Source organism: Mastigoproctus giganteus, chromosome 10, assembly GCF_048544385.1.
Source record: "Mastigoproctus giganteus isolate SK-2022 chromosome 10, ASM4854438v1, whole genome shotgun sequence".
Lineage (NCBI taxonomy): Eukaryota > Metazoa > Arthropoda > Arachnida > Uropygi > Thelyphonidae > Mastigoproctus > Mastigoproctus giganteus.
The window spans coordinates 226,316,878-226,461,056 of NC_143584.1; the positions used below are offsets into that span (position 1 = coordinate 226,316,878).

Sequence of the window (144,179 nt, forward strand, 5' to 3'; positions counted from 1 at the left end):
GCGACAGCTATTCTAGTAACGAATATGGTTTTTGTTCTAGAGTTGGTGCTGAAGATATTGTAAGGACCCGTCCTTACATTAATTAATAAAAATTGTTAAATATTATGAGAATTTAACTGTAATACGAATAGTGGTTTTCTGGTAAAAACAACATGGGTTAAGAAACACTGGAATTCAAAAATACCTTCCAGTCACTCCCTGTTTAGTTGTAGCTGGTTTGTATGGAAGTTCTTTGACGAGTCAGTGAAAGTAATATACCATGACAAATCCCCATTAAGACAGAAGCAGATGCACCATAGTAAGGGCCAAGAGTGCTTAAGCTGGCCCTCTTAAAGATTTCACGGTGAAACGCTATTAGAGGTGGGCGACGTCACCAGGTGTGCGCGCGTGAGGTCACGGGAGGAGCTGTGACGCTTCTCAGCTGACCGGAACTTCCGCATCTCTTTCTGGATTGTTCTTGTATGTTCGAGGCTCACGGAAGTTGGGACACAAAGAGTAAAGAAGACCCGCCCACGGAAGAGGAGAGGAGACAAATGAGAACACAGGAAAAAGGATGTGCAGATCTCCAATTGGCCAGGAAGAAAATAGAGGGAATTTTGAGAGGGAGATTCTAAAAAGGTTTTCGTGGCATTCTGAAAAAGTTTTCGTGAGATTCGGAAGAAGTTTTCGGAGGAGTCAGAAGAAGTTCTCGGAGCGGTCTGGAGAATGATTTGAAGGAGTTGGAGAAAGATACAAAGCAGAGCAGTAGTCTAATTCGGATGATAGCTACAGACCTGAGGTAGATGGAAGCAGTGATAGAAATTCTGCATATCCCGACAGCCAGTAGGAATGTTCACCTGTAAACATGGAAGCCATAGTGAGGAAGAAGGAAGAATCACACCCTGAGAATTATATAGGCAAAGCCAGTCGAATGAGTGGTCGAACAATTGACCTACTCGACAACCCCTCTGCCCACGGAAGAAGAAATGCCGACCGGTAAAGAGTATACGACCCTGATTGATTCCAGCCGTGCAGTACCCAGTAGGGAAACACCATGATCACCGAGATCCCCAAATGAGCGTCCCCGCATTCCAGTACCTGAATGACCGATATGAAAGGAAGCCGAGCAGGAAGGAAAGTTCCAGGCCAAACACGTAAGTGCTAGAGGGTTTACCGAAATAGGTGTACTTAATTTATTAAGGAGAGGACTTTAGGAGGAATATGTATATATAGTTAAGGAGGGAGATTTAAGTAATGAATATATGTATAAAAGTGTAATGTATTTAAGACGGGCGTAGCCTATAATTTGAAGTGAAGCTCCTCATATAAATGCTTGCTGGAAGGAGAGGGTATAATAGATAACTGAGAATTGTTTAAAGTTGGGAAAGGTTTTTATAGTATGTATGAAATTAAAGGTTGAAATTTCGATATATTATGAGTTGATGAGTGGATAGTATTTCTGATTTGAGTAGGGGCTAATCAATAAGTGATATATAAAGGTATAGAGGATTAACTGTTCTGAAGGGTAATGTTAAATTGAATTGATTAATATTTCCTGTTGACCTGATTGCAGAAAGGGTGTCTGATTGAATAAATGCAATTTTCTTACAAATTGAGACACGAACTCTGAAGGTTTTTGTGAGCCAGTTCATTGGCGGGTAGTTGTTGGTTTATTATACAGACTGTTCAGAAGAAGAGTGGGAAGAATCTATGTAAAGTGTATGACACGACCTATTGAAGTCCCTGTAAAGAACATGAAGAGACACCATGACATAATGAATAATAATGTGTATTAGAATAGAATATCTGATGATGAAACAATTGAGTTTGAACAAGATATTTACACATATAAAGGTTAATGAATTAACAAGTCACCAGCCAAATATAGTTTGACTAAATGCTATTGCTAGTTTCTGTATGATATGTTAATAAACATTGTTTTATTTTACATTCATGTGTTGGAGTCTGTCATTCCGAAACTCAGCCAATCCGGTGGAAAAATACCTAAAATAATTGGGGTCCCCTTTGGGTCTGGTAATCTTCTGAGAACAAACAAGTCAGATGTTAAGTGGGAGGATTGGACTACGGGGATATACATATGAAAAAGGGGATAGATTACAATAATTAAAATATAAAGAAAATTAGGGCAACCAAGAAAAACAAATACCCACCCCCCACAATTGGCGAGCGTAAGCCAGGATAATTCTTCACAACGGAAGGCTGAGTTCAGAACTACAGAAAAAAAAAAATATATATATATATATGTATATGTAATCCAGTTGCTGAAACTGAAAGAAAAAAATTTAGCTGGCGAGCCAGAAAGTGAAAAGGGGAAAAGTAAGTAGTTAAAGTGGGTACTGAATTAGAATTTCTTGTGTTTTAGAATTAGATGAAATAAGTTATAGAATAAGAAAGGTATTGATAGCAAATAGCTAGTTAATTAGAATAAACCCCCACCTCGAAAGATAAGTCATGGCTACAAGGAGAGCGAACAGCAGTAGGGATAGAGAAAGGGAGGAAAATATTAATGGATAGGAGACATCAGGAGAAACAATTGTTAGTATAGGGAATGATAATAGGGGCCCAATTAAGTTAAGCAAATTTTTAAAAGTATTTAAAGGGGAATCATCAGAAAATGTGGAACATTTTCTGAGAAAACTGAAAATGATTAAGGAAAAGGAAGAATTAACGGAACTAGAAATAGTCATGATGGCGGAATTCAAACTGAAAGGCAGGGCCCAGACTAGGTATTTAGAGGAAACCCAAGGGATGGAAATAGAAACATTAGATAATTTTGAAAAGATATTAAGGAAGTTATTTTCCCCAAAGATCACGTTTCTGGAAGGGATCGGGATGTTAAATAATTATAGTCAAAATAATCGTGAAAGTGTAGAAGACTATTACAAAAGATTTTTAACAGTAAAATTAAATACAGAAGTATCGGAAAAGGAAAATAGCGCCTTTGACAAAATCCTGATGGGACAGTTTTTGATGGGGGGGTTAAAGACAAATATAAGCGAGAAATCCTTAGGAGAAAACCCAATTCATTAGCAGAGGGCAAGGAACTGACCATCGAGGAGCAAAAACTAGATCTCCAAGGTCGGGGGGGCAACAAGAGGGGACATAAATATAGTATCAACAGGAGAAGGGACAAAACCAAAAGGTAATAAAGAAAGGGAAGGCAAAATTAAGCTAGAAGGGCTAGAGAAACAGATAGTGGGAATGGAAATAAAATTAAATAAATTACTAGAGCAATTAAACACAAAAAAGAATGCACTAGATGAAAATAATAGACAGGGGGGCGAAGGACCGCAAACGGGGCAGAGCTCAAGAGGCAAGTATAACGACATAGAGTGGTGGAAAGGGGAAGTCGGAGAAAATAGACGAAATGGACCGAGGGGGTGCTACATATGTGGGGACAGGGAACATCTCGCAAGATATTGCCCACACAGGAATAGCCAAAAGGGATACAGGGGAAGTGGTAAATATCGCCACGAACAAAACCCTGGGAGACATGATCAGGCCTGGAGGGGAACTCGCTGTTACGGACTGGTGGAAGGTGATAGAGTAGTAAATAGAGAAAGGGAAGGAAGATGGAGACTTAACGACAGGGAAAGGGCGATGCCACACATACATAGAAGTAAGTTTAAGAATAAAGAACCAATAGTTTTGGCCACTCTAGGACATAAATGGAATCATCAGGGTCAGGTGAGGTGTTATAGGTGTAGCAGATATGGGCATATAGCCAGATTCTGCCGGACTCAGATGGAGGATCAGGGAGTCAAGTATGGGAATACTGATCCCAGAAAGTCATGGAAGATCAAGACAGGTCGATTTTATCCTTGGCGCTCAAGAAACCTCATATTTGGTCCAATAGAGTGCAAGGATAGGCCAGAAATGAGAGAGATGAATTATGGAAGTCCGGTAAGTGAGAGAAACGACAAGAGATCAAGCTCGGCAATTAAAAGGAAAGAAAAGAAGTGGAAAGAGACTGCAAAAATTGAGGTGAAAGGGCGAAAGAATGGACCCAGACGGTGGATTAGAACCAAAACACTACACGTGGGAACATTAGAAGTAAAGGAGAAAGATAAGGAGAATTCCGAGCAGAAAACACTTAAAGTGGGGGAAAATGGCGGTGATGGGAATGATCACAAATTAAATGAATCAACAGAGCCGAAAAGAATCGAATGGCCAGGGAACCACAGAACTGAAACTTCCTATGGGGAAAGGGCCCTCAAGTTGAAAGAGACAAATAGGCTACAACAAATGTATTTAGGAGCAGCATTTAATGAAAACATGGGATGGGAATAGTTTTAGTGACGAAAAAAAAAAATATATATATATACATTTAATTAATGTACATGTATAGAATTGTATATAGGAATAGGAGAATTTAAGGTTGTCGATAATAAGTAGGCCCTGGAAGAAGGCACATCCGCCTGAGGACCTGTATAAAATTTATATATATGGGATATAAATTTTTAGGGGGAGAGGGATGCAATGTAAGGACCCAGCCTTACAAAAAATTATAAAGTTTGTTAAATATTGGAAGAATTAATTGTGGCGAATATAGTTAGTTTCAGTCAAGTATCATTTGTTAAGAAACACTGAAATTCGAAGGTTAGTCCAAGCACTCCCAGTTAGTTAAATCTCGGTTGTAAAGAATTCCTTAAGCGAGTCAGTAAAAGTAATTATAATGGACCGAAACAAATCCCGCTTAAGACAGGAGCATATACTCTATAGAAAGGGCACTGAGTGCGGAAGTGGCCCTATTAATAAATTTCACAGTTCAACCTCTAGCAGGTGTGGGCGACGTAGTAATGGGGGTGAGGTCACAAAGAAAGCCTGAAACTCTCTTAGCTGACCGGAACTTACGTTTAATTCCTAGAATGTACCAGTAATTTCCAGACTAACGGAAGTTCGGTCACACTAGGAAAAAGAAAACACGCCCACGGAAATGAAGGGAGACGAATAGGATCACGTAGGAAAGGATGGGGAAGTCAACGATTGGCCAGGAAGAAAGCGGTGGGAATTTTGAGAGAAAGGAGGGAAGGGGAAAAAAAATTGATACTGGGATCATTGGGAGAGGAGTTCTTGTGGTGAAGAGAGTGAGAAGAGGAGTCGTGATCTAAGTTGGGTGGTGGAAGCAGTCCTGGGGAGATGGAAGCTGTAGTGGGAGAATTTATTATAAGAAATTATTTTGTGAAAGTCTAGAGTCGGAAGTATCGTTCCCTTGAAGAAGTTAATGCAATCTATGGAGGAAGAATGGTGAAACGCCCTAAAGGCAAATTTCTCGATTGAGCAGTTGAGTGACTAGTCGACCCGGAAGGTATCCCAGTCCTCGGACGCAACGCAGATGGAGGAAGAAAGGAGATAAGATCCGGTATTATCTTCAGCCGTGCAGTACCCGGTAGAGAAACCCAGGATAGATTACTGTGTTCCCCGGATGAGCAACCTTTCGCTTTCCAGTCCTCACCCCGAGCAGATAGGAAGAGAGACCGAGCAGGGAGGAATACCAGACCATTGCGTAAGTGCTAGAATCAGTACTGAGAATATAAAAAAAAAAGGGGGAACTAATTTAATAATGAAAAGGACTCTAGGAGGACGCTATAAATTTTAAGAGAGAATGTCAAAGTACTAACTATATATATATATATTTGAACGAGTGTAATACTTAAGGAGTGATAATTCAATTTAGTATAGAGATCAGAGTAATGCAATTTAAGAGTAAGTTAATCTGTAGTAGGAAGTAAAAATTTTGTCCGTGAATTATTGTGAATGTTAAATTGCTGTGAGTATGACTTATTTGGGGTAGAAAATGATTAAACAGGTAAACAATTAAATGAGCATCTAGCCCTAATTATGAAATAGTGGATTAATTGAACGGAAAGGTAACTAAGTAAATTGGTTGGATATTGTTGACTGTTGACATGTTTGCAAGGAAGGATTCTTGAATGAATATATATGTATTTCCTAATAAGTTGGGAAACGAGCACTTATGAAATTATAATTTTGTCTGTTCATTGGCTGATGGTGGTTTATTGACTTACATGGACTGTTAAGGAGCAAAGAGACAGATTGTGCGTTGTGAGGGGTAATAAATGCCCGGACCTACTGAAATCTTTGTGGAGCAACATGAAGAGACACAATGATATATATATATATATATATGTAGATATATATAAGTACAGCAGGCCCCCGTTATAACGCGGTTCGCTATACGCTGATTCGCTATAACGCTGTTATTATATTATAACCCGTGTCTGACTATAACGCTGTCACAGATCACTATAACGCTCTTTTACAGATTACATTTTTGACATATTTAACGAAATCGTTTCATTTGATGGAGTCGATAGCTTTAAAATGAATAGCAAAACAGCATTAAAACGTTTCCCACGCCGACTTGAGAAATTTTCCCACGCTCAGTGAAATTTTCTTGCACGCTAATTTAATTTCAGTACAGTGACTTGTTACGTAGTTCCTAGATCAACATTTTAAAAAATGACGAAGTATATTGCTTGTAATATTTGCGTTATATGCATTTATCCGAAGTCTAGTCATCACTCAGTACCGTATTAGACAACGTGCGAAACGGACAGTTTACTTGAACATTGTATCATAATTTGTATCATTGTATCATTCTAGGTGGTAGACGACTCTCATCAACCGGTGCAGTACCACCACTTTGCTTATTGGAGGCTTGAAGTGGTGGAACCCATGTTTAGTCTCTAGAGCTAAGTTCCGGTCAACCTTTCCCTATCTCTTCCATCATGCAGTATGATTGATGACTTTTGAGGTTATGATGAATGTCGTGGCGAGATCCAATATTCCTTACATTTCGAGGGTACAGCTCTAAAACGGTGTTCGCAGGCCGGCCGCTAGTTAGTACACCGGACTGAACCTATTGGTAACTCTCTAGGAAGCTTCCCGATCAGCTAGTGTATAATCTTGCTGCCTCTACTCTGCCAGATAGTGACTGGAGGGAGTCCGAGTAGTGTGTATGCGGGGAGCATTGTCGAGGCCACGTTATGTCAAGGATCTGGGTATATTCTTACCACATGTACGCCATATCCAAAAATTTCATTACTGCATACAGCATGTCCCACCCACTTTTTTCTTACTATTGAATACACCATGAATTGTCAAACTAATAGAGCAAGCTTATCTGCGAAAAGATCTAAACCTCCCAAGGACTTCCTAATTCATTTCACAAATATACGTGGTCTCAATTCTAATCTCAACGATGTCCATTTCCACTTGCAGTCTGCCAAACCCCATGTACTTTTTCTGACAGAATCTCAGATATCGGTTGATTCATCTACTGCTCATCTCAGATGCCCAAATTATTCGCTGTATGATTCCTTTCGCCTCAAAGGTGGTACTTGTGCCTATGTCCGTTCTGATATTCCCTGTCAGAGACTTGGCAATTTGGAATCTCCTCTATTTGATCTTCTCTGGCTTAAAATCTCTCTACCTCATTGTGTCAAATTCATCTGTTGTCTCTACCGTTCTCCCAACTCCACTAATCACTTGGAGCTCTTTGACTTCCTCTCTTTGCAACTTGACTTTCTCCAATCCAACTTTCCTAACAGTGAAATAATTTTCCTTGGTGATTTTAATGTTCACAACTCCAGCTGGCTTCCGTTTTCTAGTCACACCGACCCAGCAGGTCGAGATGCTGAGGCTTTTGCAATTACTAATGACCTAGCACAGATTGTCCATTTACCTACAAGAATACCGGACAATCCTAATCATACAGCCAATACGCTTGATCTTTTTCTCACAAACAACCCTTCTAAGTACACGGTCGAAGTGAGAGGTCCTTTAGGCACTTCAGATCACAACTTGGTGATTGTCTCTTCTCCAATGGAACCTTTATCTCATGGCTATTCCCAACCACGTGTTGTTTGGCATTACAAGAATGCAAAATGGGATGACCTGCGAGACTTCTTTTCTTCTTTTCCTTGGTCGGATTACTGTTTCAAAACTTCTGATGTCAACGTTTGCTCAGATCGTGTCAGTGAAATTATTCTTGCAGAAATGGAATCCTTTATCCCACACTCCACTTTAAAATCTCGTCCTTTATCTAAACCTTGGTTTTCCAATAAATGTGCTAAGGCTGTCCAAGAGAAGAATGTTGCATATCGTAATTGGCTTGTTTCTAATTCTTTAGTTTCATTTTCTGCCTACACCAAAGCTCGCAACAGTTGCAAAGCAGTTATTAACCAGTCCAAACTAGAGTTTGAACAGGCTAAGAGTAGAAGACTTGCTTCTTGCCCTAATGGTAGCCGAGCATTCTGGTCTCTTGCCAAAGCTATTGGCCGCAACTTTTGCCCATCTTTGCTCCCACCTCTATCCAAACCAGATGGTTCTGTTGCCACTTCAGCCAAGGATAAAGCTGACCTGCTAGCATCCCATTTTTCTTCCAGCTCATGTATTAATGATCTTGGTAAAACACCTCCCACCATTCCCAACACGCTCCATTCAATGCCTCCTGTGGTCTTCCGTCAAAAGGATATCAGAAGGATTTTGATGAATCTTGATGCTAAGAAAGCTCCAGGTCCTGATGGTATTTCTCCACTTGTTCTCAAAACCTGTGCTCCTGAACTTACTCCTATTCTTTGCCGCCTTTTTTCACTTTCTTATTCCAAAGGTGTTTTTCCTTCTGCTTGGAAATTTGCTCATATCCAGCCAGTTCCTAAAAAGGGTGACAAATCCCTCCCATCCAATTATCGTCCCATTGCTATTACTTCCACTCTTTCTAAAGTAATGGAGAAATCAATTAACCGCCAAATCTTAAACTACCTAGAAACCTTCCGTCTGATCAACGATCACCAGTATGGATTCCGTCAGTGTCGATCCACTGGAGATATTCTGGCTTATGTTACCCATTTATGGACTAATTCAATGGAAAGGTTCGGTGAAACACAAGTAGTTGCTCTTGACATCTCAAAGGCTTTTGATCGTGTTTGGCATAAAGGTCTTCTAAACAAGCTTCCATCTTATGGTTTGCCAACTGTTTTTAGTAATTGGTTATCCAGTTTTCTCTCTGATCGCTCACTGAGGGTGATGGTAGATGGCTCTCTGTCTTCTAACTTCTCCACTAATGCCAGTGTCCCCCAAGGTTCAGTTCTTTCCCCCACTCTTTTCCTCTTGTATATCAATGACCTTCTTCCATTAACTGGAAATCCTATCCATAGTTTTGCCGATGATAGCACATTGCATTCAACTTTCCATTTTGAGAAACCTTGTCCTGCTCAATCAGCTTCAACTTCTCGAAAATCTGCTACCAATTCCTTAAATGTCGATCTTCAGGTAATCAACTTAGTTGGGGCAAAGACAACTTAGTTGATTTCAACCCTTCTCAAACTCAGTCTTGTCTTATATCTCGCAAAAAGGATTCTTCTACTCCTATGCTTATCTTTAGTGACACTCCGATTTCTAGGCAAAATGATATATCTCTTTTGGGGATTACCCTGACTTCTAATCTCTCTTGGCACAAGCACATTACAAATATTGCTTCCTCTGCATCTAAAAAACTTGGTTTTCTCTTTCGCTCTCGGCGTTACTTTTCTTCCAAACAGCTGTTCACTCTGTATAAATCGCAAATTCGCCCTGCCATGGAATATTGTTCCCATATCTGGGGTGGTGCCCCCAAAACCTCTCTCCGGCTTCTTGATTCCATTCAGAAGAGGGCAGTTAGGTTAATTAATGATTCATCTCTAACAGAGTCTCTCCACTCGCTTTCTCATAGACGCACTGTTTCTGCTGCATGCCTCTTCTACAGATACTTCCATGGGCACTGTTCTTCTGAATTGGCTTCTATAATTCCTGCTCTCTCTTTCAAAACAGTCCGAACACGTGCCGCCACCAGCCAACATCCATTTACTGTCCAACTTCAAACCCACAGAACCAACTTTTCATCTTCCTCATTTATTCATTCAACTGCCGTTTTCTGGAACAACCTTCCTTCATACGTATTTCCTGAAAATTACAATCTACAGAAGTTCAAGCCCAATGTCAACAAATATCTTCTTTCATCTTCTTAACCTCAAACCCAAGCACGGTACTAAGTACTATAGGTTCTAATACCTCTCGTGTTTGGGGTTCTCATAAAAAAAAAAAAAAAAAAAAAAAAATAATTAATGCAACCAACGCAGTTACATTTTCGAAGAATGAAAAAAGAATGAAAAATCAACAACGTCTGAGCACAGTACGAAGACTATAAATGTAAGAAAAAGACTGAATTTGAAAATTAGACGTTTTGAAGCGAATCGATTCCTGTCAACGACAAGCGGATGTGTGCCATAATTTAGGACTTGCAACTTTAACTGTAAGAACAATTATAAAAAAATAAAGAATTAATTTTTGCAGCGGGAAAGGTAGCTGTTCCACTGCAAGCAACTAGGACTAGGCCGGCTATTAGGATTGAAATGGAAAGACTTTAATTTTATTGAAGATAATGTCCAATGCAGAATTCAGTTAAGTTAAATATTAACAAAAAAAAAAAAAAAAAAAAAAGAGAGAGAGAGAGAGAGAGAGAGAGAGAGAGATTAGCCAATATGATGATCTGAAGAAAACTCGCCTAAAAAAAAAAAAATGTGGAACCATTTAAAACTGGTAAGGGCTGGTAGAATAGATTTAGAATCCAGGGAGTGCAGATCAAGGAGCCGAAACTTTCAAAAAAGAACTTGTTAAAATTATTGAAGAGGGGTATTATGTGTTATACTTCTCAACAAGTTTTTAACATAGATGAAGCAGGACTTTTGTGGAAACGAATGCCTAAAAGAAGTTTCATATTGAAAGAAGAAAAAACATGCCAAGTTTCAAAGCGGCGAAGGATCAGTTGACGTTATTGTTGGGTGGTAACGCTGTGGGCCGTTTAAAATTAATACCCCTTTTAGTTTATTTGGAAGAGGGCCAAAGTTCAACTCAAAATCCACACATTTTTCATGATTAAATTAAATCAATTAAATTCATTATTTTAATTGGATTTTAAGTTTACTTTTGATACGCAAGTAGTTACCACATAATTATACGTATGTAATGCAGAATATTTTATATGTGCAAATATTTGAATATTAAATATTTTGACCGACATTTGTGCATCTTTTCATTACCGTTTATTATTGATTAGGAAATATCCTATGGCACCGACCGCAGCTCACAAATACATATGTTACCTTATGGGAAAGCGGCGCTCGCTTAGCGTCGATTCACTTAGCGCTCTGTTTTTCCGGAACGAATGATCAGCGTTAAGTGGGGGTCACCTGTATTAGGATTTAGTAGTTCTTTTGATAACAAGGTTGACTGTAAATTACAAGATATATACACATTTAAAAATTAGAAAAATAACAAGTGTCAAACTAAATACTGTATTCTGTTAAAGGTTATTGTAATTTTCTTATATATGATATGACAATAAAAAAAAAAAAAATTTTATATTCTACATTCTTGTGTGTGTGTGTCTGTCATTTCTAAACTCAGCCAGTCCAGTGGAAGAATACCTTAATATATTTGGGGTCCCCGTGAGTCTGGGAATTTTCTGAAATCAATCAAGTCAGGTGTTAAAGTGGGAGGGGTTAAAATAAGGGGATATAAAAAAAATATAACATAATATAATATAATTGTAGGCCCCTTTCAGAATAGGATTTAAAAAAAAATAAAAATAACTAAATCCCCCCCCCCCACAATATCTTGTTATTCTCAATTTCTTTAATGAATCGTCTTCTAAATACGTCCTGGTAGTTTTTGACGATTTCGAGGGCACCCTTGAGACGCACTAAATTTATTACAGTTCAGTCCAAGTTTGGTTAAATCCAGCGCAGCTTCCTTCTAGTAATAAATCGGGCATATAGAACTGTCTTTATGTCTGCCGTAAAGTTCTGTCTGGTTCACTACCTTTAGATTTATATTTAATTTACAGTGGACTTTCTTACTTCATTGGTAAAGTCTTTCTGCACAATTTCGAATTCAATGGAATTCAAATTGACGTGCCCTAAACAAGAAGCACAACGAATTTTAAAAAATTTTCATGACTGTTAGCAACTTCGCTGGTCTGTTCCCAAAAAAGGTTTAATTACAAAATTATCCATACAAGAATTTACGTTTGTAAATACAGTCGAATCTAATTAACCCAAACTTCGAGAGACTTAATTTCACGTTTTGTAATAACGAGGTCCCCAGAAAGTATCGACATTTTATCTTTTTTTTGGTACATACTATATACTAAGATTAATAATTGTGTAAAATCCACGAATTGCATCAGGAAAAATTAGTCGGCCGGAACTAGCAGCTGCACACTGGTAAACAGATCGAAACCATGACAGAGTGAGAGACCTACAAATACCTGGGAATGATGCAGATTCAGTAGTAACAGCACAAGGAAATATAGGCCTGCCCGGCCGAAAAATACTATCAGAGACTCGGAAGCCTGCTAAATGGAAGGGACACAGTTAAAGCCATAAACACCTATGCAGACCTATGCAGAAAGAAAACCGGGATTTTTTTACAAACTAATTAAAATGGATTTTTCGTGTTCCATAGATTACAGGCCATTACTCAAGAAACTGCCTCCCTCAGTTGTTCGTAAAGATCCTCGCCTTCAGAGATATTTAAAGTGAAGCAACTGAAGAATTTTCAAATTCACTCAGAGCGAGTTTGCAATATGTTATGGACGTGGAATGAATCCCTCAGATTACAAAAGATAATAATAATAATTTAACGAAGAGGTGACATCCTTATACATTTCGTTGTGATTATGTTTTGATTGATTTTTGTGTGTGTTTTAGTTTATGGCATTAATGAATCGTATTCTATATACGTGCTGGTAATTTTTATCGGCTTCGAAGGCCTGTTTGGCTTGAAGCGCCCTCGAACGTCTTAGAATTCTGACCTACCCTACTAACCTATACAATCTTATTACGAATTATTTTTCAGATAGATTTGTTAAGGTTAGATCAAATTTCTATACAGAATGGAATCTTCTTTTCATAAATTTCAAAAGCAAATGTATTTAGCTCTTCTTTTTCATGAAAATTCTTGCTATTCATTAGAAGAAATCGCGAATTCTGTACGTCAATAACTTTCTGATTATTAAGGTTTGTGAAGCGTTTCCAATGGTTTACAAACTTACTGACAGTACAACTTGCATGACGTCTTCAAAGACACTCTTTCGCCAACTCCTCCTCGTTTCATAAAAATCAACGGTAAACCTTGGGTAACTACCACATAATTCCTCGAATTACTGCTTGGTAATTGCCTTACCTTTCTTCCCCATTTGAAAGACAATTTATCTTTCAAATTATTCGCATTTCACGTTCAGTCCAAGTTTGCTTCGATCCAGCACAAGTTCCTCCTACTACCAATTTTCAGATGTAAACTGTCTTTATATCTGCCCTACAAGTTCTGTCTGGTTCACCACCTTTAGACTTAAATTTAATTTACAGTGAACTTTCTTACTTCATTCGTAAAGTCCTCCCTGCAAAAGTCAATGGAATTCAAATTGACTGTCCTCCAGTCCTAAACAAGAAAAACAACGAATTTTAAAATTTCCTCATGACCGTTTGCAACTTCGCTTGGTCCGTTTGTTTTTCCCAAAAGATTTAATTGCAAAATTATCTAACCCAGAAGTTGCATTTTTAAATATGGTCGAAGCTCTTTAAAAGAAAGCTGAAAGGCTCAAATTTTAATGTTTTGTAATAAGGAGGTCCCCGAAAAGTATCAATATTTAACCATTCTTTTTTGATACATAGTGTATAATAATAATATCAAATTAAACAAAAATATTAATTTCAATTAATAAAAACAAAACTTGCCTTACAATGCAGTAAGACTAACAGATTTTTTAATTTAACAGAATAACACATTTTTTAAAGATTTTATTCTTTAAAAAATGTGTTTTCTTAAGACAAACTAGGAGAAAGCAATTAACGGAAATGAAAGTATTTATTTTAATATACATACAATATTTTAGTGTCACACTAAAAATAATTACAATCTTATCATAAAAGGATACATACGAACCATTAACTTCTTAATAAATTAATCTAGTTTAAAGACAGATTCTAATGTTGTTTGCACAGATTTTGTCCTTTAGGAATTTTTAACTGCATTATTAATATTGTTTCTTTATCAACTTTACTACAAGCCAACACATTCTCTTTCATGCCCAATGCATTTTGGGCATCTTTTTAACAGGTAATGTGTGTATCGCTGGTTCTAGTTATATTCCTAACAAAAGCATCATCGTTTTGCTTGGTGCTCAACGGCTCTTCTGGCGATGGTGTTGATGTTTTAGCGACATTATCCAACTTCACAAACTCTTCATATTCGCCAACAAAATTTATATGCACCTTCAGATCCCTCAATGATTAATGCTATTAATGTATTCGATTATATTCACCCCAAAGCAACTGTTTCTGGAGAAGTTGATATTTTGCTTGAGGTAATACTGTTCGATGCAATAACAAGTTTACGGATAGCATCCAAGACATTCCAATTTGGCTGCACATTGTTCCCTCCTTCTATGTTTCGCATCGGTGGGCTCTATATTCTCTCTTGAGTTTATAAGCAATGCTTTGATCCAATTGCTGCATAAATCTGGTGGCAATGGAAGTTAAAAACAACAGCCATATATTTGTCAACTTAACTGTCTCGGAAGAATTTGGTGTACAACGATCTACAATCATCAAAATGTTACTTTTTTCTGAAGCCATCTTCTGTCCACTTTTGTTAAATAAGACTGAAATTTTTGACCATAAGCCAAGCACTTTTAATGCCCTGATAAACTCAGTGAAGTTGGTTAACTTCCTTAGAACGGCTTGGGAAACTTAGCAAACACAAGTGGGCATCGTTTTATACTAACATCTGAATCGCAGCATAACAGAAGAGTGAGTCTGTCCACCGTCCTAAGACTCCTTGAAGGGCAAATTGTAAAATAAACCTGCCTCGTCAAGATTAAAAATATCCTTTGCCTCATATTTTTCAAGAATGAACCGAACAGAACAGAACCAGTCTGTAGCCTTTTCTTTGTCGACTAGTTGCTACCATTCAAAAAGTTTTGTTTCAAGCCGTTTCGCAAACTGAATTCGAGCAAAATGAATTTTGCTCCAATGTCATGCACTTCAATTTGTTTTTTTTCATTATTGTAGGTAGGTAAAAGGATGATGTATTCCTTTGGAATGTCCCTTTTATTTCGTTTCATTCTATTCACCTTATTTATAATTTTCAGTTTAATTTCGAGTTAATTCCTTCCGTTTAAGTTTTGATCAGTTTGAATTTAAACACACTTTAAATTAATTTTAAGATGCAAGTTCAAGAAAAGACCTCAGCTTAGATAAAATGGCACAAAACATAGATTTATAGTGTTCTGTAGCAAAAGACTCTTTGAACTGGCTTACGACAAGCAATTGACCTTAATCCCAGTGAGACCAAGGGAATGGATGTAAACAACTTAGAAAAACTGTTATTCTTTTGTTAATTTGAAAAACTGTTTTTGTTTTATTAAATGACTGTTCCTCAGATTGGGTTGATGTAAGAAGTGGGGTTCCCCAAGGATCAGTATTAGGACCACTGTTGTTTTTAATTTTCATAAACGGCATTGATGAAGGGATAGAGGGCGTGATGTCTAAATTTGCAGATGATGTTAAAATTGGTAGAGTAGTTAATGATCACTGTCAACCTGAGCTTCTTCAGAGAGACCTAGGTAGACTTTTAGCATTAGCATTAGCATTAGTAGAGGCATTTGATGCAAGAAAGCAAGCTTATGCAGCATCAGCCAAAAAAAAAAAAAAAAGAAAAAAAAAAAAAAAAAAAAAGTAACATAAATAAATAAAAATAACCACTTCCACTTCACCCCTCTGCTCGTTCGAAATACCTGTCCAGCTGAGCCTTAAACTTATTTAGGCTATCAACTTCCACGACAAGGGATGGAAGTCTTCAGGAATGGTCAGAAAAATGACAGCTATGCTTTAATCCAACAAATTGTAAGGTATTACACCTGGGAAACAGTAATCCCAAAATAACTTATTCACTTGGTGCAGTTTAACTAAACCCAGTACTGGAGGTAATGGACTTGGGTGTTACAATATGGTCAGGCATGAAATTCTCTGAGCATTGTAAACAGGTTATAAGGAAGGCCCATGGTGTCCTATCGATGATCTATCAAACTTTTGCAAGTAGAGATAGGGACGTGATAATCCTATCATATAAGGCTTTTGTTAGACCACACTTGGAATACTGTGTATGGAGACCGAAACTAAAGAAAGATATCGCGCTTCTTGAAAGGGTGCAAAGATGGGTAACTCGTCTGGTGAGATCAGCAAAAGGGCATCCTTATGAAGAAGAACTTCGAATATGTGGAGATTTGATTGAGGTGTTTAAGGCTCTGAGAGGCATCAGTAAAATGAATGAGGACGAAATTTTCAAGATTATAAATGATGCTAGAACTAGGAGACATAAATTCAAGTTACGGGGGGGAGATGTTTAGATTGGACTGCAGGAAGTTTTATTTTAGCCAGCAAGTTATAAATTACTGGAATAAGTTGCCTACTAGAGGCTGACAGTTTGGACAAATTCAAAGGTCATCTGGATAATACCTTCGGATGAGGGAAACGCATAGGATGATAGGTTTAATTTCCTTTTCTTTTATTAATTATTAGTGTTTTTTTTTTATAATTGTTTTATTTTTATTTTTTGGTTGGTGCAGCATAAGCCATAAGCTTTCTTGCATCATGCAGTCATTACTAATACTAATTAAACAGCTCATCCTTCGCAATGGTGGTTTTCAGAGTAAACTTACAGTATGTGTAGTTACCTTAAACTTGTTTTGTTTAAGCAAAAGCAATGAATTTCGCTCAGAATTAGTGCCTGTTACTTCTGGTCAGGAATCTCTCTTACTTACAGATTTTTTCAAGCTCTGTATTTCATAAAAGACGACAGTTACTGTCTGAATTATAAACTTATTTTGTATATGTCAATCAATACTTAACTTTCTTAAATTCCATAATTCCGAAATTCTTTTAGAACATCAACAAACTTCTCCCCTAAATTTGTCCAATTCTAAATTTTAAGGAGTGTATTCAAAAACTTACTTGTTGCTACGAGACTGGTAGCACAAATTGTATAAACTGTGACATTCAACTCAACTGTTTGCTCCATATATATATTTTTTTACCATGAAATTTGATATTTCTTAAATATATTCATATTTTGTAAATAGCAATTAAATTTACATTAGAATAACACTTTTGTTTTACTTTTGATTTTGTGGAAAAGTATGCTCTTTACCACATTCAGTGTTTATTTGATTTTAATCTCAACTTAATAATAACATAATTTATGTCATTATCTTTAAAAATGTTTTGTGTTGAGTTCAACCTGTGCATATATTGAACTGGTTGGATATTAATTGCTGGACTGGACATTTAACTTTAATTCCCCATTTTCCTACTTTGAATATGCATAATTTCTATTGTATAAATATTTGTATATTTTTCATCTGTATAATTTCTTTTGTTGCAAACAGTTCAGTCCTATTTGAGATTATATATTTCATTCTCCTATATTTAATGAAAATCTACCTCTAAACAGAATTTCCTTCAAATTAAATTGCTAATTTAACCTTAAATGGTTTCTTTCGTGTTTATAATGCTTTTTTTTTTTTTTTTTTTTACCTACAGGCATGTCTTCTATCACTGGAGCAAAACATGGCGGAGTTGAACTGAAGTTCCAGGTGCCACCATTCATCAGACACATATTCTACTCTAATACGTATACTATGGGCGGCTCCGTAGCCAGGTGGGCAGGAACAGCAATGTGTAGCACATGCTTCTTGATTAGACCGGGGTTCGAGCCCGTGCCCACCAAATACGGAGGATGCAGAAAGGTCAAGGAATGACCACCGCATATCCCTGGAGCAATATGGCCTTAGTTGCTAATGCTCCTAAAAAAAACCAAAATAACATATACTATGATGAGTACAATTACAACGAATAACTGAGCAAAGAAATTGTGGGCTAGTAAGTCATTGTTATAATCGATTTTAACTTTCCTGTTATAATCTCATGGCAATAGTCATGATCTCATTATCAGCAGAAACTCTGCATGAATTATGAATCTACAGATAAAAGGACCACTAGGGGGCAGTGACTACAGTGCATTCATGTTTGATTTACTAAAATCAAGAGTAAAGAAGAAGAGCTTTGCTCTTAGAAAGGTCATGAGAGTGGCTGAAGCCAGTTTTTAAATGCATTGGATTGAACTGATGATGTTACCAATGGAAAGCTCTAAATGGGAAGCAGTCAGGAAATGAATCACACAAGCTACTACACTTTTTATATCAATTAGTGGAAATTTCAAAGCTTACACCTAAAAGAACATATTAATTTAATTCATCCATGCATAAACAATTACTAATGTAATTGTTTATGTATGGGTGATAAAGATTACTTCAGACAAATTATCTGGAATTAAGTCATACTAGTACAAACAGGTGGATCACAATTGGTATACGTGATATCAGTGTTATAACTGTTTATGTTACTGTTGTGGTTGCTGACAAATTGAATATGGTATTTTTCTTCTGCATTCAAGCATGAGGAGTTCTTTTATGATGCCACAAGTTTATCAAATTCCACGAAGGATCGGAATAGTTTTGTGATAACTGAGAGGAAATTAGAAGAGAAGTTGCTGAAGCTGATCATAAAAATGGAAATGGGGTGGATGGGACCAATTATATTAAGGGAGGAAACAAAAGAGGTACAGAAACAGGCAGTCATTTATGAGAGCAACATTATATTCAGGGGAAAATTCAAACGACTGCAGATGTGCAAACGTATCCCCATTTCACAAAGGCAGCTTAAATTGTGACATGAAGACTAGAGACCTGTCAGCTTAACTTGTTACAAGGAAAACAGTGATGCTACAGATTAAAGAACTAATATATGTTCATCTAGAGTGGAATGCAGTAATAAGAGTACATTCTTAGAAATTAAAAATATATTTTATCTGAAATAAATTCATGGAGGGTAGAGAAAATTGGGAATTATTATTAAGGTTAGAAAATACTGGATTAGAAATCGGGAGATTATAGATGTGTGAATTAAATAAGTAGTACAAAGAGGTTGTGCTGAGAGAAAACAAAACTGTGGCCTACACAAGGGAAGGATTGGTCATTGGGAGCAAGCAAGGAAGGGTTTACAAAGAGCGGGAAAAATTATGACTGTGAAAGAGAGCTATGAAGATCGTTTTAAGAAAGCTGCACAGCTGGAAGAAAACATGAAAATAGTTACTTTTGGCAATGCCCTGGGCTACCTGAACAAGCTGTACTGCTGTAGTACGAACTAAACAAGAAAAAAAGAAATTAGGAGAAGGCGTTTAGTTTCTTTCTTTTATTTTTTTTGAAAACCCCAAACACGAGAGGTATTAGAACTTGTAGTACTTAGTAAAGTGCATGGATTGGAGGTTGGGAAATCAAAAGATAACTATTGACATTAGACTTGAAAGTCTTTAGACTAATTTTCAGGAAAAACCTATGAAGGAAGGTTGTTCCAGAAAATGGCAGTTGAATGAATAAACAAGGAAGATGAAAAGTTGCTTCTGTGAGTTTGAAGTTGGACAGTAAATGGATGTTGGCTGGTGACAGCATGTGTTCGGACTGTTTTTAAAGAGAGAGCAGGAATTATAGAAGCCAATTCAGAACAGTGCCCATAGAAGTATGTGTAGAAAAGGCATGCAGCAGAAACAGAACGTCTGTGAGACAAAGAGTGGAAAGACTCTGTTAGAGATGAGTCATTAATTAACCTAATTTCCGTCTTCCGAATGGAATCTAGAAGCGTGAGAGAGGCTATGGAGGCACCGCCCCCAGACTTTTCTTCCAGAGTGAAAAGCTGTTTGGAAGAAAAGTAACACCGAGAGCGAAAGAGAAAACCAAAGTTTTTATAGATACAGAAGAAACAATATTTGTTGTGCCTGTGCCAAGAGAGATTAGAAGTCAGAGAAGAGCAGTAGTTGAATCAACCGATAACTGAGATTTTGTCAGAAAAAGTACATGGGGTTTAGCAGACTGTAAGTGGAAATGGACATCATTGAGATTAGAAATGAGACCACATATATTTCTGAAATGTACTAAGTGTTTGGGAGGTTTATATCTTTTTGCAGATAAGTTTGCTCTATTAGAGTGTCAATTCACGGTGTATTCAATAGTAAGAAAAAGTGTGGGGGGGTGCTGTATGAAGTAATGAAATTTTTGGATACAGCTTACACATGGTAAGAATATACCCTGATCCTTGATATAACGTGGCTTCGACAATGTCCCCGCGCACACACACACACACACACTGCTTGGACTCCTCCCAGTCACTATCTGGCAAAGTAGAGGTAGCAAGATTGTATACACTAGCCTATCTGGAAGCCTCCTAGAGAGTTACCAATAGGTTCTGTCTGGTGTACTAACTAGCGGCCAGCCTGCAAACACCATTTTAGATCTGTACCCTCGAAATGTAAGGAAGTTTGCATTTCGCCATAGTGTTGATCATAACCTCAAAGACATCAATCATACTGCATGATGGAAGAGACGGGGAAGGGTTGACCAGAACTTTGCTCTGGAGACTAAACATGGGTTCCACTACTTCAAGCCTCCAATAAGCAAAGTGGTGATATTGCACCGGTTGAGTCATCTACCACCTAGTATTGCCTGGTAACACAGAGGGTAAGCATTCCTCCATGCGGTGTGGGCACTACACCTCGACCCCTGCTTATGTTGGTTCACACCTGGGTAGTCATCCACAGTGTGCTTGCGCATGGGTGTTATACCCAGGATTACTAACAGTTCCATCATTGTGAATGTGCAAGCAGAGGATTTAGCTGTCCAGACTTCACCAAACTTCGGTCCACTTGACTTGAATGTCACTGGAATATCAATTCCATCAGCATTTTAGACTCCCAGGTAGCAAGCATAGTTTGTCTGTCCTATCTGAGGGTATGTCTGCAATAGCCTCAAGGACCATGAAACAGTTGTGCTAAGTTCTAGCAAAGGGGAAGGAGTGAGAAATTAAGTATAAGTAGTGGGATTAGTTGGGAACCTGTGCGAGCAGTTCCAAACTTCTGAGAAAAGTTTGGAAAGAGTGTAGAGGAGTTCGAATTTCGGAAATCATAGGAAGTGAGGCAGGACACAGGAAAAGACAGAAAAATGAGTGGGGGAGAAAAGAGTAGAGCGGACTTTAGTAGTTTTCTTTGGTTTCGGGAATGTGCAATAGAGTAGGCAGATAAGTTGATTTAAAGTAAAGATGGAGTTGGCCATCATTTGGTTGATCGGCAAGTCTAGTAATTTAAATGCTTGATGAACTTGCAGAGGATGTTGCACATGTCCAGTCCTACCTAGAATGAGCCAGGTCCAAGAGCACCACAAGAGATAGACTGCCATAAAAAAATTAGAAACAGATGAAAAAAAGCCTATCTGCCATAGAGGAGCCAGCACTGATGTAGGAGTCAACAGAAAGAGTGAAAATCAATTGGATTTATTGGTCTGGTTCAGAACCTAAATGTGTTCCAGTTTATTGAACCCCAAACTTATTATAGACTTGGCTGTTTTGTGAGATATTCATTGATTTTTTTTTTTTCAAAGTAATTTGTTTTAAATGTACTGTTAATTTATTAAATTAAAGACCTCAAAATGATTTAGGGGTATTTACAAGGGTAAAGGAGAGAAAAAAAAAAAAGAGAATTAATAATCACATTAATCATAGGCATAGTAGAAAGAGAACTTGGTAACATATGCAATTATTCTAGATGCGTTAACAATGAAAGGAAAAATTATTTGTAATGTGCAGACACAACGTGAATTTTTTAAACTGCAATCTTGACTAACTTAACCTGATTGGATATTTCAATGGAGTAGTGAGGCAAAAGGATTCGAAAATAATTTTGACATTTTATACTTAGATTTTGGAAAAGTTTGAGTGTTGTTCATAAAAGGTGACTGTACAAATTGGAGTAGTGTTTTGTAAGTTACTTCCAATGGATGGTTGAGTGAGAGAAGTGTGGATAATCTATTGGCACTGCTCCTTTGAAATTTCTATTATCAGTTTTTTTTCCTATATTTATTGATAAAGGATTATCAGGGTTAACGTCAAATTTTTCAATTACAAAAAGGTTGGCAAGGTGGTTGATGACAGTAATAAGATTATGGTACTTGAAAAAAATCAAAAAAATTGTGTCGATGCCTAAAGAAATGGCAATTTAAGTTTAAAATTGATATGGCTAATAATGATGTCAAAATAACCTACAAGTTGTGTGATATCATATTTGAGGGTAGTGGGAAATGAAAAGCAACTCGGCATAATTATGTAATGAGACTTCGGCAACAGTTTAACAGGGATTTTTAAAGCTATAAATAGCATAGTTGTTAGTGTTCTTCCCATTCTGATGCCCATAAATGATAAAATAAAACAGAATAAAAGGGATTTCCAAAAAAAATTTTAAATGTAAATAACATAATTTCCAAGGATCCTCCTATTCTGACACCCATAAACGATAAAAGAAACCAGCAGCTGGTTTTCTTTTATCATTTATGTGTCTTCTACAACAAGACCATCGATTTAATCAATATTTGAAGTGAGGCAATTCGTGAATTTTCAACTCCACTCAGGAATATAGTATATCTGCTGGATGTCACCAGTAATTCCTCCAATTACAAAAATATAAAATTTGAATTTAACAAAGACGTGACGTCCTCATACCTGTGAATATTTAGTTGTTCATTGCTGTGTTTTATTTTATGCATAGCTTATGATAGTATTTCTCTTGATATTGTTAATTAGTAACTGACTAAATGATGCAAGGAAGTGGACACATCTGCTAAACAAAAATGCCATCATTCATATTTCCCAACTCTATCTACTGGCTATCTCAATTACAGTTTCAACCTATCGAACTATCTGCCTCAACCAGAGTGGTAGGCAATTTATTGTCGTGATATACAATTCATTGCAAACTGGTGAAATTCTTGAGATCCAGTCCCAGATTTTCAAAGTTTGTATAAAATATAGTTAGCCAGGAGTGCACGCTGTTTATCTGATTACTTGATCTGTTCGAATAAAATAATTGCTGTTCATAATAGCTTTTTCTTATTAGACAACATAGAATTTTAACATATTTTGTTTTATCTAAAATTTTCCAAATAGTTTTACCAATTTCTTCAATAAATTAGTACGTTCCCCTTAAAATCCTTGTCACCAATGTTATGGATATCAAAATCTGTTTGCAACTTCTTAACAGGCATTAACACACATTAAAACCAATACATACAAATATTAAGTTATTCCCTTACATAAGTACAATTCAGTGGGAGAAATGCATTACTCGTGGAAACCAGCTTTTGACTTAGAAATTGGTACATTGCTAATCTAATGTGACTTTCCTGCTGGAGAATGGTGACGCAGCTTTGGCTGTGTTTGCTTTAATTTCACTGCAGTATACTCATTGTTATCTCTTTACTTTATTAAGATATGAAAGTGAACTTAATAAAAGATAATCAGTTAAGTGCTTAAAGTTACAAATGGCATTACAAAAGCCATCGTGTATGAAAAAATCTGGTTTAGATTCTTTCTTCAAGTAAGAAATCTTTTTGTATATTTTACTACAGCTTTAACTTCTTTTACAAACACTTCATATTCTTTGTAAGTATTCTTATAATAAGTCTCGTCTTTGTGTAATAAATATCACTTAATGCTACATGAAAAATACTTTTCTTAGTGAGTATAGATTTTAATGTTCATTGTATCATTGGTATGAATAAGATTAGTGTTGTTTTTCTGTCATATCATATATCTTGTTGGGAAACAATCATCTAATCAAATTCCTATAAGATACTATTTATTGGTACATAGTCCCTAGGGAGATATAAATACACAAGAGGGTGACATAAATTTAAATTGAGGAAGAATAGTTGCAGGTGGGATGTGTGGATATTAGCCTTCAGCCAGAGAGTGGTTGATTATTATTGTAACAAACTCTCATGAAGTGTGGGGAAGGGAGGGCATTTTAAATAAATTCAAGGAAAAACTAGATAAAATGTTAGAAGGAATGGACAGATGAAATGGGAAATTGAGGAAGAATAGTTGCAGGTGGGATGTGTGGATATTAGCCTTCAGCCAGAGAGTGGTTGATTATTATTGTAACAAACTCTCATGAAGTGTGGGGAAGGGAGGGCATTTTAAATAAATTCAAGGAAAAACTAGATAAAATGTTAGAAGGAATGGACAGATGAAATGGGAAATTGAGGAAGAATAGTTGCAGGTGGGATGTGTGGATATTAGCCTTCAGCCAGAGAGTGGTTGATTATTATTGTAACAAACTCTCATGAAGTGTGGGGAAGGGAGGGCATTTTAAATAAATTCAAGGAAGAACTAGATAAAATGTTAGAAGGAATGGACAGATGAAATGGGAAATTGAGGAAGAATAGTTGCAGGTGGGATGTGTGGATATTAGCCTTCAGCCAGAGAGTGGTTGATTATTATTGTAACAAACTCTCATGAAGTGTGGGGAAGGGAGGGCATTTTAAATAAATTCAAGGAAAAACTAGATAAAATGTTAGAAGGAATGGACAGATGAAATGGGAAATTGAGGAAGAATAGTTGCAGGTGGGATGTGTGGATATTAGCCTTCAGCCAGAGAGTGGTTGATTATTATTGTAACAAACTCTCATGAAGTGTGGGGAAGGGAGGGCATTTTAAATAAATTCAAGGAAGAACTAGATAAAATGTTAGAAGGAATGGACAGATGAAATGGGAAGTGCTGGCTCCCCCCCCCCCCAAGCTGCTGCTGTATACAAGCTTGCATTCTTGCCACTAGTTGTAATAATATCATCAAAACAATACCTACAACCTATGCATAGTACTAAGTCCTACAGGTTCTAATACCTTTTGTGTTTGGATTTCGATTAAAAAAATTACTTTCAAGAGTGTAATGATTGCAACATTATAATGAACAATAATTCGAAAGTCAGAAGAGAAAAAAGCAAAAGCCCAAATTCTATAACATAATTTTAGTTTTTTAGTGTCCTGAGAGAAGACTTTTTTTGCTCATTCTCTCAAGACGTCCTTTTGAATTTAATTCATTGATAATGTGTATCATTAAAGAATGACAACAAAAATTATAATTTAATAATATTTATTTTTTTTAACAAAATTTATATACATCTGTGACTCTTAAGGCAGTTTTTATTACATTTATCCCTGACAGATAGCAGAAACAACACAGAAACATTTATGATATATAATTTATATACAATGCACAAGAATTTTGGAAAAACATAATAAAATACTTCATTTTAGCCATTTTAATGCTTGTCACTAGTTGTCAATATACAGCAATTTCATATGTTCATACTGCATACATCATGTAGATCTGAGGACAGAGCCCTATCAAAAAGAAAACATGAGCTTAGTTGATTTACCTATATATGAAAGAATCAGTAGCTATGCACCTCTAGTGAAAATGCCCACAAGTGAAGAGAAAAATTCTTGAAATTAAATTAAGACAAATACTTGATGCACAGTAAACTTTTCATTAAATTTTAATTTTGAAAAACCTTTTAAATAATTACCACTGAAACTGCTTTTTTTCATATTTATGTTGTACACTGGTGTGCAAAACTTAAGGACCAACAATATTTCTAAAGGTTACAACCACAAAATCAAATGAAACAGCCTGTGGCGATTTGCATAACTGTGGCCAATCAGTAGAAAGTTGGTTGGTACACATGCAAAAATTTGAATCATGATGAGAGGGCTCACATAAACAGATAAAAGAAGCAGTTCAGCAGTTATGTGCAAATTACTGAATGGTAAGCATGATTTTTACAGACATTCGATTGGTTTCATACAGTGCTACAGGCAACAAAATGGCCAGTAGACAATATCTGGATGATTTTCGCAGGGTTGAATAATTATTGGGAAGGTCGAAGTGAGAGGAGTGTGGCTGCAGAGTTCGGTATCACCCATAGCATCATTTGACATGCGTGGTCGGCCTTCGGAACAACAAGTACAGCTGTTCGAAGGACCAGTGGTGGTCATCCATAAAACACAACGCCCAACGATCACTGCTATATACTCCTACAGACCAAGAAGGACAGACAGCAGGAACCATTGCAAACCAGCTGCACAGGATGCAGGATATCACGGTGTATTGTGGCAAGGAGACTCCACAAAGATGGACTGTTTGCCCAATGGCCAGTACACTGTGTCCCTTTAACACCTGCCCATCGGAGACACTGTTTACAGTGGTGCATCAAACACAAGGACTGCACAGCAGTGCAATGGGGTAAGGTACTCTTTACTGATGAGAGTAGATTCAGTCTCGGCAGCGATTCTGGACGTCAGCTAATCTGGCGAGAGGTTGGCATGTGGTATCACCCCGCAAACATCACTGAAAGGGATCGATATGGCGGTCGAGGTGTTATCTTGGATGGATGTACACAACTCCAGATACTGGAAGGTGGTACTGTAACTGGTGCATCGCTACTGAACAGAGGTGCCAGTGGCCCCGAGTTCATGTTTATGGATGATAACACCACACTCCATCGCACTGCAGCAGTTGATATGCTTTTGGAAAGTGAAGACATTGTTCATATGGACTGGCCTGCCCGTTCTGCCAATGTAAATCCCATCAAACACATATGGGATGATCTGGGGAGACGCCTAGCGGCACGTCCACACCCACCAGAAAATGTTCACCAGCTGAAGATGGCGCTGATAGAGGAATGGACGATGTTACCACAAGAACTTATCAACAACATTGTTCTAAGTATGGATAGGCAGTGCAAAGCCTGCATCAACATTAGGGGTGGCTATATCTCCTACTGAGGACCACCTCTTCCCTTTGTTCCATCTTTGGCAGTGATGCATCTGTACATGGCAGCCAATGCTATGTTGCCATTTTTGAATAAAGTCCCTCTGTACTGTTTTGTTTTCCGCTGTTGTGCAGTGTTGTTTCCTTCATCATATTTGTACTCTTGCACATACCTTAAGGGTTCTTATCTGTTACCCCAACTGGACGTATTATCTAGATGTTCTGGGGGCAAAGACGTTTCACGTGAGCGGGTAGCTAATATCAGGGAAGAGAGCCTAAAAAACTTCAAGGGTTGTGTTAGGGTTGTTAAATATACAAGAACAGTAAATCTTAATTGTTTATACAGTAACGTTAGAAGTGTCGTCAATAAAATGAGCGAATTCGAACTGCTGGTTAAAACAAGTAACGCGGACATAATAGGGCTTACAGAGACGTGGTGCCACCCGGAAATTGGGGATGATGAGTTTCAGTACGGCTTGTATAATGTATTTAGGAAGGATAGAGTAGATAGAAGGGGTGGTGGGGTAATGCTTCTTATCAGAAAGAGCCTGAGTGCGACGATAGCTTTCCCGGATTCAGATATTTCACATGCTAGTATAGAGTCTGTATGGTGTGAGATAGTTGGAAACAAAGGTACAATGCGAGTAGGAGTAATCTATAGACCAGGTGATTGTGAAGACTATGACAAAAGCCTCTACATGCAAATGGAATGGGCAAGTAAGCGTCAATGTCTTATTATGGGTGATTTCAATTTGCCTCTAATTGATTGGAGTAAATGGGAAGGAAACTCGACATGGGGAACAAAATTTTTAAATCAACTAGATGACTGTTATTTGTATCAACATGTCAGGGAAAGTACTAGAGAAAAGAATATCCTAGACCTCATCATCACACATGAATCAGATGACATAACAGGGCTGACAGTAGAGGAACCAGTAGCAGGAAGTGATCATGGAGTTCTACGGTGGATGATGACGAGAGAGGTAGCAGAAGTAAAAGGCAAAGGAATGGGTTTTAATTTCAGAAAAGGAAATTACGATGCCTTAAGGTACTACATGGCCTCTATTAACTGGGTAGATATCGCGCTGAGAATGAATACAATTGAACTGTGGTACGCTTTTAAAACATTAATCACAGATGCCTTGAATGCGTATATACCATTAAAAAAATACTCCACGAGAAGGGTTCCAAGTTGGATGAATAGTGAAGTTGCCACATTACTTGAGCAGAAAAAGGTGGCATGGAAAAGTTACAGAGCAATAAAAAGTACTGAAGCCTATAACAGCTACAAGGTGATGTGTAATAGAGCCACAGAAAAGGTTCGACAGGCGAAGGCAGTTTATGAGAAATCACTAGCAAACAGAGCAAAGAGGGGGGATAAAGAATTCTTCACATATATAAATGCCAAGAAGAGCAGGACAAACCAGATCGGACCTTTACGTAAGGGAAAGGGGATAGTAATAAATACACCAGCTGCCGTTGCAGATGAACTCAACAGTTATTTTGCATCGATATTTACAAATGAAAAGCCTTTTGTGGCAATGGGAAATTGTGGGAGCGAAGTTAAAAAATATGTAATTAATGATATTGAAATTTCGCAAGATTATTTAATGAAAAAACTTTCGAGCCTACAGACCAGTAAGGCTCCTGGAGTTGATGGAATATACCCTATAATCTTGAGAGAGGCGGCAAGAGAGTGCATTGAACCACTGAGGCTGGTTATGCGAGCATCACTAGACTCTGGGGAGATTCCCTTGGATTGGAAAAGTGCAAATGTATCTCCCATACATAAGGGTGGCTCTAAAAGTGAAGTGGGAAATTATCGACCTGTCAGTCTGACTTCAGTAGTAGGGAAAATCATGGAGGCAATGATCAAGGGTGGAATTCAGGATCATTTGGATCGAATTGAAATTCTCAAGGATACTCAGCATGGTTTTGTAAAGGGAAAATCATGTTTAACAAATCTGGTTCGCTATTTCGAAAGGGTCACTCACGAGCTGGATTTAGGGAATAATTTCGACATTGTTTATTTAGATTTCAGCAAAGCTTTTGACTCAGTCCCACATGAGCGGTTGCTTTATAAGCTAGAACAGGTTGGAATCACTGGGAAAATCCTTAGATGGATAGAAGGATGGCTTCAGGGCAGGAGACAGAGGGTTGTGATAAATGGCTATTCCTCAGATTGGGTTGATGTAAGAAGTGGGGTTCCCCAAGGATCAGTATTAGGACCACTGTTGTTTTTAATTTTCATAAACGACATTGATGAAGGGATAGAGGGCGTGATGTCTAAATTTGCAGATGATGTTAAAATTGGTAGAGTAGTTAATGATCACTGTCAAGCTGAGCTTCTTCAGAGAGACCTAGATAGACTTCAGGAATGGTCAGAAAAATGGCAGCTGTGCTTTAATCCAACAAAGTGTAAGGTATTACACCTGGGAAACAGTAATCCCAAAATAACTTATTCACTTGGTGGAGTTCAACTAAACCCAGTACTGGAGGAAAGGGACTTGGGTGTTACGATACGGTCAGACATGAAATTCTCTGAGCATTGTAAACAGGTTGCAAGGAAGGCCCATGGTGTCCTATCGATGATCTATCGAACTTTTGCAAGTAGAGATAGGGACGTGATAATCCCATTATATAAGGCTTATGTTAGACCACACTTGGAATACTGTGTTCAAGTATGGAGACCGCACCTAAAGAAAGACATCGAGCTTCTTGAAAGGGTGCAAAGAAGGGTAACTCGCCTGGTGAGATCGGCAAAAGGGCGTCCTTATGAAGAAAGACTTCGAATATGTGGGTTGCAGAGTTTGGAAACTAGACACCTTAGAGGAGATTTGATTGAGGTGTTTAAGGCTCTGAGAGGCATCAGTAAAATGAATGAGGAGGAAATTTTCAAGATTATAAATGATGCTAGAACTAGGGGACATAAATTCAAGTTACGGGGGGAAATGTTTAGATTGGACTGCAGGAAGTTTTATTTTAGCCAGCGAGTTATAAATTACTGGAATAAGTTGCCTTCATGGGTGGTAGAGGCCGACAGTTTAGGGAAATTCAAAGGTCATCTGGATAGTACTTTCGGGTAAGGGAAGCGCATAGGATGATAGGATTAATTTCCTTTTTATTTATTTTTTATTTCATTTTATTATTTTTATTTATTTATTAATTATTATTATTTATTTATTTATTTAATTTTTGTTTATATCATTGTTTTGTTCGGATTTTTTTTTTTTTTTTTTTTTTTTTGGCTGGTGCAGCATAAGCCATAGGCTTTCTTGCACCATACGGCCGTTACTAATACTAATACTAATACTAATACCTCACGAGGTTCCTTTGGTATGCTTTTCCCACTTCTATGAGAAGCTACAGGTGAAAACCTGACTGCTCCTTAAGTTTTGCACACCAGCATAATTATTATGGGGTCAGCCTACTATGATGATCAACAAAATTCCCCACTCTGCAGATTGGTGAGAATTGCATGAAAGATGTCTTTTGACCACCATAAATTTTTTTTTTTAAACTGGAATTATGATATATTAGTAAAGTATTGCAAAATGGCCAACACTGATTCATATGGAATAAAGGATGGCAAGTAAGAATCAGAGCACATAAGTAAGAACAATGACATTACAATTTATATACGATACACCATTAAAAATTACAATATGTGCTTTTTACAAGTAGAGGCATAAAGGACCTTTAAAATATTGGGAAAAATTTTGACAAATCAGTCATTCCATTCAAAAGTGCCATTAATACCATCCCCATACCAAAGTACATACGTGGTTAATTCTCAATTTAAATAGCAACTGAGCTGGTTATTTTGCTTTAATGAAACATAAATAAAATAAAATACCTTTAACTTGATTCAACTTAATTTTTTTTAAAGATAGAGCCACTTAACAAAGATCACTTCCAGGAGATGTGATCTTTGTTTTATTACCCATCCATCCCAGTGAGCTGTGTTTCTGTCCCTACCACTGAGAGATGGGCTCTGCTATCTAGATAAGAACACATGTCTTCTATTGAAAATTTCAGAAACATAATTATTAAAATATGTAAATAACCTTTTATCAGTTAAGAAAACTCAAATCCTCTTGCTCCAGAAGGGCATCAGATCTTTCCAATACAGATACACAATACAAATGTAACTTGTATTGTGTATCTGTTTGTATTGATGTCTCTATTTCTCCACATGAACACAATTCACTTCGAATCAATCTTAAGTGACACAACCTTAAGGCAAGGCGATGCCCTATTATTAGAAATGCAGCATACATACTCAATTTCAACCATGGTCTACTCTTCAAGTTTATTAACTTAACGTCTTGAATAAATAAATGTATATGTCATTTTACATTTTTAAGATATAGACAACCAAGTTCCACAAATCTCCTGAAGTGTCCTGCATCTCTCTATCTTTATATTTTTAGGACCATATTGCCTACCTCTGGCAAGATATTATATACCTATTAACATACAATGAATATTCCTTTTAGTATATTAAAAAAGTCCATGCAACTGTGGGAGAGGTGTTTTCTTTTCTTTATTAAGTAAGTATTCAATAGTAAAAATGAAATCTTACTATTTTCTATTTACTTCTTTATTCACTTAAATTTATATTATTTACTTTATTATATTTTACCCCTTTTGTACTATTTTACTTTTTTAATTACAACAATTGTCATCTAAGACAATTTTTGCAATTAATTTTTGCCAACAGCTTCCCTCAAGCACTGAGCTGAGGCCCACAAGCAACCTGACTATGTAGGATTACCAGGAGCCGAGGGATTCTTTTTCCATGCAATATTTTGTTTGTTATTTTTTTTAGGAGCATTAGCAACTAAGGCCATATTGCTCCGTGAATATGCAGTGGTCATTACTCACCTTTCCGCATCCTCCGTATTTGGTGGTGACTGGCTCGAACCCCGGTCTAATCAAGAAGCGTGTGCTACTCACTGCTGCTTCTTCCCACCTGGCTACGGAGGCGCCTCCATGCAATATATATATTATATTATATTATATTATATTATTAATGTAATCTGTGAGGTTCATATGAGCAAACGACAGAGAGCAGTGTAAAACAAAGACATTTATTGTACAAACTATTTACAGGTATACACATTAATGGTATTTATTCACAATGATGCAAATCAAGTGCAAAATAACATTATATATACAGATAAAATGATCAGTCATCATAGTTAAATATGAATTTAATCAATTTATATTTTTAGTAATTAAACTCTTGATAGACCACAGTGCTACTGATTGATATCCATCATATTCTATTATCAGAGTTTCTTCTGCTCAACATTTATTACAGACAAATAAATTCCCATTGACTTTATGCCTTAAAATCTCTAAAAAAAAAAAAAAACCCTCATATTTTTCTACCATATACCATTATTTCTTTTAATTCCTAATAGATACTCTGCTTCGCCTTATTATTTATAATTTTTAAAGCAAATTTATGCTCAATATTATTTCATTATTATGCATTTCATACCTATAGTAATAATTACACAATCAATTCACAAATCAATTAATTAATTCACACTCCATTAACATTACACATAGGTATGGTCAGTTCTTTTCCTAAATTTAATAAAGTTCTAAATATCTCTGATCTGAAGACTGAGTTATATATCTTTTGCAGCCTTTCCTGGAACTCATCAGCTATTCTGTGATCCACCTTCCTGCTGAACACTTTCCTTTTTCTCTTCTTGACAGAATTCCACACCTTTCCAGTTACGCTTTTCTCTCTTCAAGCCACAATATGAGATATACTTCTTTACCACCTGGCACTCTCATATCACTTTGTATTACTCCTGTAACATACCTAATTCCTCAATCTTATCCCACCACTTTTTTTCTCTCTCTCTCTCTCACATCACCCATTTTTTTTTTTTTTTTTTTTTATCTCCAACCTCTAGCACAACTACATTTCTTCTTTCACCCCCCCCCCTTCTTTGCATGCAAAAACCTTATATACTTCTCTTTAATTTACATGTCCCCCGCCTAACTAATTTATACAGGTCCAATCACTACAGAGTTTCTTAATTTATTTTTTTTCATACCTTGTTTACTTGAACTTTCATCTCCCAGTACACTGAATCCTTTTATCTGCCCCCCTACTTTTAAAACTAGGGCAAACCAATGCCTCTCCCAAAATAACTGAGTGCATCCTCAATCAGCGGTATGACATAGGGATTAAGTGAACATGGAGCCCCTTCTTGCAATTAATTTTTGCCAACCCGTTCAATCAAACACTGAGCTGAGGCCCACAAGCAACCTGACTACATAGAATTACCAGAATCTTCCAGGACCAGAGGGATTCTTCCACTTTGTCACTTTTCTCTGCTAATTGTTTTGTATGGCCTACTCTGACCAAATACAGTGGAACTTCTCTATTACGAACTTCTATTTAACGAATTTCTCTATATTACGAATTTTTTCGCGAAACATTGCACCTTGAAACGAAATTACATGTAAAATTAACCCCATATAACGAAGTGTTAGTCTCTCTATAACGAATTTTTAAAAAAATTAGTAAAAGCATTTTTGAAGATTTTCAAGCATTTACTGCTAAACAGCCGCTCAAATATACTGCCTCCTTCCTTCCGAAATTTCGCATTAGCATCTGGAATTAAATAATCATCCTTTTAGTGACCACTTGCGGCCATTGACGCCCGTAGGAGGGTCTTTGTTTCATTTTTGTTACAGTTATTAAACCAAATGGGTTTTCTTAAAAGTGGTCGTAAACTTTACAATAAATAGCGTAGATTTGTAAATGGCTCAGGGGAAAGCGAAATTCACTGAGGTAAACCTTTAGCATGCTGCGGCGGCAATACATAGAATGCTACCATAGTCGGTTTTTAGTAACGCCTACTGAGTGACATTCGCTTCTCACCTCAACTGTACCACGTGACCTTCGTGGCAATCATTATATGATATGTCCGTTCTCGTCTAACCGAACCCCCAGTAGATGGTTTTCATGATTTTTTTTTTTTTTTTCCTGAAAAGTAACATACAGCATACGTTAATCATAAATTTTCTTTCGTGTATATATGAACGAAGGCGGAATAAAAGAAATTCGCAAAGTCGTATATTTCTTCAAAGGGAGTGATACTGTTGAATTGGCAAGCAAACTTCATTGAGTAGGCGGTACCTATACTAACAATTCACTGTATGGCCAGCGCAGCGAAGTTTGCGGTGTATGTATCGGCAAAAGCTGCAGTCCAGTAATTTTTACAATTGCGAAAACAATGTCGAAGAGAAAGTGTTTAAGTATTAATGATAAAGCAAAGATTATGATATTGACCAGGGTTTTAAGAAAAAAGATGTTGCGGAGAAATATGGCATATCTGCAAGCAGTTTATCTACGAATTTAAAAAAAATCGAGAATCAATTTTAAATGCAATTGAAGGAGGAGCAGACAAGAAGCGAATTAAGTTGTGTATATACGAATATGTTGATATTGATAAAGCTGTTCTAAAATGGGTGCAAATGATACGTGAAAAGAATATCCCAATATCGAGCCTAATAATTAAGCAACAAGCTCTGAAATTTGCACAGGCCCTTGAACATAAAGAATTTAATACGAGCACTGGGTGGCTAGATAAATTTAAGAAGCGCCACAGAATTGTGGAAAAGGTTATTTGTGGAGAAAGTGTTAATGTAAGCGAAGAAGACTGCAACAGTTGGAGGAACAATACCAGAAGATTTTGGAAGAATATGAGCGTAAGGATGTTTCTAATGCTGACGAAATGGGTTTATTCTTTAAATGTTTACCGAATAGAACACTTGCTTTTAAGGATGATAAATGTTTTGGCGGAAAACAAAGCAAAGAAAGAATCACTGTGTAGTTGGAGCAAATATGACAGGAAGTGAAAAATTAAGACTTTTGGTCGTCGGAATATCAAAAAACCCAAGATGTTTTAGAGGCACAAAATCTTTGGAAGTTGACTACACCTTTAATAAAAAAGCATGGATGACAAGTGATATTTTTGAAGAATGGATATTAAAACTAGACAAGCGTATAACAAGAAAAAAGGAAAATCGTGTTGGTAACTGACAACTGTCCGGCACATCCTGCCAATCTTAAAAGTGCGAAGTTGTTTTTACCACCAAACGTAACGTCAAAACTCCAGCCAATGGACCAAGGCATTATTAAAAATTTTAAATTTCATTATCGAAAGAGAATAATAATGAAGATTGCCAATGCGTTCTCAGAAAATAGAAACTTGGAGGTTACCTTAGAGATTGCATCTCTGAACTGACAAAAGTTTGGACAAAGGATGTCACTGAATACACTATTCAAAATTGTTTTTCGAAAGCGGGATTTGCATTGAATACAGAAGTCGAACAACGACTGGACGAACAAGATGAACTGCCCCTTTCACACGCTTCTTGATTAGACCGGGGTTCGAGCCCGTCACCACCAAATACGGAGGATGCGGAAAGGTCAGGGAATGACCACCACATATATCCCGGAGCAATATGGCCTTAGTTGCTAATGCTCCTAAAAAAAACAAAAAAAAAAAAAAAAAAAAACCAGCCCCTTTCACAACTGAAAAACTTTTGGATATTATTAGAATCGTCTGGAAACATCGAAAATGAAATAACAATGGATAGTTATGTTTATGTAGATCACAGCAGAACATCCAAATGAAGATGAAATACTGCTGAACAGTGTTAGACGCGACCATGATCACGAAGAAATTAACGATGACGCTGAAGAGACGCATCAGAACAACCCGTAAAAAAGCCAACACGCGAAGAAATGATTAACGCTTTTAAAACGGTTCGTATGGGTCTACAGTTTTGTGAAAATGTTCCTGATAATTGCTCTGAACAAATGTGAGGTTTTCTTTGAGAATCAGACAATTTTTTTAATTGTACTGTGCAAACGAAAATTACAGATTGTTTTAATTTGCGATATTTACCGGCGAAAATTGTGTAAACGTAATTTAAAAAATATGTTTTTTAAATAAAATACATTAAAAATAAATGTAGATTCGTTTTCATTTTCTAATTAGATAACAATTTCTAATAAAAAAGATATTCTCTGTATAACGAAATTTCTCTATAACGAATTTTTTTCCGCCGGATTTATCGAATTCGTTATAGGGAAGTTCGACTGTATTTGTGAATAGTTGTTTTCTTGTTAGTACACTTGTTTTCTTTTCAGTAAATAGTCTTAATTCCACCTGCTATTTTACACTTAAAACTTGGATTTGTAAGACTATGTCTTACACAACAAAATCAGTAAATCAGCAGGAAATCTCCATCATTACCTGCAGTGTATCAGAAGAAACTGTTCAGCAAGCTCAGGTTGTGCCCAGAAAAGAAAAATGTTGCACTTGTAGAAGAATTTTTGTAATACAGAATTTTGAATTCTATGTACCCAAGCGCCAGAAGCATGTTAGAATGGGGGCAAACAAGCCATCATAAAGCAAATTTATTGATCGTTCCTTAATGCCCCACTCAACTCATAACTCTTCTGAGCTTAGCATACAGCAAAAATATTTTATTTTTCAAAAATTTAATATGTCCAGTAAAAAAAAAAAAAACATGCTAATCTAAGCAAAACCCTAAATATCTAACTATCTTGTATACTTTAGAGACTTCCCCAAATCTTATTATTGGACATTAATAATCTCCTTTCAATAACATCTGTATAGTCTTTCACATAGAAATTTCTAATTTATACATTTGATTCCAAGTCTTTAAAATTTCCAGGGCATTCTCTGCTCTCTGTTCAATCTGTGATCATGAATTCCCAAAAATTAAAATGGCCAAATCATCAGCATATGCTGACGCCTTGGTAACATCTACATTATTTCTTTCTGTAAGAATTCATCGAAAAGCATATTCCAAGCAAAGGGGCCAATCACCGAAACCTGAGGATAACCTCTAGTAACATTACGAAAAATTTCGGTATATTTCATTCTTACAACAACTTTTCAAACAGAAAAATAATTCTTAAAAACTGAATTAGAAACTTAAAAACAACAAGCTGATTCAATCGAACATTCAGTCTTCCTAACTCTTGTCAAGCCATGCTCCCACCATAGCCTATCAAAGGCACCTTTAATGTCTATAAAAATTTCAAGAACATATCACCCCCCAAACTCTTATACACTCTTTATTACATTATATATATGGCATCCTCAATTGACACAACCATTCGTATATTTTAGCCATTACTGGTAAAAGAGCTATGGGACAATGTGAACCTGTTAAGGTGAAAGTGTGTATACATTTTTTTGAGATGCCCTGTATATTAAACATACATTTAATTTTTTATTCCAGGGTGCACGCCAAGTCCTTTCAAGTAAAATAAGGGTGTGCGACCAAAAAAGTTTGGAAGCCACTGGGTTAAACATTAAGATTAGATTACATGTATGCACAAAAACACTATACAGCTGGTGAACAGACTAGTTACCAAATCAATTCAGTAGCAGCAGGGAACTGACAGGATCACGTGAACTTCCAAAGTATGTCTATTGGCAAGTATTCAACAAGAGCTATAAGCAGAAACTATTAAAAAACCAATATTATTCAAATCTTTAATGAATGGAAGAACACTAAGAAAATGACCGTGAATGGAGCAACTGCTGATGCCAAAATGGTAATGGAACGGAATGCTTGATGTCTGGAGTAGATTATCACGTGTAACTGTCACCTAAATGATAACACAATTAACCTCCATTAAATACAAAAACACTGAAAGGCATCGCTGAAGCATGTTGACACCACGTATGCAAAGAATGGATATAGGTTTTTTTTTTTTTTTTTTTTTTTTTTAGGAGCATTAGCAACTAAGGCCATATTGCTCCGTGATGTGCGGTGGTCATTCCCTGACCTTTCCGCATCCTCCGTATTTAGTGGTGACAGGCTCGAACCTCGGTCTAATCAAGAAGCCTGTGCTACGCACTGCTGCTCCTTCCCACCTGGCTACAGAGGCGCCATGGATATAGGACTGGGATAAGTCTTGTAACCCAAAAAGTCCAAATTTATGCTTTTCAGCACCTATGCTGAAAATCATAATTGGAAGAATGCAATATATATAGAAAACAATGTGAGGCAGTGGAAATGTTTCATTCTGTATTGACAGTATAGGTTACTGAAAAGAGGTATAATGGTGGGGCACAAGTTTGAAGCATCTCCTTGGTTTCCTGATTCCAATGGAGGGCACCATAAATGCCCACATGTATCTGAATATCATTTGGAATCAGGTACAGTGAGTAATGTTGCATGTTGGGTACCTTCCAGATGACAACGCAACTATACAGTGTCAAATATGTAAAAGATTCTGTAGAGGAACAAACTTCAAGTATCTGCCCAGCCTATTCTTAACATTCCAATCCTACTGTGCACCTGTAGGATAAACTGGAAAGGAGAATTTGTCAGCACAATCTTCTGCCCACATGTGATTCACTTTTCAACACCTTGCTAACCCCATGTTAGTTGTGTTTGGGGCAACAGCTGTCTAATCCACTATTATCTCAGTCCTAATAAAGTGGCCAATGCTTGATTTTTACTGTGAGATCCCATTAATGTTCTCAACAAAATTTTAAAATCTTCAAAGGAATGCATTTTAGAAGCCAGTTAGCAATAATTCTAGAAAACTGTGTAGCGCAGTTAGCATTATAAAGTTATTGTTTAATTTAATTTTATTTTTTTTTGTGCTGAAGCAAAATATATGAATTATGTATTCTATGGTTAGTTTCTGTTCTGCTGGAAGAAAAACTCCTGGCTTCTGAGGGGAAAAAAATGTGTCCCTCACTCGAGACCAACTCGATCAACAAAAATGTCCATAAAAATTCCTCCCATCTTAATCAGGATTTGAACCCACACCATTTTCATTCTTTTATGCAAGGAATCTGCAGTGTATACCAGTTAAGACAAGAGTGAACTTACTAGGCAGTAGTGGATACAGCATTTTTGGGACTCTACACAGAGATACTTTTGTTAGTTCAGAGACCCACAAAGTGTTAAAATAAATTACATTTACTAATAACCTGCTTCCATGTTTAGTATTTTTTACGAGTTAAATTTTATACACAACATAACAGTAATGTTTAATTGATTAAGACTAAAAAAAAACTTTGTGAATAGCTCTGTACTCTAAAATAATTTTTTTTGGGGGGAAGAAACATTTCAGTGTGACAGAAAGCCAAATAAATTTGGGCTCTAATCGATCACTTACCTGGCTATGAACTGAATCAACCTAATCTGCGCTTTCTAGTACATTTAAGCATGCTTAAAATGATTAAGGCAAAAAGCTGGTACAAAACAGTGGTTTACATGGAACTATTCATGAACGTTACAATCACAGTTATTGGCAATCTCTATACTACACTTACTCAAAAATCGTTGCTCCAGTCTTCCATGATTTCTGGAAAATTTTTATTGTCTGTTTTCTCTTGGCCACTGCTTTCACATTCACATTTGTGTTCCTATTAAATGTACAGAAATGTAAATCAAAAACATTTCTATGATTAATCTAAACCTTTTATATTGTGCTATAATCAGAAAATACTTAATTCATTTGCCGATACTAATGCTAACTCTCTACAACTGTATAGACATAGATACATGCACTGTGGTACTGTAAATCATACCCTACCACTTTATATTTCATGTTCTAACAATTTTAGCCTACTGATCTTAATAGTTCATCCTGATTGCTTGCCAGCTGATAAGACATAAGACAGTTGTCTCTGATAAACTGGATAAAGAGTGAAAGCTGTCAAAGTTTGCTGATGATTTTGAAGCAATTCAGGTAGTCAGGGGTCCTATATTTTAGTGGCCTTAAAATTAAATTCATGGGGTAAGGCTCTAGTACCAACAGAAGCTGCAATGAACAACTAGGATATGTTGCTTCTAAAGAATCTGTACCTTTTATAAATGCAGTTTGAAAAACAACAAAATGAAATTTAAAAGTAAGGTTGTGCAATGAGGTCACCAGACCTTGCCACCGTCTGGAGGCTGCCCCTTAATAAAAATAACAAAAAATCTAGTGGAGGGGAAACCTGACTGCAGTGTGTAAGGCCCTGAAGTGGACAAGTAAATTAAGTGAGCCATATTTTTACTTGCAGATATAAGCACCAGGGCCTTCACAAGAGGAGGTGCATGAACTGGGTTAAATAGCCCAGGTCATGCACTCTCCCACACCTTGAAGTGTACACGTAACAGATATATGGTAATGTCAATATGTGAAGAAGCACTGAGCCCACAATAGCCATTCCACTCTAAGGATTGCTCTAGGAACAAATATAAAATCTTATGGACCATCAAGAAGATTGGACCTTGTGGAATTTACCTTCAGACAACATGTAGATCACCAGAATAAATTATTCCCATAGGTGACTGAGACAGCAAGTTTAATACAGTTCAAAGTAGAATGGAATGGTCACTTTTTTTTTGGTGATAAGAAACGTATGTGTGTGGTATTTCAGATGCAAAAAAAGTTAATCTTGCACCATTTACCATTTTTGGTACTTCCTGAGTATTGCTCTGTTTACAAAAAAAGTTGGGAAGAACTCATGAGTGGGGATAGAAATTAAGGTTAAAGGTACATTTAGACAGTAGTTAGAAAAGGGGGAGATAAGCTAGCACTGGTATTGGGAGCTTGTGCTGTTTAGGAGTGCCACTTACCTTAGTTTGGTCCCTTAAGATAAAATCTGGCCTTACTCTATCAAAGAGAGTGTACATTCTCTAACTTACAAATTTGCTTCTAGTATTCTAACTCCCCCTCCCCACCTGTGGAACATACTCTGACCATGAAATAGCATAGTTTTTTTTTTTTCTATTTTTACAGGACCTTCATTTCAGTATGAATGAGATTCTTGTTTCATTTGATGTGGTCTCCCTTTCCATTCCCTTCCCTGTAGCCAATCTGGCCACGAAGGAACTGTAGTCCCATACTAACATCCTTGCTCAGATTTTAGTTTTGAAGAGATTGTACATAACATGCCCTTATTTGTCCCTGTCATTAATGCAGTTGTTCCTCCAATATATTAGTCTTTCTCTGAATATGCAATTGAACTGGAACAAATTAACTTCCAATGTGGCCACAGAGATTTCTGCCATATTTGAGAGGGGGAGGGAGGAGGAAGGAACTTCTGGCAATATGAATAATATATATGAGTATGGAATTTTTATTTTTCAGGCAAATACAGACCATTAATCCCAATCTGAAAACCTCAAACCTCAACTGCAGAGGATTTTTTTTCTGTAGGGAGGGAATCAATGCTACTTTCCTTCACACATCCTAAAATCAATGTCTTTTGGATGTATATATGTATACGTGGGCTGATATTGTGGGGGCAGAATATCAGCCCACGTGTAGGGAGGGAATCAATGCTACTTTCCTTCACACATCCTAAAATCAATGTCTTTTGGATGTATATATGTGATATTGTGGGGGCAGAAAAACCCTGATCCCTGCACCTGAGATCAGTTAAATGCAGTCCCAATTGAAGAGATCTAAATAAATTCCTCCAGTCAGAATGGGAATCAAATCTACCACCTCTGTAAATGTGTGCAACAGGTAGAGATGTATCATGCTGACTAAGCTGCACAATGGAAACTGTGCTAATTAAAGTTTTATTTAGTACATTTTATTTATTTTACTGAATTCTATTAAATATGGTGTTTTCTGAATATCAAGGGCTTTTAAGGGAAAAAATTTCTCAATCTATAATCACAGATTTATCTTAGGATTTCATATGCTTATGAATTTAAAATGTTAGGTCTGAAAATCCTAAATTCTTAAAATCTCATGAATTTTTATATTCAATTAAACAAAGTTAAGACATATTATGACATTTTCACAGTTATTGATTTGAAGCTGTGAAACATATTTAATGACATTGTATAATATTCAAATAATCTTATGTGTGCACAAACATTTGTTTTGTACTTATTTTAGTTTAAACTTACATAGATTTCATTCCTTTTATAAAAGCCAGAACATTTGGAACATTCTACATCACTCTTGGGGCACAGGTATTGTTGATGCTTCTTCATGTCTAAGCGAATTATCTGAGCTTTGCAATCCCTACATTTTATCTTAAAATAATCACAGAAGCGATTGTGCATCTATAGGGAAAAAAGATAAAAATTAAAACAAAATTAATGAGTAAGAAGAAACTTAACACTATGTAAGGTGGGAACCAGAACTGTAAGTTTATTAAACATAACTGCCACACTGAGTTTTTAAAAGCCAGAGATCTTTTAGCTGAAAGAGGGGAATTACACAGTAGTAACTATTGTCAGTGACACTGAAAATAGGAACTACTGTCACAGAAACATTAAATTGTGAAAAAATAATAGGTGGAATAGAACCAGGTTATGTCAGGAAGGGGCAAAATTTAATGATGTTGTAGAATAGTTATCTTTTAATGGTACAAAAGGTGATATTTTTCTATTGGTCCTAATGATATTAAGAATAGGTTATCTTAGGATACACTTAACAGCTACAGGTCAACGATGTGAAAAGCTGCAAGTTAGGACTAAATTTGAAAGTGCATACAAGTCTGACCAAACATGACAGGAGGAAGTACATGATAAGACCCCTTTTCAAAAAATTCAGGCCTACTGAGATTGTGCAAGGCTCATGGGGAGAACTGCTTTTAAAGAGATGGGATACATTTAAATAGAAGGGGTGCAATAATATTTGCTGATATTACTGGAGCAGTGTTAGGTGGGTTGGAAAACTGCTAATTTGGGGGGAGTTTACACAGACTAATATTATAACATCAGCCACAAGCAGAAATGTGGAAAAAAGGTGTGGGAGATTACAGAGCCTACTGGAGTGGAGGTTCTCTTGGGGCAAACAAATATAAGGGTTAGTAAAAGAAATAGGCACACAAACATATATATATGCTTGTCCACTCATGTGAGTAGTATAATATATAAATTTGAAGTATTGGTTAAATCATCTCATGCAGACATTGTAGGGCTTTTGAAAACATGGTACCAATCAGGCATAGAGGAGGCAGAATTTGAATACTGCAAGTACATTTCTTTATTTCTATTGATTGATATGACCCAAAAGACAAACCTGCCATGTTGTTGTTCTGGAGATACCATTCTTAGTAAAAGGCAGTACACCTAGTTGCCATGGGTGTCAAGTGGAGTCAGTTTGGCATAAATCAACGTCAGCTGAAATGATAAGACTAGTGGCAGAGAAGAAAAATGCTCAGAGTAATTATAAATTATCAGGTACACGAAAAACTACTGATAGTGCAAACTAGTCTGTAATCAAGTGACTAGGGGGAGGGGAGGTTCAACTTGCTAAGGCAGATTATAAAAAGCCTTTTTAATATTTTATAAGAATGCAAAGAGAAATAGCAAAGAATTCCTTGCTTATCATAAGGAAATGGATGAACTTTGTTGGTCAATTAGATACGAGTGCCATAATTATTGTTAATGCTGTTCAAGTTTCTGAAATACTGCAAAGTATTCCCATCAATAAACTGAAAAGCAGTTTAGGGATGGGAATTACCAGAAATACATCAAGTTTTAACCAGAAGCTAAATAATTTTGTGATAACTGAAAAGAAAGTGGAAGATGGGAGAATTATAGCTAAAAGCAAATAATCTAGTTGGGGCTGATAGGATCTATCCAATTTTAATAAAAGCAGCAGCAAAAGAAGTAAGCAAACCATTGGCCATGATTATGAGAGCATCCTTGGATTTGGATAGTATTGCTAATGAAGTTAATCTTGCCTGCGACATTCATGATTCCAAATATGTTTTAATTAGCTTTAATTTGCTAAAACTCCTTTCCCCTCCTGCTACAGTTAGTGGAATTGTCAGTATAACTTTCAATGCTACCCATAAATCTGGCAACATATCTTTCAATTTATTGTTATTTATAAATTTCAAAATATTGAAGTCTTTAATCAGGTGTCAATGTTGATTCTTAGTGGTGAAATAATATGACATTTTCACTGCAGACTCCTAAACACAAACCAAGAGAGAGCACTTCCTTCTTGCTGACAACCAATGCACATAGAAGTTTCTTGAACGAATGCACAGAAAGAAGTGATCACTATTTCAGCAAAAATGTAAACGGAAATGCAGGAAGGGACCAAATGGGAGCAATGAACTCTAATCTGCAGTAAGGATACTTAAAAATAAAATCCTCATGGCTACAAATAGTTTAGATACAAATGGAAGGGTGGACTTGTGTTTTTCTCAAGACTTATACAGGGTGTTTCAAAAATGATGATCAATAATTTAAAGGTGAAAAGTACAAACTAAAATAAGTAAAAAAAGTCCCAGTGAACATAGGGCCGCAAATGAACCGTTTTCGATTCATTTGCTTCTGTTAAGATCCGCCACTGACTATGGGAGCACTAATTTAGCAAAAAGCTGTGAATCCTTTGCTAAGGGTGGTTTTATTAAACATAAGATAATACATTTTTAATTTTTTTTTCAACACTACAGGATTTTACAGATGTTACATGTTACAGGATGTTCTTTCTAACACCCTTTCTTCAACATCAGATGTTATGCTTCTGGGCCTACTTGTTCATAGTCCATGTGCGAAGCGCCCATGTTCTCTAAGGCACTGATGTACTCTGATGAATGTGCACCTGTTGGGCTGCCTTCGGCAGGGAAATGCTTCTTGGTACAAATGTGCAGTCTCGATGTTTGTTGTTTGTTATTTGATTTTTAGGAGCATTAGCAACTAAGGCCATATTGCTCCGGGATATGCGGTGGTCATTCCCTGACCTTTCCGCATCCTCCGTATTTGGTGGTGACGGGCTCGAACCCCGGTCTAATCAAGAAGCGTGTACTACGCACTGCTGCTCCTTCCCACCTGGCTACGGAGGCGCCATGTGCAGTCTCGAGTGCACTGCCGTTGGCTTTACCATACATGAAGTGCATGTCCGCATACTCTTTGCTGCTGTAACCTCTTTAGCATTAGCAGAGGCATTTGATGCAAGAAAGCAAGCTTATGCAGCATCAGCCAAAAAAAAAAAAAAAAAACCACTTCCACTTCACCCCTCTGTTCATTTGAAATACCTGTCCAGCTGAGCCTTAAACTTATTTAGGCTATCAACTTCCACAACAAGGGATGGAAGTCTGTTCCACCAACCAACCATCTGCTGGCTAAAGGCAAATTTTTCTGCACGTCTATCCTACATCTGTCTTTCCTCAATTTGAATTTATGCCCTCTCAAGTGATTATTTTGAGCAAGAGGAAGAATCCCATCAGCATTGAGCATGCTCAAACCATTCAAGGCTTTATACACCTCTATCAGATCACCTCGCTGGTTTTTGCAAAACTTAAGCCTTTCTTCGTAAGGCACACCTTTGTTCCATTCACTAATCTTGTTGCCCTTCTCTGTACTCGTTCCAGCAGCTCTACATCCTTCTTGAAATGAGGATTCCAGACCTGTATACAGTACTCTAGGTGTGGCCTGACCATTTCCTTATACAAGGGAATAATCACCTCCTTATCCCTGCTAGAAAAATTCCTATATATCATTGACAATACACCATGAGCTACTCTTTCCATGTTGACCATCCTTTGACAAGTACTAGTATGCCTGCTATGTCTCAGAGCATTGAGAGAGGGGAAACGGAGAGAATGAGCATAACCTAACCTAAACAAACAAGTCAGTGGTGGATCCCAACTATAAATGTGCAATATCTCGAAAATGATTCACTTAAGGACCCATGTTTACTAGGCTTTTTTTGCATATTGTTCCCCCCTTCCACAAAGCATATGCACCCTCACAAACCTTCAACATCCTCAATGTCAGAGCCCCCAAAGCATCAGCACCCCAGGCAACTGGCTGGATTGCCTATAGCTCAGGCGAGCCCTGTTTAGAACCAAGTGTATATCCCCACACATCTTTCTCAAAATGTCTAAGAGCCGAAATCCAAATGGCAAAGTTCAATTCATACTTTTATAGGTATTACTTTTAATTAAAAGTTTAATTAATTAGAGTTTATCTTTCTGCTTGTTAAATGCAGTACAGTAATATGAACTAAGAGAAATGTATTCACTACATACTTGAAACTGGTAACTAACACTAAGATAGATTTTTAAATAATTACATTATAAATCCAAAGAAATTTATCAAATGTATACTTTTGTCAACTTACCTTGATCATGCTTTTCCGAAAATTCCTCTTACAGTTTAAACACTGAACCTTCCTTTCAGGACACCAATTATTTACATGTTCATTAAGGATAGTTGAATACATTTCTGTATCACATTCTGGACATCTGACTTTCTCTGCACCACAACTGTTTATGTGATTCTAAGAAAGAACCAAAATTTGTAAGAAACAAATGTGTCTTTTATGATGGGCCTAAATATTTTGTTTCTATGCCAGTCTTTGAATTACATAGAAATAAATACTGTTAATGAAACAGTAAACAATAATATTAAATAAGACTTAAAAAAAAAAAAATTAACTTAAAACATTACTATATTTTATGGATTTTGCCCTAGATCACTAACCATTTACCCAATATACTCAATTCCTCTGTACATTGTCTCTCTCTTAAAAAAAATTCAAATTCTTGATTTCTTTCTTATTAAAAAAAAAAAAAGTATCTGACAAAATTCCATTGAGTGGCACTCTTTCTGTTCCTCTTTTAATTTCACCGCTTCTGCTTTAAAATGCTCCTCACTTCATGCTGATATTAAAATCAGAGTTATCTCCACAACACCTGAGTAGGTGACAGCAAAATAATTCACATATTAATGATACTGCAGTGGTTATTACTAATTATTTTAGCCTTTTTGGCCTCCATACTAATTTGATAAAGGTGTCCAATATTTCTTTCTTCAAGAAAACCTCTCCCTTTTAATCTGATCCCCTCTCAATAGAGCACTTGCTAATTTCTTTCTTCTGTGTTATATGCAGCTGAAATCTGGTTAATATTTGGCGCCCTCTCTCATTAAGAAGAGCTCTCTCCATGAAATATTGGCTTTTAAATGGGCAAATTTAAAAACTGGCCACAATCATACCATCTCTCACACAATGACAGAAAATTTAAATTTGGACACTGCTCATGATTCAGTGATCAAATTCTTCTTGAATGATTGGCAGATCACCCCTATTTTGGGACAAGGATTGCGCTACATTTTCCACCAGGAGTACGAGGTAGAAGCCTTCATTAATTCCTCTCTGTAATCAAATCTTTTATCTCAATAGGTTCTTTCCTTTATCCCCTGCTCAAATTTATTCGGCATATAGATATATGTATAGGTCTATGAATGTAGATATATTCTTAATCTCAGAAGACTACCAAAACTGCAAGGAAGCTGTTGATGCCATCCTATTTTCTAACCTGCAGTGTTTATATGTATACCTGATGATGTAAATACAACTCATTTTTATCATTATTTATGTATTTTTTTTTATCTGCTATAAAGCCTTCTGACTACAACTATAATAAGTACACTGTCACCAGTTAATGGTTATATAATTCTCTGGCACAATAAATAAATGCACAGTAGAACATCGGTTATCCAGAATAATTTGAAAGGCTGATCTTTCTTCTTTTTTATTAACGGTAGTACAGTAAGCTCCAGTTATAGTGTCACATTTTAAAAATTGAATTTTGATTATAATAAGCAAAAGATAGTTTATTACCTGTTTATAACAGATTGTACAAACAAAAAAAGCCCAATGAACAGAAAACTGCAAATTGCTTTATGGTTGTGACCTCTAGAATTCTATTTGACCTGCAGAAATGTGCTTTAGAAAAATATCACAGAGTACTGGGTTTTCTTGGAAACCACGAGTGAATTTCAGATTAGTTTAGCTCCAGATTCGGTATGAATAATATTGGCCCAGAACTGTACAATTTATTATTTTTCTCAGTTTTTTACAGTAAAATGTGAACGAAAGGAAAACGCATAGTTTTAACATCACAACAAAAAACAGAAATTATTAATAGAGTTAGAAAAGGTGAAAATCTCTCCAAAGAGTTTAATGTGGGGACTTCAACAATTTACAACATCAAGAAAGATTACAATGTTATAACAGAATTTGTGTCGATTATGAATAGTGAAGGAGGATCTAGCAGGAAAAACACAGTGTTGAAACTTGAAAATGCTGCTGTAGAGAGTGCACTTTATTTGTGGTTTATTCAGAAGTGAAGTTTAGGTGAACCAATGTTTGGTCCAATATTGTGTAAAAAAGCATTGGATTTTAATTAAAAATTAAAATGTAATGAATATTTTAAGGCAAGCACAGGTTGGCTAAAAATTTTAAACTGAGACATGGTATCCGGGAATCAGATATTCAAGGCGAGAAAATTTCTGCAGACGAATCGGCAGCAGTGTACTTTGAAAAGTAAGTTTGCTTCACTTATAGCATGAAAAATTAAGAGAAAGAAAACGTTTATAATGTTGATCAGACAGGTTTATTATGAAAAGCATTACCGAGAAAAACCCTAGCCACTACAAGAGAAATGCCTGCACCAAGTTTTAAGATGAGAAAAGAGTGAGTTATAATTGCTATGTGTGCAAATGCTGCTCGGATGCACAGATTGTCCGCAGTCATTATCGGTAAGTCGAAAAAACCGAGAGATCATTTAAAAATCTTTCTAATTTTCCTGATTTGTATAAAATAAATTCATAAAAATGTGTGGATGGATGTTTTTGTTTTCCGAGATTGGTTTATAATTTTTTTTTTTTAATTAAACTTATTTAATTTAATTTTAAGGTAAGATTAAATTTATTTAATCTTACCTTACAATTATTTATTTAATCTTACTGGAAAAAGTTTTCTATTACACTAACAAGTTATGTAAATTTGTTGCCCTAGCATTAGCTTTCTATTCATTTAAAACCATTACCCTTGGCACACCTTCTGAATATCAGGTGTTCCTGGGCTTTAGCCCTCACAGAAAAAAGGTTTTTGGAACACGTGCAGAAGTCTGAATTATCAGACTTCTACTGCACTTATAATTTGTGTTTCCAATATCTTGTTGCAAGATATCTGACTGAAATGAAATAAAAATGCCCAATCAGGTTGGTTTATTTTGTTATTTTGTGACAAGCATAAGGTTATGAGGCATCAATATACTGTGTCTGTAAATAGCATGTTTAATATTGATTTGTTACTTGTATCTTGAGCAATGCTTCATTGTATCCAAGGGGCTAAAAAAGCCAAGCTCTTGCTATAAGCAAGAAGGAAAAGATATGAAAAATCCCTTCTATCTTAAAATAATTCTTCTGCATGCATCAATTAAAATAATAATAACATTTAAGATGTTTCAACCCTTATTTAGAGTTGAAATTGCAATAAAGCTTATAAACAAAACTTAAAAACTGGTTTTTAACATACCTTAATACTACCTCCCTTAAAGATTTCATTGCACTGGGGACATTGAACCTCCCTCTCTGGACACCTTTCACTAAGATGATCATCTAATTTGCGTCGATTGACTTCAGCCTCGCACTGTGGGCATTTAACTGGCCTTCTACAGCACTTACGCTGGTGATCCTGTGAAGGAAAATATAATCTCTAAGCAGATAATAATAAAGAGAAATTTCTGAATTGCTGTAATGATTTCCTCCAATAGTGCAATGGGAAGAGCAGATAATGAAAAGTTGCCAGAATGTTATGCAAAACTTACACGGGTTTCCTTTCGCTGAAATTTCTCTTCACACACATCACACTGGATGTAACCCTCCAGACACCTTTTGACCAGGTGCTCATCAAGTAACCTTCGAAACATTCTACGTCCACACTGAGGACAGCTGACTTTTACAGAATCGCAGGTTTCTTGGTGATCCTAAAAATAAAAAAAAATAATAATTGAAAATGACAGAATTTATGGTCCTGAAGGAACAGCTTAAAGTATCATCTTATTTAAGTGTTTTTTCATTATTATCGTTTCCATAACTTGAAGGCTCAGTGTGAATATACATTCAGATATTTAAGGGTACTAACCTCCCCTACCATCATTCTACTTACATCAATGTTCTTCCTTGCACAAGGATGTTTGCAATGGGGACACTGCACTTGATTTTCTGGACACACATCACTCATGTGTCTATTGAGATTCAATCGAGGCATTTCATCATTACAATGTGGACAATTAACTATGGCCAAATCACAGTTCTCCAGGTGTTTCTGCAGAAAAATAAATTGAAATTTTCACAGACATTCATTAATTATATAGTACAAGTTTCAAAAATAACAAACTGGTGCTACATCCAAGTATACAGAGAAGTGTTTTAAGCTTCTTTAACTGATATCCTACTTAAACATTTATTACTAATGATTCTTATGCATTCTCTTAACAAAATGTAATAAAATGACATTAAACAAATTAATTGGATGAACCAATGATTTGGAATAAAGTTATACTTTAGTGCTGCATATGTTTTATTGAGTTTGAAGGTAACAACATGAAAAAAGAATTACTGAGATGCATTCAATTGCCTTCTTGAACAACCAATTTTGAAATAATTAAAGAAATAAATGGGTACACTGGGAGCAAGTCTATGGAATGGAAAAGTTGTTAATCAATGTATTAACAAGGTAGAAAGCATGACTGGCAATCATGTGTGGTAACAAAAATAGGAGAATGTTCCAGACATGTAGTGATAAATATGCATTCCAAAGAGGTACAGAAATTATAATTATGTATCAAATTAGATTAATTTTTTTTATGTGAAAATACTGCTGATACTACAGCAAGTATACTTGTTTGTTCTCTCTCATAACTTTCACCCATATAAACTGTGATAAAGACTACCACTGTTGCCTGTACATAAACAAAAATCTAACCAAAAAATAAAGCTATTAGTGAACAAATGAAATTATCAAAATAAAGGAATATAATAGAAGGATAAGAGACTATGCACCTGCAAGGTGATCTGACTGAGGTGTTTCAGGCTTTGAATGGATTGAGTAAGCTTGGTGCTAATGGCATTCTTCTTATTTGTCAAACTACACGAAGGGGCAAAAATTTAAATTGAGGAAGGATGGTAGCAGGACAGATGTGCAGAAGTTTGCTTTCAGCCAATTTTCATCTGTTGTGAAAGTGGGAAGTTTGAATAAATTCAGGGAAGTACTAGACAAACTATTGGAGAAAATGGATAAGTGATGATGTAGGGTTTTTTTTGTTTTTTTTTTTGGCTGATGCTTTATAAGCTTGCCTTCTTGCATTTGCCACTACTAATACTGATATTGTTAATTCTTATTTTTAATTACTTTTTTTTTTCACTTTTGTTGATTTAACAATAAAATATTATTATAATAATATAATTTGATGACAAAATATTTTTGAAAATTTGAATTTATTGAAAGATATTTGAGAATGTGTCTTGGTGAAATGCTAGAAGTTAGTACTATAGTTATAAGTTCAGCATTCTTTTTTTTAAAAATCCGCATGCAAGGAGTACTTTAAATCATACCCAGTGGATTGCTGATTTGGCTTAAGTAAATTTTTAATATTACATTTCATACACAACTTTATCTTTTAACCATTTCAGCTTACTGTTTTTAAATATTTATTTATATACTCCTTTCCCATTTTATGCAGAATGCATTATTCATGATCTGAATGTCTGTTGTTGTTTGTTATTTGGTTTTTAGGAGCATTAGCAACTAAGGCCATATTGCTCCGGGAATATACGGTGGTCATTCCCTGACCTTTCTGCATCCTCCATATTTGGTGGTGACGGGCTCGAACCCCGGTCTAATCAAGAAGCGTGTGCTACGCACTGCTGCTCCTTCCCACCTGGCTACGGAGGCGCCAGATCTCAATGTCATATTCTGAGCCATTAAAAATTATAACCTGTTAATTAGAGACTGCTTTACTAACACATCTTAAATTCTGTCAGTTCTTTGTTGAAGGGTGGGGGCAAAAACCTGGGTAATTTTGTTTTCTGTATTTATATTGTTTTATAGTTATTTATACTGTTTTTATATTGTTTTCTGTATTTATAAATAATATTGATAATGGTATATCAAGCTTAATGCCAACCTTTGTATCGTTTGCAGACGATACAAAGGTTGGCAGGGTTGTTAAGGACACTACTGACGCTATGCTGCTTCAACAGCATCTGGAAAGGTTGAGCAGATGGGCTGAGAGGTGGAAAATGAAGTTTAACATTGACAAATGTAAAGTACTACATATGGGAAACAGCAACCCCAGAGCAACATATCAACTCTGTGGTACTTCACTGACAGTGGTAGAAAATGAAAAGGACCTGGGAGTAATTGTGTAGGCAGATATGAAGTTTTCTGAGCAGTGCAGATGGTCTGAAGATTAGCTCATGGTGTCTTGTCAATGATATACAGAAATTTTTCTAGCAGGGATAAGGAGGTGATTATCCCCTTGTATAAGGCAATGGTCAGGCCTCATTTTAAGAAGGATGTAGAGCTGTTGGAACGAGTATAGAGAAGGGCAACAAGATTAGTGAACAGAACAAAGGGTTGCTCTTACGAATAAATGCTTAAGTTTTGCAAATTACAGTGTCTGGAGACTAGGCACCTGAGAGGTGATCTGATTGAGGTGTATAAAGCTTTGAATGGTTTGAGCATGCTCAATGCTAATGGGATTCTTCCTCTTGCTCAGAATAATCACCTGAGAGGGCATAAATTCAAATTGAGGAAAGACTGTTGTAGGATAGATGTGTGGAAGTTTGCCTTTAGCCAGCGGGTGGTTGATTGCTGGAACAAACTTCCATCTGTTGTTGCAGAAGTTGATAACAAATAGATTCAAAGCAGAACTTGACAAAAATTTGGAGCAAAGTGATGGATGAAATAAGGAGGTTTTTTTTTTTTTTTTTTATTAAGTATCTTCTATTTGTGAACAGATAATACTGCAAAATGTCACTGAGCCTGCTGCATTTCATGTAACCTATTCGAATGGTTGTTGTAAGCTACATGGTAGGGATAAATGTACAAGTGAGATAAGCTGATTTGTGTATGAGGGTAGGTACAACAGAGAAAGTAATTAGTTCAGTTTCTGCACCAGGGAGAAGTGTATCGTGTACTGCCCATTATCAAGTAGTTATCAAAATCTACGATATAATTTTTAAAACAAATTTTTAAATTTATTAGCCATGAAAAGACAGTCCAATTTATTAATTTTTTTTTTGGAAAAGACAAAAAAAAAAAAATCTGCTTCTACACATTCTGCCAGCATAATGGAGAAAATTAATGTTCATAGTGAAGTAATTTCATCAAATAATTCTACATATATAAACATTGATAACGAGGATATTATAAATGATCAATGTTTTAGTTATGAAGCGGAAAAGCAACTTCCCAATTGTTGCAATGAGAAACAAGCAATTTTTAAAAATAAAAAAAAAAAAAAAAAACTCTGTACAAATGGTTATACATCCAAAATGGAAAATTATGTTGTTCTGTTTGTGCTAAATATAAAAACATGGGTATTAAACAAGAAAAACATTGTGCTGGGTTCAAAAGAATGGATGAAATTTAATGTAGAGCAGAATGGAAGGAATAAAAAAAATTGACAGACATCTTTAAACAAAAAACTGTTCATGAGTCAGTGGTGCATAAAAAATTCTTAAAAACAAATGAAGAATCACAAAGGCACATGCTTCCAAATGTCATTGACAAAATGAATGATAAAGAAATCTGAGCAACTACCAGAATTTTTAATTCAGTGTATAGTTCCGTAAAAAGAAAATCGGCCAATGTCTAACTTACCAGCTAAATTGGAATTACAGAGTGAAAATGGTGTTGATATAAGAGTTTCGTTGCATTCTAATGCAAGGAATACTCGGCATTAGAATCACTGAACATATTTCAAAAAAAAAATAAAAAAGGAAATCTTTGCTAAAATAATAGAAAAGAATTCAGGATTATTTAAAAAAAAAAAAAACTCTTAAATCTGGAATTTAATGATTTAACAGTAATGGTTGACATCCTGCAGGAGCTCTCTTACCTTTGAGATGCTTTACAAAGTTGCAGCATCACTAAATTAAAAGCAGATAAATTAATTATTCAAACTATTAATGCTTTTGATAATTCAAAAAATTCTGAAGGAAATTATGAAACTAAAATTGAGAGCATGTTGAAGTTGAAATAATTTAAAGGAATCAAAATCAAAAGTAAGAACACATTAAAAAATTACCTTGTGACAAGTTATTAAACTGCATTGTTTTATCCTTAAAGGATTAGTTATTAATGCAACACAGTACTTTTAAATTAAATAAAGAAAATAATCATATCATTGACTATAAGGAATTGAAAGAAATTTTAAACATATGCTACCCAGAAATGTGAAATATGGAAGAACTTTCAACTCCATGGCAAGAGGGTGAAAAACGAATAAGAAATTTAAGTTTTCTAATAAAATATGAAATAAAAATTAATGATTTTAGAGATTTTGTCAAAAGCAGTTAAACTGTAAAATCTAGTGAAATACCCTTTTCAATTAAAAAAAGCCAGAAATATCCTTGAAACCATTGCAATTAGCAGTGCTGAAGATGAGTAAGCTTTTAGCATAATGAATAATATTTTAACAATAAAAAGAACATCTTTGACAATTAAACACATTGCAGATAAGATGACCATAAATCTAAATGGAAAACCATTGCTTCAATTTGATCCAGATAGTTACTTCAAATCTTTCCTTCGTAATCATTGCTCAGCTATTGAGCAAAGAAGATTGACAACAAATATTAATAAAGAAGTAAATTCTCTGTGGCAATTTTTAGAATAAATGTTTATTTAATATTTGTGTAATAATTTTTTTCATGTAATCCAATTTTCTAGAATAGTTTGTTTTTTTATATATCTGTTTTTATAGTCTGGAATGTTTGCAAGGGTTTTTTGTGATATGGGAAATATTTAGTATTATTTTTTATTCACAACATTAAAATTTTATTATTAAAAAAAAAATTTATCTATTATATTTCCCTAGTTGTAAAAAATATAATACAAAGCCAGCAAAACTGCAAGCCTATTGTTAAAATATTCCCAGTTCACCACTGACTGTACCCATGGCTTTCCAACCTCATTTACCATTCTAAGCTTTTCACCTGGTGGGCCCTACTGCCCTAATACTTTTGTGGGGTGCTTCTACAGGGGTGCTCCAACGCCTTAGTTACTGAATTCCTGGTCAAAGACATTCTATCATCCACCTCCTTTACCTTCACCTATTCTACATCACTTACACTATTTCCCCCAAGCTCCTTTCCAACAAAAACTTCTGAATATTTTTCTGGCTGGGTGAACCCAGCTCAGGAGATGGCTGGGTTCACACAGCCAGAGAACTTGATCCCTACTATCTGGCTTGGCTGCCAGTACCCAGTACAATAACTAGGGCTCAATGGCATTCCATGGGCCCCTAGGTTAAGAGGACTGATGAACAATATAACACTACACTACATAAACCACATATCAGTCACACCATCTGGCCATTACAGGATACTGTATTCAGCTCAAGAGAACTGCGATGTATGCCACTGCATCATTGACAGGCTGCTGACTGACTGTACTTATGTGAAATGCTGCAAGATGGTGAAGGCATTCCAGTCAGACTGATCAATCTTCCATTGCGGTAACCTCAAAGAGAGACATGGTCTCCCATTAAGTAGGCTGGTTATCATGAAGAAGTGATCACTTTGTAGAGATTCTCCTTCCAAGTAGGTGAAGAAAGGAGAGAAGGGGAAACACACAGAATGTATGGGTAGGCATATAAAGCTTGCTTGCTTGCTTTCTTTCTTTCTTCTCTTGACATTTGCTGCTTCCAGAAATCCCTTTATTTCTTCCCCGGATGATGTAACAAAAACTATTCTCAAGCTCACCTCCATGTATTTTTGACAGGCGGCTTCTTTTTAGAGGAATTCTGAATTGCTTCAAATAGCATAAGAAGGCTCTACTAGTATGAACCCAGATTTGGCTTTCCATTGTTATAAGTTTTGCCAGCAAAGAATATGGAGTGAATTCTGCTGGAACTATTTTACAGCCAATGCTTCACATGAATACACCTGATTTTAATTTTGCTAAAATTTGTGCTGAAGCTACTAAGGGGTGTAGGGCACAAGCTTGCTGAGTTTTGTTCTGGAGTAATTAGTACAAAAACTTGACTGGCATAATTTTCTTACTTGGTAGCTCTCTTGAAACTTGAAGCTTTTGCTATAAAGTTATTTAAGCGAGGACAGTTTAGAAAAAACAAAAGCTTGATTAAGCTATGATCTCTTCATGCTGCAATCAGAGGAGTGGTAAAAGAGCAAACTTACTTGAATTTGGTATCTGATTAATTCCTTCTTACAAAAGGCACATTTTGTAGGTCTCAGCTGGCATTCCTCAGACCAGTGCTTATCGTAATCCTTACGCATTACTTGGACGCTACACACACTACATTCTAGCTGCACAAACTTACAATCTTCTTCATGAACCTAAAAAGAAAAAAAAAAAAAAAAAAAAAATCCATAAACATTCTCAAGAATGTGTAAACTGTATCAAAGATGGTTTGTAAATACTCAAGGAACTAAAACATTACAAATGTCTTAATAGTTATCTGTATGGAGTACCACCCCTGCCAAACTCACCTCAATATTTTTCCTCTGGAATATTTTGTTGCAGCCTGAACACTTCACCTTTACTTCAGGGCAATCATCTGTTATGTGGTCTTTCAAATTCTTCTGAAATACTTCTCCACTGCAGCGATCACATTTTACTCTGGCTTCTCCGCAAACAGGTTCATGTTTCTGTAGGAGAAAATGTTTCTGTATGCATATATTGAACATTAAAAAAAATAATGTTATTTTTAAATAACAAATAATTTTAATAACACTGATCATAACATAAAAGACTAGTTAAGTGTGAAAGAGAGATCAGTGTGAAACAGAACTGATACAATCAACCATCTATTCCAATTCCATACAATTTGATAATTGTAGATTACTTAAAATACCATTTATAATTGACTTAATATGATAGCATAGCTTAATTTATTATGGTATTCACCTTTTTTATAATCTGCAATTGATGTTTGAATAGGGTGGATGATAATTTTAATTTAAATTAGGAGTAAGTAAGTTGGGGTTTAAAAACAGAAGTTAAAATATGCGCAAGGAAGTAGTAGTGCACGTCTTCGTCCTTGGGTGTCAATATTAAAGTTGAAAATAAATAAATGGTATTAAATAATACCATATGAATGGTAAATAAATAATGGTATCCAGTATTAACCATTTATTTTCAACTTTAATATTGACAACCAAGGACAAAGACGTGCACTTCTACTTCCTTGTGCATATTTTAACTTCTGTTTTTAAACCCCAACTTACTTACTCCTAATTTAAATTAAAATTATCATCCACCTTATTCAAACATCAATTGCAGATTATAAAAAATGGTGAGTACCATAATAAATTAAGTTATGCCATCATATTAAGTCCAATTCTATACTTAAATTGTTCACTAATGAGAACTTTACAAAAGTCCACACCATCCCCAATTTACCTCAATATCTTTCTTTGGAAGTGTTCTCGAGCAGTGGGAACACTTTGCATTCATCTGAGGACATCTGTTTCTTATGTGGTCATTCAAATTCTTGCGACATATTTCTGCCCTGCAATGGGGGCAGTTCACCTTGGCTTCCTCACAAGTACTTCTGTGATTCTATGCAGAAATATTAAAAAAAAAAAAAAAATTCAGAATTAATGTTTTCCTTGTAGTAATTTCTAAAACATATACTAGAAAATTCTTAACAAAATATATAAGAATATTAGGAAGTGGAACTGTTTACTTAATTATCTCTCCATTTTATAATTTGTAAAATAAAATTTAAAAATTAAATATCAAAAGTAAAGAAATTGATTAGAAAGGGTTATTATACATGAGACTAAGAATTCTGTTAATTATTACAAATGTACATAAATTGTAATAGGAGGAGAGAAATTCAAAGTTTCTTTTGCTACCTCAGAAAAGTCTATATTCACTGAGCGTTCCACAATTCCCACAAAAATATTTTCACACCATTGTAATTTGTACTTTCAAGACAAAGGCACTGCACATGTATCTGTTCAGATTATGAACATTTCTTGGTAGAGATTGAGCATAAACAGTAAGCTCTGAAAGGTAAAGTTCAGTACATTCTGGACAACAAAATAAGCTCAGCAATTGTAATAAGTCACAAATTTCATTATTCAAATCTAGGAGTAATTAACTCAGTACAGGATGTGAAGCAGATTTGATTGAAGAGCTATTTATTGGATTCTCAAATGTTGGCAATTAACATTTAAAAGAAAAAAGCAAACTGCTTTATTCAAGGTAAAAGAGAGGAACATGAATAGACTTCGCACACATGTGAGGATAACCTGCCTAGAGTTATCTAATTTGCTTAAACAGTTTAGAAATGCTTTCACTAGGAGTCTAAATCTGGGATTTAGACTCCTGGTGAACTCCTAAATCCCCCTTACTATTCCATCTGTCCTTCCAGTATACAAAAGCCATTTGACATTTTCTTGGTTTACCGGAAATGCGCTTACTACCCAAGCTAACTTGTAAACTACTAGCAAAATACATTTCTATTACAGTCCATTCTGGTTATTTGGGACACATCGGGACTAGTGCATTTTGGCCCATTAAGCGGCTACCCCAATTATGCGAAGTTTCACGTAAATAGTTAAAAATACAATGTACCCCCCCCCCTTTACAATTGGTTCACTGTACAATCAAATCACATTACGGCAAACTCAACATAGTAAAGTACCGTTCACTATATGATGTGCAGTAAGCGCCAATCATTGTGATCACGTTTGTGAATTGAATTTTAATTCTATTAAACAGCGATTCTAATTAGCGAAAATAGGAGGAATATTATCCACAGGCTATAAAAGCAAAGATATAATAAGCACAGATTTACCCTTTATTACCTTGCCAATTAAAAAATTAAATGATACGTGAAAATCGGAATAATTAATACGAACCAGTTGACATTTCTGTTCACTGACATTTGTGGGCGGGGGGGGGGGGGAGGTTAAAATTTAAAACAGTAAAAAGATAAGCAATCAATAACAAAGAACACAGCACACACAAATTGCAAGTAACACAATACGCGCAAGTGAGAACCGAGTAACGAGTTACAAAGCTTTAAAAATAGGAATGAAGAGAAGATCTGAAAATTAATTTTTTTATATGATTGAAGATTTCATGGAAGTGTAAACACATTTCACCATAATAACCCACAGAATTCCAGCTGACGGTATTATCGCAAATTCAGTAAGATCGAGTTTACTGTACGTTTATGATAGATTTCACTAACAGAAAAGCCCAATAAACAGGAGACTGCTAATTGTTTTATGGTTGTGACCTCCAGAATTTTGACCGAACCATGTTGTACCGTCGGAGACAATTGTAGGGTAATCTCCAGTGCTGTGGTCTCCTGCCCCGATTAAACGGCATGCTGTCCCAATTAAGCAAAGTAAACCCTGGCTATTTTCTCGATTGGTTTCTGTTTTTTAAGATTTGTCCCAAATAAACGGCTGCCCCGATTAACCGGTGGCCCAAATAACCGGAATCCACTGTATATGATAAACACTGTTATTTGTATAAAGTTAAACTAAAGTTATCTCAAAAACAAAAATGCAATTTTGCAGTTAACGTTATCTGACACTGAGCCCTCAATTTGCAGGTATACTAATGCTAGGAGCACTGTAAAAAACATCGCAGACTAGTGAAATCGGTCCTTAGACTTCATCAGACTTCCTTGAGGAGTTCATTAATTCGCCTCGTTTCAAAACTTCTGTTTGATTCATGAATATGACTTGGATATGAGTCAATGCTATTTACTAGTAACTTTTACTTTTCAATTTGGTAACTATGAAAAGTATTCATATAGCCTTTCTCACCATTTCCAACATCTTCACACTTGTTCACAGAGTTTTAGAGCCGTCACAGCTTCGTCAGCAGCAATGCTTCACATTAAGCCCTGCAGTAGGTCATCACAGAACAAGTAAATACATGGGCTGCATCAGGAATAACTAAGATCATAACTCTTCCCTCCCCCTTCCTGTCCGTCCTGTATATTGTATATTTGCAGGTACACTAATGCCAGGAGCACTGTAAATAAATCTGAAATACTGATTAAGTCATCGAATGCAGACATTGTAGGAATATCAGAGATGCAGTGTTAGACATAAGTGATGCTGAATTTTAATAAGGGAGTACAAAGCATTAGTACAGACACAATGTATAGCATATAAAGGAACCACTAGGTGGCAGTGATCACAGTGTGCTGAAGTGGGATTTACTCAAAGAGGTAACTACCATCACGGGTAAAGGGAAGGGTTATTGCTTTCGTAAAGGCGACTACGATGGTCTGAAACAGTATTTAAATTCTATACAGTGGGACCAACTGATGATGTTACCAACAGCAAATTCAAAATGGGAATCATTCAAAGAACTTATCTTGGAAGCTACTAGGCTTTACATACCAACTAAGAAATATTGTTCAAGGTTTAGGCCTAAATGGAGGTCAGATGAACTAATGAGACATGTGGCAGAGAAGAAAAATGCATGGGATACATACAAATTAATGGGTGACATGGAAGCCTATGATAGATATAAGCTGGTCTGTAACCAAGTCACAAAGGAGATTAGGCAGGCAAAGGCAGATTATGAGAAATCCTTGGCAAAGGATGCAAAGAAAAACAGAAAAGAGTTCTTTACCTATGTGAACTCTAGAAGGAAAGGGATGAATCAGATTGGTCCACTGGATATTGATTGTTCAACAGTTGAGGATCCTGCTCAGGTGGCTAACAAACTAAACGGGTATTTTGCATCTACATTCACACACGAGGAGTTATTCAGGAAGGGGAATGCCACAGGTGAAGTAAACTCTGGCAGTGAGCTAGATGATTTTGTAATAACTGAGAGGAAAGTGGAGGAGAAATTGTTGAGGATAAACATAAAAAAGGCACCCGGGGTGGATGGGATCTATCCAGTTATATTAAAGGAGGCAGCAAAGGGAGTAAGCAAACCCTTAGCCATAATTATGAGAGCTTCTTTGGACTCAGGAGAGGTACCCATAGACTGGAGATGTGCAAATGTGACCCCAATTCACAAAAGAGGATCAAAGGCTGACAAGTAATTATAGACCTGTGAGTTTAACTTGTGTTCCAGGAAAATTAATGGAGGCACTGGTTAAAGAAGCATTGCAGGATCATCTAGACAAGACTTCAGTTATATCTCGGACACAGCATGGTTTTGTTAAGGGAAAGTCTTGCCTGACCAATTTTATTGGATACTATGATGCAGTCACAAAAGAACTGGATGCAGGGAATAACTTTGATATTATATATTTGGATCTTAGAAAGGCTTTTGATAATGTTGCACATGGAAGACGGCTGCACAAATTGGAGCAGTGTGGCATTGGAGGCAAATTGCTGCTATGGATAAAGGGATGGTTGAGTGGGAGAAGACAGAGTGGTAATCAATGGACACTGCTCATCGTGGACTAATGTTATTAGTGGAGTCCCTCAGGGTCCAGTGTTGGGTCCATTATTGTTTTCTCTATTTATAAATGATACTGATGATGGTATATCAAGCTTAATGTCCAAGTTTGCAGTTGATACAAAGGTTGGCAGGGTTGTTAAGGACACTACTGATGCTATGCTGCTGCAACAGGATATGGAAAGGTTGAGCAGATGGGCTGAGAGGTGGCAATGCAGTTTAACTTTGACAAATGTAAAGTACTACATATGGGAAACAGCAACCACAGAACTTATCAACTCTGTGGTACTACACTGACAGTGGTAGAGAATGAGGACCTGGGGGTAATTGTGCAGGCAGATATGAAGTTCTCTGAGCAGTGCATGCGGGCTGCAAGAGAAGCTAGCTCATGGTGTCTTGTCAGTGATATACAGGAATTTTTCTAGCAGGGATAAGGAGGTGATTATTCCCTTGTATAAGGCAATGGTCAGGCTACACCTTGAGTACTGCATACAGGTCTGGAGGCGTCATTTCAAGAAGGATATAGAGCTGCTGGAACGAGTACAGAGAAGGGCAACTAGATTAGTGAATGGAACAAAGGGTTGCTCTTAGGAAGAAAGGCTTAAGTTTTGCAAATTACAGTGTCTGGAGACTAGGCACCAGCGAGGTGATCTGATAGAGGTGTATAAAGCCTTGAATGGTTTGAGCATGCTCAATACCAATTCATCTTCTTGCTCAGAATAAACACCTGAGAGGGCATAAATTCAGATTGAGAAAAGACAGATGTGCGGAAATTTGCCTTTAGCCAGTTGTTTGGTGGAACGGACTTCCATCCCTTGTTGTGGAAGTTGATAGCGTAAATAAATTTAAGGCTCAGCTGTACAGGTATTACGAATGAACGGAGGGGTGAAATGGAAGTGGTTTTTTTTTGGCTGATGCTGCATAAGCTTGCTTTCTTTCATCATATGCCTCTACTAATGCAACTAGAACCGCCAATCGCAAGTTACAACTCAAAAGGACAGGTGATACGAAGAACAATCTATAGTCCAAAATATCTGGATGTTTCCAGATAAATTACAGCAGCATCTCATTCCATGGTATGTCCTTGAATCCTGTTATATGCTACTAGCAGCGACCTGTTAACTCAATATATTATTAAAGTAGCTCAATACACTGCCATTTAATAAGAGCCGTTTTCAACCGCCAAAAATTCCAGGCCATCAAGAGCTATTTTGATCATTTGCTACAATAGGTAGGATACCATACACCAAACAAACCACCAATTCTGCAGAGCAACTCAGCCACCAGAGATGGACTGACTTCATAACTAGGTTGGAAGACTGTGGGATCCAGAACTAACCTAGACCACATATTCAATCATAACAAACAGAACTCTTACAACTATCATCATATCAAAGCACCAAATCTTGACAGCCTTGAACTGAACCCAGTCCTCTACAGCTGTGGACACTGATGGAATACTGCAGTTCATGTTGAGATGCCTGGGACCATATATCACCCAGCCTCTTCTTGGCATATTCAATGCAGTGCTGACCAGAAGCATCTTCCCCCATTAATAGAATGTATATCTGGTAAGGCCACACCCAAAAATAAGAACAGCGTCATTGGAAAAGCACTTCAGACCCATCTCCAATTCCAAATGTCTCCTGAAACTACTAGAAAGGGTCCTCCTTCCAACGGTAATAATAACTCATATACTACCAGATGCCCCACCACCAATTCACTCTTCATTACCAAATAGGTCCACCATTACCAATCTCCTTGCCAACACCCACAGCATCTTTACAGCATTTGAGAGAAAAGCAGAACTCCTCATAACATACCTCGACATCGAAGCAGCTTTAATGCTATTCAGGTACCTGCCCTCCTACAACTGCTGGAAGACCACTACTATATAAGTGGGGATGCATTGCACTTCCTCTCATCACTTCTTATCACACTCCAACATTCAAAAAAAATCTATACCGAGCAAATATCTACACGTGTACTACAAGGGGGAGTGCTCTCTGGTCTCCTCTTTACTGCCATTATCTGCTCTTTCATAAGCCAGAGACCAGATGTATTGTCTTACAGGGATGATTTAAAAATATTGACCGCCATCCAAGCAAATACAGACCCCTCTAGGATCACAGAGGAAATTAACAGTGTCCTTCTCACACTAGCAGGTGACCTTAACAATTTGGCCTTAACATTAACCCAGCAAAGTCTAAGTGCAGGCTCTACTCCCTAAAGAAAGAAACAACAGTCATCTCGCCCAACATCAGTGGAGTTTCCATCCCAACTGTTCCATATCATTTAGATTTGGGGGTTGTTTTTGACACAAAACTCAGATTCAACAAGCAATTGACAAACTCATCAGTTGTGTGGCGCACCTGAAATGGAAAGCAAAACAACACCTTAATTATGTCTCAGACAGAGTTACAGCAACAAATTATGTCAGGACCCAGTACTCACTAAACAATTTTAATCCTAGTTTTAATCCTAGCTCAACTTCTTCTCAATATTGACCTGTACTTTTTAAGTAAATACTCAGATCTTTTCCACTTTTTTGTAGGAGAGTGCCGATAAAATTTTACACAAAGGTGCTTCATAAGCATGTGATATTCCTGATACTTTTGTTAGTCTTATTATGTCAGAATTTGTTGTCCTAACCAGGAGTCCAAATTCAAACATTTTTAGCATTAGCAGTGGCAAATGATGCAAGAAAGCAAGTTTATACAGAATCTACCAAAAAAAAAAGAAGAAAAAACATACCTACCATTTCACTTATTTATTCTCTCCAATAGTTTGCCTTCCAAAATTTATTTAAGCTATCAACTTCAACAACAGATGGAAGTTTGTTCCAGCAATCAACCACCTGCTGGCTAAAGGCAAACTTCCACACATCTTTCTTCCACCATCCTTCGTCAATTTGAATTTGTGCTCCCTCATATGTGTGGTCTGAGCAAGAGGAAGAATCCCATCAGCACTGATGCTTGTTCAATCCACTCAAAGCCTTAAACACCTCAATCAGATCATCTCACAGGTGCCTAGGCTCCAGAAGCTGCAATTTGCCTTTGTTCCATTCATCAATGTCATTGCCCTCCTCTGTACTTGTTAAACCAGCTCCTGATTCTTCCTAAAACGAGGCTGCCAGACCTGTAACAGTACTCAAGATGTAGCCCGACCACTGCCTTATACAATGGGATAACCACCCTCTTATCCCTGTTAGCAAAATTCCTGTTTATCACTGACAAAAACCTGATGAACTGTTCTGGAAGCCTGTCTGCGTTGCTCAAAGTACTTCATATCTGATTGATCAATAACCCCCAGGTCTTTTTTGTTTTCTGCTACCCTCAGCTTAGTACCACACAGTTGGTTCGTTACTTTGGGGTTTACTGTTACCCAAATACAGCACTTTTCATTTATTGATGTTAAATTTCAATTGCCATTTCTCAGCCCACCTGCCTAACATTACTAGATCCTGTTACACTAGCATACTGTCATTAACCACCCCACCATTTTACCAAAGACACTCTTAATATTACAATAGACAAAGCTACAAAGTGTTTATACACTGTTTTACTAGACTGGCACACTTCTCTAAGTTATTAAATTTAGATTGTTTCCTTAGCAATTACTTTCTGTTCATTTGAAACATCCCTACCCTTGGCTCATCTTGCTAATATCAGCTGTTATATAGCTGTTATAATAGCAAATGAACTTTTGAGATATGTAGGAGCATTACTCTGAACAACATCATCAGATAAAGACATAACTATATTATCCTATCTCCTCCCCCCACAAGTAATACAATGACTGTTCAGCTGTCTTGAAACTGATGAAGCTTTGTTGTTCACGATTTGACGTGCCCTCAAGAACATGTTTTTCAAAATGATGGACATATTGAAAATATGTGGTAAAAATAAAAATTGTTTTCCAAGAAGCTAAGCATGAAAATTTACATTTCTGACATTAAATGAACAAAGGAGTTTCTTACAAAACATTTAAATGTGTCAACCTGGATCAAAGCATTTCACATGGTCGCACAAGGGAGGCTGCTAGACTGATTGAAAATTATGGAAAGTTATGGACTGAGATATATCGGAAGGATGGAAGGTAAAGGGTTCTTATAAATGGTTATTCTTCCCAGTGAGTTAATGTTATAAGTAGAGTCCTTGCTTTTTATATTTTTGGTGAAATCTACTCTGAAGCACACATAAATGTGTATTACATAAATGGGTATTTAGAAGAAATTCTGGGTTACTCTAATAATTGTAATTTTTTTTTTTTTTTTTTTTGTATCACCGTCCTCACACTGGATGGAAAAGACCTCAGTTCGAATCCCTTTAATTAAGCGAGGAATTTTTATGGACCATTTTTACAATGTGGCCGAATTAGTCGGCCTCAGGCAAGGTTCTTTCTCCAGCAAATTCGGGTTTTCGTCCAGAAACCAAAAAATCAACCACAGAATATACGCAATTTACAGACATAATATATACGTGCAATATGGCCTAAGTCACAGGGGCTCACATCTGGTGAGTATGGGCCTGGCACAACCAGGGTCCTGAGCTGGATATCATCATTCGTCTCTTTCTTTCTTGGTGATTCCCTCCTCTCTCTCTCTCTCTCAGGGGTAACTACGAAATTTTTTTTTTTTTTGGCTGGTGCAGCAAAAGCCTCAGGCTTCCTTGCACCAAGTGGCTAATTATAATAATAATAAGTCGCTGATGTGCCAAAAAAACCCTACAACAACCAACCCTACAACAACCAACCAAACAACAAATTAACAAGAATATCTTATGTTAAAAAAAAAAAATTGATTTATGTTCGGAATAGTTTAATTTATTGCATAGTGAAACTCTTTACTAGGCTTTCTGAGGTCATTTCAGGTTTCCAATAAGTAAAGTAATAAGCTTTTTAATACTTTTATTGCAACTTTTTAATACTTTTATTGCAACTATATAGGGGTACAGAATTTCCATTAGATTAGTCACAATGCAATTTGACTTATAGAAAGCAGCTGGAAATTAACCAGTTAAGCATAAGCTAGAAAAATATTACTTCGGTAGTTGTTTATTTATATTTAAACCATACATAATAACTGATGTTCTTTATTTACTTTATACATTATGCTAAACTATAGTGCTAGGGAAATTTTTTTTTTATAAACAAAAACACTTCAGTAATCAAACTTCAGTAGGGCTACTAAAATGTGATTCACCTCTACTATTTACATAAAAACTTATTTAATGGCAAGTGAAAGCAGATTTGGGAAATCTCTGGCAGAGGATGAAAAGAAAAACAGCAAAGTATTCTTTACTTATATAAACTCTTAAAGGAAGAGGAGAAATCAGATTGGTCCACTTGATATCAATGGTTTGATATCAAGTGGACTTGATATCAATGGTTTGACTGTAGATGATCATTCTCAGATAGCTGGCAAACTAAATAAGTACTTTACATTCACACATGAAGAGTTATTCAGGGAGGGAAAGGCTAGGTGCTTATCAAACTCTAACAGGGAGTTAAATGAATTTGTAATAACTGAGAGCAAAGTGGAGGATAAATTGTTGAAGTTAAACATAAGAAAGGTACCTAGGGTGGCTGGCATCGATCCAGCTATACTAAAGGCGGCGGCAAAGGAAGTAAGCAAAACCTTAGTCATAATTATGGGAGCACCACTGGATTCAGGGGAGGTCCCCACAGACTGGAGATGTGAAAATATATCTCCAATTCACAAAGGGTGACGTGAGTAATTGCAGACCTGTTAGTTTAACTTCTGTTCCAGGGAAAATAATGGAGTCACTGTTTAAAGAAGCATTGCGGGATCGTCTAGACAAGACTGCAGTAATAATTCAGACAGAGCATGGGCTTGTTAAGGGGAAGTCTTGTCTGCCCAATTTGATTCGATACAATGACGTGATCATAAAGGAACTGGATGCAAAAAATAAATTTTGATATCATATACAGTACTTGGATTTCAGGAAAGCATTTGATACTGTTGCACGTGGAAGACTGCTGTACAAATTGGGGCAGTAAGGCATTAAAGGCAAGTTGCTACAATGGATAAAAGGATGGTTGAGTGAGAAAAGACAGTGGTAATCAATGGACACTGCTCTTCATGGTCTAATGTTATTAGTGGTGTCCCCCAGGGGACACCACAGAGTTAGGGCCATTATTGTTTTGTACCTTCATCAATGATATTGAAGGTATATTAAGCTTAATGCCGAAGTTTTCAGGTGATACACAGGTTGGCAGGGTTGTTTATAACAGTAATGACAGATGCTACTGCAGCAGGATCTAGAAAAGATGGGCGGAGAAGTGGCAAATGAAGTTTAATATTGACAAATGCAAAGTACTGCATATAGGTAGCAGTAAACGCACAGTAATGTACCAAGATACTCAGGGTAGTGAAGAATTAGAAAGACCCAGAGGTAATTATGCAGTCAGATATGAAGTTTTCTGTACAGTGCAGACAGGCTGCCAGAGCAGGTCATGGGGTCTTGTCAATGATATACAGGAATTTTGCTAGCAGTGATAAGGAGGTGATTATTTTCTTGAATAAGGCAATAGTCGGGCCACAACTTGAGTACTGCATTCAAGGAAGCCTGATTTCAGGAAGGATGTAGATTTGCTAGAACAAGTACAGAGAAGGGCAACAAGACTGGTGAGGGAGAACAAAGGGGTGTTCTTACGAAAAAAGGATTAAGTCTGCAAACTGCAGTGTCTGGAGGCTAGGCACATGCAAGGTAATCTGATTGAGGTGTATAAGGTCTTGAATGGATTGAGTAGGCTCAATGTTGATGGGATTCTTCCTCTTGCTCAGATTATAAACCTGAGGGGGGGGGGCATAAACTGAAATTGAGGAAAAACAGTTGTTGAATAGACGTGTGGAAATTTGCCTTTAAGCCAGCAGGGGGTTGATTGCTGGAACAAACTTCCATCTGTTGTTGTGGAAGTTGATAGCTTAAATAAATTGAAGGAAGAAGTGGACAAACTTTTGGAGTGAATGGATGAGCAAAATGGGAAGTTTTTTTTTTTTTTTTCTTTTTTGGCTGATGCTGTATAAGCTTGCTTTCTTGCATCATATGCCTCTACTAATTAATGTTAAATACTCTTATTTAAATAAAGACTTTAAAATCTAATTTTTAAAAATGTTTCTTTGTTGGGACACGTCATATATAAATCTTACGGTTATCCCAGCTGTAATGTAATTTTAGGAGTGAAAATTTTATTTTTATTTTTCAGAAGACATAATTTATACCATTATATCTATGGAGAGGACTCCCAATTTACAAACTTTTGCTTCCAAAACAAAGTTTTGGGAAAACATGGTGTTCACAAATCAGAAAAGTTCCTCTAATTCCATCCATACTACTTACTGCAATGATGTTTCTCCGAAATTGTCTGTTACACACAGGACAAGTCTCAAGTTTCTTGGGACATTTGTTATTCACATGGTCATCATAGTTGACACGGTTTACTGGGGCATTACACTTCTGACAGTTGAGCATGGCAATCACTTTTGCATTCCTGCAATGGAAAAATAAAATATAAAGTGCAAGGAAAATACAGACAAAGCTTACATAAAAATTGCACTTCTCTGTACCACCCCTCAGGAAGACACAATCCTAGGAAGACACCTACAATCAAGATAATGAGTATTATCTTCATTGTATCTTGAACCTCCCACACCTACAATCAAGATAATATGAATATTTTTACTGCTACATGTTGATTAAAACTTAATCATTTCCTAGACTACTGCTTTAGCCCCTTCCCATTAAAAAATCCTGGACTTATCCTGCTACCCTACCTCTAAAGCAGAGGTGGGCAACCTATATAAATGGCGGGCCAAATAAAATTTCTGAGGTACACGCTGGCCAATTTTTTTAAGCTTTCCACGATTTTTAGGATTATTAAAATGGTATATAATGAAAACATTGTCATAAACAGTTATGACAATGTACGTGTATGTAATATTTATACATAAACGTACATATAATTAATTTTAATAGGAAAAATGAAATACAAATTCAAGATAAAATTACAAAAATGCAATTATAGTAACAAATTTATAATATAATAAACAGCAGGCCATTTATTATATATATTTTGAAAACTACCATGGGCCAGGTTATGCACATTCGTGGGCCAAAGTTGGCCCACAGGCTGCCTACTAGGGCTTACATAAAACCGAGAAATTTCAAAACCAAGTTTCATCATCATCATCATCAGCCATTTTCAATCCACTGCAGGATGAAGGCCTCTCCAGCAACTTTCCAGTTCCTTCTGTTTTGAGCACTGGCCATCCATTTACTACTCAAAAACTCATGAATTTCATCTATCCATCTCTGCCTTTGTCTTCCAGGTTTTCTTCTAGCTCCTCTTGGGTACCATTCTGTACCCAAAATGTTAAAATGTAAAATTAATAATTTAAATCATTTAAATTTATATTCTTACCTTAAAAATAAATGAAGACAGCTTGAGGGAAAGGGCTTGAGAAAGGGTTGAAGCAGCGGAATTATGGGGAAAGTGGCGGCAGGTTGTCATCATTATCGGAACTGGGAGGTGGAGATGCCAATGAGGACTTTGGACGAAATGTGGTCCCGCCAGAACTACAGGCCTGTGGCTCATTTTCTGTCTCTTTCTCGGGTGTTTTCATAAAAAAAGACATCTAGTTTCTGTTGTTTCGCAATCTTCCTTCTTTCACAAAGCAGCTGCTTATATGGCTCTAACGCAGATCGAATTGTATGAAGTGCTCTTCTGCTTCTTTCTGCATTATAATCGTTATCTTCTAGCCATTGCATACTTTTCTCAAATGAATTTAAAACTGAAGATAACCCTGAAGTAGAAAGCTGTTTTATGGTGGCGTTCAGGCATTCAACTTCGTCGTCTTCCTCATCTTCCACCTGCCCTCCAGCAACAAGTTGTTGCAGTTCTTCAGTTGAAAGTTCTTCTCACGAGACTGAAGCAACTCTTCTAAATCTTCTTCCTCCAATTCCTCAAAGCCAACTTGCTTTGCGAGGGCAACACAATGTGCTTTTAATTTAGGAAGCTCGATTACAGGATCAAAGCCTTTAAAATTACGAATAAAATCTGGTAAAAGAGGCCGCCATGTAAGCATTCTTTTGTCACTTCGTTCCAAGCCTCCACAATTATGTAAATTGCATTTTTTATGTTGAATCGCTTCCAGATGTCTTTAACTGTTGGTGCATTTTCGCCCTCTGTTTCTGCTATCAGCATCTTAAATGTCGTCTTGTGTAATAAGTGCTTAAAAGCAGCAATTACTCCTTGGCTGGATAAGAGATGTTGTGTTCGGTAGTAAAAACAGGATTTTAATGTTTGGTGACAGTTCAGCAAGGCTTGGAGGGAGATTTGGTGCATTGACCAAAATAATTAAAATCTTAAAATCCAAATTTTTCTTTTTGCAGTAGCTTCGAAACACATCCTCAAACACATGTAGTAGAAGGTCAGTGAAGATCTGCCCTGTCATCCACCCTCTTCTGCTGTTCCTAAAGTAAACACCCAGGGTAGTCCTTACGATCCCTTTTACGCTCATGGATTGGCTGCATGATAAACAACAACAGGCTTCAGTTTCAAGTCGCCACTTGCATTTGCTCCTAACATAACGGTCAGTCTATCCTTAGCAGCCATGAAGCCTGGAGCTCGTGCTTCCTCTCTTGAGATATATGTGCATGATGACATTTTTTTTCCAATACAGTCTGGTTTCATCAAAGTTGAAAATTTGGTCCAGTGTATAGCCCTCTTACTCAATTAGGTTTTTCAGTATTGGCAGAAATGCCTTTGCTGCTGCTTCTGCACTCATAGCTTCACCTGATAATTTCACATTATGGAAAGCGTGACGTTTCCTGAAATTATTGAACCACCCACTACTGGCAGTAAAGGGAGGCACTTCTTGAGGGTTTTCAGCTTTATTTCTGAGGTCTTCAAATATTGCCAATGCCTTTGCTTTTATCGTAAGCAAACTTGTTCCTGATCTCTTCTTTGTTTGATCTATGCAAACAGATAAAAGACGTTCCATCTCTTACAATTCTTTGTGTCTTGATCTAATTTATTTTGTTACACTTTGTGTTGTTCCTGCTATGAAAGTTGCTTTTATTTTTTCTGCATTCTTTCTAATTGTTCTCAGCATTCCCTCATTTAGGCCTGTAGCACGCACAATATCGCATGTTCTCTCATTCCACTCAAAGCGTTTCACAATTTCATATTTTTCTTCTATCGATATTGCTTTTCTTTTTCTGTCTGAAGTATTTTCACCAGAGCGCTTCCTTTTCACACTTTTTTCAAGTATTTTACTCATTGTTTTGAGAATAGAGCACAAGTATAAAAAGAACAAAAATGAGGAGGCAAGCTTGATATACATAAACGAACAAGAAGCAACTGAATAAACGACGCAGCGCCCGTGTAGAAACTGAATAACAATGCAGTAAAGGCGGAAACACACTATTCTCACATATTACATGCTTATGTTTTACTAAAGCACATTTCTGGAGGTCACTACCATAAAACAATAAAAACAATTTGAAGTTTCCAGTTTATTGGGGGTTCCTGCTAGTGGAGTTTCATTAGCATTAGTTAGTAGATTCATTTGATGCAAGAAAGCAAGCTTATGCAGCATCAGCCAAAAAAAAAATAATAATAATAATAAAATAAAATAAATAAATAAATAAATAAAAAATAACCACTTCCACTTCATCCCTCTGTTCTTTCGAAATACCTGTCCAGCTGAGCCTTAAACTTATTTAGGCTATCAACTTCCACGACAAGGGATGGAAGTCTGTTCCACCAACCAACCACCAGCTGGCTAAAGGCAAATTTCCTCGTGTCTATCCTACATCTGTCCTTCCTCAATTTGAATTTATGCCCTCTCAGGTGATTATTCTGAGCAAGAGGAAGAATCCCATCAGCATTGAGCATGCTCAAACCATTCAAGGCTTTATACACCTCTATCAGATCACCTCGCTGGTGCCTAGTCTCCAGACAGTGTAATTTGCAAAACTTAAGCCTTTCTTTGTAAGAGCACCCCTTTGTTCCATTCACTAATCTTGTTGCCCTTCTCTGTACTCATTCCAGCATCTCTACATCCTTCTTGAAATGAGGATTCCAGACCTGTATACAGTACTCTAGGTGTGGCCTGACCATTGCCTTATACACGGGAATAATCACCTCCTTATCCCTGCTAGAAAAATTCCTATATATCATCGACAATACACCATGAGCTACTCTTGCAGCCCGTCTGCACTGCTCAGAAAACTTCATATCTGCCTGCACAACCACCCCCAGGTCCCTTTCATTCTCTACCACTGTCAGTGTAGTACCACAGAGTTGATACGTTGCTCTGGGGTTGCTGTTTCCTATTTGTAGTACTTTACATTTGTCAATGTTAAACTTCATTTGCCACCTCTCAGCCCATATGCTCAACCTTTCCAGATCCTGTTGCAGTAGCATAGTGTCAGTAGTGTCCTTGACAACCCTGCCAACCTTCGTATCGTCTGCAAACTTGGACATTAAGCTTGATATACCATCATCAATATCATTTATAAATACAGAAAACAATAATGGACCCAATACTGAACCCTGAGGGACTCCACTAATAACATTAGTCCATGATGAGCAGTGTCCATTGATTACCACTCTGTCTTCTCCCCCTCAACCACCCCTTTATCCATAGCAGCAATTTGCCTCGCAATGCCACACTGCTCCAATTTGTGCAGCAGTCTTCATGTGCAACAGTATCGAAAGCCTTTCTAAGATCCAAGTATATAATATCAGAGTTATTCCCTGCATCCAGTTCTTTTGTGATTGCATCATAGTATCCAATCAAATTGGTAAGGCAAGACTTCCCCTTAACAAAACCATGCTGTGTCTGAGCTATAACTGAAGTCTTGTCTAAATTATCCTGGTGCTTCTTTAACCAGTGCCTCCATTAATTTTCCAGGAACAGAAGTTAAACTAACAGGTTTCTGTGGGTTTTTACGTTATTATGTAAAATGTGTTTCCCCTTCCACGAACTCATAAAAGCAAATAAATTTTCGGAATCTTCTCTTCATTCCTACTATGTTGTGTTCAGTTGGGGTGATTACGCCACGTTCAACTACCATTTCTCATAAACACAAAGGCGAATCATACATAAGCAAATTACGTTTGTGTTATATGCAACATCGTTCCCCTATTTATAAACTGTGTATGATCGAATTCGTGTAGTGTAAACGCGTGTTATACAAGGACTGACTGTACTTGGATTTCAGGAAAACATTTTGATATTGTTAGAAAGAGTACTGTTACGCATAAAAGATTGATGTACACAGGGCCACGCTAACCTCGTGTTTGAGTGTGCAACAAACACGGGCAGCCAAATCCAAGGGTGGCCGAAATAATGTAGAATCTAAGCATAATTTGAATAAAGAAAATACAAATAAAGAAATTCTTGTCATAATAAACTTTTTAAAAATGGTTAGATAGTGAACCTGCAACGTTTTTGATTCTTCATTCATATATCAGCAGTTGTTGAGAACCCATTATACAGTATTACCTCATTTAACGATAGGGATGCGTTCGATGAGACAATTGGATAAAATTTAGGGAAATTACTCATTCGTACCTAGTCACCACCAACTAAAAACTTTTGTCAGTTACATTATAGTGAGTATCGTTTACAGAGGTATATTATAATTAGATTTTTTTTTTTTTTTTTTTGGTAGTTGTTGGCGCATCAGCTTCTGTGGCCATAGTGCACCTCCCAAGGTTTTTTGCAGTACAGTAATACCCCGACTTACGCTACCCCGACTTACGCGAACTCGGAGTTACGCGGTTCTTGATTTTTTCGTTTGGCAACGCTGCCGCCCAATATCTTCAAGGTCGTTTTTCATATGTTATCGATATACGGTGCGACGGCGGAGAATGAGAGCGAAAGATGAACAAAATTCAACTTTGCTGCTTTTATGTTTTTTATATCAGTGAAGGGGAAACACATTTCACCATAATAACGTAAAAACCAACACAATTCCAGCTATCGGTATAATCGCAAATGCAATTAGATCGAGTTTACTAACAGTTTATAACAGATTTCACTAGCAGAAACGCAAATGGATTTTTATTGCTTTATGGTAGTAACCCCTAGAAATGTGAGGTGTTAATAGTGTATCTCTGCCTTTATAGTGTTGTTTATTCAGTTGCTACATGCGTGCAGCTTTGTTTATGCGTATCAAGCGTGCCTCCTCGTTTTGTAATTGTGCTTTATTCCCTAAAAATGAGTAAAATACTTAATTAAAAGGTGTGAAAAGGAAGCGTCCTGGTGAAGACACTGCAGATTCAGAGAGAGAAAAAGAAAAGCAATTATCGATAAACAGAGGCGGACTGGATCAAAAATTCTTACCCGGGAAAATTTATAGTGACCTCATATTATGGTTTATGGCCAAAATCACACTGGCCCACCGGGGTTTCCCCGGTAAGTCCGCCTCTGTCGATAGAGAAAAAATATGAAATTGTGAAACGCTTTGAGCGAAATGAAAGACCATGTGATATTGCACGTGCTATAGACCTAAATGAAGCAACGGCGAAAAGCACATGACAATTGCAAACTTGACAGGTTGAAAATTGAAAAGGGCTCAATTGTAAAGGGCTTAAAAATTTTAGAAAACATAGACTCCAACGAAGAACGCGTTATAGCTACAAAGCAAGGAATAAAAAAAATTATTAGCTTGCTACGACGAAATTCTGCTTGAAAAAAAGAAGGCGCTATGTCGTCAGACGAATTTGTTAGATTTTATGAAGCCATCGACATCGAAATAACTTTTTACGTAAGTCATTTGTTTTTTTAATACATATTTTGTATTAATATGTATAAAGAACTGCAATTTTATTAATATTTTTCTTCTAAACTAGTGTTTTTGTTAGTCCTTGGTCCCAATTAAGCAAAATTTATATGTATTTATATGCAAAGTTTTACCCCGACTTACGCGAATTCGACTTACGCGATTTTCGTCGGACCCACCTATCGCGTAACTTCGGGGTATTACTGTACTTTGATCCAAGCCCGAGGCAGGATTCGAACCCGCGACCTTTGAGTTGCCAGGCAGGCACTTTACCCAATTAGATTTGTAAATTTAAATGAAATTAACAAAAAGTAGATATAAGAGAACACTTTAGGTTTCTCCCCTATAACAAATTTGATGGGAGAAGGGTTAAGTGCATTTATTTTAAACAAGTTTAATGAATTAGGCCTTGATATTAATGATATGACAATGGAGCTAACATGAGGGGCAAACAATGGTTTGCAAAGAAAAATTTTAAATATCACCCACATTGCTTTTTTTGTACCCTGCACTGCACAGTATCAACCTGGGGTTAATGATGCTGCCAAAATTAATTTTGAAACAATAGATTTTTTTTAACCGAGTTCAAGAATTGTTTACATTTTTTTCTTCGTGCACGCAACGTTGGCACGTTTTGAAAAAAACTTTTCGAAATTACTTTTAAAACCGGTAAGCGATACAAGATGGGAAAGTTGTATAGATGCAATAAAGCCATTGAAAAAAAATTGGCGAAATTTATGATGACCTTTTTGAAATAATGGAAGATAAGAATAAAGACATTAAATCACAAAATCAGTCAAAATGTTTAGCATCAAAATTAAAATCATTTAAATTTATAGGTTCAACAGTAATTTGGTATGAAATATTAAATAATGTGAATGCACTAAGTAAAACAATGCAAAATCTAAAACTGAATATAAATTCTTGGCTTGATTGATCAATTAAATAATTTATCTAATTACTTACAAAGTAAACGATCTGATAGTGGTTTTTAGAGTTTTTAAATGAATCAAAACAATTACCCGAAATATTGGAACCCGAAACTAAATTTCCTGATGTCTCCCTTATATGTCAATGTAAAAAGAAAATTCAATTTGAATCATTTGATTATGAAAATCTAGATGAAGGCATAAATAATCCATAGTTAAATTTTAAAATTAATCTTTATTTTTCAATACTAGACACAACAATAAATTCTCTTAAAGACAGGTTTGATTTATTAAGAACACAGTGATGATTACAATTTTATATATGACATACATAATTTAAAGCACGCAAACCGATCAAAAAATTCTAAAAATGTTAAAATTTGCAAAATAAATTAACAGACTATATCAAGGGCGAAAAGGATATTGATGCCATTGACATGACCGACGAATTAAAAGTACATAAAAATATTTTAAAACCAGATTTGAGAGTAACAGAAGTATTAGAGTATATTATTGATAATTAATTTATACACCACTTTTCCGGATGCAGTGGTTGCTCTAAGAATACTTCTTACATTGCCAGTGAGTAAAGCTACCGGGAAAAGATCATTTTCCAAATTAAAAATAATTAAAAATTTTCTTCTTAGTACAATGTCCCAAGACAGATTGGATAATTTAGCACTAGTCTCAACAGAACACGATTTACTGAAAGTTTAGATATGGAGCATAATGTGATAAAACAATTTTCAGAAATGAAAGTCCGAAAAGTTCAATTTATTTAATATCTAGTCATTTTATTTCAATTTATTTTAAAAGTTAAATATGTAATAACACATTAATTAAACTTTATACATGCAATTATGTTTAGTTATAAATAAAAGGTTATTACAGTATTATATATTTATGTATCTTTATAAAAATTATTATTAATATATGTTTTCACAATTTTTTTTCAAAACTAAGTGATATTATTTAAAACATACATATCAAATTTCAATAAAATTTATTCCACAAAGCTATCTTAATTTTATGTTATCTTTTCATGCAAAGGAACCACTAGGTGGCAGTGATCACAGTGTGCTGAAGTGGGATTTACTCAAAGAGATAACTACCATCAGGGGTAAAGGGAAGGGTTTTTGCTTTCGTAAAGGCGACTACAATGGTCTGAAACAGTATTTAAATTCTATACAGTGGGACCAACTGATGGTGTTGCCAACAGCAAATTCAAAATGTGAAGCATTCAAAGAATTAATCTTGGAAGCTACTAGGCTTTTCATACCAACTAAGAAATACTGTTCAAGATTTAAGCCTAAATGGATGTCAAATGAACTAATCAGACATGTGACAGAGAAAAAAAAATGCATGGGATACATATAAATTAACAGGTGACACAGAAACCTATGACAGATAAAAACTGGTCTCTAACCAAGTCACAAAGGAGGTTAGGCAGGCAAAGGCAGATTACGAGAAATCCTTGGCAAAGGATGCAAAGAAAAACAGCAGAGTTCTTTACTTATGTAAACTCTAGAAGAAAGGGGATGAATCAGATTGGTCCACTTGATATCGATGGTTCAACTGTTGATGATCCTGCTCAGATAGCTAACAAACTAAATGAATATTTTGCATCTACATTCAACACATGAGGAGTTATTCAGAGAGGGGAATGCCAGAGGTTTAATACACCTCTGGCAGTAAACTAGATAATCTTGTAATATTTGAGAGTAAAGTGGAAGAGAAATTGTTGAAGATAAACATAAGAAAGGCACCTAGGGTGGATGGAATCTATCCAGTTATATTAAAGGAGGCAGCAAAGGAAGTAAGCAAACCCTTAGCCATAATTATGAGAGCTTCCTTGGACTCAGGGGAGGTACCCCATGGATGGGAGATGTGCAAATAAGATGCCAATCCACAGAGGAGGATCAAGGGGAGACAGATAATTAGACCTGTTAGTTTAACTTGTGTTTGAGGAATATTAATGGAGGCACTGGTTAAATGCAGGATCATCTAGACAAGATGATCCATAACAAACCCATGACAGACCTTTCCCTTAACAAACCCATGCTGTGTCCCTCGGACAAAGCATGGGTTTGTTAAGGGAAAGTCTTGTCTGACCAATTTTATTCGATACTATAATGTAATCACAAAGGAACTGGATGCAAAGAATAATTTTGATATCATATGTTTGGATCTTAGAAAGGCTTTTGATACTGTTGCACATAGAAGGCTGCTGCACAAATTATAGCAGTGTAGCACTGGAGGCAAATTGCTGCTATAGATAAAGGGATAGTTGAGTGGGACAGAGAGTGGTAATCAATGGACACTGCTCTTCGTGGACTAACGTTATTAGTGGAGTCTCCCAGGGTTCAGTGTTGGGTCCATTATTGTTTTCTGTATTCATCAATGATATTGATGATGGTATATCCGGCTTAATGTCCAAGTTTGCAGATGATACAAAGGTCAGCAAGGTTGTTAATGACACTAATGACAGTATGTTGCTGCAACAGGATCTAGAAAAGTTGAGCAGATGGGCTGAGAGGTGGCAACTGAAGTTTAACATTGACAAATGTAAAGTACTACATATGGGAAGCAGTAACCCCAGAGTAACGTATCAACTGTGTGGTACTACACTGACAGTGGCAGAGAGTGAATAGGACATGGGGGTAATTTTGTAGGCAGATATGAAGTTTTCTGTGTAATGTGCAGACGGTCTCCAAGAGTAGCTCATGGTGTCTTGTCAATGATATACAAGAATTTTTCTAGCAGGGATAAGGAGGTGATTATCCCCTTGTATAAGGCAATGGTCATTCCACGCCTAAGGCTGAGCTGGACAGGTATTTGGAAGAAACAGAGGGGTGAAATGGGAGCTTTTTTTTTTTTTTTTGGCAGATGCTTCATAAGCTTCTACCCCAGAGGCTCACATCTGGTGAGTATGTTTCCCCCCCCTCCTCTCTCTCTCTCTCTCTCTCTCTCTCTCTCTCTCTCTCTCTCTCTCTCTCTCTCTCTCTCTCATTCCCAAAACAGTGCTATTGAAGGGGAATAGTATGAATGAATTTAAGGAAGCATAAGACAAATTATTAGAAGAGATGGTCACTTAAGGTGAATAATACAATTTTTTTTTTTTTTTTTTTTGCACTGTTGCTACATAAGTTTGCTTTCTTGCATCATATGCCTCTACTAATGCTAATAACATTGCTCGCTCCCATCATTTGCCACCATCAATACTATATTCTTGTCACAAGGTAAATGAAAAAATACTGTTCAGCTTACCATCCATCTGCTTGGAGTCTTCTCTTAATCCTGATAATTCCCTTTAGAAGACTGATAATATGGTTCCTTTCTTTTTAGTGTTCACTGATGTAAAAAAATTTTTACTATTGTTTCCAGATTTTTTTGCCAAATCCTTTTGATTATATGCCTATCTCACTCCCTGAGACACTTATGACAAACTACTTTATGCATTTCATACTGAAGGCTGCATGGAATATATATATAATTTGTATATATCCCATACAGACTTCTAATGGCAAAATTTTGTCAATTCCTTGATCAACAATTTCAGCTTCCACCATATCTTTGTAGCTAATGACAGATACAGCATCTAGAATTAATTTAAGAAATATTTACCATTTAATATAATGCAAAGATGCTTAGGTTTTGCTCCATCATCTAAAAAAAAAAAAAATATTGTATACAGAACCTTTAACCTTTATCATATTCTTTCCAATACTGCTCAAGCTGCTCATTAAATTTCACTGTCAACTTAGACAAACTAGAGGCAGTTTATCTCAATAGTGACAGCACACTGGTTAAACTTATTTAGGTATAGTTTATCAGTTTTTCCCAATTGTTTAAATTTATGCCTCCCCCAGTTTTTATTGGTGTTCTAACAATACCAATATAAACCCCTTGAACTCTAGCAGGTGCACAAGGGGAAAAAAAATAAAAAATCCAAGCATTATTTTCACTGCCGCTTTTTTTTTTTTTTTGAGATAAGACATGACTGAAGAATGGTGTACTTTATAATTTTTCTTTATTTTATAATTATATTGAATAATAAAAGCAAATAATATTGTAGTAAAAATAGTCTTCTTAAAAAAAAAAAAATTTCACAATTACCTCACTACCAATGTTCAACAATGCAAAGCAAACATTTCTGTAGTTAAAACCAAAAGGAAAATTAGTATAGAGTGCTAATTTCCAGATCCTGCACACAAACAACATACTATACTATAAAGATTATTTTATAGTTATACTTTTACAATTATAAATAATCACTGATTTTACTTAACCTTACTGATACAGATCAAAAGCAAATACTAAATTGTCAGGAATAATAAAAATTCACACCGATTCCAATAGGTATTTAAATATTTAAGCTAATCTATTATAGTTCTTTTCTAGTACACCATTTTACCAAAAATGTTGTACTAGAAAAGAAATTAAGAAAACAAAAATATTTTCCTTTACTCTTAATAACTGTAATATTTCTTTGGATACTTCCCAAACCCAAAAAGTATGGTCATTATCAGCAAGTAGCTCCTCCTTACAAACATTTGTAATTAAAAATGCTTAATTAAATAAAGCATTAAATAAAGTCTTTTAGTAATGATCACCAAGAATATTGATTCCCCTCATACACTGCTTGAACAAATGCAATCGGCTGGTCACCATGGTGACTAAGAAATCCAGCTTTGGCAACTAGTACTTTACAGGTGAATCTAGAGGCTTTGAGACGACACTACCAATTTGTTTAGGATTGTTGTGTTCTGAGTCACATAATGAATGACCTGACTTTCAATGCAGATACAATAAAATGGACTTTTAGTATGAGCACTAAACTAGCGAAAGCATTATTTACGGAGTAAATCTTAATGCTTAAAAGAATAATATAACACAAATCACATCCAGTTTTTTTTTTTTTTTTTTTTTAAGGATAGCACAAAAGTAAGTTATTTGGAAGGCATTCTAAAATTAGTTTCTTATTCAAAATGAGTACAGTAAACTTAATAATAGTAGTGACATATGATGCAAAAAAGCAAGCTTATATAGCATAAGCCAAAAAATAAAAAAAATAAATAAACCTCCCACATCACCTGCCCATTCCCACCAACAATTTGTCTAGTTCTTCCTTAAATTCATTCAAACTGCCCACTTCCACAACAACAGATGGAAGTTTGTTCAAAAAATCAACCACTGCTGGCTGAAGGTAACACCTGTACATCTATCTTGCAACCATTCTTCCTCAATTTTAATAATGCCCCCTCATGTATACTCTGAGCGAGAGGAAGAATATCATCTGCATCAAGTCTGCTCAATCCATTCAAAGCCTTAAATACCTCAATCTTACCCTGCAGGAGCCTAGTTACCAAGTACTGCAATTTCAGAACTGAAGAAGCATGTCTTGGTATGACCACCCTTTTGTTCCCTTCATCTATCACAGGGGTGGCAAACTTAATTTGTGATGCAATCTACTTTTTTCTTCAAAATGTGCCGCGATCTACCATCTCAAGGATTTCATTGCACATGGTTAATAAAGTTAATCAACACATATTGAAAAACGTTATTTATAAATTTTAAAATTAAATACACTTCAGAATTCTTATTTTAAAGTCATATGTATTTAAATTTTTAATTTATGTGAAGTTTGTGTCTTCGTGTCATCTGCCAAGCTTTCAAAATCGGGGATATACTGTTATAAGGCCAACCGTAAAGAATCTTCTGTACGCAAATCCGTAAGAGTAGAGTGATTGTTTGTTTGTTTGGTTTTAGGAGCATTAGCAACTAAGGCCTTATTGCTCCGGGATATGCGGTGGTCAATCCCTCACCTTTCCGCATTCTCCGTATTTGGTGGTGACGGGCTCGAACCCCAGTCTAATCAAGAAGCGTGTGCTACACACTGCTGCTCCTTCCCCCCTGACTACGGAGGCACCCGTAAGAGTAGAGTGACACTTCGTCTTTGTTTCAAATACGGAAAGGCCAATTCACACATACTATATGTGGAACCAAAACAAGAATTTAAAAGTTCACTGCATTTTTTTTTTTACATTTGAGTACTTATCTTGGCAAACATATTTCCAAAAGTCTTTTTCTGATGATCTGGCTTTTAGGAAGATATCGTCTCGCAATGTAATAATTTCATTTTAAAGTAATATTTTCTCCATGTGAAAAATCTTAGCGATTTTTTTCTGTCATTTGTTTCATATCTAAGTCGACATTAAATGGATAAGAAATATATTGAACAATGTCTTCAATTGTTTTAAAATCACTGAATCTGGTTTCAAATCATCCGCAACTTTCTCAATTTCAGAAACATATTTCTCACCATTAAATTCAAAAACAGGATATTTTTGCAAATGATCTTGAATCTTTGAAAAATGAACGAATTTTTTTTTTTCTTTGAGATCCTTAGTCATTGCCAAAAATTGATATTTATATGCAGAAATACTACTAATCATGTCACCCACATTTTTATATTTTCCTTATAATTCCAAATTCAGATCACTGGTAAAAATCTGCCAAAAAAAACCAGATCACACAACTACTCTGTATATTGTAGATGCTGATAATCATCTCCCCCTTGATCAACATTTTTTTTTAAAATTTCATTCAGCAAATTTCAAAATCTCTGTAGAAACTTGCTCCGACTCAGCCACCTCACATCTGTGTGTGTGATGTCAGATCTGATTAATTTTTATCGAGTTGCATTTTGAAAAAAAAATCTCCTTTGAAGAGATTGTTCTCTGATGGAATTCACAATTTTGAAAGCTATGTCCATAACACTTTTAGTATTTAATCTTTTGCTGGCTAACACATGTTAGCCAGTAAAATATGATACAGTACTATGGTAACTCAAAAAATCTTTGAATTCATCATCCTTTTGGCACAATGCGATGAATCCGTTAAGATGCCCCGTCATTGCTTTAGCTCCATCTGTTGTTATTGATACAAGCTTAAATGGTGGTAATTTATTGTTTGCAATAAAATTTTTGAATGCATTAAATATATCAAGACCTCTTAGTGTTTTTCTTTTTTACGAAACCATACCCAGCAATTCTTCTCTAGTGGCAGAATCATCGAAACCCAGATGAACAAAAACGAGCAATTGAGCTGTATCACTGACGTCTTTAGATTAATCCAGTTGTAAAGAACAGTACACAAAATTAGCAATATGAGCATGCAATTGTTCGCTCACATTTTTACTCATTTTTTTCGATGCATCGCATCACAGTATTTCGAGATAATTGCAGATCTTGAAGAGAACTTTTAATTTCATTTTTGTTCTTAAAATTTTCAAAAAGAGAATCTGTTATTTCTAAAAATACGTCTTTGATGAACTGACCATCAGAAAATGGTTTGTATTTTTTTCAAGATGACTCTTTAAATGATGCAATAGTTACTGCTTTAGATTGTAAATCAGATGTCACAAAGAAATTTTGTTGTGCGAATAATCTGGATTTAAGTTCTTTTAATTTATTTTTTCTAAGGTCATTATTAGGCGGAAAATCCGATTAGCAATTACCATGGAGTGTGCTGAAGTGCCTTTCTAAATTTCCTTTTTTGGGTATGACCACGGAAGCATTACAAATCAAACAACAACATTTTTCTTTTATCATTGGAAAAAAGTATTCTAGTTCCCACCCTTGATGAAAATGATACGTTTTACTCTTTTTGTAGTATTCATTTTAAGTCAAATGTTAAAGTAACGTATAAGTACTGTCCGGTTATTAATATTAAATAAGCTAAATAAGAATTTGACGCGTACACTATGCTCTCCACAATGAAACTGCATGAATTTTCACTGGCTGTGCAGCAACCAGAGTAGTCACGTGGTTCAACGGATTTGTAATAAGCATATGCAGTGGGACACAATAATATTTAGATTTTGACTAATCTGTTTTTTATATATATTTAAAATTCGTCGTGATCAACCAAAATGAAGCCGCGATCAACTGGTAGATCGCGATTGACTTGTTGCCCACCCCTGATCTATCATATTGCCCTTCTCCACATCCATCCCAATAGATCTATCACCTTCTTAAAATGAGGCTTGCAGACCTGTATTGCAGTACTCAAGATGCAATCTAACACCATGGCCTTATATGATGGGATAATCACTTCCATATCCATGCTAGTAGTGTTCCAGTATATCATAAACAATAACACATGAGCTGTCCTGGTAGCCTATTTGCATTAGGAAGATAACTTCATATCACTGCACAATTATCTCAAATCTTTTTCATTTTTCACTAGCAAGTGTGGTAACACACAATTGGTACATTAATCTTTTATTATCCATAACCTTATACAGTACCTTGCATTTGGAAATGTTAAACTTGAACTGCTATTTCTATGCCTAATTTTGTTTTAGATATTGTTGCAGTATCTTACCCTGATTACTGTCACTAACCCTGCTCTTTGTATCATCTACAAACTTAGACATTAGGCCTGATATACCTTCATCAATATCATTAATAAATACAAAAAACAACAATGGGCCTAGCTCTGGACCTCAATAATAACATTAATCCATGAAGAGCAGGGTCCATTAATAACCTCTTTGCCTTCTCCCACTCACCCATCCCATTATCCAGAGCAGAAACTTTTCTTTAATGCCACACAACTCTAATTTGTACAGCAGTCTTTTATTAGTAAATTGATAAGAGGAGTTAAGAGGAGTAAATTGATAAGAGGATAACTCCTCTTATCAATTTACTAATATTATTACCAACGTAGAACATATTGAGTAATACAGCTCTGATTCATACTATCTAGCAGTCTTTTATGCGTAACAGTATCAAAAGCTTTCCTGAAATCGAAGTATATGACAGCAAAATTATTTTTTACATCCAGTTCCTTAATTGCTGCATCATAATACCGAATCAGAATGGTCAGACAAGATTGCCCCATAACAAATCCATGCTGTGATTCCAGTATAATTTCATTCCTGTCAAATGGTCTTACATTACCTCTTTAAAAAGAGACCTCATTTTCCCCTGGAACAGAAGTTAAGTTAACAGGTCTATAATTACCCATGTCACCTTTTGATTCCCTTTCATGAATTTGGAAAAAAAATTGCACATCTCCAGTCCACAGGGACCTCTTCTGAATGCCAAGCTGCCCTCATAATTATGGATAAGGGTTTACTTACTTCCACTGATGCCTCCCTTAATATAAGTGAATAGATCAGCATTTTCCAAACTTTTTTAGTCATGGAATAACTTTTCATCTCACAATATATTTACGGAACACAATTAGAAAACAGGCCTTGCACATCAGGTTGCATATAATCCAAGTTTCTTGCAACGACCAACTAACTGGTTAAAATAAATTTATTAAAATAAATAAATGATATATAAATAAGATAAAACAGAAATAAAATAAGATAAAAGCATTAAAATACAATAAGATAAGAGTGTTAAAATACATAGAAGCTTTTGAGACGAAGGGCCTCTTCATTAGCTAGTTGGTGAATGGTGTATTTCAGTATATATTGATGGTTACAATAGCAAAAGTCAGCTGGGCATGACCACGTATCACGAGTCTAGTGTCGGTAGAACAGAATTACGTACGTGTGTTGACCACCAGTGCTCATCGCACTGCAATACAGTATATTCTATAATAGGGTGTAAGTGCACTCCCCTCGTGCAATTCATAGTACTATTATTGGTAGCTATGTGTAGTGCTTCAAGCCATGAGTGCCGACGGTAATCACGTGAATAGTCGACGATTTCAATATCCCGTTGGGGATCAAGATTGTGCTGCTCAATCCAATAATTCTCAGCGACCGCAAAGGCTCAAAATTAGCGGTTTGCAGAGCCACCTCGTGCTCAGAAACCCGGTCTTTCAATATTCTATCAGACTCACCTACATAACACCCTCCACAATCCTGACACATAATGCAGTATATGGAACCACTCCATAAGAAAGGAGGAACAGGTGTTTTCACCTTAGAAATAATTGACTAATTTCCTCCCCGGAAGTTGCACACATCATATATGATGGAGACACAAAATTCTAAGAAGACGTTCCGACATGCACAGATAATAGGGGAATGTAGGCAGTAGAGATAAATTCATGAACTGATGAAGAGGCACTTCATCTCGAAAGCTTCTATGTATTTTAACGCTTTTATTATATTATATTTTAACTTTTATCTTATTGTATTTTAACGCTTTTATCTTATTTTATCTCTGTTTTATCTTATGTATATATCATTTATTTATTTTAACCAGTTAGTCAGTCATTGCAAGAAAATTGGATGATATGCAACGCGATGCGCAAGGCTTGTTTTCTAATGTCCGATTAATGTATGATCCATATGTGTATGGTGTTACTGTCAGTTCTGTCAGTTTGCAGAAATTGTTTCTCTGAAGCCAGTAAAAGACAACATTTATGCTTTGCACATCAGTGTAAAGCCCATCGTATTATTCTCAGGGAGGTATTAGATTCAAGGAATTGTACTCCTGTGACCATATGAGGCATGCCTGCTTTGGCTTTTGTTTGAAAACGTTGGGAATCTGGATTGGTAGCGTTCATCAAGAATTGAAAAGGATCATTGTGAACAAATCCAGGCTCATGCAAGAATAAAGAGGTTTGGTCCCTCTGCCTATATTTTCTACAGGTGGTTCATGTCTTGTGTTCCCAAGCCATGCATGTGACTAAAGCATATCCTGTACATGAGAAGAACAAATATAATGCTTTATTACGAGAAGCATATACTGCTAGGAAAACACATATGAGAAAAAACTCACAGTTTGTTTTGAACTTGAGTAGCAAACAATTATCTAAGGAGCAACGTGATCTCTTGACCCTCAGCATGAAGTCTGCGGACCTTCCTTGTAAACCTCCCATTACACATTTGGCTAAGGGGGTGGAAGCATCTCTCGACAAGCGACCTGAAGAGACTGCTAACTTAATTCGCTTTAAAACAGCTATTATTTTGCAACACATCCAGCCTATCACTAATAACCTCAGATGATGTCAACGGGAAGCTCTTTCTTTTTTGTGCAAAGATGGCACTATTGTAATTTTTCCTGCAGATAAGGGGTGGCACACTGTTGTCCTGGACAAGTTGGAGTATATTCGTGCCCTCGCTCTATTACAGGATTGGAAGGTTTATAAAACTGTGCAAGACTCCCCTGTGAAAGTATTGGAAAAGCTGGAATCTAAAGTCAATAAACTTGTGCATTCTTGGTTTTTAGCTAATAAGATTACCAAGAACGTCTGCTGGAAGCTTCATTAGCATTAGTAGAGGCATATGATGCAAGAAAGCAAGCTTATGCAGAATCAGCCAAAAAAAAAAAAAAAAAACTTCCACTTCACCCCTCCATTCATTCGAAATACCTGTCCAGCCAAGCCTTAAATTTCTTTAGGCTATCAACTTCCACAACAGGGGATGGAAGTCTGTTCCACCAACCAACTACCCGCTGGCTAAAGGCAAATTTCTGCACATCTATCCTACATCTGTCTTTCCTCAATTTGAATTTATGACCTCTCAGGTGATTATTCTGAGCAAGAGGAAGAATCTCATCAGCATTGAGTATGCTCAAACCATTCAAGGCTTTATACACCTCTATCAGATCAGCTCACCGGTGCCTAGTCTCCAGACACTAATTTGCGAAACTTAAGCCTTTCTTCGTAAGAGCAACCCTTTGTTCAATTCACAAATCTTGTTACCCTTCTCTGTACGTGTTCCAGCAGCTCTACATCCTTCTTGAAATGAGGCCCCCAGACCTGTATACAGTACTCAAGGTGTGGCCTGACCATTGCCTTATACAAGGAAATAATCACCTCCTTATCCCTGCTAGAAAAATTCCTGTATATCATTGACAAGACACCATGAGCTACTCCTGCAGTCCTTCTGAGCAGTACAGAAAGGCTGCAGAAGGGCTACTCCTGCAGCCCTTCTGTACTGCTCAGAGAACTTCATATCTGCCTGCACAATTACCCCCAGGTCCTTTTCATTCTCTACCACTGTCAGTGTATTACCACAATTGATACGTTGCTCTGGGGTTGCTGTTTCCCATATGTAGTACTTTACATTTGTCAATGTTAAACTTCATTTGCCACCTCTCAGCCCATCTGCTCAACTTTTCCAGATCCTGTTGCAGCAGCATAGCATCAGTAGTGTCCTTAACAACCCTGTCAACCGTTGTATCATCTGCAAACTTGGACATTAAACTTGATATACCATCATCAATATTATTTATAAATACAGAAAACAATAATGGGGACTCCACTAATAATATTAGTCCGCGACGAGCAGTGTCCATTGATTTCCACTCTCTGTCTTCTCCCCTTCAACCACCCCTTTATCCATAGCAGCAATTTGCCTCCAATGCCACACTGCTCCAATTTGTGCAGCAGTCTTCCATGTGCAACAGTACCAAAAGCCTTTCTAAGATCCAAGTATATAATATCAAAGTTATTCCCTGCATCCAGTTCTTTTGTGACTGCATCATAGTATCCAATCAAATTGGTCAGGCAAGACTTTCCCTTAACAAAACCATGCTGTGTCCGAGCTATAACTGAAGTCTTGTCTAGATGATCCTGCAGTGCTTCTTTAACCAGTGCCTCCATTAAAATTTTTCTGGAACAGAATTTAAACACACAGGTCTATAATTACTTGTGTTAGCCTTTGATCCTCCTTTGTGAATTGGGGTCACATTTGCACATCTCTAGTCTATGGGTACCTCCAATGAGTCCAAGGAAGCTCTCATAATTATGGCTAAGGGTTTGCTTACTTCCTTTGCTGCCTCCTTTAATATAACTGGATAGATCCCATCCACCCCATGTGCCTTTCTTGTGTTTATTATCAACAATTTTGCTTCCACTTTACTCTCAATTATTACAAGATTCTCTAGCTTACTGTCAGAGTTGAATACACCTCTGGCATTCCCCTTGCTGAATAACTCCTCGTGTGAATGTCGATGCAAAATATTCATTTAGTTTGTTAGCTACCTGAGCAGGATCATCAACAGTTGTCCAATCGATATCAAGTGGACCAATCTGATTCATCCCCTTCCTTCTAGAGTTTACATATAAGTAAAGAACTCTTTGCTGTTTTTCTTTGCATCCTTGCCAAGGATTTCTCATAATCTGCCTTTGCCTGCCTAATCTCCTTTGTGACTTGGTTACAGACCAGCTTATATCTATCACAGGCTTCCATGTCACCCATTAATTTATATGTATCCCATGCATTTTTCTTCTCTGCCATATGTCTCATTAGTTCATCTGACATCCATTTAGTCCTAAACCTTGAACAATATTTCTTAGTTGGTATGTAAAGCCTAGTAGTTTCCAAGATAAGTTCTTTGAATGCTTCCCATTTTGAATTTGCCGTTGGTCCCACTGTACAGAATTTAAATACTGTCTCAGACCATTGTAGTCGCCTTTACGAAAGCAATAATCCTTCCCTTTACCCCTGATGGTAGTTACCACTTTGAGTAAATCCCACTTCAGCACACTGTGATCACTGCCACCTAGTGGTTCCTTTATCTGCAGATTCTTAATGCATGAAGAATCACTACTCATAATCAAATCAAGAGTATTACTCCCTCTAGTTGCCTCCCGAACATGCTGATGTAGAAAACAATCATCTAATAAATCCACAAAAGCCTTGCTAGTGTGTGAGTGACCAACGCACAAATTCCAGTCAATATCTGGGAAATTAAAATCCCCCATTATAAGACTCTCTGATTTACTGGCCCACTATTTTCCTATACAGTTTCTTATTATACTCATCAGAGTCGTTAGGCCTATAGCACACTCCTACTCTCAATTTTGATCTCCCAATGCTTATGTCACACCAAACTGACTCGACACTGCACTGCACTGTCCAGCGATGTCGACTGGCCTCACTTCCTTGGATTTTATGTGTTTCTCAACTAATAGCATAACCCCTCCTCCCTTCCTGTCCTGTCTATCCTTTCTGTAGACGTTGTACTCCCCAAATTCCAGTTCTGCATTCCTTATATTTGTGTGACACCACGTCTCTGATATCCCAACAATATCTGCCTTTGATGTTTTGAGCAATACCTCAAATTCATCAAATTTATTTACCAAACTCCTAGCATTGGTGTACACGCAAGTATACATGCACCTATTTTTATTCTTAGCTACCTTAACACAACCATGTGTTTACTTGTACTGCAATGACTCCCAGGAGTCTCTGAAATATCCTGCATCTTGTTTTCCAGGCTTCTGCTCATTCCAATAGAAGCAGTGCAAGAATCACTTTCACCTCTGCCAGTGGCTACTGTTAATCTATTAGTCCTTGTATCCCCCCCAAACTAGCAGTTTTCTGACCCACCTAACACTGCCTCGATAGCATCAGCAAATATTCTTGCACCCTTTCTATTTAAGTGTATCCCATCCCTGTAGAAGCAGTCTCTTCTGTTAACAAGTACAGACCAGGCTGAAAAAAATTCTACCCCTTGAGCCTTGCACAATCTTTCCAGGGCTGAATTGATCGACAAGGCTCTCATCATATACTCCCTCCTGTCGTGTCTGGGCAGAATTGCAGACACTTTCAAATTCAACCCTAATTCACATGTTTTTTCCAACAGTGACCTGTACTTGTTAAGTAATTCTGCCGGTCTCCTACTCTTGATATCATTAGTGCCAACGTGTACAACTATATCACCTTTTAACGTGTACAACTATAAGCTAACAATGTGATGTAGAAATCAGTGATCCAAGAATAGACTGCAAATTGGAAAGTGTTCAGTCCCAATCCACTTCTCAAATATGTCAATGTTAAACTTCAGTTGCCAACTCAGCCCATCTGCTCAACTTTTCTAGATCCTGTTGCAGTAGCATAAAGTCCTTACAGTCATTAACTACCCAACCAACCTTTGTGACATCTCCAAACTTAGCTATTAAACCTGATATACCTTCATCAATATCATTGATAAAAACAGAAAACAAATATGGGCCCAACACCGAACCCTGGAGGACTCCACTAATAACATTAATTCACAAAGAGCAGTGTCCATTGATTACCACTCTCTTTCTTCTCCCATTCAACCATCCCTTTATCCACAGCAGCAATTTGCCCTTAATGCCATACTGCTACAAGTTGTACAGTAGTCTTCCATGTGCAACAGTATCACAAGGCTTCCTAAAATCCAAGTATATAATATCAAAATATTTTTTGCATTCAGTTCCTTTGTGACCAAATCATAGTATCCAATCAAGTTGGTCAGACAAGACTTCCTCTTAACAAACCCATGCTGTGTCTGAACTTTAACTGCAGTCTTGTCTAGATAAGTGAGCTCCAAACTTTTTTGGTAGAAACCCTTATTTTACAATTACAGAATTTATGAATTGAAATTTGATCTGGGTAACTATTTTCCCAAGAGCCCGAAGCAGAGTTAAAAGGACTAGTGTGCACCTCAGAATAAAAAATTAAATATACAAGTTTAATATAATTTTTTATAAAATCATTTACATGGAAGGTATTATATCTAAAAGCACATTTATAAAATCACATATAATTTTAAAAGATCACAAATAAAAAAAATTAAGAAAATAAAATTTTAATTGAAGTTCAAGCACAAAATGCATATACTTAAACTTGCATGATCGATGGCATGATCAAATAAAGCTGCATATTGAAGTATTAAAAAAAAACATTTATAATTTTTATTTTCAATTAAGTTTCAAAAAACTAAAGTTTTCATAATTAATAAATATTGATTTATTGCAGATTACCTAGCGCACCCCACTTTGGAGACAACTGGTCTAGATGATCCTGCAGTGCTTCTTTAAACAGTGACTTTATTATTTTCCTTGGAACAGAAGTTAAACTAACAGGTTTGTAATTACTTGTGTCAACTTTGCATCCCTATTGTGAATGGGAAATACATTTGCCCATCTCCCGTCCATGAGGACCTCCCCTGACTAAGAGGAAGTAAGCAGGCTCTTACTTCCTCTGCTGCCTCCTTTGATATAACTGGATAGATCACATCCACCCCAAGTGCCTTTCTTATGTTCAACTTCAATTTCTCCTCCACTTTACTCTCAGTTATTACAAAATCATTTAACTACCTGTTAAAGTTTGATAAGCTTCTAGCCTCTCACTTCCTTACAGAATTTCTCATGTGTGAATGTAGTACAAAACACTCATTCAGTTTGTCATCTAACTGAGCAGAATCATCAATATTCAAACCATTGATATCAAGTGGACCAATCTGATTCATCCCCTTTCTTCTAGAGCTTACATAGGTAAATAAGTCTTTACTGTTTTTCTTTGCATCCTTTGCCAAAGATTTCTCGTAATCTGCCTTTGCTTGCCTAACCTCCTTTGTGACTTAATTACAGACTAGCTTATATCTACCAGAGGCATCTATGTCTCCTGATAATTTATATGCATCCCATGCATTTTTCTTCTCTGCCACAAGTCTCATTTGTTCATCTGACATCCATTTAGACCTAACCGTATTTTTTTTTAGTTGGTATGAAAAGCCTAGTGGGTTGAAAGTTTCCCATTTAGAATTTGCCATTGGTAACATCAGTTGGTCCTGCTGTATAGAATTTAAAAACTGTCTAAGCCCACTGTAGTCACATTTACAAAAAAAAAAAAAAAAAAAAAAAACTTTCCCTTTGCCCCCGATGGTAGTTACATCTCTGAGTAAATCCCACAGCAGTACACTGTGATCACTGCCACCTAGTGGTTACTTTATTTGCACAGTCTTAATGGATGAATAATCACAACTGTTAATCATATCAAAAGTATTACTCCCTCTGGATGCCTCTTGGCTGCTGTAGAAAACAATTATCCAATAATTCTACAGAAGCCTTGATAGCGATAGACCAACCCACAAGTTCCAGTCTATATCTGGGTAGTTAAAATCCCCCATTATAAGTCATTGTGATTTACAGACGCACTCTATTTCTCTGTATAACTGTTCATTGTACTCATTAGACCTATAACACACTCCTACTCCTATTTATGCTCCCAGAGCCTATGTCACAACAAACTGACTCAACATTGCACTGTCCATATATGTCATCTGGATACACTTCCTTAGATTTTATGTCATTCTTAACTAGAAGCATAACCCCTCCTCCCTTCCTATGCTGTCTATCCTTTCTGTACACGTACTTCTCAAATTCCAGTTGTGCATTCCTATCTGTATGACACCATGTCTCTCACAATCCAACAATATCTGCCTTTGATGTCTTCACCAGCACTTCAAATTCATCACATTGACAAATACAAAGTACTGCATGTGGGTAGCAGTAACCCCAGAGAAATGTACCAACTATGTGGTACTACACTCAGGGTGGTAGACAATGAAAAGGACCTTAGGGGTAATTGTGTAGTCATATGAAGTTTTCTGAACAGTGCAGTGTAAGAGTAGCTCATGGTGTCTTGTCATTGATATACAGGAATTTTGCTAATTAGTTTTAGCATTAGTAGGGCATATGATGCAAGAAAGCAAGCTTATATAGCATGAGCCAAAGAAAACAAAAAAAAAAAAAACCCTTCCTATTTCATCCATCCATTCTCCCCAAATGTTTTTCTAGTTCTGCTTTGAACTTCTTTAAGTTGCTGACCTCCACTTCAACAGATGGACGTTCATTCCAACTATGAACCACCTGCTGGCTAAAGGCAAATTTCTGCACATCTAATCTATAATAGGGATAAGGAAGTTATTATCCCTTTGTATAAGACAGTGGTCAGGCCACAACTTGAGTACTGCATTCAGGTTTAGAGGCCTCATTTTAGGAAGAATGTAGAGTTGTTAAAATGAGTACATAGCAGGGCAACAAAGGGGGTCCTCTGGTCCTCTTACCAAGGCTCAAGTTCTGCAAATTACAGTGTCTAGAGACTAGACACCTGTGAGATGATCTGATTGAGGTGTATAAGGCCTAATGGCTTGAGCAGGCTAAATGCTGATGGTATTCTTCCTCTTGCTCAGTTTACGAACCTGAAGGGGTGTTCAATTTGAATGCCCCCTCAGGTTCCTCAACTTGAATTTAGCTCAAATTTTCCTCAATTTGAATTTAGGTTCCTGAAGGGAACCTAAATTCAAATTGAGGAAAGACAGTTATAGAATAGGCGTGCGGAAATTTGCCTTTAGCCAGCGAGTAGTTGATTGCTGGAACAAACTTCCATCCGTTATTGTGGAAAATTACAGCTTAAATAAATTCAAAGAAGAATTGAACAAACTTTTGGAGCAAATGGATGGGCGAAATTGGAAGTTTGTTTGTTTTGTTTTTTTTTTGGGGTGATGCTGTATAAGCTTGCTTTTTTGCATCATATGCCTCTTCTAGTGGCAATGGTAACATGAACAAGCACACATTTACTTACTTAAATGTTACATTTATTTACAATAATCCTAAAAAATCTGACATTATATGCATAACAGAAACAGTCACCATGATATTGGGCATGCAGAATTCAAATATGATGACTAAAATGTGTCCAGAAGAGACGGGTGGCAGGAGGGGTTAGTACAATGAAAAGAAACACATAACCAACATAATATTGGCAAAAGATATTTGTTACCTTCACCAATATTATGAAGGATTTATTGGAAAAGGATGACACATGTTACCAGCACATACTGGCGAAGGATGCAAAGAAAAATAGGGAAGACTTCTTTACTTATGTAAACACTAGAAGGGGATGGATCAGGTTGGTCCCACTGGTCAATGTCTGGAACTTATCTTGAAAGCTACTAGGCTTTACATACCAACTAAGAAATATTGTTCAAGGTTTAGGCCTAAATCGATGTCAGATGAACTAATGAGACATATGGCAGAGAAGAAAAATGCATGGCATACATACAAATTAACACGTAACACAGAAGCGTATGATAGATACAAGTTGATCTGTAACCGAGTTACAAAGGAGATTAGACAGGCGAAGGCAGATTACGAAAAATCTTTGGCAAGGGATGCAAAGAAAAACAGCAAAGAGTTCTTTACTTATGTAAACTCTAGAAGGAAGGGGATGAATCAGATTGGTCCACTTGATATCGATTGGACAACTGTTGATGATCCTGCTCAGGTAGCTAACAAACTAAATGAATATTTTGCATCGACATTCACACATGAGGAGTTATTCAGCAAGGGGAATGCCAGAGGTGTATTCAACTCTGACAGTAAGCTAGAGAATCTTGTAATAATTGAGAGTAAAGTGGAGGCAAAATTTGATGATGAACCCAAGAAAGGCACCTGGGGTGGATGGGATCTATCCAGTTATATTAAAGGAGGCAGCAAAGGAAGTAAGCAATCCGTTAGCCATAATTATGAGAGCTTCCTTGGACTCAGGGGAGGTACCCACAGACTGGAGATGTGCAAATGTGACCCCAATTCACAAAGGAGGATCAAAGGCTGACACAAGTAACTATAGACTTGTGAGTTTAACTTTTGTTCCAGAAAAATTTTAATGGAGGCACTGGTTAAAGAAGCACTGCAGGATCATCTAGACAAGACTTCAGTTATAGCTCGGACACAGCATGGTTTTGTTAAGGGGAAGTCTTGCCTGACCAATTTGATTGGATACTATGATGCAGTCACAGAAGAACTGGATGCAGGGAATAACTTTGATATTATATACTTGGATCTTAGAAAGGCTTTTGATACTGCTGCACATGAAAGACTGCTGCACAAATTGGAGCAGTGTGGCATCGGAGGCAAATTGCTGCTATGGATAAAGGGGTGGTTGAGGGGGAGAAGACAGAGAGTGGTAATCAATGGACACTGCTCATCATGGACTAATGTTATTAATGGAGTCCCTCAGGGTTCAGTGTTGGGTCCATTATTGTTTTCTGTATTTATAAATGATATTGATGATGGTATATCAAGCTTAATGTCCAAGTTTGCAGATGATACGAAGGTTGGCATGGTTGTCAAGGACACTACGCTGCTGCAACAGGATCTGGAAAGGTTGAGCAGATGGGCTGAGAGGTGGCAAATGAAGTTTAACATTGACAAATGTAAAGTACTACATATGGGAAACAGCAACCCCAGAGCAACGTATCAACTCTGTGGTACTACAATGACAGTGGTAGAGAATGAAAGGGACCTGGGGGTGGTTGTGCAGGCAGATATGAAGTTCTCTGAGCAGTGCAGATGGGCTGCAAGAGTAGCTCATGGTGTATTGTCAATGATATATAGGAATTTTTCTAGCAGGGATAAGGAGGTGATTATTCCCTTGTATAAGGCAATGGTCAGGCCCCACCTTGAGTACTGTATACAGGTCTGGAGGGCTCATTTCAAGAAGGATGTAGTTCTGCTGGAATGAGTACAGAGAAGGGCAACAAGATTAGTGAATGGAACAAAGCGGTGCTCTTATGAAGAAAGGCTTATGTTTTGCAAATTACAGTGTCTGGAGACTAGGCACCGGCGAGGTGATCTGATAGAGGTGTATAAAGCCTTGAATGGTTTGAGCATGCTCAATGCCGATGGGATTCATCTTCTTGCTCAGAATAAAAACCTGAGAAGTTGATAGCCTAAATAAGTTTAAGGCTCAGCTGGACAGGTACTTCGAACGAACAGAGGGGTGAAGTGGAAGTGTTTTTTTTTTTTTTTTTTGGCTGATGCTGTATAAGCTTGCTTTCTTGCATCAAATGCCTCTACTACTGCTAATGTTGATGGCTTGACTGTTGATAATCGTGCTCAGGTTGCTGAAAAACTGAATGAGTATTAGCATATACATTCACAAATGAAAAATTCTTTAGGGAAGCGGATGCCAGAAGTTATCAACAACTCTAACAGTGAGCTAATTGATTTTGTAATCACTGGGAGGAAAGTGGAAGAGAAATCGTTGAAGTTAAACATAAGGAAGGCACCTGGGGTGTATGAGATCCATCCAATTATATTAAGGGAGGCAGCAAAGGAAGTAAGCAAACCCTTAGTCATAACAGTCATAATCATGAAAGCATCCTTGGATTCAGGGGATGCCCCTGAATTCAGTCTCCACTTCCCTAAGGGTAACACCACTCACTTAGTAATATTATTCTGGAGTTACTGCTACACATATGCAGTACTTCAAATTTGTCAATGTTTACCTTCAGTTGCCACTTCTCTGCCCATCTGCCCAAGTTTCCAGATCCTGTTGCAGCAGCATATTGTCACTAACAACCCTGCCAACTTTTGTATCATCTGCAATCTTTGACATTAAGCTTGATATAGATTCATCAATATTATTAATAAATATACAAAGCAACAATGGGCCTAACACTGAACCCTGGAGGGACGCCACTAATAACATTAGTTCATGAAGAGTTGTGTCTATTGATTACCACTCCGCCTTCTCCCACACATCCATTCTTTTATCCATTGTAGCAACTTGCCCTTAATGCCATACTGCTCCAATTTTTACAGTAGTCTTCCATGTGCAACAGTATTAAAATCTTTCTGAAATCCAAATATATGATATCAGTGTCATAGAATCCAATCAAATTTGTCAGACAAGGCTTTCCCTAAACAAACCCATGCTGTGTCTGAATTATTACTGCAGTCTTGTCCAGGTAATCCTGCAATGATTCTTTAACCAGTGACCCCATTATTTTCCCTGAAACAGAAGCCAAATTAACATGTCTGTAATTACATGTGTCACCATTTGTGAATTGGAGATACATTTGCACATCCCCAGTTCATGGGGACTTCTGAATCCAACAATGCTCTCATAATTTAAGGAAGTAAGGGTTTGCTTACTTCCTTTGCCACCTCCTTTAAGGTGGTGGTCGATAGTCCAGTTATTTAACTGGATGTTTTGTTTTGTTTGTTATTTGGGTTTTAGGAGCATTAGCAACTAAGGCCATATTGCTCCAGTGACATGTGATGGTCATTCCTGACATTTCCGCATCCTCCATATTTGGTGGTGATGGGCTCGAACCCCGGTCTAATCAAGAAGCGTGTGCTACGCACTGCTGCTCCTTCCCACCTGGCTACGGAGATGCCACATTTAACTGGATAGATCCCATGCACCCCGGGTGCCTTTCTTAACAATTTCTCCTCCACTCTGCTCTCAGTTATTAAAAACTCTCTGTTAGAATTTAATAAACATCTGGCCCTCTCCTTTAATAACTCCTCATGTGTGAATGTAGATGCAAAATACTCATTTAGTTTGGCAGCTATATGAGAATGATCATATACAGTCAAACCCATTTATGTCAAGTGGACCAATCTGATTCATCCACTTCCTTTTATAGATTATGTAAGTAAAGAAATCTTTGCTGGTTTTTTTTTTTGCTTCCTTTGCCAAAGATTTCTCATAATCTGCCTTCGCTTCCCTAACTTTCTTTGTGACTTGATTAGAGACTAGTTTATAATTTCCATAGCTTCTGTGTCACCTGATAATTTATATGCAATGCAATTTTCTTCTCTGCCACGTGTCTCATTTGTTCATTTGACATTCATTTTGGCCTAAACCTAGTAGAGTATTTCTTAGTAGGAACAAAAAGCCTAGTAGCTTCCAAGATTACTTCCTTGAATGCTTCCCATTTAGAATTTGCTGTTGGTAACATCATCAGTTGGTCCCACTGTTTAGAATTTAAAATCTCTGAGACCACTGTAGTCACCTTTACGAAAGCAAAAACCCTTCCCTTTAACCCTAATCATAGTTATATCTTTAAGTAAATCCCACATCAGTACACTGTGATCATTGCCACCTAGTGGTTTCTTTATCTGTATATTCTTAATGCATGAATAATCACTGCTGATAATCAGATCAAGAGTTTTACTCCCTCTGGTTGCCTCTCTAACATGCTACTGTAGAAAACAATCCTCCAATAAATCCACAAAAGCCTTGCTAGTGTGCAAGTGACCAACCCCTAAGTTTCAATCAATGTCTGGGAAGTTAAAATCTCCCATTATAAAACACTCTGATTTACTGGCACATGCTATTTCCTGTATAACTGTTCATTGCACTCATCAGAATCATTAGGCCTATAACACAGTTACTCTCGTTTTTGCTTTCCCAGTGCTTATGACACACCAAACTGACTCAACATTGCACTGTCCATCTATGTCAACTGGATGAACTTCCTTAGATTTTGTGTGTGTTTTTTAACTAGCATAATCCATTCTCCCTTCTTATCCTTTCGGTACACATTTTACTCCCCAAATTCCAATTCTGCATTCCTAATATCTGTATGACACCATGTTTCTCATATCCCAACAATATCTGACTTTGATGTCTTGACCAGCACTTCAAATTTATTTACTATACTCCTAGCATTGGTGTAAGTGCAAGTAACTCTTAGTTACTCTAACACAGCCCACGTATTTACTTGTTTCATGACCCCCAACAGTTCCTGAAATCCCCAGAAAATGCTTTCTAGGCTGCTTCTCATTCCATAGAAACAGTGCAAGAATCATTTCAACCTCTGCCTGCAGCTACTGTTAATTTATTAGTCTGTCAGTCTGTGAATCCCTCAAGCTAGCAGTTTTCCAACCCACCTAACATTGCCTCAATAGCATAAGCAAATATTCTTGCACCCTTTCTATTTAAGTGTATCCCATCCCTGTAGAAGCAATTTCTCCTGTTAACAAGCACAGACCACACTGAAAAAAAATTCTACCTCATGAGCCTTGCACAATCTCTACAGGGCCAAACTGATTAACAAGGCTCTCATCATATACTCCTTCCTATCGTGTCTATCCAGGATTGCAGACACTTGCAAATTTAACCCAAACTTGCACATTTTTTTCAACATTGACCTGTACTTGTTAAGTAAATCTGCAGATCTCCTACACTTAATGTCATTAGTGCCAACATGTGCAACGATATCACCTTTTGTACCTTTAAAAGATGATACTCTACAACGTCATTAGCATCCCCCTCCCCCCATACTTCTCCTTCAACCCATGCACGGTACTAAGTACTATAGATTTTGATACCTTTCGTGTTTGGGGTTTTCATAAAAAAAAAAAAAAAAACTTTTGTCCCTGCAGACATACCCTTGTCCTATTCCACCTATCCTTTTTGCACAATATATTTTCTGTTTCCCTGATAATTGAGTCACCGATGATAATTAGCTCCTGTGGGACCAGCACATTCTGCCTTGAAGATTGCCGCTGTGTTGCCTAGTGCACAAGAGTGAGCTCTGGCATTGAGTGGGGTGGCTGAGAGCCTGATGGGCACCCCATTTTTATTCCTTCGAGGGCATCTACCCGACTCTTCAAACTCTCATAGATGCCCATCAGAAAGCTGAGTTGGTGCCTAATTTATTCACATTCTCTGCACACACAAAGACATCCTCCATAGCTAGATCATGTCCTGTTCTAGATAGTCCCAGGCCCACGAAATGTCACATTTTGCACATTTCTTTAGACTGTAATGCATTGGAGAATCGCCCCTAGTCTAGTAACTATGCATCTGCAAGTTGATCTGATTGAGGTGTTTAAGGCTTTGAATGGATTGAGCAAGCTCAATGCTGATGAGATTCTTGCTCAGACAACACACGAGGGGGCACAAATTGAAACTGAGGAAGGCCAGTTGCAGAATAGAAGTGAATAATTATATAGACTAAAGGAGCGAGCAAGGAAATTAGAATGTCATATCATGGAAGATTTTAAGTTTCATGATATAAAATGGAATACGAGTTGGCAGCTTGCTCGGTAGCAAAACGTTTCTAGATGACTGCTTTCTATATAAACATGTTAGAGGCAAATAAAACAAATCAATATTCATGATTTACTTATCAACGGTCATTCATCATATATCAAGAACTGTCAAGTAAAGAAATCTTTAGGTGCCAGTGATAACAGCAGTGATGTGGAATTTATTCAGTGAAATAACTACTGTCAAGGGAACAGATTTTGCTTTTATAAAGGTGATTATAATAAGATTTTTTAAACTCTTTTCAGTGGGGCCAACTGATGTTGCCCAAAAATATAAATGCCAAACGGAAAGTGTTTAGAGAGGTAATCTCATAGAGGCCACTAAATATTTTATACCAACTAAGAGACATTGGTCAAGATTTATTTAGACCAAAATAGATGTCAAATGAACTGATAAATTTAGTGGTAGGGAAGAAAGATGCAGTGAAATAAGTATAAACCAGTGTGTAATAAAGTTGCTTAGGGGTTAGGCAGGCTAAGGAAGATTATGAGAAATCTCTGGCTAATGGTGTGCAAAAAATGCAGTAAAGAATTCTTTGTGTAAGTTAGAACCACAAGAAAAGAGATGACTCACATTGGTCCACTGACTATAAAGAGAATAAACAGTGATGATACTGTTTAGATTGCTGATAAACTGAATAAATATTTTGCACCAACATTCACATGAAGAAATTTTTAGGAATGGGGGTTTACAGAAGTCTATCTGATACAGAGTTAAGTGATTTTATTTATTTTTTATTATTATTATTTTTTTTATTTACAAGTAAGGTAGAAGTACGAAAAGAAATTGCTGCAGCTAAAAGTAAATAAAGCACCTGGGGGGCTGATGGATCTATCCAGTTATATTAAAAGCTGCAAAAGAGGTAGTTGAAACTTTCTCCATAATAAAAAAAGTATCCTTAGATTTAGAAGTCCCTACAGATGGGAGACACATAAATGCATCTTCTATTCACAAAGTTGGTTTAAATAGCAAAGTGGGCAACTACAGACTCCTAAGTTTAAGCTGTGTGGTAGAAAGATAATGAAATCAATAGTTAAAGAAATAATGCAATATTGTCTTGATAAGAGTGGAACCATAAGGTACTCAACAGCATGGATTTCAAATGGGAGATCACTTTTCACAACTCCGATTAAGAAGTATGAAACTATCACAGAGGAAATGAATGCAAAGGATAATTTTGACAACATATACCAAGATTTCAGTAAACCTTTGACACTGTACCATATGTACAATTGTTGTATAATTTGGAACAATGTGGCATAGGGGGCAAGTTACTACTATGGGTAAAGAGGTGGTTAGGGCAGACAGAGCAGTATAAAAGGCCAATGGTCTTCGTGTTATCCCCAGGGGCTCATAACTGGTGAGTACAGGCTTGGCACATCCATGGTCCTGAGCTGGATATCATCATTCTTCTCTTTCTTGGTGATTCCTTTCTACCTCCCTCTCTCTCTCAGGGTAACTCGGAAATTTTTTTTTGGCCAGTGCAGCATAAGCCTCGGGCTTCCTTGTACCATATGGCCAATAATAATAATAATGTACTACTGTGACAAGTGGATTTCCAGAGGGCCCCTTACTGTTTAATGACAACAATTAGGATATGCTACTTCAGGTGGATCTAGATAAACTAAGATTGGCTGGAAAATGGCGACTGAGGTTTAAGATGCTACCCAAATATTGTACCTTGTATTGTATTTGGGCAGCAGTAATTCCAGAATAACATATTTGTGTAGTACCAAATCAAGATAGCGGAGTATAAAATGGCATAGGGATAATTGTACAAGCTGACATGAAATTTTCTGAGCAATACAAAGACTCCTATAACAGCTAATTAGTTCTGTCAATGATATACAGGAACTTTGAAAGAAGGGACAAAGAGGTGTTCTATCCTGCATATAAAAGCAATGGTTAAGCATCCATAATAACTGTATATAGGCTTGTAAACTTCACTTCAAGAAAGACATAGATCTGTTGAAAGAGTGCAGAGAAGGGCAATAAGGTTAATTATGGGCACAAAAGGATATTCTTAGCAAGAAAGACTTTGGCTCTGTAAACTGCAGTCTCTGGAAACTAATTAGGCTTCTGCAGGGTAACCTAATTAAAGACTACAATGTTTTAAAAGGGTTAAGTTAACTAAATGCTGATGGCATTGTTACTCTTTCTCAGATGAAACATAAAGTAGCATAAATTTAAATTGGAAAATAATGGTGCAGAATAGACATGGGGTTAGGCAGGTTAAGGAAGATTATAAGAAATCTCTGACTAAGGTGTGCAAAAAAGGCAGCTAGGATCTTTGAGTCGCTTTAAGCCAAAGAGTAATTAATTGTTGGAATAAACTTTCACCTAGTGTGTGTGGTGGTAGACAGTTTGAATAAACTGAAGAAATTTAAGGTAGGTTTAAATTACTGGAAAGAATAGGGAAATTATTTTTCTTTCTTTCTTTTTTTTTTTGGTGTTGTATAAGCTTTGTTTCCTTGCATCATGTTGCCAATACTAATAAGGTTGAGAAACAGTGACTTATACCTTACTGTCCCATGGTACTAGCATTTCTAAATTAACAATATATATACCTTAAGGATGGGAGGAGGAAAGCATGGTGATGAAAAATAAATTGCAACTTACAATCATTAATTCAAAATTTTAGTACTTAATTGGTTTAAATTAAGTGGCTCAAAAACAGCAGACTTGCAAATTATTATTCCTCTCATTTCCTACAGCTGAGGTGTAAAACTCAGGTCTTGAAAGGCACACCTTTCTGAAATGGGTGAGAGAGACACAATAACATAGAATTACTGAAAGAAATACATTCAATTTTAGTATACTAACCATTGTACAAAAATACTTAATCCATATAATTTTTATAGTTTGAATTTTATAAAACTGTGTTCCCCCGTTGGATACCACTGCATACTACTATCTCGATATCGCTATTGCACTCTATATTTGTAAAAGCTATTATTGGCATTGCACAGGTATCAACAACAATCAATATAAAACTCCACCACAAAGTGGAATTTCTTATTAAAAACTCATCCACAATGAATTTTATACTATGTTTACAAAATACATTTCAGCTGTCAGTAGAAAACATGAAAATCTTTAAGAGATAAATTAATGGTGCCTCTAGAAAAACGTGCAGTTTTAAACAACAAATGTATGTAATACAATATAAATGGGTGTTGTCCACAACAATGCATCGAAGCCGATTGAGAATTCAAAAAACAAAGGCCTCTTCTAAAGGATAAATTCTTGAATCGCCATAAAGATTTCCGAGCGAACACCCACGTGATCGTGGATGACCACACCAACATAGTCACCTCCCCCCTTCCACCCGGTGTTGGAGAACTTGGAGGTATGGTAGCTTCGCTAATTATTCATTCTTGAACGAGTATATTTTAAACTTAACATTAGCTTATAAATTAGCGCCCCTATAAGTACCTTTAGAAACATGTAGACGAGACGCAATTTTCAGCTTTCATGGATGAGGATTGGTTAGCTGTCACCCCAGTCTATACGTAAACATTCCAACCGCAAATGTTTTAGGGGCTTCCTGCATACAGAAGTAGTTTATTTATGTTTTGTTTCTGATTTTTTTTCGAGATTATGGGAATAATCGAGAAGGGAAAGCGGAGAATTAATGGTTGCCTGATTTTACGCAATTATACAATATTCAGTTTTGATATTACATTACTTAGGCTTAACTTTCATTCATATTGGAAATTATGTCCGAATTATTACCACTAATAATAACTATTATTATTTTATTCTGCAACTAGAGCCGATTATTCCCTTGCAACCTCATTTCAGTGATCGAGTAGGTGTGATGCTACAGACGACAACAAAATACGCAGTCCATTGTTATCGGGGCTGCGCCGACTGCTGTAAAATCACTGCGGCTGTAAAACTGTGACCCTTTTGGCGTCCCAGAGGATAAATGAAAAACATAAATTACAACTTTCCCTGAAACATCTATTACGCTATAGTTTATAGATATTCTATTTTATTTTTGCAACCATTTTTAAAAGCATACCGAGAAATTAAGTAAATTTATAACTTACCAATGCACATAAACAATAATCCCGCAGATTGGTTTTGATGCACTGTGCAATCTGGCGTTGTGCGTAGCTGATATAGTCGGTGCTGAAACCAAAACTAAAAGCAATTTCAATTTTAACCACGTGCTGTTTGCACCGTTGTCGATACGCAACGAGATGCATGCTGTACGACTATTTTGTTGTCGGAAAATACGGTATTAAGAAAATATTGACGAAGTTGCCAGTTGAGATAGTGGCGCCACCAGAATTTTTAGGGGGGGGGCGTCAATAAACCAGTGGGGAGTAGACCTATGTCACACAAACATTTTCGGCCACGAATTGCTTCAGTTCCTAGCTTTATCAGCGGAATAGTCATAGCAACATTCACCCCATCCCCTAAATCAAAATATCATTCAGTGTCCTCAATAATAAAACATTGCCATCGACAAATAGAAATATTTCTAACAAGCCTTCAAAATTTACTCTTCTAAGGGCCGGCCACTAGCATGTACACCCGGTTCTGTCGAACAGGGCTCCCGTGCTCAATTTTAAATTTTTGAGGGAAAATTAGTTACTGATTATGGTTATTTAGGAATGAAATAAAAATATTATTATATGCATTATTTTTTCAAACGGCTACTAAGTTGTTAGGACATAAATACTTATTAAGTTGTTTGGACTTAACTACTTAATAAACGGAACTGTTAGGTATTTCTTTTGACTTAGGGGCTCCGTGAAAAAATTACTGAGACACTAATAGTGCCGTGAACCAGGAAAGTTGGAACCTCTGGTCGTCTTCTTCAAGAGGAGTGTTTCCATTTACAATGGGTTTCCTCAGCCTACAAGTTGTTTTTTGGTAGGAATTTTTTCCCGCCATAAAGTGCGGTTCAAGGTAGCTTGGTCAGTTAAACTTCGGGCTGCCATGCACTCCCGTACTCCATCCATCCAAATCCTCCTAGGTCTTCCTCTTCTCATTCTTCCAGGAGGTATCCATTCCAGAATAGCTTTTGTTTATCTGGTTTCTGATCCTCTGGGCTAAACAATAATATCATCCGCGTCCTCTCCGCATTTCTATCAACGAGCCTACCTATTGATTATTAGTTCCTATTATTATTTATTCATGTTTCTATTTTTATGAGATGACTGCAATTGTTAAACAATACTGTTGATTAATGCATTAAATATTATTCGCATTTAAAATATTTGTTCAGTACAATATAATATAATATAAAAAAATTTAAAAAATCACCATTACAAAAACACCCGTATAAGTTTTGCACAGGACCCCGCAAGTAATTCTTGAATAGGTCCCCGCAAATTTTAGGGCCAGCGCAGCCTTCCAATATGTAACGTGGAAGAGTAAATTTAAATAAATAAATAAATAAAAGTTTAACCAAAGTTTAACCTGTATGCAACCGCTCGATACATAATCGCTTTTATCTCAACTTTCAGAAATACTAGAGAAAAAATAAACAAACAAAAAAGTCTTAAAAACTTGAGAATTATATGAAGCATGAACTATCTTCTTGCAGTTGACATGCGACTCCACTAGACGACCCCTAGCAAACATAGCATAAAAATATACTTTTAAATATTGCGCTATTTAGCTTGTGAGAAAAATTCTACGGCGATTTCTGGTAAGTTTATAAACACAAAGTTCAACTGTCATTCAACAGTGTCGAGATGTTGGGGGAGTGAGACAGGTGAGCTCGGTTATCATGTAGCAGGGTCGACCCAAGTGTGGCTATTTTTAGGTCGTTATCTTTAGGTCGTTTTAGGCAGGTGCCAAGGCAACTTAGCCCGTGAAGCGCCAGTGTATTATATATAATGTGCATTAGCTGGGGGATAGAAATACTTTCGTGGAAGTCCTGCAAATTCACTTGAGGAGGAATAACTCAACCCCACTCCGGCCTAAAAATGTTTCAAGTTCTTATCATCGAAAGAACTGGAAATTAATAAATCTACGCGATCACCACCGAGATCTGCATATATGGTACAAAGTGTTCAAAGATTATTTATTGGTGAACATTGAACAGGTTTTGTGAGCATGTAACACAGATTGTAACACACAACGTGCGCACCTGAGAAACAGTCACGCTATCGAGCAACCACGGCCGGCCCAATATAACTCATAGCTTAGCAGGTATCAGTTAATTTGATAACGTAAAGTTGTTTGTCTAACATATCTATGTACAGGTGCTTTTTGGGATATTATCTGGCGATTAATAGTCCAAGTTACCTCGTTTCAATATGGCATTTATTTTCTCAAATTAGTGAACGTTTCAATATATATTCATTACTGTTTATTAATTTAATTTGAATAACCGTATAATTTAGTTTATTTATATAGTGCAAATTTTACAAGCATGAGAGACAAGAAGATGTTGTTCTTGTTGTTGGGTTCTATGTGCATCAGCGACTTATAGCATTAGTAGACGCATGTGATGCAAGAAAGCAAAAACTGTTTTAAACTAAATTATTTATTAGTGCATAAACTCTTTATTAATGAACTTTAAACGATCTTCCTTTTAAGATACTTAAACAAAAAATGTGGCCAATCCTCTTTGAAGCTTGCAACGTAGACCGTTCTCAAAAAAGAAAAAAAAAAAAAATAATAATAATAATAAATAAGCGACATGTATTTAATCAACATGTGCAGTTGCACTAGGGCCATGAGCCCAAGGGACGGAGGGAAGGACCAAAAGGAAGGGGGGAAAGTGAGAAAGTTACATTATTATTATTTATTCTTATTAATAGCCATATGGTGCAAGGAAGCTCGAGGCTTATGCTGCACCAGTAAAAAAAAAAAAAAAATTCGCGAGTTACCCTGATAGAGAGAGAGAGAGAGAGAGTGTGTCAAAAGTAGAGAGGAATCACCAAGAAAGGGAAGAATGATGATATCCAGCTCAGGACCCTGGGTGTGCCAAGCCCATACTCACCAGATGTGAGCCCCCGGGATTATAAAATATAAACCTTTTTACCAGGGTCCTACTCGTAATGTCAAATTCTTATAGATGGACAAATGATGTGTACAGCATGTAGTAGTGTATATATACTGTATATGTATATATATATATATTTTTTTTTTTTCCAAGGTGAATTAATTTATTCATTATATAAAGCAAAAATGTTTCCTTTTTATGTTCACCTAAAGGGAAAAGATTTTGATTACGATTTTTAATAAATTACCTGAATTATTTCAACGTTTTCTGTAAGAAGTATACTGAATTAAAGCGTAACAAAATATTTTTGGTTAAATTTTCCTAATCTGACATAAGTTAGGATCACCCTGTAGGTCGTTACCAATCTGTTGGATAGCATAGTGGTTATAATCACCATCCTCTCCACGCTGGTTGGAAAATCACAGTTTCGAATCCCGTCAATGACGCGGGGGAACTTTTATGGGATTTTTTCACTGAGTGACTGAGTTAATTGGCGTGGAGAGCATGGTTCCTTCTCCCCCCCCCCCCCCTCCCTTTCTGGAAACTAGGATTTTTTTTGTCCAGCAAAATAGGTAAATCAACCAGAGAAGAGAGAACAATCGCAGTTTATGACCATACAAGACACATGGATAGATAGCTCGTCGTAGCCCCTAATAAGATAGGCTTCTTTTGTTTTTTTTTTTTTTTGTGTGTGTATGTACTTAATTATCATGTTAGTAATTAAGTATGGGTAAATTCAAAGTTCGCACAACCCAAAATTCACTAATTAAAATGTATTAATTCTTTTACCATTAAATTATACAGTTAAGTAATTATAATAACTACAGTAATATTTAAAAATAGCAAGAGCTTCTATTTAAGTAATTCACCTCACGACTTACTTAAAGCTTTTATTTAAGTGAAAAACCTCAATTTTTAAGTACAGTATTTTCGAAGTAACTCGCCTCAGGATGTCAGGCGAATTACTTAGAAAATTTAAAAATAAGAGCTATTGCTATTTTTAATAGGACACTGTAACTAGAAGTCATCAGACTATAATTAATGTCAGTAAGTAACTATGACAATAATAAGTCAATTATAAAAGCAGGTGATTTGGGATTTTTTTCTCGAAATTCGACTTTGACTTTCACATAGGATTTTGAGCAAAAGTATTGTTTGACTACAAACACACATTCAGAGAGGAAATGTGTCATCATGTGGCATCATAAAAAAGCAGTATAGAAGAGTTATGCAATTGTAACCCCAGTTCTTCACACTGTTTCAACCGATGTGGTTTTGTAAGAATTGCGTATGGTTATCAATTTGAAAGATATTGCCCTTTATCTTCACATTTCCCATACCTCACCACACACACTTTGCCACTAAATATGCCCACTTGTGCAAAACGGATTAAGGACCACTGATATATGCAGTACAGACCCGGGGCTACGGGTGCTCAAGTGTGGTACTTGCCTGTGGCAAGTACCACACTTGTTAGATGCGCTAATGCTTACATGTGCGTGTTAAGATACGAGGTGAAATAGGACCCGTGACAAGGTTTTTCCTCAGGTGCCACAAACGCTAGCGCCGTTTCTAGTACAGTACGTGTCTGACGCGCAAAATATGCTTCCTAAAGTGATACTCGTCGTTGGTTGATCGTATTTATGATCGAAATCTGAGACCTTATCAGTTTTTTAAAGCTTATTATTAACTATCGCGTTCGCATAATGTGATGTGTAAAATAAATATACTGTTTCCACAGCCTTTGAAAACACAGTATTTATTTAGTTTTATTTATTTAAATAATATAACATTGTAAGAGCGACAGCGAAAAATATTATATAAAATATGTAATTTGAACTTTTTAAAATACTTATGCCTTTTTATCATTGAAAATAAAATGTCCTGTAGTGTAACTAATTTCTATATTGCATGCAAAACAATTTTAAAACATTATCTATCTAATCCACAGGTACAAACTTTTTATTTATTTATTTATATATTTCATTTATGCATTTATTATTATTATAAACATTTTCTTCTTCATAATTTTTTTCTGCCCCGTGACAGGTACCAGGTTCCAAGTACGTGGGGTGGTTGGTTGTGTCCGGTTATCTGTCTATCTATACATTAAAAACGTTTTCCTCCTAGTGATATTTTTTCGAGCCAGTGGGAGAGAAGGCGGGGAAATTACGTCACTACAAATGGAATTAATTATTGACAACTGCCTCCATAACGTTCAACAACCTCATGCACGTGATCCACTGCCTGACATTTGATGTTCCATTGTAACGTTTTTTGTATATTAGTGAATATTGTATATTTGTAAATATTGTAGTTTAGTATTTTGTAAATATTTTAAATATTTGTATAGTTTGTAAATATTTCAGTTAAATATTTTAGTCCTGCTCTTTGGGATGCAACTACACTGTGCTGCCACTTTATTAGGTACACCCATGCTGTATATACAAATGGTTTGTCCCACAACGTTGCAATACAGTAGAGCAACCTTTCTAGTATCAGTTAAGCGTACAAACTGTAGCAAGAATCAGGAAAAGGAGTGATCTAACGGACTTCGAACGTAGCATGGTAGTAGGTGCAAGGCGTTCTGGACAAAGCATCTCTGAAATGGCAGTTCTCCTGAACTTTTCATGCACCACAGTTTCAAGGGTGTATCGAGAATGGTGCAACGAACAGAAAACACACTCTCAAATGGCACTCCTGTGGAAGAAAATCGCTTTTCTTCCACAAGAGGATGGAAGGTCAGAGGAGGATGGCTAGAATTGTGCAAGCAAACAGACGAACCACAATGTCACACTTCACGTTAGAATACAACCTTGGTGCGCAGAACAAAATATCGCAATGGACTACTAGTCGCACTTTGTCGCGAATGGGCTACAACAGCCGATGACCACATGGCGTACCTTTGTTATCAATGCAGAACAAGAGAGCACGCCTCCTGTGGGCACAGCAACACCAACACTAGACTATTGAGGATTGGAAAACAGTTGCTTGGTCTGACGAGTCGAAGTTCCTGGTACATCATGTTGATGGAAGGCTCAGAATTTGGCGAAAACAACATGAATCCATGGACCCGTCATGTCTAACGACTGTGTAAAGTGGTGGGGGCAATGTTATGGTGGGAGGAATGTTTTCATGGCACATGTTGGGTACATTGATACCCATAGATTCACGTCTGAATGCCACATCGCTGCTGACCAAGTGCATCCGTTTATGTTGACAGTTTATCCTCAGTCAGATGGTTACTTCCAGCAGGATAATGCGTCGGTGCACAAAGCACAAATCACCATGGAATGGTTCCAGGAACAGGACAATGACTTTTCTTTGCTGCAGTGGCCCGCTCAGTCCCGGGATCTCAATTCTATTGAACATCTTTGGGATGAGCTGGAAAGGACTGTTCGCTGCAGGCCTACACCTCCGTCGAATTTCAAGGAACTGCGTGACACACTCATGTCTGCATGGCACTATTCCTGCGCAACGTTTTCAGCATCTTGTTGAATCCATGCCAAGACGAATTCAGGCTGTTTTGAAGGCTCAACACGCTACTAGGTAGGTGTACCTAATAAAGTGGCAGCACAGTGTATATTCCTCATGTATTATGCAACCCGAAGCAAAAGGCCTTTTCCTAAGTGACCTGTATGTAAATGCAGGTAAATAACTACATATTGATATTGACCGGCAGGTACGATGAAAATGAGGAAGACGGCGATAATTGACAGGTGAAGGCACCTCCCTCTTCTGATTGTTTTGTGTCATCGAGGGGGGAGGGCTTGGCTTAGGTAAGGTGTTTATCTCCATCCCACTGTTTAAAAATGGGAAAACGAGATACCGATTTAAAAACAGCTGTAAATTGGGGGGGGGGGAACACTCTAGGCATATCAACCTAGGAGGACAGTGGGCGGTGAAAGCAATGGCATCTGCCAATCATTGCTTTCATCCTGTCCCTTTGTCGAAATATGGGAGTCATAACTTATCAATCACTGCTTTCCCACTGTCTTGCTTGGGGGTCATGTTGCAGGGTGTACACAGGTCTGAATTTTACCGTGATATTGGACATACCTTGAGGAAGGTATGTCCAATGGAGTAACTTTCGCGATATATTTTTTTTTCTCATCATTTAATATTATTATTATTTTGGTCTCCCAGCGTAATAGAGCCACGCTCGCTTCCACTTAGACAGGATTCGAACCCAGGTCATTCAGGCTGGTAGTCGAGTGGCTTAACCACTGGGCCATCGTGCCCCCCCCTTATTATTATTATTTCTACCTGATTGGGGGTGTCATCTCCTGCGGTGATGTGTTCGATCGTTTCTGAGGCCACGTGTGATCGTCGATATGTGTAATCAGACCCTCCAGGCTCATTGGTCATGTATTTTCTATGGTTTCTGGTCTTGATTATGAGCATGAATCCTCCAGTCTCGGGGAAGAGCGTCCCACTCATGAGCCATGCATTGGAAGTAATTTTGTCTATGGGATCTTGATGGAGATCATTGTAGTGTCTTCTCTACCCATCTTTCTAGCTTTGTTTTTCCCTCTTGATTGGGAGGGGACTCCTCGCTATGTCTCAGTCGGGTACGCCGCTTGTATATCTTCCTTATGGCATGGTGGGGTGCTGCTGTGTGTTTCTAGAAGTAATCCTTCAAGTTAGCAATCGATATTTTCTGTTGCTCGATGAGGTCTATCAGGCTCCTTCTTTCCGAGCAATTGTCAATCTCTCCACGGCTGTCTTCAGATGTTGTTGGCACTCTTGGTCATCATTCTCCTTGTCTTTCTAATGATATCCTCCAGCTCAGTGTTAGTCCAGTCTATGAACCTGAAGGAATATGTTATTATTATTATTATTATTATTATTGTTACTTTTATATTATTTCTCCCTGATTGGGGGAATTCCACTCCGTGATGGATACTGCTACCAAGTACACAGGTTATTATTATGTCTGTGCTACCGTTGGTTGAACAACTCTCTCACTATCCTACAGGTGTTCAGGATTGCGACTTTCTGGAGTTCCTTGCAGGTATTCGCCGAGAGACCTATTGCTGCTAGGCTGTTATGTAGGGTCTTTGACACCATACTTTAACACGATGATCAAGATGGTCGTTATTTCTTGCCTATGCCACATCTCCTTGACCGCATGTCTCAGGTTTGTCTACTTCCTAATATTTTCCTCTTGGGTTTTCTGGACATTACTAGTGTTGGGCACCGCTAAATCAATCGGCTAGGAAGCCTTTTCCATCTTGTCCACAAGGGTTATGTCCGGTCTGTTGTGCGGGATGGTCTTATCCGTTATTATAGCGCGGTCCCAGTACAGCTTGTGGGTTCGGGTCTCTGTACTTGTAGTATAGTTTTTTCTTAGGTAAACTGGTATTTTCTGATGTATTATCCTGGCTACCTGGTCCTGTCTACGAATGTATTCAGTCTGGGTGATCACCTAGCACCCTGCAGTGATGTGTTGGATCGTTTCTGAGGCCAGGTGGCATCGTCGACATGTGTCATCTGACATTCCGGGCTCCTTTATGATGCATTTTCTATAGTTTCTGGTGTTGATTACCTGGTCTTGGATGGCCAGCATGAATCTTTCAGTCTCGGGGAAGAGCGTTCCGCTTGTGAGCCATGTATTGGAAGCAATGTTATCGATGTGATCTTGATGGAGGTCATTATAGTGTCTGCCATAGAGTGTCTTCTTTGCCCATCTTTCTAAATTCGTTTCTTGTACTGTCGGGGCGGGAAGGGTTTACTCGCTTAGATTGAGTGGGTTATATACTGTTGCACATGGAAGACTGCTGCACAATGAAAAGAACTTGGGGGTAATTGTTTAGGCAGATATGACGTTTTCTCAGCAGTGTAGACGTCTGCAAGAGTAGCTCATGGTGTCTTGTCAATGATATACAGGAATTTTTCTAGCAAGGATAAGGAGGTGATTATCCCCTTGTATAAGGCAGTGGTCAGGCCACACCTTGAGTATTGTATACAGGTCTGGAGGCCTCATTTTAAGAAGGAAGTAGAGCTGTTGAAACGAGTAGAGAGAAGGGCAACAAGATTAGTGAACGGAACAAAGGCTTGCACTTACAAAGACGGGTTTCGCAAATTACAGTGTCTGGAGATTAGGCACCTGCGAAGTGATCTGATTGAGGTGTATAAAGCCTTGAATGGTTTGAGCATGCTCAATGCTGATGGGATTCTTGCTCTTGCTCAGAATAATCACCTGAGAGGGCATAAATTCAAATTGAGGAAAGACGGCTGTAGGATAGATGTGTGGAAGTTTGCCTTTAGCCAGTGGGTGGTTGATTGCTGGAAGAAACTTCCATCTGTCGTTGTAGAAGTTGATAGCTTAAATAGATTCAAGGGAGAACTTGACAAACATGTGGAGCGAGTGGATGGGTGAAATAGGGGCGTTTTTTTTTTTTTCTTTTTTGGCTTATGCTTATAATCTTGCTTTCTTGCATCATGTGCTTTTGCTAATTCTAATCCCTCAGGTTAATTATTGCTTTCTTCTATTGCTCAATCAGGTCTATCAGGCCGCTTCCTCCTTTTTTTCCGGGCAATTGTCAGTCTCTTCACGGCAGATTTCGAGTTGTGTTGGCGGCTCTTGATGATCATTGGCCTTGTCTTTCTCATGATATCCTCCACCTCGGGGTTAGTGCGATCTGTGACCCCAAAAGATTATGTTAGTACTTGAGCTGCATAGGTGTTTATGGCTTTAACTCTGTTTCCTCCGTTCAATTTTTGCTTTTAGTATGCTTCTGTGTCTCTGATGATATTTTTCGGCCAGGTTTTTTTTTTTTTTTTTTATGAAAACCCCAAACACGAAAGGTATCAAAACCTATAGTACTTAGTACCGTGCATGGGTTGAAGGAGAAGTATGGGGGATCGGGATGCCGGAAACTTTGCTCTAGAGACTAAACATGGGTTTCACCACTTTAAGCCTCCAATAAGCACAGTGGTACTTCGTGATTTCCTTGTGCTCTAACTGCTTAGCCTGCGTGATCCCTAGGTATTTGTAGGTCTCTCCTGTCATAGCTTCGATTTCTTTACCAGTCAGCATCTGGTAGTTTTGGCCCACTAATTTTCCCTTGTGCAGTGTATGGGTCTTGCATTTGTCTAGACCAAATTCCATCCTGATGTCCTTGCTGAAGTCATCGGTGATCTGGAGTATTTGCTGGAGTTGCTTCTCGGTTGCCGCGTAAAGCTTGATGTCATCCATGTACATCAGGTGGGTGACGGGGTACCGGTTCTTTCTTCCTTCTCTGAGGTTATATCCATACTTGCTGCCGTTAAGCATGGTGGATAGCGGGTTGTTTGCTAGACAGAATAACAGTGTGCTCAGAGCATCTCCCTGAAAGAGTCCTCTTCTGATGGGGGATGGCCAGGTTGTGAAGTTCTTGACCTTTTTTTTTTTTATATGAAATCCCCAAACACCACAGGTATTAGAACCTATAATACTTAGTAACGTGCTTGGGTTGGAGGTTGAGAAGACGAGAGAAGATATTTGTTGACATTAGACTTGAACTTCTGTAGATGTAATTTTCAGGATAGACATATGACGGAAGGTTGTTCCAGAAAACGGCAGTTGAATGAATAAACGAGGAAGATGAAAAATTGGTTCCGTGAGTTTGAAGTTGGATAGTAAATGGATCTTGGTTAGTGACGGCACATGTTCGGACTGTTTTGAAAGAGAGAGCGGGAATTATAGAAGCCAATTCAGAAGAACAGTGCCCATGGAAGTATCTGTAGAAGAGGCATGCAGCAGAAACAGTACGTCTATGAGACAGCGAGTGGAGAGACTCTGTTAGAGATGAGTCATTAATTAACCTAACTGCCCTCTTCTGAATGGAATATAGAAGCCTGACAGCGGTTTTGGGGGCACCACCCCAGATGTAGGAACAATATTCCATGGTAGAGCGGATTTGAGATTTATACAGAGTGAGCAGCTGTTGGTAGAAAGTATCGCCGAGAGCGAAAGAGAAAACCAAGTTTTTTAGATCCAGAGGAAGCAATGTTTGTAATGTGCTTGTGCCAACAGAGATTAGAAGTCAGTGTTTATTTCCTAAAAGAGATATATCAACTTTTCTAGAAATCGCTGTCACCAAAGATAAGCATAGGAGCAGAAGAATCCTTTTTTGCGAGATATATGACAAGACATCGTTTTAGAAGGATTGAAATCAACTAAGTTGTCTTTGCCCCACTGGAGAGTTACCTGGAGATCGGCATTTAAGGAATTGGTAGCGGATATTCGAGAAGTTTAAGCTGATTGAGCAGGGCAAGGTTTCTCAAAATGGAATGATGGTAAGAACTCTTAATGGTGGTACTCCGTTTGTGATGGGCTTGTTTGTGAACTATTTTTTTTTTCCAGGCCTTATTCAAGTTGACTATGCAACAGGAAACAATCGTTGGCATTATTGGAACGGACCAAGTTATTTATAATCTCTTAAATCTGTAATTTATTTTCGCATTTTTAAGTATATGACTAACGTTCCAGGTTAAAAGCATTCAATGAAAACATGTGCACCTGTGTATATGTAATGGGCGGCACCTAGAACGTCTGTTCAACTCCGCCTCGTTTCTCTGTGAAGAACAGTATCATTACAAATGGGCCAGATATATGTGTGTCTGTGTGTGACGTAGTTGGTGTGTATTATGTGTGTGTCCTGATTTTGGGTCTGGCCACTTGTCTACCCAGAAGCATCAGTCACCTGGACACATGATTCTGAGTACTCGTCCACACCAAGGGAAGGTGGACCAGTCCCAATAAAACACGTACAGTCTCCATATGAACTAATTAGACATGTGACAGAGAAGGAAAATGCATGTGATACATATAAAATAACAGGTGACACACAAGCCTATGATAAATATAAGCTGGTCTGTAACCAAGTCACAAAGGAGGTTAGCCAGGCGAAAGGCAGATTACGAGAAATCTTTGGCAAAAGATGCAAAGAAAAACAGCAAAAAGTGTTTTTTACTTATGTAAACTCTAGAAGGAAGGGAATGAATCAGATTGGTCCACTTGATATCGATGGTTCAACTGTTGACGATCCTGCTAAGGTAGCTAACAAACTAAATGAATATTTTGCATCTACATTCACACATGAGGAGCTATTCAGGGAGGGGAACGACAGAGGTGTATTAAAATCTGGCATTAAGCTAGATAATCTTGAAATAACTGAGAGTAAAGTGAAGGAGAAATTGTTGAAGATAAACATAAGAAAGGCACCTGGGATGGATGGGATCTATCCAGTTATATTAAAGGAGGCAGCAAAGGAAGTAACCAAACCCTTAGCCATAATTATGAGAGCTTCCTTGGACTCAGGGGAGGTACCCATGGACTGGAGATGTGCAAATGTGACCCCAATCCACAAAGGAGGATCAAAGGGAGACACAGGTAATTACTTACAGACCTGTTAGTTTAACTTCTATTCCAGGGAAATTAATCGAGGTACTGGTTAATGTAGCATTGCAGGATCATCTAGATAAGATTTCAGTTATAGCTCGAACACCGCATGGGTTTGTAAAGGGGAAGTCTTGTCTAACCAATTTGATTGGATACTATGATGTAGTCACAAAGGAACTGAATGCAAAGAATAATTTTGATATCATATATTTGGATCTTAGAAATGACTTTGATACTGTTGTACATGGAAGACTATTGCACAAATTGGAGCAGGGTGGCTTTGGACGAAAATTGCTACTATGGATAAAAGATGGTTGAGTGTGAGAAGACAGAGAGTGGTAATCAATGGACAGTGCTCTTCATGGACTAATGTTATTAGTGGAGTCCCTGAGGGTTCAGTGTTGGGTCCATTGTTGTTTTCTGTATTATAAATGATATTGATGATGGTATATCAGACTTAATGTCCAAGTTTTCAGACGATACGGAGGTTGGCAGGTTTGTTAATGACACTAATGACAGTACGCTGGTGCAATAGAATCTAGAAAAGTTGAGCAGATGGGCTAGGAGGTGGCAAATGAAGTTTAACATTGACAAATGTAAAGTTCTACATTTGTCACTGGGCCATCGTGCCCCCCTTATTATTATTATTATTATTTCTCCCCGATTGGGGGTGCCACCTTGCGACGGTGACAGTGGTAGAGAATGAAAAGAACCTTGGGGTAATTGTGCAGACAGATATAAAGTTTTCTGAGCAGTGCAGACGGTCAGCAAGAGTAGCTCATGGTGTCTTGTCAATGATATACAGGAATATTTCTAGCAGGGACAAGGAGGTGATTATCCCCTTGTATAAGGCAATTCTCAGGCCATATTTTGAGTACTGTATACAGGTCTGGAGGCCTAATTTTAAGAAGGATGTAGAGCTGTTGGAACGAGTACAGAAAAGGGCAATAAGATTAGTGAATGGAACAAAGGGTTGCTTTTACGAAGAAAGGCTTAAGTTTTGCAAATTACAGTGTCTTGTGACTAGGCACCTGCGAGGTGATCTGATTGGGGTGTATAAAGCCTTGAATGGTTTGAGCATGCTCAATGCTGATGGGATTCTTCCTCTTACTCAGAATAATCGCCTGAGAGGGCATAAATTCAAGTTGAGAAAGACAGTTGTAGGATAGATGTGCGGAGGTTTGCCTTTAGCCAGCGGTTGGTTGATTGCTGAAACAAACTTCCATATGTCGTAGAAGTTGATAGCTTAAATAGATTCAAGGCAGAACTTGACAAACATTTGGATCGAGTGGATGGGTGAAATAAGGTATTTTTTTTTTTTTGTGTGTGTGTGTGGCTGATGCTATATAAGCTTGCTTTCTTGCATCATGTGCCTTTGTTAATGCTAAAAGAGACGCTGATCCACCTAGTGTGGCCAGAAGTTGGGCCAGGATCCTCTGGGGGCCCATTCCAGAGGGGGGAAAGGGAGAAAAAAAGAAGAAACCACTCGTTATGCAGGTTATGAAAAAATAATAATAATAATAAATAAATAAAATAAAAATTAAAATAAATGGACAATAAATTTCAATAAGGCCATATCTAAACGTCAATTAAGCAGAAAATAATAATAATAATAATAATAAAATTATTTGGTGCGTTTAAAAAAAAAAAAAAACTGCACCGGATTAACTAACTCCAGGCAGAACGCCACGAAAAAAAATGTAAAAAAAAATAAAAAGAAAAATAAAAGAAATAAATAAAAAGAGAAAAAGAAAAAACATTAAAAAAAAATAATAAGGCAAAAAAAACAAAAAAAAAAGTTTTTCACTGTGGACTTTCAGTTCGCTGCACGAATATTTCTAACGTGTCTTGCTTCAGCATGGGTTCACCTTCTGTGCTCGAAGACCTGTGCAGCATAAGTCTGCAGCACTGAAAGATTTTCTGGTATTCGGATTAGGTGGTCCGGTTGATGCTCAGTGATGTTTGGTACCGCCTGTGTAAGAGTTCTTATGGCTTCATACAGCTGACATTCAAGTAGGAGATGCTTCCAGTTCTGCTTTACTCCGCAGAAACAGCTATCTGATAGACAGTCCTAGCTGAGAAAGCTTCTCGTTGAGGGAGCCATGTCCAGTGACCAAGAAAGAGGATTCCAAGGTTAGCGATACCCAGGACTTAACAGTTTTCGTTGCAGTAAACAAGACCTCTGGAAGGAATTTTCTAGTGACGGCGCCTGTTACAGAGGTATCCCATCTGGTCTGCCAAATGTTTATTAGTTCATTGTAGCATCAGAGTCTTTCGGATTTGGGATTGCTGTTTAGATTGAGTTCAATTTCAAGGATTTTAGCTGGAATTTTCTTCTTGATACTGAAGCTTAGACCTCTATAGATGACGTACAAATCTAGTGGTAATGTTCCGGCGATCACTTGAATAGCAGCTGTGGACACTGTCTGGCAAATTCTATGAGTAGACAAAAGCATGCTTCGCTGGATGGAGTTAAGTTTGTCTCTCATTGAACAAAACAGGCAAACCGACCATAGAACACACGCAATTAACAGACATATGACACATAGCACGGCAGATGAATTTAATTATTCGGTGGCCTAAAAATAATAGTTTGGTTTTTTTTTTTTTTTTTTTTTTGTCTTGGGACTCTTCATTTTGACTAGCTTCACTCTATGAAACCACGCTAAGCCGCATATGTCACAATAGGCAAAAATACCGCTCTACAGTATAAGGACAGAGTTTCATTTGAGAGTCCCCAGTCACATCTGGAAAATCTAATGATGACCGCTGAGAATCTTTTAGACTTGGTCCCTAAGTACATACGATGTTGGTGGAAGCTCAGCTTGTGATCAATAATCACCCCCAGGACTTTTGTCTGTGTTATCATCGGGAGTTACTTTCCAGAGATCTTAATTTATGGTGGGCGTCTGAGATCTAGCTTGGATTTGAAGAGCATCATTTTTGTTTTATTCCGATTAATTCGTAGTTTGTTGAGCACCATCCAGAAATTGAGATCGGACAGGATACGATTTGCTTTAAACTCTTGGTCAAAGCGGGATTTTCCAGGAACATTTAATGAAAACAATCAAAATAAAACAATGTTTACTGATTCACGTGGTTAACGGATGTTTTACTGATTCTCCATGATTCACGGATGTTTTAGTGTTTTGATAATTCACCACGTTTACTAATTCAGTAGTGTTTACTGATTCACCCAATAGACACAAGTTTCGAGTAGGTTCAACTGTGATTGTCGCTATCATCATTCTTCTCTTTCTTGGTGATTCCTTTCTACTTCTTTCTCTCTCTCTCTCTCTCTCGGAGTAACTCGGAATTTTTTTTTTGGTGCAGCATATGCCTCAGGCTTCCTTGCACCATATGGCTAATAATAATAATAATACATGTCTAAAATAGCTTAGGCAGAAGTCACGTGTTCGCGATGCGCATGCGCGCTCATTTTGACTAGCTAGTTTAGCAGGTGTGCCCTGTTCATTTTTAAAATCTAAGTTCATATTGTGCTGCGTTTAATGTTTGGGTGCACGGGTGGATGTGCTCTGTGGTGCGGGCTGAAAAATTCGAAATAACTCACTAGGAAAACCCTACTTCTGTCAACGGTGCCCCACTTGAAAAGGCCTTTAAGAATTCCTTCATACTGCGATTGGACTGGAACTCAGGTCTCTCCAAACGAGTAACAAATGGTAAAACCATTATAATTTATCCAGTACTTGCATGATTCGGTTTACCGCTTCACTGTTACCCAGAGGTAAACAGGTATTTATGTGACTGAAACAACTAGGGCCGAGAGAACCGTTCAGAGGCATGCCCCTTTCCCCTATAAACTAACTTATGAACTAACACCATCAATCAGCGGGAGCATGGAATCCGGGCGAATCCTAGGTAGGAAAGATATACAGCCCCTCTTACGATCAAAATAATGCGGATATTTTTACCGCTACAAGATGATGATTACAGCTGAATGATTTCTCAGAACACGGCTTTAGCCTTGCATGAAATTGTTTCATTCGCCAACATGTAAACGCTTAAGGCCTTAAGCCGGGGGGGGGGGGTTCCTAGGGTATTTGGCGCCCGGGTGCCAATCGCAATTTGGCGCCTGAGCGACAATTGAAATTTGGCTTCCGCCCTTTAAAATTTTCTTCATATGTGTATGGAAGTTTCAGGTTTTCAGGCACCCCTTGAACGTTGGCGCTCGGGTGCAGTGTACCCATTTCACCCTAGGGACGGCCTACCCCTGCCTTTTAGCATTAATTGAATGCTTAAGGTAACAAGTGTCAACATTTGTGTTTCACCTATGTAGAAATAAGTTTCCATAAACATGAAACATGTAGCAAAAAGAGAAAACTTTGTGTCCATACACGAGAAACATGTTACTAGCACAAAGCGTCCAGCAGCTAGTTGCTCCATGTTTCACAAAAGCAGTGTCCACATAGGGACAACTCCAACAGCATAATGACTTTATCGTTTGTCCAAAAAGCTATAGTCAAATTGATGAACACTTTACTCTACTACCTACAACAACAACACAAGAATGAATCAATGTTTATCAATCGAATGGAAAACACTCAAAAGACAGCTTATACAAATATTTCAGCTTATTTCAACTTATACCATTTTACGTATAAGTTGAAATCCTTGTAAGCACAAAATCTAATATAAATATACGTACAATAAGAATATATGGTAACATAGCATACCATATTAAAATATAATACATAAACCTTCTAAATACTATACTAATGATTTTAGAACTCAAAGTACCTAAACGATTTTTAAAAATAATAAAATAAATAAAAATAACGTACTTGTGTATCTACTGGGATCCGTGTAAGACGGATCCGAGTCACCACCAAATACGGAGGATGCGGAAAGGTCAGGGAATGACCACCGCATATTCCCGGAGAAATACGGCCTTACTTGCTAATGCTCCTAAAAACCAAATAACAACAACGGATCCGAGTTATTTGTTCATGTATTATTTGTTTAGGCGCAAGGTCGACCCTGATTTTGAATGACCTTCGATTCATTTACTGAGATGTATCTGTGCTTTTACTGATATTTTATTCATTCTCGGAAAACTTCAATGGAACTGTGCTTCGATTACTTGGGTTGACATCTTTGCAAAGGCACAAACAACAAATGCTCTATCTTTTTCTATAATTCAATTTACTGATGTTTCAATAGACTATTAAATGTAGCAATTACTTATATATCGCAAGATATCTATCCTTATATATAATTATATATCGCAAAATATATATTTTGTCTCCATGCATCGCATTGATTCACCCTTCACCGTGAAAATAGACTGTTCTCTGAGCATTGATACATGTTCGAACAGTGTAAAGAGGTTACTGCATAAACCGTAATGAAGCAGTTGGGATGGTAACAGTGTATTCTTCCACTTTTTCATCAATCTTTTCGAATGTAATTTTCTAACTTTTTGTGATAAATTAAATAAATAAATAAAAAAAAAACACTATCCTGGCTCTTAACTTGTCACGAAAAACCTGTGCAAAAGGTAAAGAAGATACATCAGGGCACTAAGATAATCTTAACTGCATCACAAAAAGTTTTGTGATGCAGTTTTTAAATTCTGTACAGTGGGATTAACTGACGATGTTATCAACAGTAAATTCTAAGTGGGAAGCATTCAAGGAATTAATCGTGGATGCTACTAAACGTTTCATGCCTATTAAGCAATATTGTTCAAGGTCTAAATGGTTATCAAATGAACTAATGAGACTAGTAACAGGGAAGAAAAATGCGTGGGATGCATATAAATTATAAAGCGACACAGAAGCCTGTGGCAGATATAAGCTAGTCTGTAATCAGGTCACAAAGGAGGTTAGGCAAGCGAAGGCAGATTACGAGAAATCCGTGACAAAAGATGCTAAGAAAAAGATGCTAAGAAAACAGCAAGCATTTATTTACTTATATAAACTCTAAAAGGAAGGGGATGAATCTGATTGGTCCACTTGACATCGATGGTTCGACTGTTGATGATCCTGCTCAGATAGCAAACAAACTGAATGAGTATTTTGCATCTACATTCACACGTGAGGAATTATTAAGGTTTGAAAATGGCAGAAGGTTATCAAATTGTAGCAGGATACTTAATGATTTTGTAATAACTGAGAGCAATGTAGAGGAGAAATTGTTGAAGTTAAACATAAGAAAAGCACCTGGGGTGGATGGGATCTATCCAGTTATATTAAAGGAGGCGGCAAAGCAATTAAGCAAACCCATAGCCATAATTATCAGAGCATCCTTGGACTCGGGGAAGGTTCCCATGGACTGGAGATGTGCAAATGTATCCCCAATTCACAAAGGGGGATCGAAGGGTGACACGAGTAATTACAGACCAGTTAGTTTAACTTCTGTTCCGGGTAAAATAATGGAGTCACTGGTTAAAGATGCATTGCAGGATCATCTAGACAAGACTGCAGCAATAATTCAAACACAGCATGGGTTTGTTAAGGGAAAGTCTTGTCTGACAAATTTGATAGGATATTATGATGTGGTTACAAAGGAACTGGATGCAAAAAATAATTTTGATATCATATATTTGGATTTCAGGAAAGCTTTTGACACTGTTGCGCATGGAAGACTATTCTACAAATTGTAGCAGAATGGTATTAAGGGTAAGTTGCTACAATGGATAAAAAGATGGTTGAGTGGGAGAAGTTGTTGTTTGGTTTTTTTTAGGAGCATTAGCAACTAAGGCCATATTGCTCCGGGGATATGCAGTGGTCATTCCCTGACCTTTCCGCATCCTCCGTATTTGGTGGCTCACGGGCTCGAACCGCGGTCTAATCAAGAAGCATGTGCTACTCACTGCTGCTCCTGCCCACCTGGCTACGGAGGCGCCTAGTGGGAGAAGACAGAGGGTGGTAATCAATGGGTGCTGCTCTTCGTGGACTAATGTTATTAGTGGAGTCCAACAGGGTTCGGTGTTGGGTCCACTGTTGTTTTGTATATTTATCAATGATATTGATGAAGGTATATCAGGCTTAATGTCGAAGTTTGCAGATGATACAAATGTTGGCCGGGTTGTTAATGACAGTAATGGTAGTGTGCTGCTGCAACAGGATCTAGATAATTTGGGCGGATGGGATAAGAAGTGGCAACTGAAGTTTAACCTTGACAAATGCAAAGTACTGCATATGGGTAGAAGTAACCCCAGAGAAACGTACCAACTGTGTGGTACTACACTTAAGGTGGTAGAAAATGAAAAAGACCTGGGAGTAATTGTGCAGTCAGATATGAAGTTTTCTGAGCAATGCAGACAGGCTGCCAGGGTAGGTCATGGGGTTTTGTCAATGATATATAGGAATTTTGCTAGCAGGGAAAAGGAGGTGATTGTTCCTCTGTATAAGGCAATGGTCAAGCCACGCCTTGAGTACTGCGTACAGGTCTGGAGGCCTCATTTTAGGAAGGATGTAGATTTACTTGAGCGTGTACAGAGAAGCGCAACAAGATTGGTGAGGGGAATGAAGGGATCCTCTTACCAAGAGAGGCTTAAGTTCTGCAAATTGCAGTGGTTGGAGACTACGCACCTGCGCGGTGATCTGATTGAGGTATATAAGGCCTTGAATTGGTTGAGCACGCTGAATTCTGATGGGATCCTTCCACTTGTTCAGATTACGAACCTAAGGGGGCATAAATTCAAATTCAGAAAGGACAGATGTAGATGTGCGGAAATTTGCCTTTAGCCAGCGGGTGATTAATTGTTGGAACAAACTTCCATCTGTCGTTGTGGAAGTTGATAGGTTGAATAAATTTAAGGATGAACTGGACAGGCATTTGGAGGGAATGGTGTGATTTTTTTTTTTTTTTTTTTTTTTTGGCTGATGCTGCATAAGCTCATTCACTTGCTTTCTTGCATCACATGCCACTCTACTACTACTACTACTACTACAATTCCAAATGGTTCGGAGGGCACCGGAATGCTGTTACGGTCATCTTTCATTACGCATCGGTAATAAATTTAAGTTTTGTGCTCATACTCCGGGACGACCACATGATCCGAGGGGTTCGCAAGACAGAGAGAGTGAGAGAGGCATATACAAACTTGATATCTGATTACTCAAAATAAATTTGGACATAACAAAAGTTTAAAAATAATAAATTTTAAAATAATAACACGAGCGGATTATCAGTGGTAATCTTCGGCGAAAAACAGAATAATAACGGAACAATTTCCGCTTCATTCAATGTGTAAAAATTGAATACGTACCGGATGATGCGAAAGGCTAGTGGCAAAACTACCATTCCGATCAGTAGGATGGTGAATTGGATGAGATGCACCTGCCCTCTAGAGGTGGAACCCATGATTTCTTCCGAGGGGACGAGAGGCTCATCTCCTGGACACAAAAGGAGGAACACAAAGCCCTAACAAAGTTTGCTCAGGACCTCTTCGCAAGGTGGAGAACTTTAACAGCTATCTACCAAAACTGAGAAAAAACAGCCCTGGAACCAGCAGCCAAGAATCATAATCATACGCCGCTCAGAGAACAAGAAACCAGTTTAAAACTGACTAAGATGGAACAACCCTGAGAGCCACTGACATCTCACCCGGACGGTCTTCGTCCCCGGAAAGACATCATCAGAACTGAAAATCACTTGATATTTGACAGGAAGAATGACAACACACCAGACTGGCACTACTTCGCCATATTGAGAAACACCAGAAAAGATGACGAGAGATCACTAATCCTGGATGAGACCCAGTCCCAAAAACGAAAACTCACCTGGATTTGGATGGACTCAGGTCCAAATGATGGAAACTTACCTGAACCTAGGGAAGATCACAATGACAAACACCTAGCACAGTCCTGCTGTCGGCCATATTGGTCCACCAAACCATGCTCCCTTGTGTGGCCCTATCATCTCTTTCTTCCCTGGCTGGGGGGAGGAGACAGTTTTCCATCTCATCCCCTCCTGCCACCCTTCTTTTCGCCTGATGGGACATGGACCTGCCTCACTGACCATCTAGGGTCGTCTTTTCTGTCGTCCCCATACTTCTGTCTTTCCTCCCCAGTCTTCAGTCTCCCCACCACTCTGCCTAACATGCCAGTGTAGCCTCACACAAGTTGTCAAAATCTCTAATAACGTTCAAATCTAAATCGCGCCTGCATAACCCTCTTTTGGCCTTTTATATTCTCAGCTCGTAACCCCCTTTTTATAGCCCTAGCCACTGAAATCTCGGCAAACTAGGTGGCAGGGCCTGCCAGAGTAAATATAAATCTAATGGGTACCTGGCCTGGCTCCACGGAACAAAGTGTGGAAACGGTGGGTCCGAATAGGGGCCCAACAGCTAAATGACCAGAAGAACAACGGTACACAACACAACACTACACATATACACAGCCCACACACTTTTAAACCTCTGGCCTTGACAGAGTACTGTCTCAAACTCACAATGAAAATTACGCGAAGATGAGGGAAACCCCTGGTGCCGTGAGACCCAAAATACACTTTACACTTTACGACTCAAATGGCTATAACATAGTTTAACAAAAGAAGGAGGTCCCAAAACTAACCATGCACCTGGGACCCTAGATACCGTTACACGATCCTCTCGCTACGTACTCCAATTCTGAGGAGTGGAGACGACATAATGTCAGTACGCTGACATGGTATTGTTCCGTTCGCAAATCTTACAATACATATGCAAAGAAAAGGGTAGTATTGGGTGGAGAAGACAACTATATAGTTTCTGCCTCTGAGAAAAACTCTGCAATGCATGCAATGTGTGATCTCGGACATCAACCACGAAACAAAATAACAGAAACGATAGATTCAGGGGATTGTGAGCGAGTTATGCCTGCAGTCCTGCATCTCTGAGTTTCAATTTACGCTTTTAAGCAGCGATGGATAAGTGCATAGATAAGGAGGAAAACATTGGAGGCACTGTAACCATCTTGTTGTGTATCGACCGTATATGATGCTGAAAGAGGTGTAGAGATATGGGGAATGTTGTACTTGACAGAATTACGAGAACAAAATGTTTTTCATCAATATTTTATTGTGGACGGTCACCATGCGTGGATGTCTATTATATCAAATATTTGCCTTCGGCAAATATTTGATATAATAGATATCCTGGCATGCAAATTCCGAGTATCCAATAGAAATCGATCTTCCACCTTACAGAGCCGCAAATTATTCATGCCTATAAAAGCACGGGTTGCGATCCCATCACTTCGTTCCCGTTTTAGTTTTTTTTTTGGCTTGCTCAGTGGAATAGCCATATCTGCAGTACTCAGAATGACAAGTCGTCGTCGTTTAGAATCTCTCTAGGTTCCAAAGGAGAATTCTTTGAGATGGCGGGTCGTTGCACTACTTGAAGCTGGGCAGTCGCAAGTGGCACGTTGGCTTAATGTGTCACGCAGTGTCGGTCGGCACTATGGAAGTAGTTTTAGAAGACAGGAATCGTTACAAGAAAAGCTGGCCACGGTCGCCTGAAGGCTAAACCAGAACAGACTGCTATCTGGCTCTAACAGCAAGACGGAACCATACGATATTTTCTATCATAAACTGTCTCTTGAGGCTGCTGAGGTTACAGGTAAAACATTTCCAACGGGGCTATGGTAAGAAGACTCAATTTCAGTGGACTCTACGCAAGGAAGCCAGTGGTTTGTATTCCATTAACCCCAAACCACTTGGTTCCAGATTCCACGTCCTCGTGCATTTAGTGGCCTGTTATAAGAATTTTTTTCTATGCAATATTTGGTTCTAGAAGTTTTCGCTAAATAATAATTGTTTTTTACAAACCAATGCGAATAGAGTGAAGGTTTGCTTAACTAAGAAAAGCATTTGGAGTCTCTTTTGCAGAAACGAGATTATTTTTCCATCCGCTATCCGTTGCATTTCATAACCTAATGCATACGTCAGAACTTTCTTTAAACAGGAAAATACATAACAGTATCCATGTTACCTATAGAGAAAATGGGGTAACGTTACTTACAAAAAAAGTACTAGAAAGACGTCTCCTAGTGCTCTCAAACTTGATTTTACCTCTGCTCGTTGTTACGACAACAAATCAGGCTTTATAAAATCCTGATTTCCGCTAATCGATTAGATTACTGCAGTTGTTTACAAAGGTTAGTAACACTTATCGAAAGCAGAAGCAAAGTTAAAAATCGCTTGATGCTGATAATATTCTTGATGATATATGATTGTGCCACTAGAACGAGTTTATCTGTCAGTTTTTCAAACTGTCAGCCTCAACTACCTACGCGGGCTACTTATTCCAGCTCTCAACGACTCACTGACTAGAAAACTTTCTACAATCTAATCTTCCTGTGATAACCAAGGCTACAGACAGGGAGAGCCCAGTAAAAAAAAAAAAAAGGGGGAAAAGATTGAAGGTAGTAGTGGCCATCCTGCCATGGGGGTGGGCATAGACGGATGGTACTGGGAATACCCATCAGGCGAAGGGGAAGGGTGCCACCCAGTTTGGGGGAGGGGATGAGAGAACAACCAACCCAGGTGGTAGAAATGAAAGATCATAGGGAAAGGGATCCCAATGTTGGAGCGCCTGTGTTGTGGTCTGTCCCACATTTGTTAGAAGTAGCAATGGCATGGTGTCTGCTTGGATGGGCAGGGGCCATAATGAGCCATCTGCCCATCGTCCTATCTGGGGGGGGGGGATGAGAGAGACACAATTAACTTCACTCATAATCTACATTCACACTCAGCTTCCGTTCTATATTTTATACTGTACGTTTTTCTTAAATGTTATATTATTTTTGTGCTTTTTTCTTGCATTTTCTGTTAAGTTTTATTTTATTTATTTTTTTTTCGACACATCCATCATCTACTACCTGACTCCAGGGAGGATGCAATGGGCTGTAGTGTAATTAAAATAATGAAATAAAGTTTAGTTAAATAAGGTGATTAAAGTATAAGGACAGTTAAAATAGAATTGTTCAGAGCAGTGAGAATTCCACCTTCATTCATTTTACTAATCCCTTTCAGAACCTTATAAACCTCAATCAGGTCACTTCTGAAATGTCGGTTGCCAAGCTCTGTAGCCCACATAATCAGAGTCTGTCCTCATACGGTCGTCCTTCTGCCGATCTTACCATTCGAGCTGCCCGTCTTTCGACCCTTTCAAGAAATTCGATGTCTTTTTTTTACCTGAGGTCTCCATACTTGAACGCAGTACTGTATTCCAAATGTGGTCTTACAATTGTCTTATACATTGGGTTATGACTTCCCTATCTCTACAGGGTAGAGTTCGATAAATCATCAATAGAACACCATGGGCTCTCCTGGCCGCCTGTTTACACTGTTCAGAAAACTTCATATCTGCCCAGATCCCTTTCCTCCTCCACTGTTTTTAATTCAGCCCTACCAAGTGTACAATTTATTTGTGGGTTACTATTCCCTAAGTGTAAGACTTTGCATTTAGCTGTGTTAAAACTAGCCCACTTCTCTGGCCATCTTTGAAATATGTTCACGTCATTCTGAGGGCGCGCTGTTTGGCACTGATCTTTAACAACTCTGCCAATCTTTATGTAAAGTGCAAATATTGACATCGCTCCTTCTATCCCTTCGATGATGAAAGGAATTTTCTCATTTATGAAAATGAGAAACAACAGTCGTCCAAGAACCCATCCTCGAAGAACCCCACTCATTACGTTACAACAATCAGAAGAATATCCATCTGCCTTCTGCCCTGCAGTCACCCAGCAATCAACCTTGCAATCTTACCAGTAATCCCAACCTGTTCAAGCTTAAACAGTAACCTTTTACGAGGGACCCAGTCAAATGCTTTGCTAAAATCCAAATAAAAATTATATCGAAATAATTAAACGTGATTTACTATTAACAAAGCCATGCTGTGTGTGTGTGTGCGTGTGTGTGTGTCCTTCATATGCCATATCCATCTAAATGTCCCCGGATTGCACTCTTAATCACTGTGTCTAAGATTTTTTTCTACCACTGAAGTCAGGCTGACCAGTCTGTTGTTACCAATTTCACTCTTAGAACCGCTTTAATGTATTGGCGATACATTGACACTTCCCCAATCCATAGGAATCTCACCCGAGTTCAAAGATGTCCTCATAATTAACCTCAATGGTTCAATACACTCCCTGGAGGTCTCTCTCAAAACTACAGGGTATATGCCATCAACTTTGGGAATCTTACTATGCTTAAAAGTTTTTCTAATAAACAATCATCTGTAATTACGACATCACTGATTTCATATGGCTCAGCCTCACTCGCATAGCCTCTTCTCAGTATGAGGGATCTTTCGTCAGTAAAGACAGATGTAAATACCCGTTGAATTCATCCGCAACATCAGCTGGGTTGTCTAAGACTTTCCCACACCCAGTGCACAAGGATCCAATCTGATTCGCTTTCTTCTTCCTTGTATTCACATACATGGAAAATTCCTTGTTCCCATTCTTTGCTCATTTAACCAATGTTCTCTCATACCATTAACCCTAAACCACTTGGTTAACTTGGACAGCGCCTTAAACTGTCAGGGAGGCCTTCGCCTTCCTGACGTTATTTGTGGTACTATTACAAATCAACTTGTATCTGTTACAGGTTTTCAGTGCTTTTCATCGCTCTATAACTGTCCCATGCTATCTTTTTCTGCTCTATTTGACCAGTCAGATCCGAAGTCATCTGATTTGGCATTCTCCTTCTGCAATATTTTCCTAAGAGTATGTAGACGTTCATGGCTTCTGTGATTTTTTTGCTTTAAAAGTATTCCATAATTGAAATGCATCGCCATCCCTCGGCAATCCACCCAGTTCGCCCTCGTGGGTAGCATAGTTGGTAGGGTCACCGTCGTCCAAACACCCGGTGGAAAAGACCTGAGTTCGAATCCCATTGATGATAGGGGGGGGATTTTTTTTTTTTTTTTTGGGCCTTTTTCACAACGTGGCTTAATTGGTTTCAGGAGAGGGTAGCACGGTTTTTATCCCGGAACCTCTGGTTTTTCTTTTCATCAAGCAAACAGAAAATCAACCTCAGAACACACACAATTTACATACAATATACACGGAGCAATAAGCAACATGGACTTAGTTGCTGATGCTCCTAAAACCCAACAACCGCCCAGTTCACAGAGGTCATATTGCACCTTAAACTGTCAAATTCTCCTCTTCTGAAGTTAAAACCCGTTCCTTTACGCGACATGTTTCTTCTCCAACGTGTTTCTTCATCTAGTTAACGATTGCACGATAACTTCCCGACAATAGTTCCTGTACTTTAAGTCTTGTGATGACAGCTGAATTGTTAGTAATGATGAGGTCAAGGATATTCTCACTCCTAGTACATTCTCAAACATATTGGTACAAAAAATAATCATCTATTTAAACTGGTGTGCAAAATTTAGGGACCAACACTATTTCTAAAGGTTACAACCACAAAATCTTTATTTAAGGTACCCTTTACTCATGAGAGCAGATTCAGTCTCGGCAGCGATTCTGGACGTCAGCTAATCTGACGAGAGGTTAGAACACGGTATCACCCGCAAACATCACTGAAAGGGATCTATATGGCGGTCGAGGTGTTCTCGTGTGGGGAAGCGTTATCTTGGATGGACGTACACAATTCCAGATACTCGAAAGCGGTATTGTAACCGGTACACGATACTGTCCTGAGGTAATCCCTCCCCATGTGCGTCTGTTCCCAGGTGCCATTGGCCCCGAGTTCGTGTTTATGGATGATAACGCAAAACCCCATCGCACTGAAGCTGTTAATATGTTTTTGGAAAGTGAAGAAATTGTTCGTATGAATTGACCTGCCCGTTCCACTGATCTAAATCCCATCGAACACATGTCGGACGTTCTGGGGAGACGCCTAGCGGCACGTCCACACCCACGAGAAAATGTTTTAACAAGTATTCTGCACTGCTTAGAAAACTTCATATCTGCCTGCACAATTACCCCCAGATCCTTTTCATTCTCTACCACTGTCAGTGTAGTACCACACAGTTGATACGTTACTCTGGGGTAACTGCTTCCCTTATGCAGTATTTTACATTTGTCAATGTTAAACTTCAGTTGCCACCTCTCAGTTCATCTGCTCAACTTTTCTAGATCCTGTTGCAGCAGCGTACGGTCATTATTATCATTCACAACCCTGCCGACCTTCGAATCGTCTGCAAACTTGGACATTAAGCCTGATATACCATCATCAATATTATTTATAAATACAGGAAACAATAATGGACCCAACACGGAACCCTGGGGGATTCCATTAATAACATTTTTTGAAGGAAATTCCGTGCGAGGTGCTAATCAGCAAAAAGGAGGCTATGTATTGCGCCGCACGTTCAGGTCAGAAAACACTCGGAGAGCTTGAGATTTCGAAAATAGTCTGCCAAAGCAGTTCACCTGTCACTGAACGGTCTAAGAGTGGTAGGCACTCTATCGAGTCTGAGAAGAAGAACAGCCCTACGCAACTCCATAATAACGAAGTATCAGAAAGAAACCCCTCCACCCAAACGGGCATTCCCAGTGAACAAGTTCTCGCGCAGGATGACATCGATTCGGACAAAATGCCCCCCTGAGAGGGCATAAATTCAAATTGAGGAAAGACAGATGTAGGATAGACGTGCGGAAATTTGCCTTTAGCCAGCGGGTGGTTGGTTGGTGGAACAGACTGCCATCCCTTGTGGTGGAGGTTGATAGCCTAAATAAGTTTAAGGCTCAGCTGGACAGGTATTTTGAACGAACAGAGGGGTGAAGTGGAAGTGGGGGTTTTTTTTTTTTTTTTTTTTGGCTGATGCTGCATAAGCTTGCTTTCTTGCATCAAATGCCTCTACTAATGCTAATGCTAATGCTAATGCTAAAACGTCATGTGAAACAATGACTATGGGCGAGCCTCAGCTTTTCTCTACAGAACAAGGAACGGGAATGAAGCCAGCTAGTCAGATATGCTACCTTGAAACTCCTATTGTTAGGGAAGCACTGAAAACTGTCCCAACCACTCTCCCTCTCACATCAACCATTCATCCCACACAGGAAATTACCTACCGGGATCCTCCTCCTCACAACTTTAGTAAGGCTCCTCAAGGGCACAATCTGGAGGATATAGTGAAACCGATGAAAAAGAATCTGGCAAAACTTCTGAGCAATAATTATCGACTCAAAATTCAGAATTTCAGAAATTAGAGATGAGCTACTTCTGCTAGGAGAACAAATTAAGGATCTGACATTTCTGGTCACGGATCTAGTTAACCTAACAGAGCTTTCCAAACTGGGTGATGCCTCGGTCATTACCAACATCCTATCATCACAGGAACTTGTTAAGTTATACAAATGCAAGGCTCATGCAGAGAGAAGTGCACAGATAGAGCCTCATTCCAGAAAATTGACAACAGAGCAGGTCCAACGAACCCCACCAATCAACTATACAGAACCAGCAAAATCACAGTGACCAGATGGCACCTCGGTCTTCCCCTCCCGCAACACGCATTCACAGGGAGACCAATTACCCAGCTCCCCTTTAAAAACTACCCCTTCGACGGAAGTTGGACTAGCCTTCGGCTGTCACTGTAGAGACCCTAACTCAGTCCTCTCTTCCCTTGCCAAGCGAGCAGTACATAAACCCCAGATTGATGCCAAGGGACCCACCAGATCTTATGCACAAGTCGTTCAGACAGCAATTGCTAGCATAAATGTGGACAGGTCTACCAGATGCACCATGCCAGATCCAGACGGAACGGACGCCCTTAATTCAGCCACTATGCGTACTCAACGGACGGAAACGCCCATGGAAACTCTCCGGCTCAGGCAAGTTTGCGAAACTTACATCACAGCAGTAAGCTGTTCATCACTAGGCTGGCGCCTACTACCCAGGTCACTGCTATAAAAAGCTTCCTGGACATACAGCTTGGCGTAAAGGTAGATGTTAGAGCCATTAAAACAAAATACCCATCATATTCCTCGTTTGTTCTGTCTTGCCCTCGGGTACATCTGCACAAGGTGCTTAGCCCAGCAGTATGGCTGACAGGGGCCTTAATTAAGCCATTCATAGAAACAAAAAAAGATACCAACCACAAGTCACCTAGTGTACACCAATAGCAATTAATTGACAAGATGCAAATGGCTGTAACCCAAACAACAGTAACATTTTTTCTACTGGCTTCTGTGATTTTTTGCTTTAAAAGTATTCCATAATTGAAATTATGAAATGTTAGGGGCCTTACTAACAAGCTACATACCTAGCAAACCCTACTCCTCCAGGAAGACATTGATTTCATATGCATCTCTGAAATATGAGTTGATGAGGGAAAACAACTTGGATTGCGCCTCTCGTCCACTCATTATCAATACATTGCAAACTCCAGAAAGGATAAGAGAGGAGGTGAAGTTGCCATCTTCTACAAGGCCTCTACATGTCTACAGCAGTAAAACATCAAACTATGAAGCAACCACTGCAATTTTCAACAAAAATGAAAAAAGGATCCAAATCTGATTTGTGTATCTCCCACCACGACACACCCTATCAATCAGAAAGGATCTTATCTCATGGATGTCTGCTCATGTAATGCCCCAATATCCAAGCAACCATTTTAGGAGATTTCGACCTGCCTCTGCCAAGGTACAAGGACGCAAAGCAAGAAATGAAAGATACCATGTGGACCTGGGGGCCTAATCCCACTGAATACACCACCGACCAGAGCAGAGGAAATCAAATCCTGGACAGCGTCTACCACAATTTTGAATAAATACAAATCATACGCTATAACACCAAATTCGTGTCGGACCACCTACCAATAGTGTTTGAAATTGCACAGGCACCTGCAACCTCAGTCGCTGTGACCAAACCAGTGGACACGGTACAAACAGTGACTACGTTTTCAACAAACCTAGTCAGGCCAAATATTATCCTCATTGAACTCAAAGCATTTAATTGGAATAACGTCTGCTTCAAACCAGTGGAAGAGGCAATTAATGCCATTTCTAACGAATTAAGACACATTGCTCTCATTGGTGCGTTAAAGACAATTAAAATCTCCTCAAACACTAAGTGATGGTTCAACTCCGAAACGAAAGAGGCTTTTAATCTAAAGCAAAAAGCCTACAGAACCTGGAAAAAGTTTGGCTCCATGCTAGATCACATCGCTTACAACAAACAAAGAGCGAATTTCCTGCGTATTCGGAAAGAGGCACATCGTATATATATATATCCAAAGAAGACTTAGGCATTCCAAGCGCATCGTTTCCACACGTGGTCGTCAGGTGGAAATGAATGAAGAAACGATACAACTGTGGACACAATCAACCTTCCGCTCTTGACCAGGAAAAACATCCGCTCCTCCCTATAGCGGCCATCGCAGATAACGCCAGAACCGAGCTTGTGCATGTTAAGGTATCAAGGGAAATGATTATGAAAGCAATAAACAGCCTTTCCAATAGATCTACAGTTGGTCCCGACGGATTTCCACTCTTTATTCTCAGAATATGCAGTTTTTATGTGATTGACTTGTTACATCACCTCTTCAACCGTATCCTCGAGACTGGGATCACACCGAAAATATGGAATGTCTACCATGCTTTACCAGTTCCTAAAACTAATAAACCAAAAGATCCCAAAGACTACAGAGTAATCTCTATTTTCTGTGGACTACTAAAAGTGTTTGAAAAAACGATACAGTCCACCGTAGTCGATCACTGCTTCAATGGGCGTCCACGGCATCTTCATAGTGTTATTCCTAGGAGGTCTATGCTATCAAATCTATTAATGATCAGCTGGGCAATCCAAAAAGCCCTTAACTCAAAGAAACAACTTGAAATATTATTCCTAGACATACAAGCAGCTTTTGACACACTCAGCACAACAGAGCTAGTTAAAATTCTGAAGCATTATTTCAGAATCGAAGGTAATCTTCTTGCTGTCCTCCATCAACTCCTCATCAACAAGCAAATATTTATCAAATATGATCACAAATTGGAGATGACCACCACGACCTCTGTCGGCATCCCACAAGGGGGAGTTCTCTCATCATGGTTTTTTGCCGCAGCACTAGAGCCCTTCCTTGCGAAGCACCCAAACTTCATTTCATACTCTGATGATCTTAAGATGCTGGTCACATCCGATGATCCAGCAAAAGCTGAGGCAGTCGCCCATGAAAATCAGATAGTACTGTTCGAGCTCCAGGATTATCTAGGACGTCTGGGACTTAAACTCAAAAAGCAGCTCAGATGACTTTCACAAAAAGGAGAACTATTAATGAAATTATGCTCCCAATAAATGGAACAGCCATTAAACAGGTTCACTCTCACACGGACTTGGGATTGAAGTGGGACGATGGGCTTACTTTCAAAGACGACCTGAAGATGGACAGGCTAAAAACGCTTGCAGCGTACTGGGCAATCCGACAGGAGTTGGTCGGTCTTAGGCCTGGGGAGTTCCTCTTGGAATACGTCCGAAGAAATTTAACACCCGTACCGCTCTACGCTTCCTTACTCTGATCAGGAGCTTCCTCTTACTTCCTCTACTCAACTGAAGAGATTCCTGGGGGTTGAATATTGGCTCCTGAGATGGCTAAACAGGGAGATTGGCTATCCTTTCACCATCTCTAGGAGTGTGCTCTATACAAACCTGGGCATGAAACCCTGGGAAACCATAGTCAAAGAGAGGAATCTACACACCTTGGCACAACTTCAATGCGGCCAAATGGATTCACCTGATATCTGGGATGTTTCTGCAAACCCGCGGACCTCACAAAGAACCCGGTGCAGTTCAACGCTTTGTCTATAATCTTGTCTGCAAAATGTGCAATACCTTAGGTCAGTGTTCCCGGCAAATACGTTCGGAATGTACAACTCCCTGGGAATTGATGCCTCATCTTTCTGCAGCTCGAAGCGCTATAGACAGGACATAGTGAAAGAACTCTATAAACACGAACAATAAGCGCTATGTGAAAAGAATTCCCTGCAAAGGCTTTCCTGGATTCGCCACTGTGTTTATTATTGTTTGTTATTTATTTATTTTATTGTTTATTATTTTATGTATTGATTTTTACCTTGTTGTTTTTGCAATCTGTTTCGATCTCTTGCAATTCCAATGAATGCATCCAACTGTAATTTGCATAATGTACACCCTTATAGCCAAACCAGGCTGTTCCAGGGGTGCCCACTGATATGGAAATAAAATATTAATAATAATAATAATTCTGGATTTTTGAGCCCGGTACAGTACGTAAGATTTTTAGCCACAATCTTGATATATCTGTCACTAAAGTACGATTGCAAGACACTATAGATGTATGCGGTTTGTGGATCTCAAGGACCTGAGGGCGCTTTACCACCATAAAGTGTCAAACGCGCTCTCAAATCCACAAACACAGCATTTAGCAGGCGAGTGAGACATAGTTGGTCAGAAGATTTATAGCGTCTTCAGTCGACCGCCCTTTCTTGAAACCGTATTGTGCTTCGGAACATAATTGATTTTCTTCGAACATTTTATTGATTATTAATATTGATTTTCCGGGCTTATGGCGTATCTTTAGGAGAGCTATTTTTTATTGAGGTGGGAATATCCCCTTGAGTAAACACTTATGCTGGTCCAGTACTAATACTTCACCACGTTGTCTCCCCACACTGCTCTCTCGAAAACCGCCAATGACCTTGTGCTGTTTTGCACTCGTACTGGACATGTTGTCACTTCTATATTTGAGACATTCTAGTGGCCAGAAGTTCACGAAAATATTATTGGGTAGAAATAATGCTTCCGTTGGGTCAAGGTCTCATCACAATAGGAAAAATAGCACGCTGCAGGACTTTAAAACAACACCTGCTTGACAGAAGTTCCAAAAACTATTCGACATTTATTATTGGGGTTGTCTTATTTTGGGGGGGGGGATTATGCAACAAACGAAAAAAAAAACAAATTATGATATTAGGGTACCCGTAAATGATTACATCTACTCACTAGGCCAGACTTGGAGTAGTGTCATGTTTGTGTATTTGGCGTATGTTGTGGCGTTGTGATGTGCTGGCCTCTTGCCTACCTAGAAGCAGCGATCACCGGGAAGGCTGTTTCCATATAATCGTCCACACCACGGGAAGGTGGGCCAGTCCAGTAGATGGGACACCTTAGGTCTCAGTTTATGAGACAAAATGAAAAGAAAAAAAAAAAAGTAACAACAGAACAAGGGGCTGGTTACTTAACAGCTGTAGCTGAACTACAAAGAAATGTCCAACCACCGGAATCAATCGACTGTTACCGCGGATACCTTTCAGAGCATTAATTTCTAATCTGATATTCTTCTGGAATTCAGTGCTCTTCCACAGAATGTCTTACTAAAATCTTAAGACAGTTGGTGACAGCCATGAACGGCCATGGGCTTGCATGGTCCTAGAAAAAATATAATATAAAAATTTGATTATAAACTTGACAGTGGTTACATGGCTAAATATACAGATTTACAGTGCTGTTTACAATTCTTGTGTGTGCATCTGATGAAAAAAAAAAAAAAATCATTGCATAATATTTATTTGTAGTTAGGTTCTTTTACCAGAACATAATGTACTCCAAGACTTGCAACTGTAATCTATTGCTTTTAAAGGATAAAGGATTTCAGCAGTAGGAAACAATTTGTAATGTAATGGAAACTGTTTTCCAAACAACGTTATTGCTTCTGCATGTATTGGTCCCTTTACCTATCTCTAATAAATGGGGGGAAGTGTCTTCAACTGAGAATTGGATCTTGCCAAATATACTCAACAAGCGAAAGGCTACCAGTGTCGATTTCTTCTTCGAGTGCGCAGAGAAACATCTGTAGATTCAGAAGTGCAACTATCTTTAAAACAAAAGAAAGGACTCCAATATTGTAGGTTTGTTCTGATGTTTTGTTTATTTTTTTGGATTTCAATCATATGACAAAAAACACATACGCTGAAGTTTCTCCGAGATACGATCACCCAGGCTCTAATTTGGCTGAGATTTTGTGAAACGACTGCATAACTGAAGACTCGTACATCCCCAATCTTGTATCAGCTGCTGAAGTTACTGAATATGTAGCATGATGAAACTGGATAATCTGTGTGCCATTAGTACTTTCCCAACTTCCATCGAAATGAATTATAGTTCTTTGAACTTGGTTGTTCTTTGATCCGGACGTGTGAAATGTTCAATCTGTTGAAGAAAAAGGAAATTTATTTTTAATTCATGAAAATAGTGGCATTTTTAATCGATAAAATATTGTATCATAACTTTTACACTTTATTAAAATAAACATCCAATAATCATGTATGGTTTGCCATAAGCGGCATCCAGTTACAGCCTTTGATCAGGGGTTGTATTCACAATTTTTTTTTTTTTTTTTGGAACTTTAGAATTAGCATTTAAAATTTACTCATTCTAAGTGATCTTATAATAAAGTTACGCTAAGAATCAATATTATGAATTGATAGAACTATGTGACCACTTTTCCTGGTTTCTGTGCATAACCTTTTTGGAGCTATAGTATGTGAAGGCCATAAATCGATTGATTGGAATACTCTGAAGAAGTCAACATATTCTGTTGACATCTTCAGAGTCTTTGGCGATTCTTGTCTACCAGTTAGATGCGAGAGTGTTAAGTTGTTTTTACACGTTTCAATGGAGAAAAGTCCAGGTGAGTATAAAAAAAATCTACCAGTGGTAAAACGCTGTGTAACTATTATTCAGTTTAACTACTTCAAGAGACAAAGTAGATAGTCTTTAATACGAATTTCAGACTAGTAGACTCAGAGGAATGGATTTGCATATTCGAATATCTTGCTTAATTAATAAGATTGGGATTTCGTTGTAGTTAAGTGCATGCCTTAGCTCAACAAGTAAGTTTTCTGGCGCATCTTCCTGCTTAACCTACAAGAGGGTACTTTATTTAAAATGAAGATCCAAAAAAATTCGAATAAACGAGCCATGTTCATTTTGCACTGTATGAGGATATATAAACCTATTAATTACCTCGAAATCTGTCTTGAGGGACTTCTTTTTACAGTAAGGACATCTTACACGACCTTTCGTATTTTCACATCCGACGAGGGCACTGCGGTTCATGTAGGCGTCGCAATAGGGGCAGACGACCATGACGTACTCGCATTTCAATTGATGTTCCTGAAAAAGAAATTATTGCTTCAATATTTGACTTTTGAATTAATTATAACACTTTAATCGAAGCATATAATATGGTTTTTACATATTATGAAGATCTATTAAAATTTCATTGTAATAAAATGTTATTACAATATTTTTTTTTTTTTTTTTTTTTTTTTATGAAAACCCCAAACACGAAAGGTATCAAAACCTATAGTACTTAGTACCATGCATGGGTTGAAGGAGAAGTATGGGGGGAGGGGGATGCCGGAAACTTTGCTCTAGAGACTAAACATGGGTTTCACCACTTCAAGCCTCCAATAAGCAAAGTGGTGGTATTTCACCGATTGATGAAAGTCATCTACCACCTGGTGAAAGTCATATTTTATTTATTTTAAACATTTATTACAATACCTATTAAAATAATTTTTATTGTAAAACGGTTTACTGCGCATAACAAAGCAGTACAAATAATTAGTTACCACATAACCGCAATTCGGCAAACTTCCACATGGCTCCCATTGGCAGGGCAGCACGTAGAATGTCAAGACGGTAGCAGATTTCATTCCAGTAGTTTCGAACCATCTCTTGAGCATCCATTGCTGGTTCAATGCTGCTTGTTCAATCCAGTCTTTTAACTATGACGTTTTAAATCTTTTTTCTCCTTTACGTAGTCCAATGCAAAGAAATCTGCACGGGTGATATCCGGGGAACGAGGAGGCCATGTAAGGGACCATCCCGGCCAATTCATTCTTTAGGAAATTGTTTGAAGAAATCTCTTAGAAAACCCAAAAGACAAGAAATATAGCGAATAATAACAGATGGAAAGTGAGCCATGCAACACAGTAAATTTAATTGGAAGAGAAAAAATAGGAACTGAGACCGTAAAACTTTCATGGTTTTGATTGTTTCACTGTTCAGCAATGTTTTCTTACTGTTTGTAGTGGAGGGACTACAACATCTGGAGGCTTGAAGCCTCCAGCAGCTGTTAGAAGAGACCCTAGTTCGAATCTTGTCAAGGGCGAATAATTTTTATAGAACTCTGCCCAAGTGGAAGGGTAGCATGTTTTTCCATCCCGGAAACTAATTTATCGTGCCGGAAAATAAGTAAATCGACCCTAGAATACTCACAATTTACGGATGCAACATAGTAATATTTTACCCCAAATTGTGATTCAATCTACAGATTGAAAATTCTGCCCTGATTGAAAAGCCTTATGTTATACAGGACTCGGCAGCCCCTACTGTTAAAGCCACTGTTCGCAATTGCATTTTGGTTGCAAAAATGGGTAAACTGGAAAGCAAAGCTTCCACAACAGCAGCACTCGACAACCCTGGTGATTCACTAGATACGTAAACTCATTGAGACACCGGGTTCTCACTATCGTCAAGAACAAGACAGTGATTCTTGCACTGCTTCAATTGGAATGAGCAGCAGCCTGGAAAGCAAGGTAATGGAGATTTCCAGGACTGTTGGGAGTCAGAATAGAACAAGTAAATACATGGGCTGTGTTAGGATAACCAAGAGTAGGAACAGGTGCATGTATACTTCCCTGTACACCAATGCTAAGAGTATAGTTAATAAATTTGATGAGCTTGAAGTGCTAGTCAAGAAATCAAAGGCAGATATTGTTGGGATATCAGAGACGTGGTGTCAAACAGATATAGGCAATGCAGAATTGGAATTTGTGGAGTACAATGTGTACAGAAAGGATAGACAGGAGAGGAAGGGAGGAGGGGTTATGCTGTTAGTTAAGAAACATAAAATCTAAGGAAGTGCATCCAATCGATGTTGGTGGACAATGCAATGTTGAGTCTGTTTGGTGTGAAATAAGTACTGGCAAAGAAAAAATGACAGTAGGTATGTGTTATAGGCCTAATGAATCTGATGAGTACAATGAGCAATTGTGCAGAGAAATAGAATGGGTCAGTAAATCAGAATGTCTTATAATGGGGAATTTCTACTTTCCAGATATTGACTGGAGCTTGTGGTTTGGTCACTCGCACACCGCACACTAGTAAGACTTTTGTGTATTTATTGAATGACTGGTTTCTACAGCAACATGTTCGAGAGGCAGCCTGAGGTAGTAATACTCTTGATCTGATTATCAGCAGTTATTCATGAATTAAGAATCTGCAGAGAAAGGAACCACTGGGTGACAGTGATCACAATGTACTGATGTGGGAATTACTTAAAGATATAACTACCATCAAGGCTAAAGGGAAGGGTTTTTGCTTTCGTAAAGTTGACTACAGAGGTCTCACAGTTTTTAAATTCTGTACAGTGGAATCAACTGATGATGTTACCAAGGTCGAATTCTAAATGGGAATTCTTTAGGGACTGAATTTTGGAGGCTACTACGGTTTTTATTCCAACTAAGAAATACTGTTCAAGGTTTAGGCCTAAATGGATGTCAGATGGATTAATGAGGCTTGTGGCAGAGAAAAAAAATGTATGGGATGCATATGAAGTTTCAGGTAACACAGAAGCCTATGGCAGGTATAAACTAGTCTGTAATCAAGCCACAAAGGAGGTTAGGCAGGCGAAGGCAGATTACTAGAAATCTTTGGCAAAGAATGCAAAGGAAAAAGCAGAAAAGAGTTCTTTACTTATAAAAACTCTAGAAGGAAAGGAATAAATCAGATTGGACCACTTCACATAGACGGGTTGACTATTGATGATCATGCTCAGGTAGATGATAAACTGAATGAGTATTTTGCATCTACATTCACACGTGAGGAGTTATTCAATAAAGCGAGTGTCAGAAGTTTATCAAACACTAACAGGGAGCTAAGTGATTTAGAAATAAATGAGAGAAAAGTGGAGGAGAAATTGTTGAAGTTAAATGTAAGGAAGGCACCTGGGGTGGATGGGATCTATTCATTTATATTAAAGGAGGCAGCAAAGGAAGTAAGCAAACCCATAGCCATAATTATGAGAGCTTCCTTGGGCTCAGGGGAGGTCCCCATGGACTGGAGGTGTGCAAATGTATCACCAATTCACAAAGGGTGGTAAAAGGTGACACAAGTAACTACAGACCTGTTAATTTAACTAGCGTTCCAGGAAAAATAATGGAGGCACTGGTTAAAGAAGCATTGCAGGATCATCTAAACAAGACTACAGTAATACTTAAGACACAGCATGGCGTTGTTAAAGGGAGGTCGAGTCTGACCAATTTGATTGGATACTATGATGTGGTCACAAAGGAACTGAATGCCAAAAATAATTTTGATATCATATACTTTGATATCATATACCGACTCTGATTTTCACACTAATATTCGTTCTGCCAATTCTCTGTATGTTTCTTCAATTAAGACTGAGCCTTTTAGTGCCATCGAGTTGGACACAGCGGTGAAACAAGTGAAAGTTAAGAAATGCCCAGGGATGGACATGCTGGAGAGTACCTTTATTGTACAGCTCACCAAGATTAAGCCCAGTATACTTCTACATCTTTTCCATAAATGTTTAGATGCTGGGACTTTCCCGGATCTGTGGAAGACTGCCCTTATCAAGCTCATTAGGAAACCAGACAAGCCCCCCCCCCCCTCAGGAACCGAGGTCTTATCGGCATATAGCCTTATTGGCCAACCTTGGTAAGCTATTAGAACGTTTAATTGCCCTGCGATTAAACAACTTGTTATTGGAACGGGGACTAATTGCGCCTAATCAATACGGATTCACTTCTGCAAGGTCCTGCGAGGACGCCCTTGTAGACTTCATTTCTTCTGCTGAACACTCCAGTTTCCAGTATACTCTTGCTATCTTTATTGACTTCGAGGGTGCTTTTGATTCCCTTTGGTGGGAAAGTGCCCTCGAACGTTTACGTCATGCCGAATATTCCCAGCAACTTTATCTTCTAATTAGGAGCTATTTCTCTAACAGATTTATCACCGCCAGATCTAAGTACAGACAAATTTTGCGTCAGGTCTTTCGAGGGTTTCCTGAAGGCTCCATTTTGGGACCACTTTTCTGGAACTTTGTTCTGCAAGGTTGGATTAACCGAACCTTTGACAACGTGAAGATCACGCCATATGCAGATGATTTGACAGTTCTCGTTGGTGGCAATTCAAGATCTTCTATTGCAATATCCGCTGAGAAAGTTCTATCTGATCTTCAAAAATGGACAGTTGAAA

General features: G+C 37.6%; 1 protein-coding gene across 1 annotated transcript; it reads right to left on the bottom strand.

The window, feature by feature from the left end:
* Nucleotides 1-25,315: 25,315 nt before the first annotated feature.
* LOC150079999 (uncharacterized) lies at nucleotides 25,316-104,843 on the bottom strand. Its single transcript, XM_090382324.1, has 12 exons — nucleotides 104,676-104,843; nucleotides 68,650-68,800; nucleotides 57,293-57,451; nucleotides 56,380-56,538; nucleotides 56,068-56,226; nucleotides 49,808-49,966; nucleotides 49,467-49,625; nucleotides 49,175-49,333; nucleotides 45,971-46,129; nucleotides 41,788-41,946; nucleotides 39,207-39,299; nucleotides 25,316-25,403 (listed from the first exon to the last, which is right to left on the bottom strand). Exons 2-11 carry the CDS (start codon nucleotides 68,779-68,781, stop codon nucleotides 39,207-39,209), a joined length of 1,497 nt encoding a protein of 498 aa, XP_090238450.1. The 5' UTR covers nucleotides 68,782-68,800; nucleotides 104,676-104,843; the 3' UTR covers nucleotides 25,316-25,403.
* Nucleotides 104,844-144,179: the final 39,336 nt, after the last annotated feature.

Excerpts from the sequence above, each read along its gene's own strand:
- LOC150079999 (XM_090382324.1), bottom strand. The coding sequence starts at position 68,781 with ATGCTCAACTGTCAGAAGTGTAATGCCCCAGTAAACCGTGTCAACTAT. Across the intron at positions 49,967-56,067 it reads TAATCAGATACCAAATTCAA|AAACACCTGGAGAACTGTGA; the intron begins GTAAGTTTGCTC and ends ATTTTTCTGCAG. Across the intron at positions 46,130-49,174 it reads TTAAGGGAGGTAGTATTAAG|AATCACATAAACAGTTGTGG; the intron begins GTATGTTAAAAA and ends GTTCTTTCTTAG.